Source organism: Danio rerio, chromosome 8 (assembly GCF_049306965.1).
Source record: "Danio rerio strain Tuebingen ecotype United States chromosome 8, GRCz12tu, whole genome shotgun sequence".
NCBI classification, from domain to species: Eukaryota; Metazoa; Chordata; class Actinopteri; order Cypriniformes; family Danionidae; genus Danio; species Danio rerio.
Genome location: NC_133183.1, coordinates 51,059,688 through 51,203,866, shown reverse-complemented (window position 1 = coordinate 51,203,866; position 144,179 = coordinate 51,059,688). Strand labels below are relative to the sequence as shown.

At 36.1% G+C, this 144,179-nt stretch overlaps 4 protein-coding genes across 12 annotated transcripts; 2 read left to right on the top strand and 2 right to left on the bottom strand.

Annotated features, from left to right (window-relative positions):
• Positions 1-24,739: 24,739 nt before the first annotated feature.
• Positions 24,740-36,855, bottom strand: zgc:194007. 5 transcript variants are annotated; one of them, XM_068222991.2, is made up of 7 exons: positions 36,700-36,855; positions 32,500-32,553; positions 32,367-32,406; positions 31,315-31,415; positions 30,350-30,442; positions 30,148-30,225; positions 24,742-26,344 (listed from the first exon to the last, which is right to left on the bottom strand). In XM_068222991.2, the coding sequence occupies exons 1-7, from the start codon at positions 36,782-36,784 to the stop codon at positions 26,223-26,225; spliced, it is 573 nt and encodes a 190-aa protein (XP_068079092.1). In that variant the 5' UTR covers positions 36,785-36,855; the 3' UTR covers positions 24,742-26,222. The 5 variants fall into 5 exon arrangements, 4 of the variants coding, with proteins under 4 accessions (NP_001129446.1, NP_001315030.1, NP_001315031.1 ...); NR_137284.1 differs by lacking the exon at positions 36,700-36,855 and having other exon boundaries at positions 24,740-26,344; positions 30,350-30,438; NM_001135974.3 differs by lacking the exon at positions 36,700-36,855 and having other exon boundaries at positions 24,740-26,344.
• Positions 36,856-37,047: 192 nt separating this feature from the next.
• On the top strand, positions 37,048-108,477 carry si:ch73-138n13.1. Of its 2 annotated transcripts, XM_002663199.8 has the most exons (13): positions 37,048-37,337; positions 52,822-52,913; positions 53,902-55,201; positions 56,643-56,718; positions 57,875-61,057; positions 61,213-61,335; positions 94,381-94,496; positions 96,800-96,953; positions 97,264-97,429; positions 99,620-99,759; positions 100,735-100,874; positions 102,554-102,643; positions 107,067-108,477. In XM_002663199.8, the coding sequence occupies exons 3-12, from the start codon at positions 53,910-53,912 to the stop codon at positions 102,633-102,635; spliced, it is 5,472 nt and encodes a 1,823-aa protein (XP_002663245.3). In that variant the 5' UTR covers positions 37,048-37,337; positions 52,822-52,913; positions 53,902-53,909; the 3' UTR covers positions 102,636-102,643; positions 107,067-108,477. The 2 variants fall into 2 exon arrangements, with proteins under 2 accessions (XP_002663245.3, XP_073767095.1); XM_073910994.1 differs by lacking the exons at positions 37,048-37,337; positions 52,822-52,913; positions 53,902-55,201; ... (1 more) ...; positions 57,875-61,057; positions 61,213-61,335 and adding an exon at positions 71,689-73,361.
• A 6,096-nt stretch (positions 108,478-114,573) lies between these two features.
• On the bottom strand, positions 114,574-131,944 carry crybb2 (crystallin, beta B2). Of its 4 annotated transcripts, XM_073909461.1 has the most exons (9): positions 131,495-131,521; positions 128,023-128,618; positions 127,802-127,941; positions 121,048-121,354; positions 120,784-120,871; positions 120,587-120,705; positions 118,507-118,639; positions 117,061-117,203; positions 114,578-114,873 (listed from the first exon to the last, which is right to left on the bottom strand). In XM_073909461.1, exons 5-9 carry the CDS (start codon positions 120,844-120,846, stop codon positions 114,705-114,707), a joined length of 627 nt encoding a protein of 208 aa, XP_073765562.1. In that variant the 5' UTR covers positions 120,847-120,871; positions 121,048-121,354; positions 127,802-127,941; positions 128,023-128,618; positions 131,495-131,521; the 3' UTR covers positions 114,578-114,704.
• Positions 126,489-141,170, top strand: kazald3 (Kazal-type serine peptidase inhibitor domain 3). Its single transcript, NM_001123319.1, has 4 exons — positions 126,489-127,096; positions 131,725-131,885; positions 140,388-140,535; positions 140,638-141,170. Exons 1-4 carry the CDS (start codon positions 126,598-126,600, stop codon positions 140,718-140,720), a joined length of 891 nt encoding a protein of 296 aa, NP_001116791.1. The 5' UTR covers positions 126,489-126,597; the 3' UTR covers positions 140,721-141,170.
• Positions 141,171-144,179: the final 3,009 nt, after the last annotated feature.

Here is a 144,179-nt window from a genome sequence, read left to right as displayed (position 1 = left end):
TGTTTCAAGTGGGCTTTCATTCAAAGCACTTTATATTTATAGTGTTACAGCATAGTATATAAGAAAATAATAAAGGCTCTGCGCTGTAATCATAAAGAAGATGTAGCATGAATGAGATTAGCTACAGACTGTGGTTTTAGTGAGCCTAGATGGATTATAATGTATGGTGTTATTTGTAGATAAAGGAAACTGCAACGCTAGCAGAGGTGTTGGTAACTTAATGAGAATTAAAGCGATAAAATTCACACAGAACGTCAGATAATGCTGACCTGTGAACCTGTATAATCAATGTGGTCTCGGAAAAGCCAATTAACTACAGGTTAATGGTTAAGGATTCTAGTGATTAGTGTACTATATAGGTTCCTTTTGATTAAACGCCTGAATAAAAACATGCAAACAGTTATTCCTGTCAGAGTCATTGTCTTAGGGGGTTGTGCTCGGACATATTGTGCTGTAGAGACAGCTTGAGGTCTGTTATTCAATGTCCTGTTTGTACTTGGCTACAAAATAGCATCCTTTCCAGGCAATGCCAATTAAACATAAACAACCATGAGTAAAAATAATATAAAATAGAAAAAGTGACATCGGCTTGACAAACTCCTAAAACCTTCAAGCAGCATCCAGCAAACTCAGCACAGAATGTCAGTCTGTTCTGGCTCAGTTTGCTTCATCTTTTCTAGCAGATCAAACTTACAGTTTTCCCTTAGTGGATGATCAAACACGCTGTACACCTCTGTTGATGATTTCTGACGGTTATTCCTCGAGCTACTTTACATCCATCTGTCTAATCCAGCTCTTAATGTTTTATTGATTTTTAAAGCATTCCGAGTACAAGTTTTACACTTTAAAGGCTTTAAAAATGTTTAGAAAAAAAGAACTTGGCATATGATGTCTCTGTTGCTGAATTGCTGGAGATTTTATCATGCTATACAGTATTATGACATAATATTTACATAAGATGCAACGAGAAGGGTTACTTTAATAGGTGTAAATTTGTGACAGCTACATTTTACAATACGATTTTGTTGGAAAACGGTAGTTAATGCATTTACATTTAAACGTTTAGACCTAGCCCTAACCCTAACATCTCTAACATCTTTAGTATGGAGCACGCAAATAGAAAAAGAAAGTAGTGATTTCTAAATTAGCTTTGACTTGTATTTCACTGCAAACAATATGAAGACAAAATATATCAAGCTTTGTCTGGTCAACTTCATTTAATTTGTAAATATACACCCTTTGCTGTCATTCAGACCTGCAACACTTCCCAAAAATAAGCTGGGACAGCAACAATTTACGGCTAGTAATCAGGTAAATTGGTTAAATAATATCATTTGAAACAGGTGATTGTAATTATAATTTGGTACAAAAGCAGCATCAAAGAAAGGTCTAGTCCTTTAGGGGTAAAGATGGGCCAAGGATCATCAATATGCTAACAAATACGTGAGAAAAGTATTGAAATGTTTAATAATAATGTTGCTCAAAGAAAGACTGGAAGGCATTTGGATATTTCACCTTCATCAGTACATAACACTGGAGGTATTTCAGTATGTAAACAACAAGGCGTTCAAGCCTGAGCTGAACTACCATGATCTCCGATCCCTCAGGCGGCACTGCTTCGAGAATCGTAATTCATCCATAGGCAATATCACCACATGGGGTCAGGACTACTTTGGCAAACCTTTGTCCACAATACATAGTTTCATCCACAAATACCAGTTAAAACTGTATTGTGCCAAAAGGAAGCCCTATGTTAACAGTGTCAAGAAGTGCTGTTGACTTTTCTGGGCTCGGAGGTATCTGGGATGTACCATCACACAGTGTAAATGTGTACTGTGGTCAGATGAACCAGAAGTTCTGGTAATTTTTGGGAAAAAATGGATGTTGTATGCTGTGGACTAAAGAAGAAAGGGATCATCCAGACTATTACCAGCAACAAGTCTATAAGCCAGGGTCTGTTGTGGTATGGGGTTGTGTCAGTGATAACGTGCACTTCTGTGATGGTACCATTAATGCTGAAAATTACATAGAGATTTTGGAGCACAATGACTCCTTTCTTAAGTATGGGTCATTGTCCATCTGCACCGTGAAGTGCCGTCCAATGAGTTCTGAAATATTTGGCTTAATATGAGGAGAAAATATTGCCAGAAACATTTCAGAATTCATCCTGCTGCTTTTGTCAGTAGTCACATCATCAATAAATACAATAAAACCAGTTCCATTGACAGCCATATAAGCCCATGCTATGTCATTACCACCACTGCTTAAGATTATGACTATGACACACATACCTCTTGGAGAGTGTTCTTGATCTAGCAAACTGATGCTTTCTTCACCAAGGAAAGAATTCTTTGGTCATCCACCACAGTTGTTTTCTTTGGTCCTCCAGGTCTTTTGGTGTTGCTGAGCTCCCTAGTGAATTTTTTCTTTTTTTAAGAATGTTCCAAACAGTTGTTAAGCATCGCCTAATGTTTTTGTTCATCTCTCTGATGGGTTTGTTTACTTTATTCAGCCTAATAATGGCTTGCTTGACTGATAGTGACAGCTCTTCGGATCTCATCTTGAGAGTTGACAGTAACAAATTTCAAATGCAAATAGCACACTTTAAATGAACTCTGGACTATTTATCTGATCTTTGTAATTGCCATAATGAGGGAATAACACACACCTGGCCATGGAACAGCTTAGAAGCCAATTGTCAAAATACTTATGGACCCTAAACAAGTGGGAGGCACATATGCACAGTGTTGTAATTCCTACACCATTCACCTGATTTGGATGTAAATACCCTCAAATTAAAGCTGACAGTCTGCAGTTAAAGCACACCTTGTTTGTTTCATTTCATCAAATCGATTGTGTTGGTGTATAGAGCCAAAAATGTTAGAATTGGACCTAACTGCATATTGTACAAATACAGAATTCTCAATATGTCTGTAAATAAACACATGTTTTTATATTAGGTAGATCATTTTGACTTGGTCTTTTTATAAGTAGCTTGCATGCTTAAAAGGCGCGGGCACTCCTGGGGCCTGTTTCAGTAAGGAGGTTCAACCAACTTGGAGTTTAAACTTAAACTCTGAGTTTATTTACTGAGAGATTAAAAACTCAGAGTTTTCGGTTTCATAATAGCGGATCTGAGTTAGGTCAATCAACTTTGAGTAGACCAAGTCAGAGTTAAGCGCGCACACTGTGACTATAAAAAGGCATTATCAATGGACCGCAGATATTACGAGTGACCATGACAACAATGAAAAAAGAGATCACCGTTTCTTTCTACAGCTGAACTTGATGTGCTTAAGCAAAGTTATAGCAAATATGAGCATATATTTTAAAAAGCAACTCAACTGCATCAGTGAAACAGACTGTTAGCATGGGAAAACAGCTCAAGTTAATGTGCAATTTTACATTTAAAGTATGTAAATATTTATGTATAAAAGTAATGTAATGTAATGTGAACATTTATAAAAAAAGAATTTACATACGTTCCCACTTTTATACATGTTGATCAGTTTTAATAGATTTAAAAGTGCACTTGTGTGTCTGCCTTTTTTATTGATCAAGTGATAGAGGTTGATATGACATTTAAAATGTAAGCAGAACTAAACAATAGCTTTTAGAAAGAATAATAATCTCATTAATCTAGTTACAATATATGTTAAATGTCAGTGAATTTAAGCTATTTGTTTATTTAAAAAAGTATGTGACTTTGTTCTTTGTGTGACTGAAATGTAGTTAACAGATGTTTCCATTCAAATATATTAATTAAATTTGTGTGCAAAACTGGAATGACGCATAAAAGACGTGCGAATAAAGCAGTGTTTCCATCTAACAAATCAAAGATAACAAAATCACCACTTCCTGATTAAACTGGCGCCAAATATCAACACTAAAAACAGAATTTACTGCGGTAGAAGAAGCTGCATCAATCTTTGCTTTACTTAATAAATGTAGGCTACTTGCGCCTTAGAAGACAATGCTGACACACAATGAACAAGTAGGGGCGTTTAAAGCCATGAGACGCGGAGAACAGACGCTCTCTCCAGACGCTCTGGAGGTCATTACTAAAATATTAACATTAATACTGAAACGGCTAAGGCGTTTTAGAATGAATGACCAAAACAACATTTAAGATGTTTTACAATGTGCTCAGCCTGCTGGTTTGTCCATTCACACACATTTTCATCATCATCTCTTATAACAAACCTTTTTTTTTTAATGTACAGTATATGCCAACTGTAATTTGTTCAGTAAAAGTGTTTCCATCATAGTTTATGCGCATATTTTCTTATCGAATAAAAGTTTATCCTACTCAGTTATGCTCGTGTTTTTATGCAAATTTTTCAAAGTTTCCATCAATTGTTTTTATGCAAATCTCCAAAATTAGCATTAAAATAGGTGGGTGGGAACGTAAGGCTAAGGCGAGAAATACCACTTCGTCTTTAAAATGGGGAGGAGAACGAAAGAAACTCCGAGTTTAGAGAATAAAACCTGCTCTTGACTAGGTTAGATTCACAGAGTAAATTACCACGGTAACTGACTCTGAGTTAAAGTTACCTCTCTTTCAGAAACAGGCTTGACTTACCCTGATTTCTCGAGTTTAACAAACCTGCCATTCTGAAACAGAAAACCCAGAGTTTCTCTCATTTCAGGGTTAAAATACTCTGAGTTATTACTTAACCTCCTTTCTGAAACAGGCCCCCAGTGTAGTGCGTTCCATGTTATTCATGCTGCATGGTGAACATAAGCCTCTGTTTGTTTGCATTGACTTTTTTGTAAATTATTCATGTGAATACTTAATTCCACATTTTGTGTGAACCCAGCAAAAGAACAGACAATAATTTGCTGGTTACAGTTTATTTATTTTCCACCAGTTTCACTAATATAGGGGATAATCAATTCCAAAGCTAAATAACCTCTTTAAAAATTGTATTTTTATCATAATTCAGCAAATCAATTTCATTCCTACAGCAGCACATGCAGCATCTCACTGACAGGCAGGAATATAGTGTATGGTGTTAACAGACAGTGTACTAGTCTGTGCAGCTGTGTCTGTCCTACACATGCAGTCTCGCTGCCCTTTACGCTGTGTTTAATGAGTCCGCTGGACCGACTGAATGAGCATTAGTTTTCTCTCTCCCTTCTCCCTCACTCAGACTCTCTTTCTACAGTCTGAATGAACATTGCCAATTAAACTTTTTCTCCGGGCGCTTCACTTCCTCAGGAGCTGAGAGCACAACTCTCACAGCGATTCTCAAGGTAACAAGTTGGGATGATAATTTCTAAAAATATCCTGTCATATCTCTGAGTATATTGCCAATCTTGCTGACGGTTCCTTTCTAAAAACAGGATTTAAAGGGATAGATGAGCCGCTTTGCCATTAGGGTGTACATTATCAGTTTGTGCATGCATAACACTGTAAAAAATGCTGGGTTCCACACAATTCCTTCATGTTGTCCCAACACAAATCGATTAAGTTAACCTAATTGCTTGTACAAATTTAAGGGGATTGACTATAAAACAGCGTTTTTCCAAAAAAGTTTTTCCCAAAAATGCTTAAGAATTGAGTTGATTCAGCTTATTTTAAATAAATACGTTGAACAAGCAGCAAAAATAGCTGAGTGAAGGTTATGAAATTAGCAGAGCACATTGTCGCCCATTATTTTTTACTGTCTGACAACACTGATTCAAGATATTCATGATATTTGGCTCCACAAAGCATTAATTAATTAATTCATTCATTCATTCTTTCATTCATTCATTCATTCATTCATTCAAGTCACTTTTAAAGGGCCATGAAACCCCCTCGTTTCAGCAGGGTGTTTTCACACCTCTACTTTGGAAAAAGTCAGAAAAGTGGGTGTGTCCAGCTCTGTTTAGGGGGGAGTGTCGGAGGAAGAACAGTGGGATGGTGTGGGAGTGTCTATTTGGGCACGCGCAAATTTCAGAGTCAAAATACACACAAACACACAGGAGAAAGTGATGGTGTTTAACCTACATGGACATCTGTAGTCGAATTATTTGCCAAATTATTAAATGGTGGACTTTAACTGCAGCTTGGCTCTTTCATTCAGGGAATTCATTCATGCCCCTCGCGACAAACGAGATATTTGATTCGAGGAACTACTCTAAGCGTGTATTTTTCATGCAATGTTTGATACCGCACGGCGAATGAGAGAAAAAAAAACCTCCGCATTTCTCGGAAACTTAGATGCACACAGCAGGTAGCGTCAGAAAGCCGCGTGTGTTATTCCGGTCACAAAATGCGGTAAAAACCCTACACAAGGTTAAAGTTTGGTTGTGGTGCTAACATGTCTACACTCGGTGCAATAGTTTGTCCGATACGAACAAACTGAATAAACAAAGAGCACTGGTCGCTCACTTACCAAATCTGTAGAGACAGGACAATCACTAGCAACTAGAGCCACGTATTTATTAAGAGAAGACTACAAGCGAATCCAGATCTCAGCGTTTGCAGATGAGAACAGCTCTCAGGTAAACAATAATCCTCCTTAGACACGTAAGTTATTGTTGTCGAGCGTCGCGTACTGTAATCCACAAGTGAGTCTGCGCTCTCACAGAGAGAAAATGAAAACGAAACTTAACTGTAGCAAACTATAAAAGCAACACTTCACGCTTGTTTTGCCAACACAACGTGGTGCGTCTGTAAGCACTGTGACAGTAATGGATATTAATGAAGTTGCACAATAGAGCGCGCTGATTGGTTTGAACCAAGCCTTACTCATGCATTAATGCATTACACTGTAAGACGTAATAAGACACACTCTGGCACAGACGCCCAGTCTGCACACTGGAATACAACGCTATTATGTCATGGCCGTGACGCAGCTTCAAAAATTAGTTTCAAACCGGAAGTACGAAATTGCTTGAAATAACGCGAAAACAACAAATTTACACTTTTTAGTGAAATATAGGTGTCCTAATAGTGTTTTTAGCAGTGTGGGACACATATAGGACTGTCAACAGCTCAAAAAAATGTGTTTTGCTGTTTCGTGACCCTTTAATAATCTGGGGTCACCACAGCAGAATGAACCACCAATTTATCCAGCACATGTTTTTACTCAGCTAATGCCCTTTCAGGTGCAACCCAACACTGGGAAACAAGTCAATTAATAGGTCATTCCAGGTCATTCTTGACATTAAAAACAAACAACAACAGCAACTTATTTTCACCTTTATGGTTGGTCTTTCTATAACCCCTTAAATTTATTTTTGTTTTTGTTTATCTTCTAAATCTACATCAACATGGTGAGTATCCTTGCTGTCTATTTTTAGGTTTGTTTACTTTTTATTTAATGAACTGTATTTGGGTTCTCAAGTCGCATGCCTTCCAAGAACTTTTCTACAATTTTGTAAAAAAAAAAAAAAAAAGGTTGTAAAAACCTGTTTAAAATTTGGCAAATTAGTGGACATTTATGGCCATTTCTCTCTGTAAAAACCCTCAGAATACACATTTGAATAAAACTGTCAAGTTTGGGGTATGTAAGACTTTTGGCTCAGAGCAAGCGAAAAAAATCATTTTGAGAAAACAGCCTTTAAAAAATGTGTAGTAGGCCTTTATAATTAAAATCTACAGACAAGAAAACAGAAGAAGTAGAAAAGCTCAAAAATCTCCATGTTGTTGATTTTGCTTGTAGTCGCTCACCTTAAAGAGATAGTTTACCCAAAAAAATTTAATTTATTTATTACTTCTCACCCTCAAGGGGTTCCAAACATTTACAAGTTTACAAAATCTACAAAAAAACATTAAAAAAAATATTGATATGTACCCAGGAGGTAATTTATTTTGCAGATTTAGTTTCTGCAAATCAACCTGAGGTTGCTGTGTTTGCTTATTCAGGTCCCAATTTCTCTCGCGAGTGCCTTTTGTGCCTGCTAGTCTTGCGTAAATCCACCAGAGGCCGCTGTCAACTGACTGACCAACCGACCAATCTCCCCATCCACCCTCCTCCCTAAACCCTATGGATAGTGTTTTCAAAAGCACTGAATGACCCAATCACCCCTTCCCTAAACCAAACCAATAGTGTTTTCAAAAGCAATCCAGATAAAGAAAAGTCATCGTCTGATTTTTATGATGTTTTCAAATCTTACCACATCCTCACCCTGTTATTTACTTTTTTATTTCCCTTTTGCTACTTCCTGGAACCATTCTTTGCCGAACTTGAACCCCATCATCGCAGTGAACTTCTCCCTGCGTCTCAAGTCTGCCAACGAACATGGCGAGCTACTGGGCAAACAGGTAACAGCAGAAAAGCCGTCCACGCGGAGGTAAGCAGTTAGCTGGTAGCTCGAAAAGAAACGCCTTGTAGCATTCATTTTAAAGATGTGCAATTTGATTGGACAGGAATAACGACTGATTTTTCTAATCCCCAGACAAAAGTACTGACTGCAGTTTGAAGGAAAGGAGTAAAAGTGTGGATACTGGATAGTAAAAATGTACTCAAGTGAACGTAAAAGTACACATTTTTAAAACCACTTAGTAAATTACAATTCCTGTGAAAGACTACTCAATTACAGTAGATTGAGTATTTGTAATTTGTTACTTTACACCACTGCCTCCCAGGGCCGGAGCAAGCTGAACTGCCGCTCTAGGCATGGTACGTTCACGCCGCCCTCAACCCCAACCCTCTCTATTCTCCTGCCCTAGACGCGGATATAACTAAGGGCGCGGGTGGTGAGGGTAGTGTCGGGGATGCCGCCCTCTCTATTCTATCGACCTAGACGCAGATATGACTAAGGGCGTGGGTGGTGAGGGTAGTGTCATGGACGGCGCCCTCTCTATTCTATCGCACTAGACACAGATATAGCCTAACTGAGGGCGCGAGTGGTGAGGGTATTGTCGCTGACACCGCCCACTCTATAAGTCGCAGATATAACTTAGGGGCGCGGGTGGTGAGAGTAGTGTCGTGGACGCCGCCCTCTCTATCCTGCTGCCCTAGACGCAAACTGAGGGCACGTGTAGTGAGGGTAGTGTCGTGGACAATGCCCTCTCTTAGTCACGAATGAAACTGATCGCGCAGGTGGTGAAGGTAGAGTCGGGGACGCCGCCCTCTCTGTTCTGCCGCCCTAGCCGGCCACCTAGGTCGCCTCTATGGATGCGCCAGTCCTGCTGCCTCCCACCCACCTCAGTGCGACTCATTTGATAAGGGTCCCTGAGGGTCATTAGAGTTGTTAACACACAATCCAAGAGTACTCAGGCGTCTCACCCCAGGAAGCATACAAACATCACATTTCTTTAATAAGTCACATCAGGGTACCTTTATGCAATGAAATTTAGTTTAGCATACTAACACAACGGAAGCATTTAGTAACATAGCATAATTTGAGCATAATTTGCAAACAGTCTTGAGTCATCGCATGATATCTGAAAGACATTTTATTCAGCCTCTTTTTCTCTTATGAGAAATAAAGCTCTGGGTTCTGTTCTTCATATATGGATTACTCAGTTAGCTGTTTTTTATTACTGAAGATTTGACACGATCCAGGGAAATGTCACTCTTCAAAAATCATCAAGGATCTGTTGTCATATAAACAAGTCTGTAAATCAAAACCTGTCCTGCACAGGGAACATTGACAGTTAATATGCAGGCTGTCTGATCAAGTGCAGGAGATGCAGACAACAATACCACAGTGCTTTTTTTTTGGTGTGAAAATAAATATTATATAGCCAGTCGTGCCTTATGGAATTAAGAAATGTAAATACTGTCAAGTAGAAAAATAGCTGTAAAGTTAACACACTGAAAAAATATTTTTGCTGCTTATTCAAACTAGTTAAAGTGATGTTTTATAAACAAATTTCGGGAGGAGCACGATCAGTCTTTGACGAGGCTAACTCATCACACACACAATCATTCTATTATCCAATCAGCTCAAGAGCAAACCCCTATAAATAGTCGAACACATCATACCTCCGTTTACTCTCGACTTCAGCGTCCCTCCACCACCCCAAATCCACACTATTAAACCAGATACCTATTTAAATCTGAGGGGGGAGTGTTTCCTGTAGCTGGGCTAGACCCTGCGCTCGGACGCTATCTCTTTTTATCGTGATAAGGGGAATAACACAAGTTAGGGTGTCTTCCCGAGCACAGAGCCCTCTCCCTGGACAGCACGCCAAATATGCATATTCTATTCAGTCAAATATCTGTGAGTGTGAACTCTAGTGATGGGTCGTTCTTCATTTTAAACGAATCTTCAATATGACTCTGGAACTACGAGTTCTCTCAGGAAGTGAATTGTTTTTTTTTTTTTTGCACGTTCACACATTTGTGCAGGTGGTATTGTTCATTTCAAGTCTTTTGAGTCATATGCATTTAGAGCCGGAAAGAGATTTAATTCGTTCATTTCTCGAGTCCTCTATTGGGTTTGGGTGATTCGTTCCTCATGGCCCAATCGTATGCGTTTAGAGCCGTAAAAAGAATTGATCCATTCATCTCTCGAGTCCTCTATCGGGTTCGAGTCATTTGGTTCTTACGGGCAAAGCATTTGCGTTTAGAGCCTGAAAGAAATTTGATCCGTTCATCTCTCGAGTCCTCGGTGTGAGTCATTCTGTCACGTGATGAACGAACGATCATGGCTACTATTGGCTCAGACTGTGTGCCTTGGTTAAGATTATAATGGACTGTCAGTGTAACATGAACGAACCACTGACATTTGAAGATATGAAGAGGTGAGCTGAACAAAGAGACAAAATGCCTTCATAGACAAGAGCAGATAAACATTGAATTATTATTTTCTCCTTATAGTATTCTATTTATGACTTATTTGTCGTGGGATCAACCTTTTGGGCTAGTTGTAGATGTGTTTGGAAGCAATTTGTAACATTTTAATAATATTTTGGCAAATTGAACCAAATGAACGAAATTACTCGAAAAAAGATTCGTTCATCTCTATGAACTAGACTCAAAGACCCGAGTCAGTAAAATGATCCGAACTTTCCATCACTCGTGAACTCATGGAACTAAATTGAGCTGAAACAATACAGCTCAATTGTTTTATGTTCAGTTCATTTAAATTTGTTACAGTAATGGTCACGATCACCAGCGATCGTAACTTTAGATCGCAGGTACACACTCACAATCACTTACGGACTACAAATCCGCCATTCATGGACTACAACTTCAAACATGCACTCCGTTCACAAACACATGTTCCCTTTTTCTGACTCATTACACATGCATCACTGGAGGATTTTCAAGGACTGATTACACACACTACTTAAGCAGCACACACACTCCCATGGCCGAGTCTTGTTTACGTAAGTGACTAGTTTGTCTTCTTGTCCCAGTCTGCCGCCTGCCTTCCAACCTCTTGCCTGTTATTCCGACCGGGATTCTGGGTTGTCTTTATGCATCTGTTTACACCCATGTTGACCATTGCTTGCCTGACTGCCTTAATAAACCTGCATGTGGATGAGAGTCGGTTGCTAGCTGGCCTCTGCTACACGAACATAGGGAGAACATGCAAACTCCACGCAGAAATGCCAACTAGTCCAGCCGAGGCTCAAACCAGCAACTTTCTTGCTGTGAGGCGACAGTTTTAACCACTAGTTATCATGATTAAAAATCCAAGATCTGCTAAATCATCTTAGACAATTTCAAAGGGAACTTCAAAGAAAGGACTTATGTTTTAAAGAGTGTGCATGTATGGTTAATGCTAACTTTGTTCACCTTTTCCTTGTATGGATCAATGTGTTCACTCTGTATATTGTTTGGTTCTGTTTGCTCCTTAGCTGGGTTTCTGTAACCCTGTGCTAATGTTCATTTTGAAGTATAGCATGAAATATAAGGGATGGAGACGTCAATTTTAATTAAATATATCTTAACTTACATGTTTTTATGCCTGCTTGAGGTAGTTTTAGACCTGTACAAAAAACGTGAATGCAAATTATGGGAGATGAAAGCGTATTACACCCATCTGACTCATATTTGCTTGGCTTGTTTATTCCTATTAAGGCAATTCATTTCACTCGGTGGCCATCTTTGAAATGCCTCTCAGGCAGTATATGCTCTGGCAATCTGTCTGCACAGGGAAACATTAAATTCTCCAAAACTGTTAGCCAAGCTTTCAATTACATTACGTATTTGGAATTAAAAAATAAAATTAAAAAACAGCTGTCTCATAAGTTTAGTTTCTAAACATCCGATTCAAACAAAATCGTCATATTTTCAGGTTGCTCAAACTGATGCGCCTACCATATGCACTTGAAAAGAACGAGTCTTCTGAAGTAATCCACAACTTGGCCTTGATGGCGAATCTCCTCCAGAAATAAAAGCGACTCTTTGTTTAAACTAAAGTGGACAATTGAGTTGTTATTGCTGTCATGTGATGTGCGTTTGACAGATCTGACAGTACCTCATGTTTGTTTCATACAAATTACTAAACCAAAAATATTTAGTTTTTAAGTGCACTTGGTTCATTTAAAAGTAGAGATTTCAAGCTTTATTTGGATATATTTCTTATGTCTGTGAAGCAAGTATTCGCCAAGATTCCAGTGTGTTTGTTTACCACCAAACTGTCGTAAAAGCACACATCTGCTCTGAGCTTGAAACATCAGTCTATAGCAATTGATGATTGGCTCCAGTACTAGTAGGCAAATCTACATAAGTGACATGTCTTTTGTATTCAACAACTTTGACTTTAATCAGCTGCTCTAACAACTTAAAAATGCACCTAATCTGCATTTAGGAATAATAATTTGCTTCCCGTTAGAATGGAAACCTGGTTAACGTCAGCACCTTGTCTTCTTTCTCAGGTCAAATTTTACAGTATGAAAGTGTTTAAGATCTGGAGTATGATCAGTATATACGCATTGTCAACAAATTATAAATGAGATCTCTTCATTTTATGTTTCCATTCATTATCTTTCCATTAATCTGAAGCAAATGCAGTTTAATTCAAGAGATTTTAGATAGATTTTTTTTACAGTGCACCCATTTTCTTTCTATATGTCATAAGAGCTATATGTAATCTTGCAACATAAGTTTATACTGAAAACGTAGCCCTATGTACATTTCTGGAGATCACAAATTATGTAGCCAGAAGAACATATGGCGGCATCTCAACTTTAAAACGAATGATATGGGGTGGTATGGTGACATTCCTTTTCGTGCTTACCAGCTGACTACTTACCTCCATATGGATGGCTTTCCAGCTGTTACCAGTTTATCCAGTTAGCTTGCCATGTTCATTGGCGGACTTGAGCACAGAGAGGAGTTGACTATAGCCCCTTTCACACAGTGATACCGGTAAATATATGGAAAATTTCCGGAATGACTTTACCGGTAAAATAAAAAAGCGCTGTTCACACAGGTGAGAACGTTATGGAATTTTTCCGGAAAAGAGCATTCACACATCCATTCCAAAATACCGGTAAATTCTGACATCATTAACCAGAAATGACCTCTGAACGGCTGCGCTTGTGTTTGTAAACATTTGACTACATTACAAACTCTGTGTATGGATCAGTATTGTGAACAACTTCAATGAAAACATATAGAGTAACACTTTCGCATGTCGAGATGTACATAATGTGTGTATGTGCCCATAGGCTGTATTATGGGCACACGCAAAGCTTGAAGGTAAACAAACAACGGTTTATCAGAAGCATCTTATCGATAATTATTTACACGGTTGGCATTAAGATGAACATATAAACGTTATCTGACAAATTTCTAGCAGCTAAATGTGTCTGGAAAAATGTATGTTCTGATTGGCTAAAGCAGACGTCTCACGTCAGCACGTTCTAGACGTGCACACGCTCTTTCCGGCAAACTTCCTTTTGCGTTCACACAGCATTCAGGCAAATTACCGGTAATGTTACAACTTCTCTTTCCGGAAAATAACTAGAACGAATTTATCGTGATTTTCAAAAAGGGCCTGTTCACACATACACATCTTTCCAGAAAATTGCCGGTAATTTTCCGGAAAGGTGTGAATGTGTGAAAGGGGCTCATGAAAGCAGGGTGAAAATGTGGTAAAATCTAAAAACGTGGTAAAAATCAGGCGAGGGCTTTTCTTTTTCAGGATTGCTTTTTAAATCTTCGGTTGGGTGTAGGGAAGTGTGTGTCAATTGGTGCTTTTGAAAACGCTATTGGTTAGCTTTAGGGAAAGAGGAGAGTGGGTCAGTCGAAAGAGGCCTCTGGTGGATTTACGCAAGAACAGCAGGCACAAATAGCACTCCCAGAGAGATTTGAGATCTGAAAAAACATACACAGCGGCCTCTGGTGGATTCGCAAAACCAAAAACTGCAAAAAACGTAGCTCCTGGGACATATTTTGTGCTCACCAGAAGTGTATATAGAAGTACATTTTTAGAATGAGCCTGGGATGGTAATATACATATTATGTCCAGATAAAGACACTAACAGTAAATGTTCATTAGGTCCATAAGACTAATCAGTCTTCTTGTTGTTGTAAATGTTGAGTCCAATGATGAATGTAACTAAAATGCCAATGTAATTCAGTTGAAACACGACTACGTACAATCTAAAATTATGAAGTGCGGGTGCTTTTTATTTTAGGGGAGCCGCAGGTCTAAATTTAGATGCCTTTAAAAATAGCTGACTTTTCACTGCCATGATTTGCATTCCTCACACTTGATGGATGATTTCTCCGCAGACCTAATCCAATGAAAACAGATCTGCATTGTGGATTACTGAATCAGTCTGAAAAGCAAGATTGCAAACTTTTAGTGCTTCACAACACAATCAGAAGGTTTAAGGGCTGACTTACTATTTATAGCCAAACTAAGTCTTCAATAATGAAGAAAAAGAGAGGCAAAGTAAAACAAGATGAGGAGGAGAGGGCTGAATTTGTTGTCCTGGAGACTGTTGCTAAGTAGCAGTGTCAGGGAAGCATAGTAACAGATTGAGCTAAAAGCCAAAGACACTTTTTTGTTGTTGCTTTTAGTAGGCTGTGACTTGAAAAATGTGCAGTAACAGGACAGTAACATGAAAAAGGTGTAGCTCGTGTTCGCTCATGAGGGTTGGAGTCTAGACTTGAATGGCCAGAATTATTTTTAGCCCACCTCAAGCAGCGAGAGACCCCTGGAGAACGGGAGCATTCAGAGATTTAATTATGGCAGAGGAGCGAATGTGTGTGTGTGTGTGTGTGTGTGTGTGTGAGAAAGAGGGAGAGGATGCTAGAGCAAGAGTGATTTAATCAACAATACACACAATTAGCTCAGAGGACATTTAAAACTGTGAATTAATTTGAAATCAGAGAGGCTACATTTTGCTTTATTTGATCCGGTTGTGGATTAGATCTCTTGAAACGTGTAATGGAATACATAATGATGTGTGTTCAGCTGCGACCGTCAGCCCACTTCCAACCCAAGACCCATCCCTCAGGCTTATAAGTCATTTATGGCATACCAAGGGACACATTCTTAATAAAAATAGACACTGATGACTCAGATGTACTGTACATGAACTGGCATGTAAATCAGAAGCTGAGTGGATTTATATAAATGTGTATGCATAAATATGTAAAGTCGGAATCAATTTAAAGGAGTAGTTTTACTGAAAAAATTACATTTACTAATTACTGACCATCAAATGGTTCCAAACATTAATGAGTTTTTATTAATATGTTGAACACAACAGACAATATTTTGAAAATGTTGCAAATGAATAACTATTGACATTCATAGCAAATACTAATGGTTATTGCTTTTGAACACACTTCCAAAATTCTTTATTTGTGTTCAACAAAAAAAAATAATTCAAATAGATTTTAGACAAAAAGACAGTGAGTAAATGATGACAAAATTTTCATTATTGGGTAAATTATTGCTTTAACTGGGGAAATAAGTGGTTTTCTATCTGCAAATTGAAGGAAAGTCTTTGCCTCAGGTAGAGGAGTTCAAGTATCTTTGGGTTTTGTTCACAAGTGAGGGAAGAATGAAACGTGAGATTGACAGTCGGATTGGTGCAGTGGCAGCAGTAATGCGGTCGATGTACCATTCCGTTAAGTAAAGAAGGAGCTGAGGTGAAAGGTAAAACTCTCGATTTACCGGTCAACCTAAGTTCCTACTCTCACCTATGGTCATGAGCTTTGGGTCATGACCGAAAGGACAAGATCTCAGATACAAGTCGCCGGAATGAGTTTCCTTCACAGGGTGGCAGAGCAGGCACGTGCATACATAGACCTCAACCTGTGCAGTGCACATGCCTTTTTTAGTCTTGGATAGAAAGTGCCCCTCCAAAATGATCAAAAGTGCCCCCGCGACGCGGCACACCCTCGGTCCCGCCCTTCAGTAGGCGCTCGACAACACCGCTCTTGAGTACGCGCGCAACATCACAGCTGATCAGAACGCGCGCGACAACACAGCTGATCAGAACGCGTGCGATAACACCGCTCTTCAGTACGCGCGCAACAACAAACGCCCCCCCCTGCTATTAAAAAAAATTAATCCTGCACATGCCCTTTGGACGGTCTCTGCACGGGCCTGTGGCAGTGTAGGCCAGAATAAAAGAAAACTGTGTTCCGGTTCTGGTTAATTTGGTTGAATTCTGTCTGTGGTTTTGCTTTGGCTTATTTGTGGGACAAATCTGACAAACAGGAGCAGACCAGCCATCATTCCATTCAGTATGTGGTCCGGATGTAAGTGTGTGGTGTAGGCCGAATCTGGGCCAGAATTAAAGCAAACTGTGACCCAAAATAGGGTCAGTTCATAAATTTATTGAAATATTGTGTTCTAGGTCTTAAATCTTTTTTTTTAAATAGGTCCTAATTTATCTTTGTTTATGTATTGCTACTCAATCTGGCTAAACCCATACAAAACAATAAATCTCAATAAAACTTTAAGCTTTTATTTTTAACAGTATTTTTTGACTCTATTTATCATAATTGTTAAATTATTTTCCTTACAATAACATTTGTTTAAACGTTCCACATGTATTTACTGCTAAGGACACTGACATGGACAGACTGTTGTGCATAGATTTAGTTTATTATAGTTTTTTAAAATTTTAAAAAAAGTGTTAATTTTTTTTTATTTTAAAGAAAGTTTGTTGAAAAAAAAAGTGTATGAATGCACGTAGAGCTTGCATGTTTTTACACAATATTTAAAGTATTTTGCTAAGAAAAAAATCTAAAATATATATAAAATATATTACTATTGTATTATTTAATGTATTTCATTAAAATATATATTTTTGATAGGGCAAAAAAAAAATTTCTACTTGTGTCATTTGAAATATTCTCTTGCCTTTAGTCCTTTATGAGTCTAAAAATTCATTCATAATAGTCTCAAAAGTCTTTTAAAAAGTCTTTAACTTAACTCTGTGAAACCTGCAGAAACCCTGTGGTTCATTTGGTTGAATTCTGGCTGTGGTTTTGCTATGGCTTAAACGTGGCCCAGATCTGACAAAACAGGAGCAGACTGCCCAAGAGACATCATTCCATGCGTTTAGTGGGCCGGATGTAAGGGTGCTTTCACATCTGTAGTTTGCTTCATTTGGTGCTATAAATGATACATGGTTGCATCTTCTGCCGTCTTTGGGTCGTTTTCACACCACACTGCTGGCTTTGGTCCGAACCAGTTGAAACGAACCAAAATGCAGTCATCTGACAAAATCCACATCTCTTATTGGCCAGATGTTGTTAAACATATTTTCTAAACTGCTTATCGATTGGTCAGAATTCACGTGCGGGAAAATGTCAGTGAACTCCCGCAGGTAAACAAAACCTTTTACTCTGGAGGGACGACTGCGCTGGCTGATTGTATCCCTGCTTTAGACAAACTATACATTACGAAAATGAAGCGCGGCCGCGGCTGGAAAACAGTGTTTAATGCATCGCTCGTCACTTCAGGAGGAGCTGTGAATTAATTTAGCTAAACTGCAACATGGTCATCTTGCGGAAATACCAACGATCCATCAGGTAATTTTTTCCCTCTCTCTCTCTCTGTTGGTAAAGCGCTGTCAACAAATATTTTTCCTCCATATCCCATAATGCACAGCGCATCGGCCTACGGCAGCTGAATTAGTCCAAAACGCGCAGTACTTTTTGCGGTTGGACCTGTTTTAGTACGAATCATATTCTCACCACAAAAGAACCGCTCCAGGGTTCGTTTGAAAGCGTACCGAGACCACCCCTTCAAGTAGGTCTCGGTACGCCTATTTGGTCCGCTTTTGGTGCGCACTCGAGTACGATTGCTGCATTCTCACCTGCCCAAACAAACCGTACCAAAAGGGGAAACGAACTCTAGTGCGATTCAATCGAACTAAATGATGCAGGTGTAAAAGCACTTAAGTATCCGGTGTGGGTCAGATTTGAGCCACATAAATTTTGCTAGCTGGCTATAGATAGGGTGAGGAGCTCTGTCAGCCAGCAGGAGCTCAGAGTAGAGCTGCTACTCCTCCATATCGAGAGAAGCCACTTGAGATGGCTCAAGCATCTGTTTCGGATGCCTCCAAGACGCCTACCTAGCGAGGTGTTCTAGGCATGTCTCAATAGGAAGAGACCACAGGGAAGACCCAGGGCACAGTGGGAGGACTATGGCCCAGCTTACATTAATATGTTTTCGTTTTAAAAAGGCGTTTTACAACAAAAATCATCCACGTCCACACCGGTGTTTCATCTAGCATTTCTGAAAAGATCACCGTACACACTACACCACTGAAAATGCACAGCACATGACCACACACCCTCTGGCATGCACTGCAACATATGTGTTCATATGAGCTCCAGGCAGTCAGCGGGTACTTTAAGCACACCTCCCCAGGTGAGAGCTGTGCACATTGAACGTTTTGCTATAAATGTGCATACAGTGAAGATGACGGTGATAAAAATATGTAGCTACATAATGCCTTAACATTTTTGTTGTCTGTTCAAAATGAAAACAAAACCCTAAGATACTTGAACTCCTCCACCTGGGGTAAGGACTTTCCAGCCTGGAGATGGTAAACAACCTTTTTCCGGTGGAGCACCAAGGCCCCGAACTTGGAGGTGCTGATTCTCATCCCAGCTGCGTCCCACTCGGCAGCAACCCACCCCAGTGCTGAAGGTCCATGTTCGATTAAGCCAACAGAACAACATCAGCTGCAAATAACAGAGATGAAATCCTCTGGTCCCCAAACCGGACCCCCTCCCGCCCAAGGCTGCGCCTTGAAATTCTGTCCATAAAAATTGTTTACAAAGGGCAGCACCTCTGACCCCATACTCCCAGAACAGAATGCCACAAGGGACACGGTCGAACGCCTTCTCCAAGTCCACAAAACACACATGAACTGGTTGAACATACTACCATGAACCCTTGATCACCCTGGTGAGGGTATAGAGCTGTTCCAGTGTAACACGGTCTGGATGAAAATATCATTGTTCCTCCTGGATCCTAGGTTAAACCAACTGCCGGATCCTCATCTCCAGTACCCTGGCACAGACTTTCTGTCAGGGTTTTGCCACTCTGGTCCTGTAAATTCTTGATTTGGTGTCAGAGTCCAGACACTAGCTCTGTCTTGTCCTGTTTCTGTCATTGTGTGAGTCTCTGTATGAGCGCCAATTGTGAACGCGCTTGGACTGTCCTCGTCCCTGCTTGATGCGGGTGCGTGAGGTCCATGCGTGTTTGCAATTGCGCGCTCCTGTCGGGTGTTCACGTTTGTCTGTTTGCAGCGAGGTGTTTCATTCTCAGCATCTCAGTCTAGTTGGTTTCGATTCTGGTCGGTGCTGGGATGAGACATGCACACTGTGTGTGTGAGTGCATCGTGAGTGTTTTCATTCCTCATGTACTCGTGTCTCTCGTTCAGTCTTCTGTTGGTGTTGTGTTTAGCACTTGGAGTATGTTTACATGCACCGCATGCTTGTGTTGTCATGAACACGCAGTTAATGAGTTCTCTCGTTGGCTGCGTGTTCTAGTCTCGTTTTATGTGAGCGCATGGCTTGTGTTGTCTCTTTGAGTCATGTGCTCTCTCGTCTATTGTCTAGTCCCACCCTCCTTGTTAACCCATTATTAGTTTATTATGTTCATCTGTTTGTGTTAGTTTACTTCTCCTTATATTCTCCTCGTGTCTGCTGTCTTGTGGCAGTTCGTCATCATATGTAGCTTTGTCCTGTTCCAGTCCTTTGTGTTCCCGTCCGGATCCCTGCCAGCCTGCCCAGTCTTGTTTGTTTGTTTATTTGTTAACTTCATTAATGTTTTCCTCCTCGGGGTAGTTTATTTTGCTGTTTATTTTATTTTTACTTTTAATAAATACCAATTTTTCTTTGCATTTGAGTCCTCGCTCCTTTTTCCTCAACCTCAACAGTGACACTTTTCTTGGGAGGCTGAGGAGTGTGATCCTCTATAGTTGGAGCACATGAGAAATGAGTCTGTAAAATAACGATTGTACTTGCAGTTTATTACAACTTTTTAACGGTTAGTATTTATTAACACCAACCCAGAAAATATATCACTTTAATCTATTATAAATGTTAATAAAAGTAACTCTTTTTTTTTTTTTTAACTTTTTAAGGTTAAACTTCTTTGTAAGAAAGATCAAGGTCGCATAATGCAATTCAAATGCATAATGAAATGGGCGATAAAAAATAAAAAGTAAAAAACAGGAATCACAAAAAAAACTTGCTAATTTATGTATAATTTTGAGCATTTTACTGCATTAGGAATTCCTGTTTGTTCATGTAATATTCTTTATGATTATTATTAACATTATATCACAATCCATGATGCCAATTATAAGGCATTGTGCACATGACAGCTAGTAAATATTTACAAAATAATTTGTTTTGCATGCAAATTTTAAAACGTGCTTCTCATAAATAGATTATTGGCGCTTTAAACTGTGTGAATATTCTTAGTTGAATAATCACATGTGTAAATACTTGCATTTAAATTCTCAGTGGGAAAATGTTAATTATTTTAATTTTAAGTGAATAAAATAACATACATGCTGCTTCATATTTACCCCATCCAGCTTTTGGTTAAATCTTAGAGACACCATGGTGCTCTCAACTAAGTAGAGGAGACACAGAACTGTATTATTTAATTCACCATGGTATGAGCTTACTCTTATGAATATAGGGTTACATTTATTTATAACACACAGTCTGCAGGATAGTCCTTGCTCTGTCTGGTCATTTCTGGCACATTAATATCAGTGTTCTCTGTCATGATGTTCACATTCTCCAGCTCTGTGTCCTGACTTATCATGAGGAGAACCAGAGATAATGGCTTCTCATTTATTATTTTATGTTTTGCAGACAAGGCTAATCGTGTCAAGGTAAAGATTTCATAGCATCACACTATAATAATATTCCTTCATTTATTCATTTTATTTTCGCCTTAGTCCCTTTATTAATCAGGAGTTGCCACAGCGGAATGAACCGTTAACTTATCCAGCATATGTTTTATGCAGCGAATGCCCTTCCAGCCACAACCCAGTACTGGGAAACACCCATACACTCTTGCATTCACACACTACGGCCAATTTATCTTATTTAATTAACCTATAGTACAGAAATGCCAACTGACACAGCCAGGGCTTGAACCAGCAACCTTCTTGATGTGATGCGATCGTGCTACCCACTCAGCCACAATAGTACGATTTATTTCTAAAATTAACATAGTTTGTTTTGATCATAATCATTGTATGCAAAATTAACTTTTTTGAAAAGGCATTAAAAGTGCTGCTAGTTTCTCAAAATCTCAAAATCACACAGTCATTGCTGGAAAGAGTTCAAGTATACAAAATATGCTGGATAAGGTGAAAAATATGCAGGACATGGAGGATATTTCTGAAGAGCATCACTTTAAAGGGATAGTTCACCCCAAAAAAGCAAACGTACTCAATATTAGCCCTTGTGTGGTTGGTTCCAAACCTTTATGAGTTTCTTCTTTCTGTTGAACTATCACCTTTGACTTTCATAGTAGGAAAAACAAACACTATGGAAGTTCATTCTTCAAAATATCTTATTTTGTGCTTAAAAGAAGAAATGTAAATATGATTTAAACAAGTGAAGATTAAGTAAATTATGCCATTTTTTGTCAACTGTTGCTTTAATACTTTAGAACAGGGGTGTCAAACTCAGTTCCTGGAGGGCCAAAGCCCTGCACAGTTTAGTTCCAACCCTGCTTCAACACATTTACCTGTAGGTTTCAAACAAGCCTGAAGGACTCAATTAGTTTGATCAGGTGTGTTTAATTAGGGTTGGAACTAAACTGCAGAGCTGCGGCCCTTTTGGACATGAGTTTGACACCTGTGATCTAGAACAAACAAGGCACTCATGAACCATTTTTTAAAAAATGTCGTAGATCATCTTGGCTAAAAAATAAAAGTGTTAAAAAAAATCAATGGTTCACGTTCACAAACTTTTGCAGGGGTTTATTTATTTATTTTACAATTTATTTTTTTTAATCTTGTATATGCAAATATATTTCATGTGAAATATCTTACTCAAATTTAGTTCTAAATAAAAAAAAAACTAAAAAGAAAAAGCACGCATTTTATAGGATCTCTTTATTTTGTTCAAATTATTCACATTTATCCAGAATCTGCATGTTCATAAACGTGTAAGCAACTTTGTGTGTACAACAATGATTTCAAGTAAAATAGCTCCCTCTGCTGGCTTCTTTACTATCAGAAAATCGTCATGGCAGAAATATGGTTTCAAGTAAACCCATGTTCTCATTGCAAGGCACTAAACAATTTTAGCAGCAAAACTGCAAGAAAGATGTTTTGCTAGTCTGTAAGAATAAGTGTATATAGTGAAAGAGCAGAAGCAGGTTGAAGTATCTGACGTCTGCTACCTAAAACACTGCAATGCTGCTAGTTTGATTGATTCTGCCCATTATTTTGTAAGAGACATTGGTCACACTTTACAATAAGGTTCAATAGCTAATGTTAATTAATGCATTTACTAACATGAACAAACAATGAACAATACATCTACTACTGTATTTGTTCATATTAGTTAAGTTAGTTAATGAAAATACAGTAGTTCATTGTTAGTTTATGTTAGCTCATGGTGCATTAACTAATGTTAACAATGGACTCCGATGTTAATAATGCATTAGTAAATGTTCAATTATGATTAATTAATGCTGTACATGTGTTGTTCATGATTACTTCATGTTAGTAAATGCATTAACTAATGAACCTTATTGTAAGGGGTTACCGAGACATTCCCTCAGAAGTTTACATTTTCTGTCCCTGAAATAAAAACACAACATAAATACAGCGAATAAAAAGTATGTCATCCCCAAAATGTCTAAAATGGACTAATGGTTGATTTCTGTGAGTTGTTCTGTAAAAGGTGCATGTCATTCATTTGGTTCTCAGATTTATGTTCTTTATTAAAAACACGTTACTAATTTACAAACCCTATCATTGTCCTTGTTCCCAGCTCAATCGAACCTACAGTTTAAAAGTTTTGTTATGCTAAATTAATATAATATATTAATACATAATTAATAATTATTTAGAAAAATAAAATACTTCAAAAATAGCAAGTTGAAGTTGTTATCATTCATATCAACAGATTAAAAGTTTCAAATTATAAATAAGTCCTTCAAATAAATACTAAAAATATATAATACAAATAAATTTAGAATTGTCCTCATGTTTCTGTTAGTCCTGTCACATTTGGAATAAATGTAACATAAAAAGCGCATGGCGACGCAGTGGCGCAGTAGGTAGTGCTGTCGCCTCACAGCAAGAAGGTCGCTGGTTCGAGCCTCGGCTGGGTAAGTTGGTGTTTCTGAGGGGAGTTAGCATGTTCTCCCTGCATTCGCGTGGGTTTCCTCCGGGTTCTCCGGTTTCCCCCACAGTCCAAAGACAGACGGTACAGGTGAATTGGGTAGGCTAAAAATTGTCTGTAGTGTATGAGTGTGAATAAGTGTGTGTACGCGAAGGCAGGGAGAACATGCAAACTCCACACAGAAACGCCAACTGAGCAGAGGTTTGAACCGGCGACCCAGCGACCTTCTTGCTGTGAGGCGACAGCACTACCTACTAAGCCACTGCCTCGCCCTCCCCTACAATGTCCCATGCATAGAAACCATGTGTGCATTAGGTGCCAACATTGTTCACCAGAAATGTTGTGGAAGGTCTGTTATTTTTCAAAATGTACAAATCTCTGTATGAATTTTTAAGCTTTTAAAAGTTCCTATTTTGTTTTTACAGTTTTTTAGTGTAGCTTCCTCTATTGCAGTGGTCTCAAACTCAATTCCTGCAGGCCGCAGCTCTGCATAGTTTAGCTCCAACCACCTCCAACTCACACTTGCTTAACTAGTCTTGAACACCTTGACTAGTTGGATCAGCTGTGTTTTATTAGGGTTGAAGCAAAACTGTGCAGAACTGCTGCCGTCCAGGAATTGAGTTTGAGACCCATGCTCTAGTGGAATAACATGATGTATTAAATTATCTATGGAGTAGTCTGTTTTGATTTTGAACTTGAATTCCACATACATCTAAGGCTTATATTAAAGGGATAGTTCACCTAAAGCATGCCCCAAACATGGAAGCAAATAGACAGACTTTGATAGAATTTCCTAAAAAACTTTTTTTTCCCCCAATGGATTATTTACACAGACCATTGTTTACCTTATGGATTACAATGTACGCTAGAAAAATATACAGTCAATTTTGATTTCACATGGACTGTAAATGTAAGGATCTCTAAAATAAAAGAAATTTTTGTAAACAAAAATAAAGTTACTTTATTATTCTTTTTTTTCATTATGTTTCACTATAAGGTCACCATAATAAAAAAAAGCAACACAATTAATATTTCGTCAGTTTATTTATATATTTGTTAAGTAGTCATGATAAGTAGGGTCACCAAACAAACACAGTTTGATCAGAAATGAAATTTGCTTCTTGCAGTCTTCTCACATTATAAAACAACAGTATTTGATTTGTCAACTTAAGCATGTTGTTAGATAGGCATAAATTTTAGTTTTCTATAGGAAAAAAAATAATATACAATCAAGGTTTAACATTTAAAAAGCGAATGTGACATGCAGTGTGATCTACATTATATTTTCTAACAATGTTTCATTTCTGCTGCACTTTCCACAGACTGCAGGTATAATTACTTTACTAACTTCTTGAACTGTAAAAGTGATGAAATGTTTATGGCTGTTTTCCCTTTGTAAAATGCAGCTAGTAAAATGTAACTTCATTCAATCAATTAGTTTCTTTTCAGCTTAGTACCTTTCTTAATCTGGGGTTGCCACAGCGGAATGAACCGCCAACTAGTATGTTTTACACAGCGGATGCCCATCCAGCGGCAACCCATCTCTGGGGAAAAAAAAGTAACTTAAATGCAGCTATTTGGGTTACCCACTGATCTACGGAAATAAAAAAATAAATAAAGTTACATTACATTCTGCTGTATCTTTAGATTGTTACAGCACACAGAACATGTTCTTTTTAGAATATTAGGCTAACTGGTATAAAGGGTTGGCTTTGTAAAAGCAATTTGTGTGAAACTTCTGAAAATATTCAGTCATATTAAATCTTTTTTTTTTTTTTTTGTTAAACAAAAATAATTTATGACGACATTAAATGGATAGTTCACCCAAAAATGAATATTTACTCATAATTTACTCTACCTCAAGTGGTTCTTAATAATTATTATTTTATTTGTTATCCGTTTGACACAGAATAAGATACTTTTAAGAAAGCTGAATACCTGTAACTATTAACTTTCAGTAAGAAAAACAAATATGGAAGGTTTCCAGCTTTCTTTAGTATATCTTCTTTTTTGTTTAACAGAAGAAATAAACTCAGGTGTCAGCCTGTTCCACTGAACAAATATGATGAGAAAAATATATGCCTATGAAAAATATATAGGCCTCATGACAAACATGTTTATGAAAGATTTATGACAAGTTTTTTTTGTGGTAATGTCAAGTTGTCATGACAAAGACATCTCAAACAGAATAATCTTTGCTTTAAAAATGACAACTAAGCTAAGAGACACAATAACAGTTGTCAAAAGCTGCAGTATAAAATCTCCATATTCATTTCCAACCTTCTTCAGTGTATCTTCTTTTATGTTTAACAGGTGAAAGGAAGGAGTTTGAATGTTCCCCCAGTGTCTGTGTGGGTTTCAGCTGGGTGCTTTGGTTTCCCTCAAAGTCTAAAGACATGTTATAAGTGAACTGGATCAACTAAATTGCCCAACATTCTTGTGTGAATGAGAAGGTGTATGAGTGTTTCTTAGGGGTTTATAAGTTGGTACATTGTCTTTGGAAAAGTTTTAGGAGGTTTTATTTAAAAAATCCACATCCTCTATTTCAGAGACTTCTAAATCGGTGTTCTTTCTTGAAGCATATCCTGAGTCTGACGAAATGACTGAAGTGATAGAGTTTCTGTCTGATGCTGCAAAGCAAACACATTCAAATGAATTAATCTCCTCCTCATTGTAAATATTAACAGAAATGCATGAAGCGCTGTGAACTTTTGTTGTGGGATCATGTGGAAGATCATTATAATGCAGAGAAGAGGCAAAACAGTATCAACATGTTGATCAAATCTATAATACTTTATATTATACTTTAATTAATTAATTCATTCATTCATTTATTTTTATTTATCGGCAGCATTGACTATATTCATGGGAAAACCTATAAATATACAATACATAAAATGTCATCATATCGGTTTCTTAATAAACATTCATTGTAATAATAATTACAAAAAAAAAAAAAGAAACTAATTAAAAAAATAATAAGTGAGCTATGCACAATCACAACACATGCATTAGCTTAATTACCTAGTTTTCATTCACCTTTTATGCACATTTTGCACTATGGCATGAAAAATGCTTGATGGAAACCCCAAGATCTGCTTAAAATTTGCAAATGAATAGGATAAACTTTTTATCCAATAAGAAAAAATGTGCATAAATTATGATGGAAATTTGCATGAAATGCTTTAATGGTAATATGCTTTCATGATACACTGAAAAAAAAAAAAAAAAAAAAAAAATATATATATATATATATATATATATATATATATATATATATATATATATATATATATATATATATATATATATATACAAAGATGATTGCTTGGATTTACTCAATTTTTTACGTTAAGTGGTTGTAAACAATTTATTTGGGCTGAATTTAAACAAACAAATTAGGTTGAACATTATTAAACTTAATTTGTTTGTTTAAATTCGACACAAATAAATTGCTTGCAACCTTTCTGCATGCAACACTTTTTTTCAGTGTAGAATTTGGGTGCGACAGGGCAGCAATAATGCCCATACCCGCAGCCCATTTATTATCATATTTTGCACTTGTTTATCATAAAGTAATTATTTTGTTCTTTTTGACTCACTGAGTAGAAATTTTCCAGAGTGCAATATTCCAGTTTGTGCATGAGCTTGCACCCTTGTCAATTATGGATGAAAACACAATGAGTGCAGAAGACAAAGGAGCTTTAAGGTGCTGTATGTAAGATTGACACCCAGTGGTTGAACTAGGTATTGCAGTTTAAATTCAAGACATCTTTTCTCCCTGTCCCTCTGACGATGGCAGGTTTTTTTATTTTATTTTTTTTATCAAAGACGATGGCAGATTACCAGATTGACCAACGCTATCACATAGCAATTTGTGACTTTTTAATTTAGTAGCTAATTTGTATGAATTCATACGATCTCATTCATACAATTTAGTACGATTTGTTTATCCTTCATGGGGGGTCGATCGAGCAAGTGCCTGCTGAGAGGGGCACCTAACCCAATGAGGGCAGAGAGGTAGTAGCTCTAGCCACCGGACCACCCCCCTGTGCACGGCCCTGCTAACAGGAGTGAGCGTGCCTTACCATTGAGCCTACAAGATAACTAGATGTTATAAATGGAATCTTTTCCATGTTAAAAAGAATTTTTGTCCTAACCCTCATCTTAATTTTCTATTTTAGAAACGGTTTCTATTTCTCACAGCTGAACAGCAGCATAAATTATTATAACAATGATCACATCGGGTACTGATTATGTGCTTTTTTCAGTGTTAAATGCTATAAATGTGAGTTTGAATGCCAATTGTTATGACATTTAAGGCTCTATTTTGACAGTCCATGCGCAGAGCGCAAAACGCAGGGCGCAAACGCTTTCAGGGCGTGTCAGGACGCATTTTTGCTAATTTAAGGACGGGAAATCTGCCTTGCGCCGCGGCACATGGTCTAAAAGGGTTGAGTTTATTTTCTTAATGAGTTATAGGTGTGTTTTGAGAATAAACCAATTAGAGTCTCATTTCCCATTCCCTTTAAGAGTCAGTTGCGTTGCGCCAAGAGCGCATTCGCTATTTACAGGACGCAAAGTAAGTCTAAGTGGAAAAAATGAGCGTTTCACAAGCAAACAGTTAACAGTTAACAGTTTTTTAAACAGAAAACTGTTAAACAGAGCATCTACTGCGTGAGAATGAGAGATAATGGAACTACAGTACTTTCACATTCGCTCTTGGATAGGGAAACCTTTACGCACAGACATCAGTCTATAAATAAACAATTTTGTTTGTTAAGCAAAAATATTCGTTTCAAAACTATTTCTAAATTCAGTTCTAATTTCCAGCAAACGAATAAATGAACAATAATAACAAAATGTGCTCAAAAACATGAGTTATCTCCTAAAACACATGCTGTGCCCCATATGGTCTAAAACCTGACAGGTGGGCAAATCTAAGCTTGTTTTTAATAAAACAAATATAAATATGAATATAATAAAAACTACTGCTAATAATAATAACATTATACAAAAGCAAATTGTTATGAATGTACTGAAAAAGCCTCCCGAGATGAAGAAGACATAAAAGCAGTGATTTTTCATATTTATGTAGGCTAGAAAAAAAAAATGTTTTGAAATATTTTAATCCTTTATATTTATATTCTATATCTATTCTTAATATATACTATATATATCCTTAATATTTACATTTTTTCATATGTAAAGATATTTGCCTATTGCTCTCTTGTGCGTATTAAGCAGTGCGTAATGAAAAATCTATTATAGTTTCTCAAAATAGCAACGCGCCAGCGGTCCGCCTCAGAACGCCTTCCTTTTTAGACCAGAACGCCTATGGGCGCAAAAATGAGCGCTAATGCATTTGCTATTTAAACAGCGTAGCGCAACGCCTCAAAACGACTCTTGCGCCAAGCTGAAACTACCAAAAGACTATTGCGCCGCGTCTTGCGCCGGGTGTATGATAGGGCCCTTAGTGCCATATTTTATTTATTTATTTTTTAGCAGATAGTTTAAATATTGAAATAGTTATATAAAATAAACATATTTGAAAATGAATGTTAGAATTGTGACTCAGTGCAAACAGACAAACATCAGTCATCAGCATACACTTTTAATAATGTTAACATGCTTTATTATGCAGTAATTTGATTCAAAACTTCGAACTGCATTGCACTATTATACGCTTCTGAATGGCTGTGGTGGTATTTAAATATTTCTATCATGTTGCATGTCGATCTGGTGCAGAAAATCTAATTGCTTTTCACTGGAATCTTGTGTCGTGTTGTTAGGAAACAATGCTACAATGTACAATGTTACAATTTGCTTAGCAAATGTTTACGTTGGTAATATTTATATTATTTGCTAATAAAAAAACTACGTAATGTGGATATTTATAACTTTGGATCTGCATCTCATTGCGGAGGCTGCTACTGTTCTCTAGAAGTAGCAATTTTGGCCATGGCTGCATACATTAAGGCAGCCTTCAAGACTGAAAAGAAATACAGTGTATTTTACACCAAGGCAACCCAGAGGAAATATTATTGGGTAAACTGGCAGTGGATGGGTTATAGAGACCAAAACAAAGACATTTAGACAAAGAACGCACATTTTCGAAGGAGAATAACTGAATTAAGCATTGTTTTTCAAATTAACAAATATGTTCACTTAGCACGTATCTTAAATATCTGCAAATATATTATGCCATTTCTTTGCTCTAAAGATTCTTACATACATACAGGCAGCACCTTTAAAAACACACGATAAAATTGAGGAAAAAATTAAGACTAATAATAGGGAAACTGACTGTATATTGAACAGAGTATAAATTAGGGCAGAATGATCAATCAATCAATCAATCAATCAATTTCCATAGACTTTAACCTTATTTTTTACTCTTAGATATTTCTCTTATATACTCTTATATACTCACACATATCATCAGTTGATATTTGCTTCCATACCGCACTGCACAACTTTTTCATTTTTTTGTGGTTTTCATATGTTTCCTCTGTGCAAAAAAATGTTGATTTAACATATTATTGAATGCAGATTTTGAAAATATTACATTAGCAATGTTTTTGGTATGCCTTTTGAAAATATCAGTTCTATAACTAAATCACATATTTACTCACCACAATGTAAACATTTGTGATTTGAATTTGCAGGCTTTGAGTCATCTGAAATACTGATGTCTGCTATTGGCACTGGTGGGTTCTTGCCCCTGACTAGAGGAGAAAAGAGACACTTGACTGATAAATACATAAAAATAAAAACGTTTGAATTATACGTCGCTGGATGTATGATGTCTATTATGTAGGAACGATATTGATTTACCCGTATTGATTATTATTTAAGTTAAAATAAATGGTAACACTTTACTTGAATGGGGTATTCATGAGACAGTAGTGAAATTTTTATTTCATAACATGACACATAAACATTAATTAGATTATATGTATGTTTATAAAAACCGTCATTATATGTTATGTCATTTTAAATGCAAAGGTGACGTTGTTTGAAATGTCCTTGGTATGAGAACTTGACATAAACAAACATCATAACCAATACAACAAAGCCTGTTGTCTTTGTTATAAAACTTGACCTCACCAAAACAAAATAACTTGTCATAAACCTGTAATAAACATGATTGTCAGAAGGCCAATTTAATTACATCATGATTTTTATAACAGCATCATAATTTTTTTTTTTTGACTTCAACTACAGTGGTACAAATTTTATTTGTCATTAAAATGCCATTAAATGTTCCTAAATATTTCATTAAATTAATTAAATACGCAATTACAATGGCCATATAACAATCATGTTTAAGACAGATTTATGACAAGTTATGTGGTCTTAGTAATGTTAAGTTACCAAGACCACATAGACAAGACAAAGTAAAAAAAAAAAAAAAAAAAAAAAAGTCAAACAATGTCATCTTTGCATTTAAAATTACATAACTGAGTGAATGACTCTTAATGACAACTGCTTTAAACATGATTAAAACCTTCATATTCATGATATAAGGTCTCATAAACACCATATTCAAGAAAAGTGTTTCCCTCTAAAGTGAAGTTACAATAGTTACAATACGTACAGTCTGACTGATAGTCCTTGCTCTGTCTGGTCTCCTCTGGCACATTAATATCAGTGGTCTCGGTCATCATGTGCTCTGTAATACAGCTCCTTTGCCAATTTCTGTTTTGAAAAAAAATATATATGTTCTGAAACACGTGTTTGACTTTGCTTGAGTTTTTTAAAATCACTTTTAAGCAGTGCCTGAAAGTACATCACTAGAGGAATATTTGCTAATTATTAAGTTGACTATTTTTCCACATCAAATTTAATTCTGTTTAGAAATGATATATGCATAAATTGTCACGGTTGCAGGTTTGTGCGCTTTTCCGGAGTGTCTGTTTGATCATGTTGGTTTGTTTTTGTTCTCCTCGTGTATTTGTTTTGATCACCTGTGATGACGGCACTCAGCTGGCTTGATGAGCCTGCCAGCTGAGGCTCATATTCGGACCTATATATGGGCCACGTTTTCTGTGTGTCTTTGTCAGTTCGTTATGTGTGCTTATGGTGTGCTGTTCTGTCTGTGTGCTTAGGATCTGAGGACTAATTTCTGGACCCTGTTTCCCGTCTGATTCCTGCCCGATCTCTCCTAGCACTAGCACCACATTCTTCACTTGATTTTTGACTTTGTCAATAAATATTATTTTTGTTATACTCGCACTTGGATCCCCCTGAAAATTCTTTTATTCGTGACATAAATATGTTAACACACAAAAAAACATGAATTTTTACATTAATTAATTGTAATATATGTATCATTTACAAAAGTATATATTGATTCTAATATACAATGTTTTAATGATTAATTTTACATTTTTTTGAAAAATAATTAATAATAAATAATGAATACTCTGTGAATACTCTGTTTTATAGAAAACAGAGACACTTATGCAGTATGCTAAAAGTCAAGTAACACAAAACTCGACAGAGCATCATTTTTCACAACTATATACTTATGCTCTCCATTGTCTGTTTAGTTTTTTCTAACCATAATGTTCCACAGAAACAACAGAAGGTCAACTTCAAATGAATTAGTAGTACACATAAACGATCATGTCATTATATTCTCCTTACCTTTTTGTTAATGACACAAACAATGTTGGTATTACTGTAACTAAACAGAAAGAATTTGCTCACATTTACTGTTTTTTATTTTTTTATTTAAAGATTTAGTATTTAAGCAAACGTAATATAAATAATCTCTTACCTGGTACATTTATAGCACAGTTGACATCCCTCTTCTTTTGAGAACAAAATGCATCTAAGGAAATACCACAATAAAAAACAAAACCTTCCTTCTCGTAAGACATGCAGGACCAGTTGAACAGGAAGCATTAACAGTGAACACAGAGAACTTTTTTTTTCATGAGAAAACATTCATGAGAAGTAAAAAGATAATTTTGTGCATACATTATTAAATATTTTCTGAATACAATAATTTCATTCAGATAATGAAATTATTAGGTTTACTTTCCCATGTCTATACTTAAAGCGACTACTCCATCTGCTGGCAACAGAACAAGCACAATAATCACTGTTGGCATCGCCCACTGTAAGCATATACACAGCAAATACACTACATATAACTATGAACAAAATAGGACATTGAAAATGAAACATCCTCTTTATTGGGCATATTCATTTATTTTCATTCATTCATTCATCCCTAATTTTTCATCAGGGGTAGCCACAGCGAAATGAACTGTCAACTAATCCAGCATCCTGTATGTTTTACACAGCAGATGCATTTCCAGCAGCATTTCAGGACTCTACACAGAACTCTTCATAGAAATGCCAACTGACCCAGCCAGAACTCGAATCAGTGACCTTCTTGCTGTGAGGTGACAGTGCAAACCACTGAGCCACCGTGTCGCCATTCCTTTTTTTTTTTTTTAAGTTATGCATGCAGCATTTTGTTTATTTTATTCAGATATGACTTTGACATATGCCTACCAGTAGCTGATTACTAGTGTGAGCAGCAGTAACTAAAAAAGAAGGGTTACTAGAAAAAAATAAAAATAAAGGTCAGAAAACAAATTGCAATGCAGCTAAACCTTGTTGTTTCCGATATATTAAATGATAGAATGACAGTGGAAAATGCAATGTCTTTTATTTTTATCAGTCTTTAAACAACAAAAACAGATGACACATGTACAATTGAAGATGTTGTCACAGTTTTACTGTATTCAGTTGATCTATTTTCTTTCTTTCTGGTTCTTCATGTCTTTTCACATGGATGATATAGTAAAATCAGATATGCATGGAGCAATGGCTACTGTCAGACTTAATTAATCAATAAAATAATGTTGTAATATAATATTTGGGTCATTCTTACTATTCGGTGCTATTTCAGGGTAGTAACTGTCCCTGAAAAAAAAAAAGTAAAATTTTCCAGGATTTTATCATTTCAGTTGAACGAATACTTGTTACACTATAAGAAAAATATACTGGTCCAGCTCAGTAAATTGTGGTTTGGCATTTTTTGTTTTTTACTGAATTTCACATGTAGCACAGGCCAAATGTCCCCCTAAGTGAACATTCTTGTATCTTTTAAAAGTTGTTTAAAATAAATAGTTACAGAGTAAGAATAAGAAAAGTAGGGGATTTATATGTAGATAAAAAAATGCTTCACTTCAGCAGCTTTGTAAAAAATACAGTCTTCCTTCTAACCCCTTCTTTAGATACCTCCAAATAAGAGACTTTGTAAAGTCTAACATTTCTAAGGATTCCACAGTGTCACCCATGTATCTGGACACATTTCTGGAAAGATGTCTTAGAGATAGTAGTACCATTTCTTTGTCTTACGAGGGTTTAGAACAGATGAAAAGTCCATCTATAAAGAACATTAAATCAGCTTGGGAAGAAGAACTTGCAGTAGAAATTCAGGAACAAAGTCTGGAACTGGTTCACAGATGTTCCATTAACGCAAGACATTGTCTCATTCAGCTTAAGGTGCTTCATAGGCTTTATTATTCCAAGTGTAAAATTGAATAAACTATTTCTAGAAGGGCTGCCATTGTGTGACAAATGTCGGTTATTAGATTCCAACCTGTCTCATTCCTATGTTATTCGTCCCAAATTACAGAGTTTCTGGAACAAAATATTTCAAGTTTTTTCAGAGACATTAGATTCCGATTGTACCAGATCCTGTATTAATTATATTTGGAGTTTCTGAATAATTTTTGAGACTTACATTGGTACAAAAATAGTTTATTTCATATGGTAAAAAACCCATACTTTTGTTTTTGAAGAAAAAAGAAGTTCCAACTCTTAACTCTTATGGCTGACAGAATTAACAGGTACATTACATCTGGAAATAAAATTAGATATACCCTATTTATTATTTTGTTTGTTTGTTTATTTATTTTTCCAATACCTAATTGTTCAAATGTAAGTTTTATGTTTATATATTTTTTTTAAAGTGTATAATCAAGTGAATTTATGCGAAAAAATTTTAATAATAAAAATATTAAAACCAAAATAAATATTTTTTTCTAGTATTTTTTAAAGGTTTTATTAAACAAGAATTATCTAAAAAAAGACATGTTATGATTTATGGCACATTTAAAATTTTATGTTTTTCATTTAGTGTAAAAAAAGACTGCAATTTCATCAAATCCCATTTTCAAGTGACCAAATTTTTTCAGTTCTTTGGATGCAAGTAACCAGAAAAATATGTGTAATACTGTATATGTTGATTATATTTAATTAATATGAAAAAAAACTATATAGCTTACGGGGTGGAGAGAGGAGTAACAGTGTGGACACAAAGTAACAGGGTGGACATTACAATAAGAACTAAGAAAACTTGTTTGCCACACCCTCATTCGATTATTAATAACAAAATGATGGTTATCGAATTATTAAAAGAAAATAAAACAAAAAAAAACAGCAACAAACAGTAACAACATTTTTCAATGTCACATCAATTGTAAAAAATCCAAATGAAATACAAGCAACATTTTAAATTTCACAAATACTACAGTAAAAATAGTGAAATACTGAAAATTATTAATAAAACTATCCTTTTAAATTAAATTTTTATGGTGGTTTGCACCATGATGTGCCCTGTATCATCTCTGCTATTCAGCAGCAGACAAGAGTGCCATTCCCTGAAAAAAATCATGCACATGGTTTAAACTAATCTTCTTTGATTGTATAAAATAAGTTAATAATAATAAATAGCAATACCATGGACGCAGAGCAATATTTAAACAGTAACAGGGCAGACAGTAACAGGAATGATTTTTTTTTTGTGTGCAAATCTACTGATATGGTGAACAATGAGCTAGAACATGATGATCTGAGGGAGATTTGAAACATGTTTATTAACTCAAAATTACAAAAAAAAGGTATATATATATATATATATATATATATATATATATATATATATATATATATATATATATATATATATATATTGTGTTCTATATAAAATGGCAAACAGGCTGGATGTGTTATGCTCTACCACAACAGAAAACTACTCTGAAATGTAGAAAATAAAAGAAGATAAAAGAGTTAGACAAACTCTGCTTTTTGTAGTCAAATTTCTTTCCTTAAATGTGAGTTAAATTTTTTGAAAATGATGTGACTAGATGAGAAATCTGTATGTATATATATATATATATATATATATATATATATATATATATATATATATATATATATATATATATATATATGTCAGCTTCAAATATCTATATTACTGTAACTACCTACTCTATTGAATAATGTAGAGAAAAGTGTAGCAGCTTCAAATGTCTATCAGAGTAAACTACTGCCTTATTGTTTTTAGTTTTTTCATCAGTTTCATATTTAATTTGTTTATTAGAGTAGTAGTTCATTCCGATTGACATTTGAAGCTGACAAAATGCTTTACTCCAGTTTTTACACCCTTCTTTAAGCAGGTAGTTCATTCTGATATACATTTGAAGCTGACAAGATGTGCTAACCCTGTTTTTTTAGATTAACATATTGAGCTGCCTCAATGTGCCTCAAATAGCACAGATCATCAGAACACCGGCATATAATGTCTTGGGATACACAAATTGCACCGAATAGTAGTGTGACCCGTTTACAATTAACAATTTACTATATTTTTTGGTGAAAAAACTAATAGCCTAGCACTTTGGCGCTGACACGGTGCCATTATAAATGTAAATTATTTTTAATTATGACTGATCTTTAGCCTATATGTAATTTTCAAAAATTATTCACTTGTGTTGGAAAATGCTGCTGAACACAATGACAAAAAAAACTTTACTGAATACAATAAATTCAGTGTGATTAAATCTAATCATCATACTATAATAACATGATCTAATATGACCTTTAGAGGCTTTCATTTTCACATGAGCAAACGAAAAAGTGCCAAGAGCCCCTCCTCATAAACGAAAAGTCTTGCCTGAGAAGTCTTGTATGGTGTATGGGACCCATGTATTGAAGCATAAACAAACATTCATTCTCGTAGTTGGGTTTCCTACAAACATGACTCCGTTTTGAAGTTCATGGCCTCCTCCCCCATGGCCCTATTGGCCCGGTCTGTAATCCATCCCCACTCGTAGTCAACCCACACAACAACATGCTTCAAGGAAACGAAAAACTACGTTATCACGTGACCAAAATCTTCTTTCTAATCCAAATAGGCATATTTCATGATCCTCCACAAGGGGGCAGGGAGACCCACTCTCCCGCTCCACCACACTGTCCCAGTCTGGCGTACCAAAACAAATCCTCCATCCTTCCGTGCAATGCGATCCCGCACCGCCTTCCGGCTCTCTCAGCAAGTTTGTGTGAGCCAGTCTGTGATCATAGAAATACTACAGTTAATGGACGGTGTGAGGAATGACGTCCTGGTGTGATTTAAGCTGGAAAAAGCACGCAAATAACGACGGCGGAGCCGAACATTAATCCGCGATCAACAGGACGCTCTCCCCGGTCTATCCTGACCGCGGACAGCGAGGTTTGGTTGAGCTCAGAGCCCAAACAGATCACACACAGGTGGGACGGACAGACAGACGGAGGTTTGAAGTTGACAAAAAGGTGAGTAAAGTAAAACATTGCGCTTGTAATTGTGTGCTTGCTTAAGCCGATTCATGTCACTTTGCTTTTCTTATGTTCTTTATACTAATCGGAATAAAGAAATAGGCTAGTCAAATCAGCTAACAAAGAAACTCACGAAAGCTGTTTACATTTCTGATTATTACATTTACAAATGTATCATGGTAACCTCAGTCTACGTCAGAATGTAATGGTTACCGTCTGTAATGTTTCAACTAAGAAACTTTAAAGTATTTAAACGAAACTTATAGCTATGTTATTAGCCAGTGTTTTCAACAAAGTATAAATTAAGCTAACTTACTGTGAAAGAAAGCTGTTCGAAGGGAACAAAGATTTTTTTTTATTGACAGATTATTCAGTAGTTAATATGCAAATTTTATTTGCAACTGTGGTTACTGTGGTATTCAATAATAATGTGTTATTTATGTCCCTCTAGAAAAATAAACATAGTCTGATTTACACTTTTATTTCAGGTTTTGTGCTTTATTTTACATCGTGGAATGTTGTGGACTCGCACTTTCTTGATTTATTATTATTATTATTATTATTGTTATTATTATTATTATTATTATTATTATTATTGTTATTATTATTATTATTATTATTATTATTATTATTATTATTATTATTATTATTCATAGTTATTATTCATAATTATTATTATTGTTTTTGTATACATTTGTGTAAGTTGTCATTCTTGTTGTTTCTATGATAAACATTGGGTGTTTATTTCTAGTAGTTGTTAGTCAAGTTTTCACTGTCATGCTGTGTATCTTTTGTTTTGATTGATTGTTGTAGCTGTGTGGATGTTTCAAGTTTTTCAATCAGCTTTTTCATTTATATTTTTCCCTGAATCATTTGCATACGAGCAATTCCAGTGTTATGCATGTGACATTTGCAGAAAAAAACTCAAAACATAAGAGAAAAAGAAAGTATTTGTTAACATTTTATTGAAACCTCTGTTGATATTTTCCAAAGCAACTAACCAGAGATTTATGATAGCAGAAAAATCTCAATCTGTCAATATTTTTTATACTTTAAATGAGGACAATAAACATGCGTTATGTATGTGACCAAACAAGCCTGCAAGTTTACAGTACAGAAATTCTGTGAATTAAACTGCACAACCCAAAAGAAATAATGGTAATCAAAAGGATAAGAGTTGCTCACTTTAGAACAAAAATGACTGATTTTATTTTATTTAACATTTTTGTGTTTATGAGGAAAAAAGCTTTGTTATGGATGTGACGTCTTTCTGTTATGCATGTGAAATTGCCACTCTGTTTGAGAACATTGACAAAGACATTTTGAAGTTCTTTTATAATCCTGTAAAATACAAGCCTTTACACAAAAAATACTAAAAAGGGTTTCGCTATTTTGGTAAAATGTTTTTTTTTCATGGTAAGGTTGACATTTGCATGAAATTGCTCATACAGTAAATGAGTTATCATTAAAAAATTGATACAATCATCAAGTCCTTTGAACACGGCAGCAACTTCGTCAGTGGTGTAGAAAAAATATATATGTTAGATATTAATTTTACTAATTATTATATAAGATGGGGCGAGGCAGTGGCGCAGTAGGTAGTGATGTCGTCTCACAGCAAGAAGGTCGCTGAGTCGCTGGTTCGAACCTCAGCTCAGTTGGCGTTTCTGTGTGGAGTTTGCATGTTCTCCCTGCCTCCGCGTGGGTTTTCTCCGGGTGCTCCGGTTTCCCCCACAGTCCAAAGACATGCGGTACAGGTGAATTGGGTAGGCTAAATTGTCCGTATTGTATGAGTGTTTGTGTGAATGTGTGTGTGGATGTTTCCCAGAGATGGGTTGCGGCTGGAAGGGCATCCGCTGCGTAAAAACTTGCTGGATAAGTTGGTGGTTCATTCTGCTGTGGCGACCTCGGATTAATAAAGGGACTAAGCCGACAAGAAAATGAATGAATAATATAAGATTAGATTATGTTACTTCACGGTCATGTGTTTTGCTATGAATGAAAAAAGCTGATTTGATTTGAAAGCTTTATGTTCTTCTGAGGTCAAAACTTTCTCGTGGCCCCTTGGGTGTTTTTTAATTTGTTTAATGAGGAAACATTAAATGTGCATTAAATGTTGAGAACAACTGTATCACCGTATGTTTCCGCCTAACTAAACTAAAACTAAACTAAAAAGATATTAAGAGAGAGTTAGAGAAACTTTAAAAGGCTTTACATTTGTTTTTTATTTTTATTTATTTATTTTTTGGGGGTATGGCATTCTAAAGGAACTGCTGAAGAACCAAAATTTTGTTGTGTGTAATTAAATCAGATACAGCCATATATAATATGGCATTTTAGGATTGTTGTCCACTTTTTTTTTTGTCATTGTGATTCATAGTTTTCCCTGGCAGGTTAGCTTTGCATGGTTTTCTGCTTTCAGATTATTTACACACAGATTTGCGTCAGCTGTGTGCAGGCACTGGCCTTTTGTATAAAGTCTGCCAGTCATTCGCGCTCATTCATTGCTCAGGTATTGCGTGGAAAGTATTTTCCTTCTGCAAAACTGGCTGAACCAGAGCGTTAATTGTGCACACGCACAGACACACACACACTCAAAAAAGACAGGAAACAGTGGCATAAAAATGCTTAATGGTCCTTGTTGACTTGGAAGATTGGTTAAACTATAGTAACTATGCTGAAGAAAACTTACAATCTTTTAGGCAAAGATCAAATGGTGTCAAAATATATCTATGGTACACCTTCATCAATAATGATAGAAAAAGTGTTTGATACCGAATGATAGTTTCACCCAAAAATGAAAATGTGCACAATTTACTCACCCTCAAGAAGTCCCAAATCTTTACAAGTTTTTTTATTCAGTTCAACAAAAAAAAAAGATGTTTTAAAGGAAGCTGAAAACCTGTAACCATTGAATTCCATGGTAGGAAAAACAAATGCATTGAAAGCCAATAGTTACAGATTTTTAGCATTTTTTCAAAATATCTTCATTTGTGTTCAACAGAAAAAAATAAAGAGAAACGTGTAGCAGATAAAGGATGAGTAAATTATGGGTCAACTCTTTCTTTAACAGTGACATTTCTCTCTGTATTTAGTTTTTTAACATTGAAAATGGTTTATTAGGCTACTGTCACTTTAAGAGATAATGCGTAATGCGTAATGTTAAATAGAAATGCTAGGTTATTATCCCTTAAGACATAACCAATTGTGCTTAGATTACTCACAAAGATGGGTCATTTGAAATAATTTAACAAACTCATCTCTGTAACAAACTTAATAACACTGTGTGTAATACTGTAATAACACAGAATAAAACAAATGTTACTCAGGAGGCACGGACATATAGCTTCAAACTCATTCTTCAAAATATCTTCTCTTGTGTTCAACAGAAGAAAGAAAGAGAAATGTGTAACTAGTAAAGGATGAGTAAATTTATGGGTTAACTGTTTCTTTATTAGTGATCTTTCTCTCTGTATTTTGTTTAACATTGGCAGGTAGAAAATGCTTTATTTAGGGTACTGGAGAGATAACGCGTTGGTCAAATAGAAATGCTAGTTTATGCTCACTTAATACATAACCAATTTTGCTTAGACTAATCGCAAAGACGGATCATTTGAAATAATTTAACAAATTCATATGTTGGCTGTAGGGCTGGGCGATTTAGCCAAAAAAAAAAAAAATCTAGGTTTTTTATAAAGTTTGACCAATTCACGATTTCGATTTCGATTTTTTTTTTTATTGTGTAACATTTTTTATTGTGTAACTAGTCTTCTCAAAACATTACAACAACATGACTGAAAGTAACTACTAAACCATCTGGTTAAGGAACATTGTATTTTTAATTGGCATGTCAAAAAAATCGGTCAAGGTGTAAATAAATGTAAAACAAATTCACGAGTTAAATAGCGTTGCTGAAGATTTGAATAAGAAATATTTGTGTAAATATTGCACTTGCAGGAATACAGAGGTATTTTTTTGCAAGTTTTGCTGAGCCTAGGAAAGATTGGCTGTCAGCTCGGCTTTGACTTTGTCTTCTGATTAAATGACAGGTTGTAATGCTGCTGCCTTTTTCTTAAAAAGATACAGTGGAAGTAAAGGACTGAACATGGAAACTGTAAAGCCTAGTTTAACCCAATGTGTGAAGTTTTGGACGTATAGAAGGAGCAAATAAAAACACCAGATGTGTGTCTAATATAAAATAATATATTCAATCTATTTTTCTTTTTTCCCCCTTTTAAATACCGATCATTTGATGCGCTTTGCTCCACTTTCTGGATTATGCTGCCTGATCTGTCTGGTTTTCAACTAGGTCCGCTAAATGACGTCAGGGGGGCGGGTACTTTCATTTTCACTGCTACAGGCCCTCACCTCTGCTCGTGTTCAAACCAAAAGATCGGCGCTGTTTTTCACATGGCAGGCTTTTACGTCCTTCATACATGTTGAGATCGAGTTTATCGACTTGATGAGGGAATGTCTTGACAATCCACACAGACGTGGAACAAGTAAAATCCTACATGACTTCACGCACACCAGAAACGGCACGGACATGACAGTTTAAACTATCACACTCCAAGATACACATGATATTTAACATGAAACTAATCAGATGGCGCACTGTGGTGCGGCTGAAATGAGAACTGCTTCGTGAATCGTGGCTGGGTGGCGCCGGTGTGTGTATAGAAACCTGTTTAGAATTCTAAAATCCATGGCGCTGCGTGATGCTGTGCGTTGCGTCGCCGAGAGGCGCTTCTGGTGTGCTTCCTGCTTCACACAGAGAGTGAACCAAAGCGCATAGGTGCTATTATAATGGACAAAATATATATTTTTTAAAAAATCGAGATTTCTCGATTTAATTAAAAATTAAATCGTCTTAAAACGCAAATTCGAATTAATCAAAAAAATCGGAAAAATCGCCGAGCCCTAGTTGGCTGTAATACTCTAACAGCACTGAATAAAATGAATGTTACTCAGTGTGACAGGAGACACTCATTCTTCAAAATATCTTCTCTTGTGTTCACCAGAAAAAAGAAAAACTAGTAACAAGTAAAAGATGAGTAAATGATGGGTTAACTATTCCTTTAACAGTGATCTTTCTCTCTGTATTCTGTTGGTTAAAATTGGTAGACAGAAATTGGTTTATTTAGGCTACTGTCACTTTAAGAGATAACGTAGAGGTCAAATAGAAATGCTAGTTTATGCTCACTTAAGACATAACCAATTGTGCTTAGACTACTCACAAAGACGGGTCATTTGAAATAATTTAACAAATTCATATGTGGGCTGTAATACTCTAAGAGCACTGAAGAAAATTAATGTTACCCAATGTGACAGGAGGCACGGACATAAAGCCTTGAACTCATTCTTTAAAATATCTTCTCTTGTGTTCAACAGAAGAAAGAAAGAGAAACTGGTAACAAGTAAAAGATGAGTAAATGATGGCTTAACTATTCCTTTAACAGTGATCTTTCTCTCTGCATTCTGTTGTTTAAATTTGGTAGGCAGAATATGGTTTATTTAGGCTACTGTTACTTTAAGAGATAACGTGTAGGTCAAATAGAAATGCTAGTTTACGCTTAAGGCACAACCTATTGTGCTTACATTACTCGCAAAGATGGGTCATTTGAAATAATTTAACAAATTTGTCTGTGTAACATAGACTTGGACTGTAATACTGTAATAGCACTGAATAAAATGAATGTTACTCAATGTGACAGGAGGCACGGACATGTAGCCTCAAACTCATTCTTTAAAATATATTCTTTTGTGTTTAACAAGGATGAGTAAAAGATGGGTTAACTATTTCTTTAAAGCCTGGTTTATACTTCTGTGTCGAGTGATCGGCGTGACCCACGGTGCATGCAATTTATACCTCTGCATGGTGTTTGTATTTGCAGAGCTATAACACTTCTGAAACACTAGCTGGCAGTGATGTGTTCATGGTCCTGTGTTTTAATCATAAGGTAAACAGAAAACAACAGTCTCCATCTGGAGCTCCTTCATGGGACTTGACACTTGTAAACAATCGCTCCATCTTGCTCGCCGGGCTCTCACCTCCGCCCACACTTGTCATCACTACTAAGCCAACTAATCACAAAGTTTTCGATACGCGTCATTGTGGCGTGTAGTTACCGTTTTTAAGAGGTGCACGCCAGCTTCAACGAGGGCTATGTGTCCACGCATAGGCTACGCCTGAGCATACACGTGCGTTTGCCGCAGAAGTAAAAATCAGCCTTAACAGTGATATTTCTCTCTGTATTTTATTGTTTAAAACAACCAGAACATTTTTATTTAGCTGGCAGAAAATTGTTATTTAGGGTGCTTTCACACTAGCAAATTTTGGTCCGCACCCGGGTTCAGTTGACATCATAGTATGGTACGTTTAGCTTGTGTGAATGTGTCTTCTGAACTCGGGTGCACACCTGTGAACTGTACCCGAGTCTGGCTGAAAGAGGTGGTCTGGGGTAAGGTTCATGCAAACACTGTTACGGTTCACTTATGATGTGAATGCAATCGTACCAAATAACAGAAGTGAACCTCTAACTGTACAACAAACTAGCGTTTTCATAACGTTATTTCATGTGTGTGCGCGCATGCGTGTGTGTGTGTGCGCATATGCTTGCGTGTGTGCGCGTGCGTGCGAGTGTGTGTATGTATGTGTGTGTGTTTGTGTGTGTATGTGTTTATGTGTGTACGTACATATGTATGCATGTATGTATGTGTCATGTTTCGTACCTTGGTGACGCGCAGGACTGAGCCAGGGCAAACAGTGATACACAGTGATGTCTGCTTGTCTCTTCCAAAAACAGCTTCTGCAGACAGACACTGTGTGATGTTCTGAATGTTTATAATATTTTTTTGCGGCAGATTGACGCGAGTCGCTTTCTGCATGTCCAAAACCAGAAGCTTTAGTAAAAGCTGAATGACCGCGATGGGCGGACATCTTTCCATTTCGGCACTTGTATTCGTGACTGTCACCTAGTAACGGCCGTAAACAAAACAGGAGCTTGATGATGCAAGCGTACCAGGGGTACAGAAGGAAAAAAGACAGTGTAAACACAAACCAACTGAGGAGGTGGCAAGTGGGGACAATCGAACTTGGGTACGGTCCAGGCAATGTAACCAAATGTGAAGGCACCTTTAGGCTACTGTCACTTTAGGACGCATAGGTCAAATTGAAATGCTGGTTTATGCTAGAGCTGTGCAATTAGTGGAAATTCAGCTTCAATTTGATTTAGGCTTTTAACGATTATGAAAAAACATGAATTGGGATAAAGCATCATATCCTGCCCCCTTTCCAGAAGCTACGCATTTGTTCCTTTGCAAAGCTCAGTTTCACATGAAAATAATAAAAGCATGTACTGTAACGTGTCTTTTGCAGCATGGGATTCATTCTTGTTTTTAAAAGCGTGAAAGAGAATGCATGCTGTTATGTGTGTGCACTGAGCCTCAGAGCGCATCTAATGGCATCTTAAGGTGAGCGTCTAAAGCCTGGTTTATACTTCTACGTCAAGTGACCGGCGTAACTCACGGCGCAGGTAACGTGCGCAGCTGTGCATTTATGCTTCTGCGCGCTTTCTCTGTTGGTCTGCATTAACACTTCTGAAACGCTAGTTGGCAGTGAGGTGTAAATGTTCCTCTGTGTTGAGTTTCTTCGCTGCTGTTTTGCTTTTCCTGAACACTTCCTGGTTGTACAAGTGACTCAAACTCGCTCATTTTGAGGCAGGAACCGGCGGACGTGCAACAACTTTAACCATGAGGTAAACACAAAACAAAACTTTCCATCCGGAGCTTCTTCACAGGACTCCACACTTGTAAACAATCGCTCGCGCCATTTGCGCGAGGCTCTCGGTCCTGCCCAGACTCGTCAGCGCTACCAAGCCGACCAATCGCAGAGCTTGCGCTACACGTTGTTGCAACGTGTAGTTACATTTTTTGAGAGGTGCACGTCAGTGACGCCGACAGCCACGGCGAAGGGCTATGCGTCAGCGGCGTAGCATATGCCGGCGTTTGACGCAGAAGGATAAATCAGCCTTAAATGGTCAAATATATCCAAAAAATTGGTCAAAACGCAGCGGTTAGTGAATGCTCAGATTAACCCCCATTTGTTATGAAGAAATAACCGAACATAAAAAGTTGAGAATGAATCGGAAAGTAAAAACATAAACGGATCTATGCAGCTCTTTAAATGACAGCACACTATATTCTTAATCAATCACTGTCATTATTGATCAAACAACTTAAGACAAGTACAAAATCACTTACTGCTCTTGACTGAAGGTCTTTTGTAGCTTTATTAAGAAACACTTCAAGTTGAATTCTTCCAGTGAAGATGCTTAAAGCAGGGTTTGTGTCATTTGTATATTTTTGTTCTATTGTATTTATTGTTTTTCCCATAATTGTTAAAATTTTTGTTAGTTTTTGCCATTCTACTTTTGTATTAAGTATTGTGAATATGTGTGAAATTTTGGTCCTATATCCCACTGATAATTGTTTTAAGTAATCATGATTAAAATTATGACCAATATTAGGGCTGAACAATATGGGCAAAATATCATATCTCAGTACTTTTAGAAGGAATGACGATATGCAATATATATCCGGTATTTTCCCATAAATGGTAGGGCTGTGCAGTTAATAGAAAATCCGGTTTCGATTTGATTTTGGCTTCTAACAATTATTTAAAACTATAAATCGAGATAAACGATTATTCCATCATATACTGTCCCCTTTCTAGTTGTACACATTTGTTGCTCTGCAAAGCTCAGTTCCACATGAAAATGACTAAAAGCATGTACTGTAATGTAACTTTTGCAAAACGGGATGCGCATCATTCATGTTTTTAAAAGTGCAAAAGAGCACATGCTGATGTGTGGGCTTAGCCTCGGACAGGCTCGGAGATGAGCAGAGCACACACACATCACACACAATCATACATGCACATTTGTGTCAGAGCGCGGTGTTATGGGGTTATTAATATTAACCCTCGTTTGTGTAATAAACAAACAAGCTGAGAATAAAAAGACATGCGAAAGAGAAACCATATCAGAGCCGCACTGTTCTTAAAGTGACAACGCGCAATTTTTGTCATTAGTCAAACAACAAATGAAGAAAATCCCCCACTGCTCTTTACTGAAGCACTTTTGTAGCTAAAGTTTTTTTCTTACAGTGAAGATGCTTAAACCATTTAAACATAACAGATTTAATAACTCATTTCTAATAACTGATTTCGTTTATCTTTGCTCTGATGACAGTACATTATATTTTACTAAATATTTTTCAAGAGACTTGTATTCAGCTTAAAGTGACATCCAAAGGCTTAATTAGTGTAATTAGGCAAGTCATTGTATAACAGTAGGATCTTCTGCAGACAATCAAAAATATATATTGCTTAATAATAATTATTATATTATATTATATTGCTAATAATATTGAGCTATTAAAATAGGTTTTAAAAAATATTTAAACCTGCTTTTATTCTAGCCGAAATAAAACAAATAAGACTTTCTTCAGAAGAAAAAAATATTATGGGAAATACTGTAAAAAAATATAAAAGTCCTCTGTTAAACAGAATTTAGGAAACTTTTATATAAACAATTCACACAAGGGCGAATAACTGATTAACTAATAATCGTTTTGAATAATCGTGATTACAATTATGACTAAAATAATCCTGATTATGATTTTTCCCATAATCGAGCAGCCCTAATAAATGGTTACTTGAGAGTTAAAGCCTTTATTAAAACATTATTAACCATTTTTGAGTAAAATATAATTCAAATACAGGGGTTTCCCTCTCTGTTTACAAATAAACAGTGGCACAAAAAATATAATGTAAGTAATCTTGTAAACCACAGTTGTGTGATTTATACACAACAATTAAATCAGCTGTATATGTTTTTAGTTACACATTTACATGTATGTATTGTGCAAAATTATTAAACAGTGCTAACGTCGAAGATATCTAAAGATAAGTCTTATACTCATTGTAAAAAATCCTACACTTTTTTTCTTTTGTTTTGACTAAACTTGCTTTACGAAATATTAAATAAGGAGATGAAAACGAATAAATTATAAATATGAGAAGTAACGATATAGTTTCAGAGTACTGTGATGAAATGCTGATCATTATAACAGATCAACGCAAAGCTAAATGTGTTATAGCAAAAATGTGAAGAGACCATACTGTAATAAACACTGAACTTATAATCAGTGAATATGAAGTGGTTTCACTTTCGAAATGCGGTGTAAATTTGTTCCATTTTGGCACTTTTAATTCTTTTGAACACATTCAGGTGCTGCTTGTCAATTTGACAAGGCTTCTGTGTTCGTTTTTTGCTGTCAATTGCGGAAGAAATAATCGATAAAAGGTTTCTGATAAACCGCTGTGACATCTGCAGGCACCGTGTGACGTGTGTTCACGCGAGGGGTAGTCAGATTTGTCCGGGGAGTCACACCAGTAAATGTCGCGTCAGTGATGGGTCATTCTTGAACGATTCGTTCATTTTGAACAAATCTTTTGTACGACTCATGAAGTGAATCATTCATTTTCGCATGCGAACATTTGTGCAAGTGTAGTTCGCGTGCTACCTTGGAGTGGTCTGTTCATGCAGAATGCGCACGTGTGGCCTCAAACCATATCGATATAAACAATATTGGATAATACCGGATCGTGTTTGGAAATAATATCGATATATCTCCAGAACCCGTAATACCGCCTAGCCCTAAATAATCATGGTTATGATTTTTTCCATAATCAGATTAGATTACTCGAATAGATGGGTCATTTGAAATTATTTAACATTCATGTGTAGGTTGTAATACTTTAATAACACTAAATAAAATGAATGTTACTCAATGTGACAGGAGGCACAAAAATATGGCCCCAAACTCACTGTCAGTGTTGAAATATTTGACATGATCTCACGGCAATTCGTAACTTTTTGATTTAGTAGGTATTTCGTATGAATTCATGCAATTTAGTACAATTTGCTCATCCCCCAATGACGGTTTAGGGGCGGGATTGGGTGCCATGCCTCCTTTTTAAAATCATGCATTTTCATATGACTGAACGTAAAATAGTTACTTTTCTTCGTGAGATCATGCTGAAATATCACATCTTTAACAACTCTAGTCTTCAATCAATCTGACATTGATTATAATTTTAGCACTTATATTTCACTTAAATGGTCAAATTTACTGTAGTCTCGGTAGAAAAATATTAGCTAAAAGGATATATTTACATAAAACGTCTCGTGAAGTGCTTTGAAAAATGAAAAAAAAAATGTATTCGATGCTTGACGTAATCGCAATTGAAATATGAAGAGAGGCTGTGACATGGAGTAGCTCCTCCCCTTTAAAAAAAAACAGCCTTTGGTGTTACGTTTTTATCTCAGCTCTGCCAGTGAAAAGCGTCTTGAAGGGGGCGGGGCATATCAGATATTAGAGAGCGTTTGATTGGTCAAGATTTGATGAGAAGCCTAAGGATGAGGTGATATGAAAAAATCGTTGATCCATTTAGGCGGAGGTGACAAATTACAAGCTTTCAAGTTTATATCAGTTTTGTATTTTCTAAACTTGAGTTTTGTCACTGTGTTGGAGCACACTTGCTAATAGATATCCTTAAAACTAAGACTGATACTATCATATAAAGGCTTTTACTTTAATTTCATGTGACCTTTAACTTACTCTTTAGATTCTTACACATAAAAAATAAAATACACCGCTTAAATGAATGCTACAATGTTTACAATTTCCTAAAGTAATTTAATTTATTATGTATTATCCAGCATGATTTCCCAAAAATGCTAAAATATAGTAATGCAGTACAGCTTAGCCTGCTTTATTTCTGGCTGTTATTAGATGTGTAAATGTAAATAACCCTCAAGAATATTTCTTGTAAAATTGTCTTTGTTATCTCTCTGTACTGGGCTTATAAAGCCATTAAATCTTTATGGTTTTAAAGAACAGTAAACCTCATTTGATTGTTACACACAGCATCTGTGTGTGAACCTGTTTACTCTTATTGTGTCACCCCTAGTTGAAGAGCACGTTTAACATCCAGCGGAGTCTCTCATCTCATCACACGATCTGATCTTCACAGGAACTCTGGCTGCTTCTTTTTAAATGACACTTGGTAATTGACACATTTTTTGTGGACAGTTAACGCAATGCCTGAGGATGCTTTTCTTGTTTAACTTTCCACTGAAAGCTGATCTCAGATTTGATTGACTGATTTTTACAGCCTTGGTTTATGTTTCAAGATCAAGTTAAGGTGCTGGACTTTTTTTTTTTTGATTGCAATTGGTTCGTTGGCAAAGGTCAGGATAAATTTTGAGACCATAGTTTCTACTTGTTAGGGAAGTTTTAGACAGACTTTAAGTTGAGTGCTGTATAAAAATAGTAAAATCGTTTGTGTTGGCTAAATATTCTGTTCTTAGCCAGTGCTTAAGTTTTTGGTTAATGTAGGTTTGTTGATGTATCAGTGCTAGGAAATGTTATGCATTACAATATTGAGTTACTCCCCAAAAAAGTAACTAGTTGTGTTACGTTTATGTTATGGTAAGTAATGCATTACTTTTGAGTTGCTTTTGCATTACTTTTTATTACATGGCTTAGGCTTGTTTTCTATCAGGACTTATTTTCTTTTTCTTTATTTTTAATAGAGCTCTGCAATTAGAAATCCTTCATATACCTTTAAAAAACACATCAAATAAATATTTAAGGATAATGCTATCTGAGAACGTCCTGACCCCAGAGCCATACATGCCATATATACAGATTATAGAAAGTTTAAAGCAATGTGTTTGCTACACTTGTACTATTTGTCTTAAGTAAAATCACTGCCCATTGAGACAATCCCCTTTTTCTTTTCTTCGATGCATTCAAAATAATGAACACATTCTGTCATTGGCTGTGTGATTCATTGACTAATTTTAACTCAGCAATTAATTTTTTATGAAGCTCATTTATTAAACTTAAAAAGTAACTCGCATTACATTTACAAAAAAGTAACTGTAGTCCATCACCAGGTGATTTGTGTGAATTTTTTTATTTATTTTTTTATTTTTATATTTTGTAATGCAGAAAATGCTGAAGGAATGTTGAAATTAGGTCATCAAAAATAAATTACTCAGAAATGTCATGGAAATTGTCATTTTTTTGGATCAATAGAAAATGCAATTATCCTCATTTAATAACATTTTGATGTGGACTAGTATTTTATTAAATAACAACATTTTTGTCTGAATATTAATGGAACAACAACTGGTCAAAATCCAGTTTTTAAAAGTTTGTTTTTAGCTCTGTCACTCTAGGACATCTAAAAATAATCTAAAATAAAAGAAAGTTTTGCGAACATAAAATGTAGTATTGAGCAAAATAAATAAATAAATAGCTAGCTAGCTAGCATTGCCTTTCAAAAAACATCCAGTCAATTGCAATGCTCATTTTGATTAGCTTTTTAGTCAACTGTGAGTTTGCGATGCTGTTTTCACTTTGCACTTCACGTTTCTGCATGTTTCACTTTGTGGCCCTGATTTGACAGTCAAAGAAACTTGGGCGTTTATGGCAGACCCGGACCTTCGGAGCTGTGCAAGACCACCTCGGCAATACTGTGTCTCCAGATGATGATGTCGCTTAAATGGAGGCAGTCCGGGCCTGCTGTAAATGCCAAAGTTCCTTTGACTCCGCCCCTTTGTCAAATCAGGGCTACAAAGTGATGTGCAGAAACATGAAGTGCAAAGTGAAAACAGCATTGTAAACTCAGGCTGAATATATGCAAATATTTAATTTTTTTTTCCTCTGCTTGATTTTTATATGCAGTTTTTTTTTGTTCGCAAATTTCTTTTATTCTCAAAACTTAATTTTTCCTTTGCAGTTTCTAATTTTTGTTACCAAAAAAAATCTTAAAAATACATTTTTGCTTTGCGATTTTTGGAGATTTGCATTTATTTATTTATTTATTGCTCAATACTTGATTTTTTTGTTTACAAAACTTTTATTTTGTAAGTATATATGACCCTATATGGACTCCATATATACAGTAGAATTTACTTTGTAAAAGAATAGTAATAATAATAAAAATAAAAATAATATACAACTTTATTTTTTTCTTATTTTAATTTTAACATAATAAATAACAGAATTTAAGGGGGACATTTTTTATTTACCTTAAACCTTATTTCACAAGGTTTCTAAAATGTAATTTATGTTATACTTTTAAGAGTTGCTGTTAAATTAAATGGGTTTCATGATTAACTGGACATGCTGGACATAAGTTCTGAAAAAAATAAAATTAAGTAACTAAGTAATTGTATTAATGTAGTAATAATAATAATAATAATAATAATAATAATAATAATAATAATAATAATAATATTAATAATAATAATAATAATAATAATAATAATAATAATAAGTCTTAGACAATGAAATGAGAATAATTACTAAATAATTACTTTTAAATGTATTACAAAATCAGATGGGTTTCATTAAGCCATATGTATTGATTTAATTGAAATTTAATTCTAGTTTTGTTATAAAGTAAGGGGAAATTAATAATATATTAAGAATGTAAAAAAAATTTTCTGTGCCATGTCACCAAAATCAAAAACATATTAATAAATTATAATTATGAATCAAAATAAAGTGATATGGAGTTATCACATTTGAATTGCTACATTATTAACTATCAATTCCACCCTCCCGATATTTGATTTGTGCACTGTGAAATGAGTGTAATTAATTTATTAATTTTGTTGTGATAAAGAAAAGTCTTTTTTTAGTATTGTTGTAATTATTGTAAAGTTTGCTGTTACCGAGAAATATTAAAAGATTTATGTAAAACAAGTCACTTTAATAATAATAGTAAAAAAAATCTACAAAGATTTGTTTGAATGTTTCAAACTAGATCATGTTTGTGTGTAAAAGTGTCTCTACGGGATGCCAGAATTAACTTCCCTAAACACTGGTTTTGAAGCTGTAGATATTAAACATTCCAGCTGCAGAGGCGTTTCCTGTTAACAAGGACTGCATACCAGTTCATGCACTCTGATCAGGATCCTCCTCCTTTCCTTCCTTTGCTGTCGTTCTTTCTCCTGATCGGTTTGCTGTCCCCTTCCTTCCATGTCACTACTTCTGTCCCCCTTTCGCAACCACACAGCTAGGATTTCACTAGCGGAGACATATCAGATGTGTTGGTTTGTTTAGTAATCTGTAGATGTAGGTCAGTCATGCTGGTAAATGTTCAAAACAAGAATCTTGGTGTTTTCTGAGTACTCATTTGTTTGTAAAAGAGACTGATCAGGTCTAATTTGCATGTTGGAAAATAATGTTTAGGTTTCAGATGCAGGCTCAAGTGTGTTAAGAGTGTTCTGTGCCTTAAAAAGTCCTCGTGTAGGGTTCAAAATCACAAAGGACATTGTCTGATACCTTAATTGTGCAGTAGTAACGGTGTCTGACCATGCTGTATTCCCTGCAACAGAGTCTGGCTCCGCCTCCTCTCCATGATATGACATCACTCTGCGGTTACCACAGAAACCAGGGCTCCACTGCAGACGGTTGACAGCCAGGCAGGTGAGTTATTGTTGTGGTGTTGGGGAAATTGCAGACAAAGCACAATTTAATAACTGCGTGGGAAAGCATGTGAAATGCATGTGCACATACAGACGTGAAGGTTATTATTGACACTTATTTTTAACAGTGTAAAATGCGAGTGATTGTGCTTTGCAAAAGTCTGTGTGTCTAAGCGTGAACACGTGTTTGTATTAGCATGCGGCTTCCAGATCTACATGTGTATTGCATTAGCAAATATGGCTCTCTGGATCCTCCTGTGAATTCCTTTTGTATTTGCCTGTAGTACCAGGATTCTACGCACAGATTTGGTCTCAGTCTGGACTCTTAATTCAGCAAATTGATCCCTCCCTCCTGGGCAATGTCCAATCATGCTGATTTAATACACCCGTACACATGCACTCTCACAGCATGATTAATGATGTGTCAGTAAAGCGCTCGATGTGCCAAGGCAAAGTCCATAGCAGGAGAGAAGGAGAGGGTTAGAGAGCATTTTTCTTTGGGTTCATAGACACACCCCATCAGAACAACATTTCTGAGAACACTGATTTGTTCCGCAGTATAAAATCATAGCACTGAGATCCATTTTGCATGGTGGATGTTAAATCCTGCTAAAATTGGCCAGTGGGTTCAATTGAATATAGACTTGTCCTGCCAACCTAAAGGAGGATTTGCACTGGCAGTGATGAGGTTCAATAAGGCAAACTGTTTTAGTGAGAGCCTGTGATTTGTACTGAAGACTGACTGTTGACAGTGAGGCAGTGTTGAGCAGAGCTTAACTGTATGCACATTATGAGAAAAGGATTTGGCAACAAACAAAGGCTGTCAGGAAATGATTCACTTGACTACCATACAGTGTCAGGCTACGTTCTACAAACCAACAGCCTACAGACTCTTCACTATCTAGAGATTTGATCACACTCATGTTAAATTATTCATAGAAGTGATTATTATCTAAATAAATTAATTTTTATGTTTTTAATTGTTTCAGGTGGTCCAATGGCTGCCCAGGTTGAGGTTGATACTGGGCGGCCATGTGTGGTCGGGAGTCGTCTGCACCTTAGTGCTCTCATAGACTCTAGCACCACGAGCTTAATGGAGAGTTCAGGTGCCCCCCAGGGGCCACTTATTAATGTCTCGGAGCCTAGCAAACCTGTCCTGGGCCCCAAGCCCAGACTTACTCCGAAACCATACACTGTGGAAAAAAATCCTTCTATACGCCCCATTCTTGCTCCCAAACCACATCCAAAACCTAGGTCTGAGTCCACTCGACCAGTTTCCTACAAGCCAGACCTACCCAGCACACCTAAACCTCAGCCAGCCAGTAAACCTAGTCTGCCATCTGCCTCTAAAATGGGCCCCAAGCCCAGCGGACAAACAAACAAACTTGTGGCACAACCCTTTAAACCAGCACCTACTATTGCCTCTGTGGATTCCAACAAGTCTAGAACCTCTTATTCTGGAGCCATGCTAAGAAGAACAAGTTTTGGAAACAAAACCGATAGTCATGCCTCCACTCCTGGTGCTGAATGGCCATTTTTATCTCGGAAAAAGCAGTCTGGCCCTTCAATCACTCGTGCTAAATCATTAGGTTTCTTATCAGAGATTGGACTCAATTATGAGGACTGTAAAGAGGAGACTGGTGCCAAGGATGAAAACTCTCCAACTGTTCTTCGGCCCCAAACTAAAGGTTCCAGACCAAGACCAGTTTCAGCTGTGTTTCTTCAAAACTCTGCACAGTCTGAGCCTCAGGTTATACCCCCTACACCTGCTCCTCGTTGGGGAAAAGCACGACCCCTTTCATCTGACCTTACCTCAAAGTTTGAGTCAATTGGTCTTTCCCTAAACCGGCGAGCAGCCCAAGAGGATGGGAAAGAAAACACTCCTGAAACACCAGAGGCTGTTAAAGTTGTACCTCAAGAGAAACAATATGGTGCTGATGGGGCGGAAATGCTAAAAAAGGCCTCTTTGCCAGAGAATAGGACTCAGAAGATAAATCTGAAAGATGAGGACTCCGGAAAGGACCCTAAAGCTGAGGATACAGGAGGTAGCATTATAAAGAGACGCATCAGCCTGCTCTTGGACTCTTCTTCCTCATCCTTCTCAACTGTGCGTGTAGATATGTCAGGGACGGAACCTCTTTCACCTGGGCTTTCTCTCTCTGAAACTGATGGAGCAATGGGAGTAAAACAGCGAGTCAAAGAATTGAACGATGAAGTACCTACTACACTGTCACAACCCCAGAAGCCACAATATAAGCCACGGAACCCAATATCCGACCGCACTAAAAAGTAAGGCCCAGTGAATTTGCAACATTCATTGTAGAGGTCTGCTATGTTGATGCTGTAGCTCAGAACAATGCCTTTACCGTTTGACATATGTCTTTAAGAATTTGTAACATTCAAGAGGTTTTGGCCAGAATCAAATTAATGTCTTTGGAACTCTCTGTTTTTCTTTTTTTACTTTTACACTTAGGTAGTATTTTAGCTCTTATGCATCAAAATGCATAGTAAATGTTATTATTTTGTTTACCTTTTTTTTTTTTTTGTAAAAGTGGGTAACACTTTATTTTGGTGGTCCATTTGACTTACTATAAGCAACTTGGTAAGTACATGTCAACAGTCTACTTATAATCTAATGAGATTTAGTTGGCATGTATGCAATGTAACTTAAATTCAACAAACAGACCATTAAAATAAAGTGTGACCTAAAAGTGTATATACCTGAGTATTTTATGCAGACCTCTGTCATGTAATACTTAAAATATATGCAAGTGCTATTTTAAAATTCATGGTATTATAACCTTCCTTAGGGTGCTTTCACACCTGTGAATCGATTCAGTTGTTCCGAAACAGAGATTACAAATGTTACATTGTTGCTCTTTGCTCTTGGAGCGGTTCGCTTTCAGACTGCAAAGTTTCTAAACGGACCAAAAGAGCTAAAACAAGTCACGTGCGAGTAAACTCTCCTTGGTCAGTGTCAGGGTTTATTTTGCAGCGTCCCGCTAAGCTGTCAGGAGAGGTGGTGGTTTGGTGGTGATTAACGTGACGTGTCTGAGGAGAGATGCGGTGGGGAGGGGTGAGAAGGGTGCGCGACGATGCCTATTTGAGGACCGGGAGGGAGACGCAAGATTACCGGGAGATCAACACTCGTTTGCGGGCATCCGGAGACTCGCGAAACTTCCTGCCCTACTCATAATTCTCTCTTCATATAGCCTTAAGCCTATTACATATCCACGAAACACTGTGATATAACAGCGCTCGGATCGGATCGCTTTCTCACTGCAATCAAACCGCTCCAGGGTTCGTTTCAATCGAGCCGAGACCACCTCATTCAAGCGATCTCGGAGCGATTACTTTGCCCTGTTCACATATGCCAATCGAACCGCGCTAACTGGGCAAACGAGATACGTTCCAAAACAAAAGTGTAGGTGTGAAAGCACCCTTAAACATTTCACTGTGTCACTGCATTGTGGTCACTTCTTTTAAATGTCTGAATCTTGGGCTGACCAGTAGCTTTTGAGGTGCATAGTTATTTGCTGCTGGGGATACTGGTAAAATTTTAGCGGTAAACCCTGATGCTGATTATCATTCCATGGGCAAACTCTTTGCCACAGTATGCAAAAATGTATATTATGTGCCGAGGTGCTATGAACATTACAATTTTGATTTGTTTTCATCATGATTCATTTTGACAAGACCTATTTTTTTCTAATTACCCTAATTTTTGCAGATTTCAAATAGAGCTCGAAGGCCCTAATTCCAGTGAGTCCAAAGGCCCCCAGCAGGTTGAAGATCTAAACAAAAAGGTATGGAATTGTGATCACTACCATTAATCATACTGCATAATATTTTTAGGGAGCAGCATGGCACACCTAGCGTTTCATATAGCTCTTTTAAATTTTAAGAGCCTTGTTTTTTGTGTTCTTACCTTAATTAAGTTATTCGATATGCCACTTATTATGACAATAAATGTAGAAATTGGCCATTTGTTATGAAATTTAGGACAGTAAATGGCTTACTGCTGCTTGCAGCCCCAAAACAAACATTGCTTGGTATTTTGAAATAATAAATGTAAGGATTTCATTCTGAGGGAGAGAGGAATAACAAATGAGGTCAAACACCTGATGTCACTGAAGGTGCGGCACTCCAAAGATGTGTAACCCGAGCTGTGGCATTAGTCATATTGTGATTATGAAACATGCATGCTTTGGAGGGAAGAGGGGTGGGAAAGGTTTGTTTGTGAGAGGGAAGAGGAGGCTTTGATTATGGCCCCTTCGTGCCCCACCCTTCCTTATGAGCTTTGACAAAGAGCATGTATATCCCATTTCAGTGATCTCGGTCACACTTGTCATGCTCTTCTCCCTTTTCAAGTACTCTTAATGTTTACTTTAAATTTTTAGTACTGTTAGCAAACCCTTCCCAATACAATCTCTAAAACATTTGTTTCCATTTCATTATTTTGTACTTTAATATAAATTTGAACACCAGTTTTATATTTTGAAAAATTTGAAAATCTCTTTCTAATCACATATGGGTATATCAGATTCTTTCTGTGTTCAACTATGCCTTTTGCATTATAAACATGTTTCATTGCCTCTCTAAATTTGACTCAAAATCAATCTTGTAATAGGCATTCTGTACACAGCCTTTACTGTAATGATAGCTCATAACATAGCAAAGAAATTGTTACCTTTAAATGTCATACCTGTCAGTGAAAGCTATAATTACACTTGGGGGTTGTTAAAGGCTACTTCTTTTAAAGATCACCGTTGTAGACAGAGCTCACTTTGTCTGACTGAAAATCAATCTAAGCTCTTGGTTGTTGCTTACTCATGAAACTACATAACCCGAGATAAAGAAGGGAATCGGCAAATGAATAGAAAAGCTTAAGTTTTTGCTGCACAAGAGGTATGGCAAATAAAATTAAGTAAAAAATGTAAAACATATTTTTTTCTTTTCAAGTTTGATTTCTCTACAACTGAAGGACAATTCAACAGACAGGAGGTCAAGAAAGTATCAACAAGTGTTCAGGACTTGCCTACACTGTCCACTTTTGGCAGTGATGGAGTCCAAACAGTACGAGCGTCCATGTTTGAGAATGTGGTGGAAAGGCACAATGTTCAAGTGATGGAGGATAACCCTTTACAAGGCCCTAGAGCACACCGGGAAAGCACAATTAAACCCATGCCCAGACGAAACCACTCTTTGCGGATTCAAGACAGTGCCTTTAATGCTTCTGAAGATGATGATCCTGGTAGCTTGGTCAAAGCGACCTATAGAGAACAAGTTTCTCCTTCTAGCCCTGTACGTGTGGAGCATGTCTTTGACACTGTGGCTTTGTCTGGAGAGAGTCGTGCTGTAAGTGAGGCTTTGCCAACTGCTCAACTTGAGGACAGAGCACTTACCCTACGTTCACGGCGATCAGCTCCTCAAGTGGAAAAGGGAAAACCTACCCATGAGATTACTAATTATCTGAAGGATGATGCAACCATGCCACGTTACCTCAGAGTTGGGGCACTACAGAAATGGAATGCCACAGAGACGGATATAGAGTTTGAAGCTGAGAGGGAGCGACAGAAAGAGATGGTAAAAAATATGGAAGAAGAAATAAGGAGACAAACGGAATTGCACATTGCTGCAGCAGCAGCACTCGAGGAAGAAGAGAAAGAGAGCAAAGCAGAAAGGAAGAAATGGTCAGAAGCACAAAGAGACATGGAAAGGGAACGAGAGGAAGTTGCAGCACCCAAAAGGCCTAAGATGCTAGATGCAGAAGACCAGACGAACAAACCTAGAGCCACTTACTTTGCTCTGACTGGTCAGATTCAGGAGCCTGTTTATCAAGGTGAGCGAGTGCAGGAGGAAGCAGTCTTCAGGAGAGGTATACACAGAGAAGTGGGTGAAGAGGCCAGTGGCATAAATCATGAGGTTCCATTTGATGACTTCGCTATTAGGTCAGGGCAGTGGAGTCCACAGATTTCAATTGCTCCATTTAGAAGAAATCCTTCATTAGATGCAGCAATGCAGAGGGATTCGCTGGAGAATAAAAATGAAGCAGGACCAATAACAGATACCAAATTACAAGAAAGGGAACGGCAGAAAGCAGTTAGGGAAGGATTTGAAATAGACAGACAAATGATAGCAGAAATTGAAAAAGAAAAAGAGTTAGAAAGGCAGCGAGAAATGAAGAGACAACGAGACTTGGAGATAGAGAAACAAAGCAAAATTGAAAGAGAGAAAAGGAGGGAGGCTGAAATACAGAAAGAAAAAGAAAGGCAAAAGGAGTTGGAAAGACAGAGAGAGCAAGAGAGGGAGAGACAGAGACAGATAGAGAGACAAAGAGAAATTGAACGTCAGAAACTGAAGCAAATTGAATATGAGCGAATGAAGGCTGCAGAAAGAGAACTTGAACAGCAGAGAGAGTTTGAGAGGCAACGGCAAAAAGAGTTTGAGCGGGAAAAAGAGAGAATGCTTGAGCAAGAGAGGCTTAGGCTTAGAGAATTTGAAAAACAGAAGGAGATTGAGAAAGAAAGGGAGAGACAGCTGGAGTTGGAGAGACAGAGGGAAATTGAAAGACAAAAACAAAGAGAACTGGAAAAACAAAGAGAGATAGAGAGGCAAAAGGAGATCGAAAGACAGCGAGAATTGCAGAGGCAGCGAGAGCTGGAGAAACAAAAAGAGCAGGAAAGGGAAAAACAGAGACACTTAGAAAGGCAGAAAGAATTGGACAGGCAAAGGGAACTTGAAAGGCAACGAGAATTGGAGAGACAGCTTGAGATTGAAAGACAGAAGGAGATTGAAAAGCAGAAAGAATTTGAAAGACAGAAGCAGATGGACCTGGATATTGAGAGATGGACTCGACAAAAAGCAGAGGAGAGGGAGGCGAAGAAAGAACTAGAGGAACTTGAGAGGATCAAGGAGCTTGAGAAACAACAGCTTCTTGATTTTGAGTCACAGAGAATACGGGAAAGGCCACTCCAGCAAGACCAAGTGAGACAAAGATCAAAAAAAGAACGGGATGAAAAACAACATCAGGTTGAATGGCACAAAGGAACAGAACACCGGAAAGAGATGGAACAAGAGATGGCAAAGCCTACATCTCCACTACGACCCAAAGTTTTAGATCTGGATGCTGTGTCTCTGGGTGTTAGGACTGCTCGGGACAGTCATGATAACAGCCCCACTGCTCGATGGAAGCAGCCCACACTTCGTCCTGATGAAATTTACAAACCAGGTATATTAGACATTGACTCGTTTAAGAGCCAAGCCCAATCTAATATCTTCCCTCTAACTGGATTTGTAAGTGTAGAGTCTGGAATAGGTGGTTCCATGACACAAGCTCGTCCTCAGGCCACGCAAACGAACATTCTCCATTCTCAAGCAGCATCTCAAGTTCAGTTTCCTCCTCATCCCCAGTTCTACCCTCAGTCCCAGACTTACTTCCAGCCCTCCCCAACAGAACGTATGAGAACTCAACTCCCTCCACCTCTGCAACCCCAAGTTCTGCACCAAACCCAACCTATGTCAAACGCATATGCTACAGAAAAACCTAGGCCACAACCTCACTCATTAATTGACACCTCAGATTGGGCCTTTGGCGCTCAGCAATCCATCTCAGCTTTGCCACCTGATCAAACCAGTGTTTGGGCTCATTCTGAAACAGAGTTGACTGTAGATGAACCTCTTTGGGTATCACCCATGGAGGGATCCAGAAGGCCAATTAGCACCAGACCAGGTGGTTTTGAGCAACAATTTTTGCGGCCAGAGGATAGAGGTTTAAGTAACATTTTGGCGCCCAGTTCAACCTCTTGCATGGGTCCAATCTTTACTCCTGTACAGTATTCCACTCTTGCACCACCCATGGTTCAAATTCAAACCCCTATGATGACTGCACAACCAAATCTTGGACCCAGTGCAGCACCTATACTGGCTCCAGAGAGATGCTGGACCTCAGTACCTTTAAATGTAGGGTCAATTGGAGATTCAGTTTCTTCTCCCCCAACACCATTATCTAGAAAAGAAACTTCAAGACCCAGAAGTCAAGCCTCAGCCCTGTCTGTTTCTGATCCTATATGGACTCCAAACTGGGAGCTGGCTTCCCAGGGACAGAGAGAGAACCGTACCTCACACAGGGACAAAGTACAGCAGGTGAGGAAGAAACTCTATACACCACCTGACACTGGTCAGTTTGATGCAGAACCACCCAACTATTGGGTTTAGCAAATTATTTTCCTGTCATGTTGCATTCTTTATCACATGAATACACAGAGGAAACTTGACTTTTTATCTGTGTGTTTGTGTAGAAACGTTCAAGGAGTATGTGTCGAAGATCTGCCCCAACAGAAAGCTCTGCCGATGGTCCGGTTGCCCATGTGAGAACTCGCAGAAGTCGCAGTGCACACAAAGAAAGAGATGGAGAAAGATCGGTAAGAAAAAGCATGCTTTGATTATAGATTATTATTTGGGTTTAGTATTTGAATCACCATTTCTTTAACCTACGGCAAAGTGATGAATAGTCAGACATAATAGATTATATTCAAAAAAGCTGAAAAGTATAAAGGGTATGACCCAGGCATACTAGAGACATGGTCCAGCAAGCATATTACATAAGAGTTCTTCACCATGTTCTAACGGAAAGTGTACAAAACCAAAGATGGAGAAAGTGCTTTGCTTCTAATGATGTCACCAGCTTTTAAGCACCAGATGTTGGAGAAGTTCCTCAGCAATGTGAATAACAGCTGTCATCTGACTCTTTCTGGCATGCAGTGCTTGACTAATAATGTATGCTTGTATTTGATGACTGTATAAGCATATTGACAGTCATTTTGGCTGAGAGTCATTAAAGTCTAATGTCTACTTTTTGTTTTCTATTTATATGTATGGTTTTATTGGACAGAAGGTAACTCAAGCTTGTGATTGAGAGGGTGGTGCAGGAATGCAGTCTGATGACAGAAAGAAGGAGTGCCTTAAAGTTACTGTGTAATGGCAGAGCATTTTTGTAACATATCAAAGTTGCTGGTAGTGGGTAAGACTTTGAGCAGCAAATCAATGTAAAGCAGATCATAAGTGTGTGGACAAGAGGAAACGTATTGAGAATTTGAATGTGGGTATACGTGCAGACAAAATAACGATTTAAAGAAACATCGAGTTAAAGCAGGGGTCACCAATCTCGGTCCAGGAGGGCCAGTGTCCCTGCACGGTTTAGCTCCAACTTGCCCCAACACACCTGCCTGGGTGTCAAGTATACCTAGAACGACCTTGATTAGCTTGTTCAGGTGTGTTTAATTAGGGTTGGAGCTAAAATCTGCATGAAATCAGCCCTCCAGGAACAAGTTTGTTGACCCCCGAGTTAAAGGATTTAAGATTGCTTTAATGAACAGAGAATTTGATAGTTTGTGTGAGTTTATTGACGCTTTCAGAGTGAAGAAAGATTTTCCAGTGATTAATTTGTTCCATAAGGCTTGTTGTCTTTTTACAGAGCCTTTGAGTTAATACACATCGCCATCTGCTGTATAAATGAAGTATTACAGCATATTTTTTTATGATTCACAAGCTGTAAAATACTGCTAATCTGATGGGAATATTACAGCTTTAACTTAGTTTGATATGGAAACCATTGAAATGGAAACTAGAAATATAATGTTTGGGTTTGTTCTTGTTATGAGGGATGTGGGTGTATACATATGGCTTTTGTAGAGGAAGTCTCTCTCTCTCTATCTCTCTCACTCACTCTCATCTTTTCTCAGTATTGGTCACCGATAGAGTCACTTTTACATCATCGTGGGCTCATTGGCACAGGGGACTTACAGAGACACAGAGTGAGGTAGAGAAGTAATGAGCATTCAGATCTGTCTATGGTCAGATAGATATGCTTCGAGGCACTCTTTTGCGTAAAATATAAAGATTTGCTTTATAGAAAGATGGCTTACCACTTCTGTCCTTCCTGCTGTTGGTGGCTGTGGGTAAGCCTACTTTATTTGACTTTCCACATTGCAGTCTAACTACACATATCACAACACTACAAGACAAATGCAAACAAAAGACAGTCAGATGTTTTAGAATGTTACTGGTCAAGATTGACTTTTGTGTTTCCTTATCCTTTTGCTTTCCTAGATGCAATTATAGTGTTTATAGCTCATTAAATTATGAAGTTGTTTCTTTTCCCGTAATTTGTAAGTATTGATTTGTACGATGTATGTTCACATGACCATGGTGAGGCCTCTGTAGATGTACACTTGCTTCCTTTTCACTGATAAATCAAACAGAGATCGCTTCTCTATGTCACTTTAATTTTTTTTTTAAATTCTAAAGTAAAATTTTAAAGTAGTTAGCTTACTTAACTATGGAGTTGGAGAGATGGCTCCTTATCCTCTATAAAAAAACTAACAAAAACAAAAAACAAAGAAATTGTTAGATGAATCAGATTTGGATTAGATTGAGAAGCAGTTCTGAAAAGAGAGAAAAAAACTTATTATTATTAATTGAATTATTAAATTACTCATTTTTGTATCATTTATTTAGTTGTCAACAGCATTTCTTGCTCATATTGTGCTAAAATTAGTCCAGTTTTTTATTTTTAAATTGTGCACTATGGATAAATATCGTTTTATTATTAAGTTTTATTAAATTCTATTTTTGTCACCTGCTGATCTGCATCCCCTTACTAACCCAAAATATTTATTTCTTATCATAGTTGCATCACTTACAAAGCATTTTAGACATGCTAACTGTATAAACCAGTTCTGTTAATGCAAATGCATAAGTGAATTTTAGTTTTAGAGCATCCCATTCTGGACACAAAGGACAGGCACTTATTATTTATTTTCTTTTATTGTTTTATTAAAATCCTACCGTACCACAGTGCACCACTAATACAGTATTTTGTTAGATTACGTTGTTATTATATATATACTGTACATATACAGTTGAAGTCAGAATTATTAGCCCCTGTTTATTTTTTGCCCCAATTTCTGTTTAATGAAGAGAATGTTTTTCTCTATGTTTTTTTTTTCGAAACATAATAGTTTTAAAAACTCATTTTTAATAATTTTTTTTAAAGATTTATTTTATCTTTGCCCTGATGACGGTACATAATATTTTACTCTATATTTTTTTCAAGACACTTCTATACAGCTAAAAGTGACATTTAAAGGCTTAACTAGCTTAATTAGATTACCTAGGCAGGATAGGATAATTAGGCAAGTCATTTTATAATGATTGTTCTGTAGACTAACGAAAAAAAATAGCTTAAAGAGGCTCATAATTTTGACCTTTTGAATTTAAAACTGCTTTTATTCTAGCCGAAATAGAACAAATAATACTTTCTCCAGAAGAAAAAATAGTATCAAACATATTGTGAAAATGTATTTGCTCTGTTAAACATTATTTGGTTAATATTTAAAAAAGAAAAAAAAAATCAAAGAGGGTTTAATAATTCTGATTTTAACTTTATATCCCTTCTATATATATTTCTCTTTTATTGTCATATTGCTGACTGTAGGAGCAAATCAATGCCAATACATACTGCCATAGAAACCTCTAAATATGAATTGTAGAGTTCTTTATACTTGTTTACTTAAGTGATTGTTTTATGTTATTACTTTGGTCCAAGATCTCAGCATTTGAATCCGTCTCATCCTATCCACACTTTAAATTGTTTTATTTTCCCAAACCAATTGATCTTTTTAAGCAAAAAAATAATCCATCTTCAGTACCTGTTTTAACACTTCCACTGAATCATAAAACTGTGCTCAAATAAAATACCTTAGTTCTCATTAAATGAAAGTACTTAGGTTTGTTTATAAATATAAACACTTTGAGCCATCTAAAAATAAAATGGATTGCATGATGCATTTCATAGCCTGGGCCACCTGTGTATAATTGTCAGCATTTAATAATGTGTACAGAAAGGAAGTAGCACCAGTCTGTATTATCCTTCCTGTAAGGGCCACGTGTGGTTTAAAGAGGAACATCAAATTGTTTAGACCTCTTGTTCTGTTTGGACTTTAGAATTGCTCTTTGTTATCTTGATATAGTGAGAGTAATAGGATGTAAAATGCCCAGTAAAACAAGTAACTGCAGAACACTTAGTCTTTTTAGTATGTTCATGTCTTAACAAAGAATAGCTGCTGGAATATTGGAGCAGACAGACAGAAATTAAAAAGAGGTTTGTGTAATTTCTAAGTGAAATATACCTATACAAGCAAACATACATTTATACGGTACTGTCATTTTGGGGACAACATTAATTAAATGTGTGTTATTATGCTGTTTTACTTTTTAAACTGTAGTCAGTGTGTAGTTTGTATTGTTTGGGTATAAATATATACTAATTTAAAAGTTCACTCTAAATGGAGATATTGTGTTTAAATAAATCCTTTTTCAAGAATTACAATGGCTCCTTTAGACTACAATCTTATTTTCTGGGATTCAATGATCTTACTTAGTGGCTAAAATTCTGTCTATGGAAATTTGAGTGGCTGTGGTGTGGGCAGGGGTTTACAACAAAAATAACCCTCTCACCACTGTCATATTTCTTGCTATATGTGTGTGCAAAGGTTTTGCACAATATTCTAGACCGTTATCCTTTTTTTAAAAACTATTTATTTATGGCATTTTGCTTTTGTTATGAGAGGTAAGTAAGTGAGAGGAACTTAAGTAAGGTATAGATGGAGATGGGGTCAGGAAACGTCTGTGAGTTGGAACTCGAACTTGGAGCGCCCTCAGCTTAATTGCACTACAGTATATGTTAGCACACTTAGCCACTAGGGTATCAGTGCCAACTTGACCACTATTCTTCTTGAATCAAATTGACTCAAATTGATTGTATCGTGAAATATTTGATATTCTGAAACATTCTCAAATTCTATAAAAATCTTATTAATGATCATATTAGCTATGGTGGCCAATTGATGCCGGCATGTTAGTCTGCAGTGAAGAGATTAGAGCTGCTGGATTTACAACACGTAAAAATAATAATTCTACCAAAATACATTAAAGTAAGTGGCTGTTTAACTTGCAGAAGAATAGAATAAACTGCTTCCTATATGGGGTGTATCTATTGTGCGCAGTATGGTCGGATTATGTGTACTATTATTATCATTGCCATGTCTAAAGACACCAGAATAATTTTACAAGCTGTAAATGTTTTGTTTTGCTAAAACACAATGTGTATTCAAATATTATTTTGTTACAAACACTGATTAGTTTTGATCTTTGACCAGTTGACAAGAGGCATGAAAGTACTGAAATACTATCTGGTCGCCAATCACAGCGTACTGGGTCTTGCTATATCTGTGTGCGTGTGTGTGCAAAGGTTTTGCACAACCCTCTAGACCGATATTCTTCTTCTTTTTTTTTTGTTTTTTTTGCTCTTTATTTTTGCCATTTTGCATTTATTTGAGAGGACAGTAAGTGAGAGGAACTGAGAGATAGGGATGGGATCAGGAAAGGTCTGAGAGTCAGAATTCAGGATGCCCTTAGCATAATTCCACTATGGCTGTTTCTCAATTCCAAGAATGCAGAGAACGGACTTGCGTTTTTGTGGAGTACGGTCTTGTCAGGTGTCCTCAAAAGAACGAACTCGGGAGACTGCGAGGGCAGAAAACGCATCCTGTAAGAAATAAGGTGCTGCATTATTCCTAATGGTCACATGACCTTTACGTGTTTTTAATGGTGAATAATTTAAACATTACTGCATTCATACAATGATTTATTGTTTTTCCCTATTTCAATATATATATATATATATATATATATATATATATATATATATATATATATGTATATATGTATATATATATATATATATATATATATATATATATATATATATATATATATATATATATATGTATATATATATATATATATATATATATATATATATATATATATATATATATATATATATATGTATATATATATATATATATATATATATATATATATATATATATATATATATATATATATATATATATATATATATATATATATATATATATATATATATATATATATGTATATATATATATATATATATATATATATATATATATATATATATATATATATATATGTATATATATATATATGTATATGTATATATATATATATATATATATGTATATATATATATATATATATATATATGTATATATATATATATATATATATATATATGTATATATATATATATATATATATATATATATATATAAATATATATATATATATATATATATATATATATATATATATATATATATATATATATATATATRTATATATATATATATATATATATATATATATATATATAATCTTTATTCATTAATAAGAAGTCCATGGTAATGTTTATATTCACCGTTTCATTTAGGGAAACTCCTGAGGTAAATGAGTTATATCTCTGGACTTTAATAATAAATTTAAATAAAATGCTGCACTTCCCACCTCCAGTCGCAATGACTTCTAAAGCCTGATTTATACTTCTGCGTCAGGTGACCGGCGTAACCCACGGCGCATGCAACACGCGTGGCTGCGCATTTATACTTCTGCGCGCTGTCTCTGTCGGTCTGCATTAACACTTCCGAAATGCTAGTTGGCAGTGAGGTGTAAATGTTCCTCTGTGTCGAGTTTCTTCACTGCTTTTTTGCTTTTCCTGAACACTTCCGGGATGTACAAGTGGCTCAAACTCGCTCATTTTGAGGCAGGAACCGGCGGACGTGCAACAACTTTAACTATGAGGTAAACACAAAACAAAACTTTCCATCCGGAGCTTCTTCACGGGACTCCACACTTGTAAACAATCGCTCGCGCCATTCGCGCGGCTCTCGGTCCCGCCCAGACTCGTCAGCGCTACCAAGCCGACCAATCACAGAGCTTGCGCTACGCGTCGTTGCGACATGTAGTTACATTTTTTGAGAGGTGCACGTCAGTGACGGCCACGGCCACGGCCAAGGGCTATGCGTCAGCACCGTAGCATACGCCGGCGTTTGATGCAAAAGTATATATCAGCCTTAAGACTTCTAGAGCAAGCTTGGTGCTCCAGTCTGCATCGTTGCGTATTTGATATCAAGAACACATCCGGGAACTTTCAAGCGTCTTCGTACTTGCGGTCTTGAGTATTGGAACTGAATTTTAGCAGCTAATGATGACGTTACACGAGAACACGAGGACACAAGACCGCTGAAGAACGCATATTGAGAAACAGTCTATATGTGACCGCACTTTCCACAAGACTATCACGCCGTTTTGACCACTATTCTTGGCACAGATTGATTGTATTGTGAAATATTTGATATTCTGAAACATTCTCATATTCTATAAACATATAGTGATCTATGTGATCTAGTGAAATCTATAGTGATCAGCAGCTGCTGGATTTACAACACATAAAACATCAACTTAACCCAAAACACAAAGTAAGAGACTGTTTAACTTTGAGAAGAATAGAGTAAGCATTCTAGTTTCCTAAATGGTGTACATCTATTGTTAGCAATACATGTTGTCAGATTATGTGCGCAAGTACAATTATTGCCATCTCCATAGACAATGTGTATTTTACAAACTGTAAATGTTTTGTTTTGCAAATGCATAATGTTTATTAATTTCTTATTTTATTGTACACACTGAAAAGTTTTGATCTTTGACAAGTTGACAAAGTAGTGCCAGGCTCTGTGGAAGAGACAGAATTTACTGTTGGGCAAGGGGGCGTGACTGTTTTGAAACATTATCTGTTCACCAATCACAGTGCACTGGGGCAGCTAACCAATCAGTATACATTTAAAAACCCAGTATTAATTAAGCTGTTTGTATGAGTTTGGAGTGGAAAGCTATTTTGTAGTAATGTAAATCATGTGAAAAATAATGTTTTCTGAACCACCAACAATAAGAGCATGTTCTAGTGCACCCCAAAACGTAATCAAAACTTTATAAAAGAGCATAATAGGACGCCTTTAAGCCAAGTACATCAGTTAGAAAAACAGTTTAGGTTTGTACCTTCACATCAATTTGAAGTATATATTTTACTAGATTTTAGAAAGTCTTGGTTTTGCTTATTTTTTGGGTCATTTAGGTCAGTTGATAGCTATGAAGTTTCCAAAAGTAGGGTGGAATACTTTTAACCATACCATGTACTGGTTACGCATGGTATACTTTTTCTAAGAAATCATATATGACTCCTAAATATAAAAACTGTTTGATCCAAATAGTATTTCCTGAAAATGTAGTAAGCAAAAGATTCCAGTTCCCTATGTGTTTTACCGTTAGGTCAGTGACAGAATCATGAGCTGTGAGTCAGTGAGTTACTCATCTTAAATCTTGGCTGTAGTGCTGATACATTTATAAAAGCATGGTCATCGTTTTATCACTCAGCATTGTGCCTAATGTATGCACTTAATCAATATATGGATGTTAGCTAGATCATCATGTCAGTTTGTATTACAGTTTAATTCTTTGCTTCTATGGTGATTAATGTGTATTAAGTATATGATTAATTTGTGGTTGTGGATTGATCGTCATAAGGGAAGGAAGCAAATTCCACCTACTTAACTCTTGCTTTGACTGTTTATAAGGAACACAAACTAATTTGATTGGCTTTTGACATTTAGAATGATAGACTTGCTGTTCCTTAATCTGGTTTTTATCGAATTGTTTTTCTTCATTTTCTTTTGTTTCCCTTTTTTATAAACTAAAGAAAAAGAGTTATTATACATTAATGGTGATTATAACAATCTAACTATAATTATAATGTAATACAAATGCCATTTTGCTTATTACAGGGTTCATATGGTCATGGAATTAGTTTAACAAATATCGATATCTGTACCTCTTTTCTGTCCTTTTCTGCTAAAACATGCTCTCACATACGGCTGCATGATATTGGAAAAATCTGTTGTTACTATATTTTGTTTATTTTTTTTATTTTGTTTTGCCTTAATATATATATATGTATATATATATATATATATATATATATATATATATATATATATATATATATATATATATATATATATATATATATATATATATAACTTAAGCTATATATAAAGCTATATATTTGTTTTGCAAATATATATATATATATATATATATATATATATATATATATATATATATATATATATATATAAGCTATAAATAGAAATAAGTCAATACTTTTTATTCGTAATTTTACAACATGACGTAGAAAGCTGTAGTAGTTCATTGACAAAGACCCGCACCTTTTTGTGTCAGGCTGTGGTTTTTAAATCTACTAAAATGTCCGGTATTTGATTTAGCTTTCATTTTCGAAGCTGTCGTTAATTTTTGCGCACAGCTGAGAGAGCGAGAGAGACATTAAAAATTAATTTTTATATCTAAACTTGACTGAATATTCGGGAGAGGACGAAATTACATCCAAATTGGCTTCAGAGTATTTGTACACCATTAAAAATGGTTTTAACTCTTGTTTAAATAATCTACACATTTTATTCTTGGAATTATTATAATTATTTGAGATATTGTCTCTTTTTTTTCATCTTTTCTGTCATTTCTCATTTGCTGTCTATTTTATTAATTTGATGATATGAGTATATTACATATTTTATACATCTAAGATGCTTTAGCAATACTGTACAAAATGTCATGCCAATAAAGCAACCTGAACTTGAATGAAGGGTTGAGAGAAGCAGATTTTACTTGTCAGAGGGTATACATGACTCCTGAATAACATAAAACAGAAATAGTTGATTTTTTTTTTTTTTTACTGTAACCGATTGAAAAGAATCTGTTTAAAACAAAATAATAAAATTATTGTTAAAAGTCAAATTATGTTTTGTTTGTCGCAAATAGTTAACTATTAATGTGTTTGTGGGTAAAAGATGTGTTTCAGTTCAGCCACAACTGGAAGTATATTTCAAACCTGTGGGAAGCACTGTAGTGGTGGTAATAGTAGTTGTATTTAGGTATGAATTAGTCTCAGATGTCAAATTGTACACTTCATATGCTTAATAATAATCTTTGACTTTATTCTATTAATATGATAACAGTGCAATTCACTCTTGATCCACTAGTAGGTGGTAGTGAGAATTTTTGATTACCTAGTTCTGTTCTCACATTTGTTATCACCTTTTAAACTCATTATTATAGTTTAATACATATTTGTTCAATGAATCTAATACGTTTTTTCTATATACAGTATATATATATATATATATATATATATATATATATATATATATATATATATATGGAATTCGTGTTGATTTACTAGACTCCAGACCTAGTTTGGAGTATCTGGATATGGAAATAAAAATGTCAGGCCAAAAAAGGACAGCAAGGTTTGTTGGTATTCAGTGATGTTTGCATGGCAGATGTGTCCATTTGCAAAGCAAACTAACTCATGGCACTATGTGTTTTTAAAGCTTTTAAATGCCAAAGTGACTTGTTTTGTAGCTAAACCATGACAGGTGTTAATTAATTTTTAATTTAAATTGTTTAATTTTGACCTTACATGAGGTATTCTTCTGCTCTCAGCGAAAATGAGCTGCTGACAACATTGCATAACCAATGCACCTCTCTCCATCTGTCTCTCTCTCCTTCTCCCTTTCTCTCTCTAAGCTTGGGAACAGTAGCAGGGAACACTGCAGTGCATATATCTTTCTCTCTTTCTCTCTCTCTCTGTCTCTCTCTCTCTCTCTCATATGCTCATATCGCAGGCTTCCCTTACCCCTCCCTTCCTCACTCTCTCTCTCTTTCTGTTCTCATTTTCCTCCTCCCTCTATTTTCTCCTTGAGCACAAGTCCTGTAGCACAGGGGGACGGAGGCAGGAAAGCTGACGCATTTCTGTTCCACCTGCCTGTACCTGCAGGAACACATTTAAGGACACCATAGGAAGAGACCACCTCAAAACAGCATTTGTATTTTCTTGTCACCATCTGCGAAAGCACCTGGATACTTCTGGCTCGTAACTTACATGTTTTACTGGCAGACTTTCATCCTGGACTTACCAACAAAGAACTACGGAAACACTCATCTTGGTCTTCAGCTTTCGGGTTTGACCTTATGCTGAGAATTGTGGATGTTGTCAATTGACAGGTGGACAGTTTTGATGCTCTTTGGGAGATGCAGTTGTATTGAAGTTTACTCACTCTGCCTGACAGGTTTGAGACGTGACTGGGAAAGTGTGTGTGTGTGTGTGTGTGTCAGGTCTGATTCATGAGTTGACGAATGTTTGTTTGAATATGTGACTGTGCTGACAGATCGACTCAAAAGACTCAAACATTCATGTAGGAGTAGTGCACTGTTTGTTTCAGACCATCTCTAGTGACGCAGCTTGAAGCGACATGATGTTTCTCTATGAATGACATTGCAGTTCATTCATGAATGCACTGATTGATTGAAATGTAACTATTTAAAAGTCTTGCTCAGGTGGGTAGGTAAAGCATGCCTCACTAAGTAATCAGCTTCCATGACATCACAGCCTTCGATTTTATGTTAGGGATGTAATTGCAGGTGCCTCTGCGGTTGCATAATAACTGTAACTTTGTTGTTTTGTCACTGAGCATGAGGCATTGGAGAGCTGATGTGATCTCTGGGACGGTTCTCTGTCCTGTATTCCAGCTCTTGATGACTATAATGTCTCAACTCTTGGACACTGAGTTGTAGAACAATGACTCAGGCCCATCTAATTGTAAATAATCGCATTTCATTTAAGCTGAATGAGTAAGAAAATAGTTCAGCAGTGTGAGAAGTAAGCCTGGCCGTATGAAAATTGTCTGCAAAGAATGGTGGGAAGTTAGTGTACATTATACTGCTTGATGGAGATTTGCAGTTTATTTCATACTGCAGTGCAAATTGGAGCCACATCTGTCCTGGCCTTCCTCTGGAGACACAGTGTACCAGAACAACGCTTTAATTCGAATGACTGGGCTGAAGAGAAGAGTCCTAGGTGTCATTGTGTTATGTAGCTGAGTTAAAACGTTTAACTGGACCTGACTGCACTAGGTTTTCATTTAAGGCCACTTCCCTGAAAGTGGTTTTGGACTACCGTATGCTGACATTTCGAGAGTTTTGATTGGATGTCCATTGTGTTACCAATTAAAGAACCTTACTGAAAAAGCTAATCTGGACATTGAGCTTCATAAGGACGCGAACATCTTACTCCTACTGGCTAAAGATGGAGTACCTGGGGGACAAGTTGTCAGTGGCTCACTCTCAAGTGTCAGGCTGGATGGGGAATGTGCGTCGGTCCCTTCAAGGTGCCCTCAACTTGGTCTCCAGCAGTGTAGAGAGAAGATCTGGAGGAGGAGGAGAGGATGGAGTTGGCTTTAAGAGGGCTGGTTCTCTACGCAGCCTGGCCAGTCGGAGTCGTGATTCCTTTCGCCGATTCAGCCTGAGAAGTCAGCAGCGCTTGTCCATGCGCAGAAGAACCACCTCACTGGCTTCACCAAGCACACCCTCTTCTGTAAGATTACCTATATTCAGTTTCTCATTCTCATTATATTCATCTTTTCATTACTCAACATCATCCTCTCTTAAAGCATTTATCTCACCAACCACAAATACAAAGTTGTGCATATACTGATTTCCCCTCTGGCATCATGTAGACACTAATCTTTGTGTAGGCGATCACTTTCTATGCAGACAAAATTGCTTATGAGTTTTCTTTTGTCATTTGCTTATAACTTTTCTTTTGAACCTGAAATTGAGGTTGCTTTTGTGGTTGTTTCCAGTAAAGGGATGGGAGTTCAAAATGCTCAAGGACTTCATCATCGCTTGAAAATTGCAGGGAGGTGTGTTTGATTAGGTATAGACTGTGGCCTTCCAAGACTGAAGTTTTCCAATTCTACTATACGAAGGCCCAATTCTTTTTTTTGTATCTTTAAGCTATTACAAAGTGTGACTATTTACATTACTTATTTTCAATAAGTAGTGCTGTGTCCAAAACTGGCATCACAGTGGCGCAGTGGGTAGCACAATCGCCTCACAGCAAGAAGGTTGCAGCTTCGAGCCACACCTGGGTCAGTTGGCATTTCTGTGTGGAGTTTGCTTGTTCTTCCTGTGTTCGCATGGGTTTCCTCCTGGTGCTTCGGTTTCCCCCACAAGTTCAAAGACATGCAGTATAGGTGACTTGGGTTAGCTAAAATTGAGCGTAGTGTATGAATGTGAATGGGGGTGTGTGGATGTTTCCTGGTGATTGGTTGCAGCTGGAAGGGCATCTGCTGCGTAAAATATATGCTGGATAAGTTGGCCGTTCATTATGGTACTAAGCCGAAAAGAAAACGAATGAATGTTTCCAAAACTGTCCCTTGTCCTTAAAAAGGGCACAGTGAAAAATAGTGGTGTTCAAAACTATTTTACAACCGATGTTCACTCAACTGTTATGCTGCGTTCACACCAGATGTGGATGAAGCATCAAGCGTGAGTGATTTACGTAGTAAGTTAATGCAAATAGGCTAATAGACATCCTGCGGCACATTTTACGTGAATGAGGTGGCACGAATGACACGATACGCACAAATGAAGTAGCGCAAGTTGTGCGGTTTACACGTTTTACGTGCTTATCTTGCGAATTGCTCGAGTTGGATTATCTTGAGCGGAGATTTGCACCACGTTAACCAATCATGAGCTTGCTCTTGTAGGGGAGTGATTATGACGTAGTGCCTGTTGTTGGTGTCCCGATGGGAAATCCTCTTGCAGACACCGACAACAGTTCATCAAACTGGGCTTGGCTCAGTCTGAAGCACTGTTGAAAGCTTCCATTATCCAGACACAGTCTCTGGAGAAGTTCTCACAGTGCTGCGTCTGCCTCTAGACACAGCGCTGAATGAATCTACACTTTTTTACAGCCTTCCTAAAGAACATAAACACAGCTTTTCTCTCAATAAAATCCATGTTAGCCATTTAACAACGAAGCTAGAGTCACCAGGCAGACAGAAGCCCTGCACTGTCTATTTGCGTGCGATCAGTACAATTTCACGCATTCCGCATCTGGTGTGAACACAGTATCAGAGAATACTCATCAATGAGGATGATTGGGGATTGGGCCCCTGTTGGCATGACAAACACATTCCTGCATATCACCTGAAGATGGTACGCACAGCTGCTGAAATGACTCATTTATTCATCTGTTTCCCAAATCGCAAAAGTTAGCAGTCATAAAGGTGTATTTTACGTGTTTAAATAATTTAAACTTTCACACATGCTTCACATTTCAGTGACTAACTAAGTAAAAGCAGCAGCCATTTTGTTGCACTCACTGTCAAAATTTGCTCAGTTGTTTTTATTCACTCCTTCAAGTTGGCTGTTCTAGTGGACTAAAGGGACAAATTCAAACACAGTAAAGTGACATATACTGGGATGTGCACCAATAAAGTGTGTAAGAGACATGTTTAGAGGATCCCAATTGGTTTTAGTTGTCTGAATGACTATTGAATGATATTGAGTCTTCCAGTAATCCCAGTATATTGGAATTGGGTGGCTCTTGTTGCCTTTCCATACATTGAAATTGTCATGTTGCCCTTGTAATGTCAGTTATGTTAATTCAAGGCCACTACCAAAACCTTCCCTCTGACTTTCAAGTATCTGTTGGATGCAGATTTAAGAATCATGACAGATACAGATAATCTTAGTTGTTTTTTTCTGTTTTTGGAATACTATGAATTCAGATTTAGTTACTACTGTTGTTGTTGAGCAGTATGAATAATTAGAAGTAGGGTTAAACCTGAAATCGATCAAACAAAGGAGTCATACAAAAGGTACTGTAAGAAACCTATCATTCTGTCTGGATTAAGAAGCTTCTTGTCTACTTTAATCTCCTACAGTCTATTTGTTTGTATGCTAGTAGCTTGACCTTTTCAGTGGTGTAAGAAAAGCTTTGAGATGTACATTGAGCCCAGAGGGGCATCGTGGAAAAGCTAGGTCAGCATGATTGACAAAATGTAGGCATCATCTGCATGGGTCTCATGAATACTGAAGGCTTGTAAACTGGCAGCGCATTGCATAACAATTTGCATACACTTCTTTGAGATTTACATGCTTGTTCTTGGGCGATGTTCTTCTTTGATAAAACATTATGTACCACTTTTAGTCAGTTCAAAGGTGTTTGTGATCCAAAATACACAAATCTACTGTTTATCTAAGGCAGTGAGGTGGAGAGAGTGAATCAAGTAATTCTGGTGGGAGATTTTCAACTATTACAAACCACTAGATAGCTGAGCTTCATTCACGTCACATCTCATGATGCTCATTCACATTGTCTGTCAGTCAAGAGCTTAACCTCCATACCTCAGACTCTGTTTGTGTGCCTATGTCAGTGTGAGTAAGATTTAACAACAGGAAGAACAGTGCTGCACATTGATACTTGATTTCAATGTCACATCTGTAGTTCTAGTAATAGAATTAAATAACCACAATGAGGTGTTTCCTGTGTCCTTCAAGCATCATCGCTTTCTAGGTGACATACACAGGCACAGTGCTCCATTTCCCCTTTAGCTCTACTATATATTCTCACACATGAACGAGCTGAGATATAGACATTTAGACTGGAGTAGTTTGAACTTTGTAACAAAGCCGCAGGGTTTCAGGCTGTGAATTGTAAAGGTCTGAAATTAAATGTGCACATTAGTAAAACTTTAAACATTATGAGGCAAATGTTTCATTGAACTCAGATGAATTAGCAAAATATGCTAATCTTTTTGACTGACCAATTTTTAAATATTGGGTTTACCAATAAAAAATACATCATTTACACTACAGTTTCAGCATAGTGGTATTATTTTTTTAACAATATTTTTCACCAACCTTTACTAAATTAATCATATATCATAATTGAGGCAATATAGCATTTACCCCAGACAAGCTCAATAATGTCCATGTGTGGTAACTGGGCTGGCCAATCCTGGAGAATCTTAGCACAAATGTCTTGATACATCAGGCTGTGGATGTTGCCATCCACTCTGCAGATCTCTCACACACAATCCATTATTTTTCCTTCTACAAACTTGACTGATATCTGTCAAAATCTTAGATAACAGATAACTTGTCAGAAAAACCTTCTGCCACTTTTCTTTTATATATATATACATATATATATATATATATATATATATATATATATATATATATATATATATATATATATTGCAAATAATAAGAGCAGCAAATTAGCATGTAAGAGTGATTTTTGAAGGACGATGTGATGCTGAAGATTGAAGTAAAGGCTATGGAACATTAAAATTTAACTGTAATTTAAATTCGGCTGTTTTAAACATTTCTGTTTTTCTTTATGTGCTTTATGTACTAATTGTATTATTATTTATTTATAACAAAGGTGTCCAAACTTTTTTCTTATAAAGGGTCTAAAACCAAACTTGAGGGTGGTGGACTGAAGGTAACAATAATATAAAAAACACTAAAAAAATAGAAAACATTGCATCATATGAATTAATTCAGTATGCTGTTTATATATTATAATAAACCTATTCTATTAAAAACAATCCCATTTATAACAGAATGAAGTTCACTGGAGCATCTAGTTTTGCATTGATTTGCTCCCTGATGTTTTCTGACTGTCGAATGACAGCATTTACATTTTAAAAATCTGATTTATTTAAAGATACATTTGATTGAAACATTTAGTTTCAGTTGGCTTTTTCTGTTGCTGAGCAATAAAATAAACAAGCAAAAAGAAGTTTATGTTGAATTAGAAATGTTGACCTCTCAGGGCTCGAAATTAACTTTTTTACTTGGTAGCACCGGTGCTCCCAACTTCAAAAATTTAGGAGCACCAGAAAACATTTAGGAGCACCCACCAAAAATGATTAAGCACCGCTGCAAATTGTATTTTAAGGGATTTATTGTATTTTAAAACAACATCAATTAGGACTAACAAAAACCAGAAACAACTATCTAACTAATGCTGTGATGACATTAATATTTGTGTGCAATAATTCCAAAATGAATGTCGAATAATTATAAAATATTAATGATGATGAAAATGACAATAATAGTAACAATGAATTACATGTCATCATCATGCTGCCTTGAATGTGCTTGAATGCAAGTTTTCTGCTATAAAAAGTCTGTTACTTTATAAAAAACAAATGTATAGTTTGCATCAAACAAAAATGAAGCATTGCAGTAAGAAATATTTATTTTGTACTGCTGTTTATATATGCATATCAGTTTAATAAATAATATTTCAGCTACAAAACAAACAAAAGATTATAATAATTAAATTCAAGGCTAAAAGCTGCAAAACAGTCATCAGTAACTAAATAAATATATATATATATATATATATATATATATATATATATATATACACCTCAAGAAAGAATAGACAAAAGAAAGTAAGTAAAGTCTCACTTCTATCACTCTTTAAAAGTTTTGGTTTCAGTTTGTGTCAATTGAACTGTTCAGTCTGAGCTGATTTTCATTTTTCTGTGTTAGTGGAAAGCAGGCGAGTCAGCCGACCCAATTTATGAGCAGGCAGAGCAGGATTCTTGCGGTGACCACCGGCGCAATACCGCTGTTTGTTATGAGCCGCAGTTTCAGTGTAAATGCGATGATATGTACAGTATTAGATTAGACTTTTAGCGGACATTTGCGCTGAACACGTAGTGAACGCAACGCATCGAGATTGAGATCCGAAAAGCATGTACTCGATTGATCTCAGCTGGCAGATCAATATTCACTACGTCATGATCGCTCTTATCCGCGCCTCGACTTTAGGTGGGGTTTGCAAACCTGCGTGCTTTAAGTTTTCACTCTTCAGCCGTTTGCATTTCCCGTGGTCATAAAAGCTCCTTACCTGTCATCTGACAGCGGAATACCTTGCGTGATTGATGGCTTATATAAACCAATATAGCAGCAGGGAAGAGCGATTCAGCACGTTTTTAGAAAAAATCAAAACAGGTCGCACAACAACCATTATCTGCAGTCGCACTAATGCTCCCATATATATTATGAGGTCGCATAGATTAATTTACGGGCGCATATGCGACCCAAAATGGCAATTTCGAGCCCTGCCTCTTCAGATGGGATGGTGGGCCAAATCAAAGGTTACCATAGGCCAACTTTGGCTCGTGGACCCTAGTTTGGGCATCACTGATTCATATCACGAAACTACAATTTTATTATTATTATTTTTATTATTTAACATTTCGTAGTATATGATTACATAGACTGATCATATAATATGGTATTTATTTTGACTATAGACTCTATTTTGGAAGGGACTTCACAGTCATCCCTCTTTTCACCCTGCATATCCAGAGAATGATCTTAATAGTTTGATGTATTTATGTCCGCTTTAGTTCAGGTCAGCTTTAAAACCCTTGCGCACTACTCCTTTATAACACAGAAGCATCAGCTGTTAATGTTTGATATTCCCTGAAGTAAATGTAGCCACACCTTCAGTGGGAATGTGTTGTCAGAATGCAAACACGAGTCTGTGAACACTGCCATGCACGTTTGGAAATGAAGAAAGGCTGAGCAAGTGTTAAGTTTGAAGAGACACAAAAAGAAGATGACATGAGACATTCTCAAATGTAAATAGAAACACAGACGCTGCTTATAAAAAGGCCAAGCATTAGCACGTCTGAGTTCAAGTGACGACTACCCTTTCTCTCATCTTTTCTTTCCATCCGTCCATTGTTTCTTAAGCTTCCCCTGACGCACTCTTCCTGTTCATGTAGTGAGAGGTTTTCTCTCTTTTTAGGTGTGTATTGGTTCAGATAAGGGTTCTTATCCGTGACTTTGGCCTTTAAAATAAGATATTGTTCTATCTGGAGCCTACACCCTTATATTGTCAATGCTAGTGCTTTAGGCTACTACAACTAATGTTAGTCCTGAATTCCACTCCCTTTCAGTGTGTGTGTGTTTATTTATGTGTGGTCGGCAACACAGGATATCACTCAGTTCATAGGTGTGTCTTTATTTGAAGTGCGTCGCTGTTATTAGCGAGCTTTGTTTATGAGACTTGGACAGTCTGCCTGCTGTAAATAAACCCGAATGGTTTGACTAGCCAAAAATGAAATCATTTACAACTCAACACACCCATTTCTTAGTCTTTGTGAGCAGATATATGCAAAGATGTGCAATGGTTCATACAGACCTTGTGCTGAGGCAGTTTTTAGAACCAATGCTAATGAGTTAGCACTGCAATGTGTGCTAAAAGCATTAGGTTAATCAAGCACAAGCTGTTTGAGACATTCCTCATGGCTTTTCTATAGTCAATTGATCGGCATAAATGGTGAAAATTCAGCCTGTGTTATGGATTTGGATTAGTTAGTCAGTGTGTTTTTTTTACTTGCTTTATGAGTAGCTAGCATAATCTGTTTCCCAGTTAGCTTACTAAAAAGCAAGCAAACATACCAAGTATGGTACTGTTACTCAAATATCTTGCTTGTTTTATACCAAGCTATGTTTAAAAGTCTTATTGGCTATGGAATCAGTCTAGTTTGGAAGTTTGTCTGTTTAATAGAAAAATAAATTGGTTCATATTTAAAAAAACAGCTATGAAAATCATAGGAATAAAACAATACAAGCCCATACAGACTCTATATGAGCAGGCGGTCATGAGAAGAGCAATACATATTAGTGCTGATTCCAAACATCCTCCTTTTGAGTGAACACCAGCTGTTACCGTCAGGAAAAAGACTGAGAATGCCAATGTGTAAAACCAATAGATTGAAGCTTTCGTTTGTTCCTACCTCGATAAAACTGTTGAACTCTACCAAGAACACTGCACCTGTAGTACATTAGTACCTGACTGTGTTCTGTGCTTTATATATTTCATATTTATATATTTATAAATTATTTTTATTTTGTAAACAATGTATAGTCTTAATTGTTTTGTTTGTTTTATTAATTTTATTGTCTTAGAGCAACATTGTAGCACCTTTTTGCTAAAGACCAATTTCCTTTCCAAGTTTATCCTATCCTATAAAAAGTAAATCTGATTAGGCAAGGCAAGGTAATTCAAAGTGCTATACATAAACAAGAATAAAAGAAACTAATAAATAATTAAATAATTAAAAATGATTAAAAACAGATTAAAATGTGCTAAAACTAAATAAGTGGAAAAGAAAAGAAAGATACTTAAGTGTGATCTGTCAGAATTAGCACAATGCTCATTCAGTCAAGGCACATCTAAACAGATGTGTTTTTAGTCTGGATTTAAATGTACCTAAAATTGGAGCACATCTGATCATTTCTGGAAGCTGATTCCTGCAATGGGGGCATAGTAGCTGAAGGCGGATTCACTATGCTTTAACTGAACCCTTGTAATTTCTAATTTACTTAATCCTAAAGATCTGAGTGATCTGTTAGGTTTGTATTCAGCAGGTATATATGTAATATATTAAGGTCCTAGGCCATTTAGTGATTCATAGACAAATAGTAATACTTCTTCCATTCTGAATGTAACTGGAAGCCAGTGTAAAGTCCTTAGGACTCTCTTGTTTTCCAGTTTTGGTCAGAGTTCCTGGCAGCAGCATTCTGGATGAGCTGCTACTGTCTGACTGTCTTTTTCGGCCATTACAGTAATCCATTCTGCTGGTGATAAAAGCGTGAACAACTTTATGTTCTCTTGTTTCTATTGCTTGATTAATACTGCAGTTATGTAGGGTGTCAAAATTAATTGTTTCTATATTGCATTCTGGTTCGGTGTTGGTTTAGCAACAAGCTTATAAGACGTATATGGGTGTATATTTTACTTTTGCTGGCACTGAAGGTCGGGCTGCACGATTAATCAAACAAAGATTGCGTTCTCGATTCGACCCTACACACAATCTTAATTCAGCTTTTCTACGATAAAGCCAATTATATTTTCAAGCTCAGGAGAGAAGCATAACGGTGGTTTCAAAAATGTTCACGTTTTTATTTATTTATACGTTGCTCAGCAATATGGACACCTCTAAATGGTATTAAAAAACTGTGTTTATAAGGTATAATTCACCCCAAAATATCATTTCTGTCTTAATTTAATGGTTTATTTTCAGCCGCAAAATCACACATGAACTGACGCACTGTTTACTATCGAGAGGACATGCGCGTGTCAGTAAATTATATCTACTTTAGTAAACAGAACCTGCAAAGGCTGTGAATAACAGGTAATAAAGTTGTAAATAACGTTCAGTTTGTTGAACAGAGCTATCATTTGGAAGCGGCGCGGGAAGTATGATTTGCATGTATATAATGTTGTCAAGGACAAATGTCAGGTTTTTATGTCCCGCATATGTCTCAAACATAATTATTCAGCTTTAGCATTATGAATTGTTGTAATTTAATGTCATCACTTTACTGTGAATTAACAACCAGGACATATTTAAAGTTTCTTCTAGTACACCTTTCCAAGTTTATTTAGAATTTAGCATTTTAACAAACAATAGACCTACCTATGTTTGAGAAATAACAGTAATAATAGTCTACTCATATCAAACTTTTTTTTACATCTAAAGACTTGTAAGAAAATCGTGATCTTGACTTTATTTATTTATTTTTTTACTGAAAGTACCTGTGTGACTGTATTTCATGACAAAATTATATACTTGTGAAGTTAAAAAAAAAATGAAGTTACAGTTCATCAGTGCATAATGATATTATATTTTACCAAAATCGATGACCTGATAATCGTAACTGAACCGTGAGAGTGTTGGTTCAATTCCCCTACTATTATCCCTCCTTTTGTGGAATATTTGGTTAAAAATTATCTACTTTAAACTGTCAAATATTTACATTAAATAACTTTTTTTTTAAGTTTAAGTTTTAATTAATAGTAATTTACACTGTTTACTTATTTTAACAACAAGCGTGGTAGCTTTAGTGCAGTGTTTTAGTGGCAACTTACTTTGGTTGGACTAGACATTCATAATTCAGTGACTCTAGCAGCCAATATCATCAAGCTGTTTTGGACATTGAGTACGTTGTTTCCTGTCTGTGTCAGCATGTGTTTATGACTGGTAGTAAACTGGAAACTGAATTGTTTTTTTTTTTTAGTATCCAATGCTGGAGCTGATATCTACAGACCAGAATACCCTATTGTCAATATGAAATCTTTACATAAAGGTTTAGTTTATCTACAAATGATATAAAATACATGAATTAATCACCTTTATGTTGTTTCATTAATCTTCAAAACACAATTGCAGATATGCATAAAACTGGTAAATATAGTGTTACCTCTACCATCATATTAGGGTCCCAACAGCTTTTCCTGCACCTATTAAAGTCAAATTTAATTTTCTATAAAGCACCAGATCATAACCTCTTTTAATAAACAAGCTAAATAGCCTTATCTAGTATCTTATTTACACAACAGTATGTTATTTTTGTCTCTACATGGTCGTGCGTTTACAAATTTCTGACCGAATCACGCACGGTGAAGTTCCAAATAGACACTCTCTGCTGTATGGGAATGAGAGTGCGCGACATATCTGACAGGACTGATAGTTTCTCAGGAGTTAATCACTTTAATTTCACAATTGTCGTTTAATTCTTGTAAAATATTAATGATAATGATAATTTAAATGTATTTTTTGTACTTGTAGTCTCCCAGAATGTCATCTGACACCAAGTACAACATTGTTTTGGTTAGATTACGTTGATTACGTTACCTCTATAGATTTTGGCTGGCTAGGATGTCACGTCAACCTACAGAAAACAGAAAAAATATCAGAATTCTTTAAACGCTCACAGTGTAGTGACAATGGCAGCTCTCGCTCTTCTGCGTGGAGGAACCGGAGTAGCTCTTCTGCTCTGGGTCCCAAAGTATGAGCTTCCAGACTGGATAAAAGTCAAGCGAACACCGAGAGACTGAATGTGTGCGAGGTAGACCGGGTGCAGGCGAGGGAGAGGCAGAGTGAACGTGAGAGACGTTATTATTAGTATAGTCTCTCGGCCTCTCTCGCGCACCAACGCTTGCCCTGTCTCATGCATTTGGTCTCTCTTGTGCACACTCGATTAAAAGTCAAGTATAAAAGTGTACTTTATTTGGTATGTATACTAATAGCAATGTACTAGTAGTGTACTTGTGTACTTGTGGCGCTCTAGACAAACTGGCCCACTTTCTAGTTTTTAAAAGTGTAGTTTTCCATTTTAAGTTTAAAATAGCTTCTAATGCCCTGACGGTCCCAGTCAGCAGTGTAAATTGTGAGAGGGACTTCTCAACCATGAACAGGGTAGTATATATATATATATTTTTTACAACACCATTTGCTGCTTTAAGCAAATGTTAACAGTAAGTGTATTTACAGGTCAAGAATAAACATTCGCAATAGACCATTTTGCAGTCTGCATGCGGATCTCAATAAATGGGCTGGACATTTCTGACTTTCCATACCAAGAAGCTCTGGAAATGTTCTTCCAGAAGCCCAGAAAGATACACTGCAGTGACAAAAGCTGCACACTTGTGGATAAAAAAAAAATAAATAAAAATAAATGTTCATTTTTAGCTTGTATGGTTGTACAGTTCAAATCATTGTTCAGGTATTTATTGCTGTTATGAAAAGCCACGCCGCACCCCCAATCCCCTCCTCCCCAAAACTGTAAACCTAGGGGAAACACTGGCTTTCGATTGAGAGGATAAAAAGTTAAATAATGCATCAATTGCATTTATGGTCTCTGATTATTCTATATTTATCACAAGTTTAAAATATAGGATTTAACTGCAAATATGCACTGTTGAATTAAAGAAATGCATGAAAATCTAGTTTAAGGGAACAGATCCTCTAGTCCAGGGGTGTCCAAACTCTGTCCTGGAGGGCTGGTGTCCTGGTGTCCTGGAGAGTTTAGCTCCAACCCTAATCAAACACACCTGAACCAGCTAATCAAGCTCTTACTAGACATAAGCTGTTTTTCAATTTCAAGAACGCAGAGAATGGACTTGCGTTCTTGTGGAGTCCGGTCTTGTTAGGTGTCCTCGGAAGAACGAACTTGGGAGACCACGAGAACAGAGAGCACGTCCTGTGAGAAATAAGATGCTGCGTTCTTCCTGATGGTCACATGACCTTGACTGGTTTTAAATGGAAAATTATTTAAACATTACAGCATTCTTACAACGATTTACTGTTTTCCCGCTTTTCAAAATATATACTCTGCATAAAAACATTATAAATAGACGTTGCACAATATAAATAAAACAGATTTTAATACGAATTTCTGCAAACAAATACCCTTAATGTGTTTATTCCTTTATTAAGATTTTATTGGTAATGTTTATATTCACCATTCCATTTAGGGAAACAAGTTAAATAAGTTATCTCTCTGAACTGTAATAATAAACCAATATGAAATGCTGCGCTTCCCACCCCTAGTCACAATGACTACTGGGACTTTAGAGTGAGTTCGGTGCTCAAGTCTGCAGCGGTGTATCCTCAATATCAAGAACACATCCAGGAAGTTTTATGCATCCTCTGTTCTTGCAGTCTTGAATATTGGAACTAAACTTTGGCAGCTGATGATGACGTTACATGAGAACACAAGGACACAAGACCGCTAAAGAACGCATATTGAGAAACAGCCCTAGAAACTTCATGGCAGGTGAGTTGAAGCAAGTTGGAGCTAAACTCAGCAGGACACCCTTCTCTAGTCTTCTGGTCATATTATTCTTAATCATAATTTATCATTTTAATGACTAAAATGAAAAAAATGCAGATGTCATTTGATTAGCTGCACTGTTACACGGGTAATTTTGGTTACTTGCTGATGCGCAATAGTCTCCAGTAAGTGCAATGGAATTGTCTTCTGCAATCTGACTCACTTTTTTTTTTTTTTTTTTAAGCTTTTTAAGTGTCCTACATTTCTTGTATTCTCGTATTATCAATAGTTGACCTTGGTAGTTTGTGAATATTCATTTAGTGACAGGATCAATTAGCTTTGCAGTAGGTTTTTTTTTTTTTTACAGGCTTGCACTGCTGCTCGGATTTGTCTTTTGATAAATGTGGCTGGTTGACTGTCTCTGCTCTGACATTTTTGCTAACATCTGCAAAAATACATTTGGCCTGAAGATGGTACATCAGAGTTGTTGTGGTTCAGTGGAAGGACAGTACCATAAGTTTACACAACTGTGGTTTAATTGAAACTTCCATTTAAAACCTGTTTTATAATGGTTCCTGCAGTTCTGTCAGCAATCATGTCTTAATCTATCATATACAGTTGAAACCAGAAGTTTACATGTACTCTAAAAAAAGGAACATAACCTTTTTTTTACTGTCTGATGGTAAATCATACTAAATGTTTACTATTTTAGGTCTGTTAGGATTACCCAAATGATTTACATTTGCTAAATGCCAGAATAATGAGTTTTTTTTTTTTTTTTTTTTTTTGAAAGTTTCCATTTCCCTGTTTTTCCCTTTTAAACTGTATAACTTTGGTCAAATGTTTTGGGTATCCTTTCACAAGCTTCTCACAATAGTTTGAGGGAGGCCCCTTTTTTGGCCCATTCCTCCTGACAAAATTGGTGTAACTAAGTCAAATTTGTAGGCTGTCTTGTTCTCGCAAGCTTTTTCAACTCTGCCCATAAATTTTCTATTGTATTGAGGTCAGGGCTTTGTGATGGCCACTCCAAAACATTCACTCTCTTGTCCTTGAAGCATATTTTAAGTAATTTAAGTAATTTGGCAGTATGCTTAGAGTCATGGTCTGTTTGCAAGACCCATTTGTGACCAAGTTTCAATTTCCTGGCTGATGTCATTATTTCTACATAATGTTCTTTCTTCATAATGTCATCTATGCTGTGAAGTGGACCAGTGCCTCCTGCAACAAAGCAACCCCAGAACATGATGCTGCCGCCCCCATACTTTACAGTTGGGATGGTCTTCCTAGGCTTGTAAGCTTTCCCCTTTGTCATCCAAATGTAACACTGGTCATTATGGCCAAACAGTTCAATCTTAGTTCCATCGGACCATAGGGCATGTCTCCAAAAATTTGTTTTTTCCCAGTGTAATTTAGCAAATTGTAATCTGGCTTTTTTTGTTAATTCTGGCTTGTTGATTTTCCCATGTTGTCACATAAGGAAGCAGTGTGTTTGAGGTTTTCCTTAAATACTACTCTACAGTTGTGCCTCCAATTAACTCAAATGTTGTCAATTACCGAATCAGTAACTTCCAAAACCTTGACACCATCATCTGAGCTTTTTCAGAGACATAATAATCTTATTGTATGTAAACTTGACTTTCAAGAAAAGTTATAACAATTTTTCAAAAAATATCTCTCTCATTATTCTACTATTAAGCATAACATAAACTAATTTGATAATCCTAAATTACCTAAAAGAGAAAAAGTTTAGTCACATTAACATCAGACATTTTTAAAATGTTTATGTGCCTTTTTATACAGTGTATGTTAACTTCTGGTTTCAACTGTATTATCATATTATCCATCATAATGACATGTCTGCAATGACGGCAAAAACCTTGGGTCAAACTTTATCCAGCGTTTAGTTTATATTAGGGAAATATCAAGAGGTTAGCTTTCAGATTAATTGCATTCATTAATGTGTTAAGATTAATGGCCCTTATATATTGAGAAAGTAAAATGTACAGTTCATATACAGTAACATCATATAATATCCATAGAAAGAGTCCACATGAACTTTACATGAGAGTACAGTGTTTGTGTGTGTGTGTGTGTGTGTGTGTGTGTGTGTGTGTGTGTGTGTGTGTGTGTGTGTGTGTGTGTGTGTGTGTGTGTGTGTGTGTGTGTGTGTGTGTGTGTATACATGCGTACATGCAAACTGTTTGTCAGGTGAGAGTTGTCCACTGATGGTGTCCAGTCTGATTCTCACTTCTCTTTGTTGCTTGTTACTCTTCCTGTCAGGAAAGGCAAAGCTGATAAATGACATCCGGTGCTCTTTTCTCCATTGCAAACAGCCACAACACACATACTCACTCCCATTCAGTCACTTAAACACACACACCCACACTCTCTCCCATTAATATTAATGACTTAATGCTCTGATCGATACCTGTTGTCTTATAATCTGAAATGTGCTCTGGTGACCTGCTCACTTTCCATTCATGAGTTTAAAGTTAATAGTATGAAACGGGAAAAAGAAAAGGAAATTATTGAATATAATTAGTCCACTATTACATTTGCACATCACATGTATCGTTTAAGGTCTCTTGTCATGTGCACATGCTTCATGTTGTAGATTTTGATGGTAAATTTAGTGTATTTTGGGAAATGTAAGCTGATATGAATCTATATCAATTATGTCTGTATGTTATTATTTATTGCTAATTAAGTGCTAATCCATTGCTGCAGAAGGCACAATCATATTATGAAGCCCATGAAAATAGTCCCCAGCAACAAGGCTTACACTTGCACCACTTGTTAGAATCTGATATCCATGGTATTGAAGCTATTTGGTCATTTTTGAGATGCTAATGGTCTAATCCGATTAATTGATCTATGCTAAGCTAAGCTAAAAGTGCTCCTGCTAGATCCCGAGATCTGCTGAATTGATTAGAAAATGGTAAAATTGAACTGTTTAACTCTAGGGAAGTTGTAAAACCAGCCTATTTTCAAATAAAGTGAGGTGTTTCTTTAAGTGTTCATAAAAACTATATCAGTATATAATAGTGCTATTACAATAACACAGTTACTGATGAAAATATAATAATCCTAAAATCTGAAATGTGCTGTGGTGACCCTCTCACTTTCCGTTCATGAGTAAGTGTGAGTTTAAAGTTAATAAAAATTACAATAATAACGGGAACAGGAAAGGAATTTACTGAATATTATTAGTTTACTATCACAATTCCACATCACATGTTTTGTTTAAGGTCTCTTTCATTTGAACATGCTTCATGTTGTAGATTTTGAAGGTAAATTTAGAGTATTTTGGAAAATGTTAGCTAACATGAATATTTAAACTATGTTTTCATGTGATTATTAATTGTTAATCAAGTGCAAAGCCATACCTGCAGCAGGCGTAATGTATTACGCAGCCCATGAAAATAGTCCCCAGCACCAAGCCTTAAACTGGCACCACTAGTTAGAATCCGATATTCATGGTATTTGGTAATTTTTGAGCGAGGTGCTAATGGTCTAATCCAATTCAATGATCTATGCTAAGCTAAGCTAAAAGTGATTAGAAAGTGATAAAACTCAACTGTTTAAAGGCTCGTACACACCGGGGACGCTTTTCGCTTGCGCTTATCTTCAGCGTTATTCAAGATGTTTTTCCCCATTCAAAGCCAATCGATTTTCACTGGCATTGAGCAGAAGAGTATACAAAATCAATCCTTGATGTTGGATGGTGCTTAATGACAAACAGAAAAACCCTGACAGGGTGGCGCTACACAAGTTAAAGCTTCTGACACTCGCTTGTAACAGAAGCAGCTCCATATTCATATCGCCTCTGGGCATCTTCTTCAATGTACGCTCACATTGAAAATTTTGCACTTGAGTGCCTCCAAGGGCTCTTTAATGCAACTTCAGCAGCTCCATGCACATGACCAATAGTGCCAATCTGATTGGTGGAGAAGGTTTTGATGCAGTGCATCGAAACAAAAAAAGGAGCATGAGGCGATTTTAAAAAAATGACACTTTTACGCCTTATACATTTTTGAGTCTTATAAATTACTCTAAACATAGCACACACACGCGCAAGATCAGATTTGGATTGGTCCCAACTGGCCAATACCGATCCAGCAAAAATATTTGGTATTGAACCGATATCCGATCCAAGTATCAGGATTGGTGCATTCCTACCGGTTTGCATGGGCCTTAACTATAGTGGAGTGTAAAATGAGCCTATTTTCAAAGAAAGTGAAGTGTTCTTTAAGTGTTTATAAAAACTAGAAAAGTATATAACTGAAATAACACGGTTACTGATGTAAATCTAATAATGTGAAGTAAAAGATGTAGTTATCATGAAAATGTCCATCTATTTTGAATTCCACAATTCTTGAGCATACTTTTTTCCTGTATGAACTTATTCAAAAGTTGATTCGAACTTCTCTTCTCATCGTGTGCAGTTCAGTTTTGCTTGTGATCAGGAAGATGGTGACTGTGTGTGTGCGTGTATTACACTGTACCCTCTGTAGTCTCCTCATTAAAAAGGGCATGGCTGAATGAACACGTTCACCAGTTCAACCAGTATATTTCTATGAGGTCATCGCTGTGCTTTCATGGGAGTCCAGTATATTCCTGAAGTGCTTTTACTTGTCATTTCGATATTGAAAAAATGGCATTGCGATATTTTGTTTTCTGCAATATACATTGCGATATAAATATCATTACACAAGATGACTATTTGGAAAAAAAACATCATAGTTTTACACTGATTGTGATGATTTTGTTGGGGAGCACATCTCCGTAAAGTATACAAGATTATACAGAAGTACACAAAATAATATCATGTAAAGCACGGATGAAAACAATATAGCAGAGATAAACAGCACAATAGCTTTCGGTGGAGTCTAACAGTATTGAGATATAGAAATTTAATAATCACATGTAAAACAACAGGGTCTTCATTGTATAAATATATAAACCCAATTAATCACATCTAATAATCTAAAAATCTCTTTAGATCCTGCGAAAGGACTATTACAGATTTGCACATTGCACATTGTATGTTGAACAATATATCAATTCAGCATCGATATTGCAATGGGATAATTCACAAGACACATCGCAAGACATATGCAATGTTGAGTTTGTGTTATAATTTAGCATTTGCATGTGTTTTTGTTGCCTGTGATTGTATAATGATTTTAAAAGCATTCAGGTATAAGAAATTGTACCACTTTAACAACGATTCATTTTATAGAATTATTTAGATTTTTGTCATTCAGTTACTGTACTTGAACACTGTTAGACTCGGGAAATGATAAAACACTATGTTTTTGTTGTATCTTTTCTTGATTGTATTTATAGTTTGTTTTGCATAAAAATACTCCGAACACATGCACGTAGAGAAATGCACTGCAAATAGCACAGACCACAACGAAAATGTGTTGACGGACCACAAAATATAGATTGTTAATAATTAGATTTTATGGAGATGCAAATAGTAAACATCAATTCATCAATCACTGACTAAACACATGCATGAAAATACTCATGACACATGCAAATAAAGAAATGCACTGCAAATGGCACAGACCACAACAAAAGTGGGTCTGGGAAATTTATTGATTTGCTTATTAGATTTTATGGAGATACACTCCAACTGCAGAATCATGCCAATTGTTGTAACATTATAAATTCTTTCCAAACAGATATTACAGGAAGTCTTCTGTTGAAATTGTATTTATATCGCAATATATATAGCACACTTCAAAAAAAATTGCAATGCTAGATTTTTCCAATATCGTGCAACCCTATTTTGTACAGGCTTGTATTTTGTACAGGATGCACATTTGATTAGTCATTACTAAAGCCAAAAACAGGAACTAATCTATTTCAAATATCTTAAGGTCATAATATCAAGGTGCACATATTAGTACAAAATGTAAATGTAATGGAAAAATAATTAGCCATTTTAATAGAGGAAAAATCAACAGAACCAAAAATATATTATATGATATATATTATATGATATATGATATTGAGATATATATATATGTGTGTGTGTGTGTGTGTGTGTGTGTGTGTGTGTGTGTGTGTGTGTGTGTGTGTGTGTGTGTGTGTGTGTGTGTGTGTGTGTGTGTGTGTGTGTGTGTGTGTGTGTGTGTGTGTGTGTGTGTGTGTGTGTGTGTGTATAATTGCAGTCAAAATTATTCACCCTCCTGTGAATTTTATTTTATTTTATTTTTCAAATATTTCCCAAATTATGTTTAACAGCGCAATAAATTTTCTACAGTATTTTCTAGAATAGTTTTTTCTTATTATTTTTTTTTTTATTTTGGCTAGAATAAAAGCAGTTTTTTTTTTAATTTAAAAAAACATTTACTATTATTACACAATGGCTTGCTTAGTTACCCTAACTTGCCAAATGAATGTAGTTAAGCCTTAAATGTCCCTTTAAGTTGAATACTGGTATCTTAAAAAATATTTCGTCAAAATGTTATGTAATGTCATCATGGCAAAGCTAAAATAAATCAGTTATTACAAATGAGTTATTAAAACTTATGTAGAAATGCTTGTTAAACAGAAAATTGGGGAGTAAAATGTTCAGGGGGCTAATAATTTAGGAGGATTAATATTTCTGCCTTTAACTATATACAATTTTGTTAAAATTGTGTAGTTTGTAGTTTTGAAAATCCTTAAGATGTTAGTTGATTACACCCATGTTTTAATAAATGTAACTGTTTCATAGAACTGTTTAAATGTATCAAAATATAGAGTATATGTACAGTGGGGAATGAATATATATATATATATATATATATATATATATATATATATATATATATATATATATATATATATATATATATATATATATATATATATAATTTTTTTTTTTTTTTTCAAAAAGGGGGTGTACTCATTTATGCTGTGCACTGTAATTTGTTACAGGATTGTTAATGCTGTTGTGTTCTGTGATATATTACTTGTATGGCTCTTGTGGGCAGATTGAGTCTCCTCACTCAGTGATTGGCTGATGTCCAGCTCTGTTGCTGTGATGTCACATCCATAGGGAGAGTGTGGGGTTTTTATGACTGGCTTGTTCAGAGATTTGGCTTCACCTGCTGGTTGTTTGCAGTGCTGCAAGATAATTTAACTTTTTTTCTTTTTATTTACATTCATGCTTTTTCACAATCTGAAGCATCATGTTCATTCAGAAAAGCTTGATATTACCAGCTTCCAGGTCTATTAATATATATATATATATATATATATATATATATATATATATATATATATATATATATATATATATATATATATATATATATATATATATATATATATATATATAGAACGTGGGTGCCATTTTTTTTTTGATTTACTATTTTTCTCCTATTTATTCCGGTAAAGTTTATGTTGACGTATTTTAGTTTCTTTTTCTTTTCAGATTTTGAAATGTTTTTCTTAGGAGTTAGCTCTATTTTATTTGTTATTTTGGTTTTTTATGTATTTTGTATTTTTTATTTGTTATATATCTTTTTCTTGATTTAACCTTGGTTTTTTAAGTCATTAGCCATTCTGGTCGTGGAGACAATAGTTCTGTTTTCAGCCCCTGCATATCACCCATCACCAATTATTTATTTTTTCTTGCAGTCACTTCCCTAGACCAACTAAGATTGTAACATTTTCATATATGTTTATATTAATTTTTAGTCTACACAATGCCGTTTTTTAAATTTATTTTATTGTAATTATTTTTATTTAATTATTTAGTGGAATAATCCATATTTTCAATCACAATAAGTTAAAATATTAGTTATTCTGACCAAGTACAATTTTCTGGAAAAAAAAAATTTAAAAATATATATATATTTTTTTTGGTTGGAAAAAAAAAAAACAGAACAAAAATATTATAATAGAAGACTGTGACTATAATGTTTGAGGAATATCACCAGACTTTATAGAATAAAATAATATTAAAATACAAATTATTCAACACAAAATTAAAGAATACAGAGAAACTTTTTTCCTGGGCAATAAATCATTTTTCTTAATTATTATGTGACACTGACGACTGTAGTAAAGATACTGAAAAAGCTTTGGGTCACAGAAATAAATCACATTTTTAAGTGTGGAAAACTGGGAAACGGTTACTGAGAGAATTAAAATATATTTAGCCCCTTTAACTGTAATTGTTCATGCCAAGATTTGATCACAGATCTCTCTGAATACTTATTTATTATTTATGAATTTTTTATATATATATATATATATATATATATATATATATATATATATATATATATATATATATATATATATATATATATAGGTGGCACTTATTTAATGTAATTTTTTTTTTTTTTTTTAATTGTTAAATACTTATTTGTTAATTATTTATTTAGTACTTTTATTCATTATTACTCCACAAGGATGTGATTCTAAAGATTAGAATAATGAAGATGAGAATTCATCTTTAAAATCACTGGACTAAATTATTAAATACAATTTTAAACTAATTTTGAACAATTATTTTTATTGTGCAATAACCTATCACAAATTTACAATTTGTACTGCATTTTTGATTTAATAAATGCAGCCCTGCATGGTGAGAAGGATAAGCTTATTTTAAAACATTTAAAAATCCTACTAACCCCAAACTTTTGACCATTAGTGTATATTCGCCTTTTATTCCCCATTGAGGTAAAATAATTAAAGTTATACAATAATTAATTTTAGAACTTATAGTTATAAAATAATAAAAGTTATTTTACTTGAAACAGTAGTCTGTGGTGTTATAAAAGTCAAAAATTCATATGGAAAAAAAAATTAATAACTGTTTATGCAAGAAACTGAAAATTATTTACATCATTATTTGTCCCTATTTCCCCTTTTGTAGAATAATGTCAATTTGTTAGCTTTTTAGTTTAAAATCCTCTTTTTCTTCCCTGCAGGAGCTTATAAAGCAGAGCGTTGGAGGAAAGGAGGAAAATAAAGACACAGACAATCTGGTGCAGGAGACTGACAGTCAATACGGCACGTGGGAGACTGGACTTCACACAGATGACAGGTGAAAACACACACACACACACACTTAAACCAAACACAAACTCATAAAAGATCCATTTTTGTCCTCGAACTAACATTGAGGCTGACCTGAATGTCTCCCAAATTGTCAAAGCCACTTTTTGTAACTCAACACCACGATCAATTGCATCTATCGAGTGGACCATCTGTAGCAAAGCTATAATGATCTGCTGGACTGACACACAGACACATTTATCTTCATTACAGGGGTTGTCAGAGAGCTTTGGTTACAGTAGTGACCAGTGCAAAAGGGATTCAGATGAAATCAGGGCTAATATATGCGGATCATTAGATTTCATGGGCTGTGTTTTGAGATGGGTGGACAATGTGTTGCAAAAGCGATGTAGCAGCCCAGGAACTGGTAACTTTATTAGTAACTGCACAGCACAATTATGCATGGTTTAAATCTAATTGTAGGAAAGACACTCATGTAGGGCAGCAAATCAAAGTACATGATGTACAAATTATCTGCTGTAAGTAGTTCAGATGTAACTAAATTTGCATAGAAGCTTTTCTTCCATGTTGTGACATTGCATCCAACCTTAACAGATTATTGATGAAGGAAAAAATATAGCGTGAGAATTGGTTGTTGATTGCAGAAGATTTTACAGAAAAGCAGAGTTGTATGTTACATGTTACAAATACAAATTATGGCTGTTTCTCAATTCCAAGATCGATTAAAAAACACATATTGAGAAACAGCCATTATAAGGCATACATACAATAAAAAGAGTATGTTTTCCTTCCGTACACATTTTAAACTGGTCACAATTTGAATTTGATTCTTTCTTAAACCAGATTGATGAAGCCTTTCTCACAGCCATCACAAACCAATTAAGTTAGCTTATTTTTTGTTCCCAAAATTAAAATGTCCCCACAAACATTTAAAAGATTGTGTTGTCGCAGCTCATTTTCAACCAATAGTTTGAACAAGCTGAAAAAACAGTTTGATTGCTCTCAATATACCTCCCAAAACAGAAGGGGTGAGGTAAAAGTGCCATAAAGTCCTCAGTCTTAGATTTTACAGGACCACACTACAAATAAAGGGGTATGAGAAATTTCCGTGAATGTACCAGCTACAGCAATAACAGGGCAGCAAAAGCAAGCAAGGAGATCAAAAACATGTCATTATTTTCTACAAACACACATGGTGTTAATGTGTAACGGGCATTACCATCATATATATATATATATATATATATATATATATATATCAGGGGTGAAGCCGAATCAACAATTACACACACACACACACACACACACACACACACACACATATATACATATATACATATATATATATATATATATATATATATATATATATATATATATATATATATATATATATATATATATATATATATATATATATATTTGTTCGAAATAAGTATTTATAAAAGACACGATATTTGTGCATGTTCGAATACCAAATTCAGGTTCGGCTCCACCCCTAATATAAATATATACAGAGCAAGGAATTTTTTACAGTAAGTCTAATAATATTTTTCTCCTGTAGAAAGTCTTTGGTTTTATTTCGGCTAGAATAAAAGCAGTTTTTAATTCTTCATAAACATTTTTGGTCAAAATTATTAGCCCTTTAAGCTATATTTTTTTCAATAGTCTATAAAACAAACCATTGTTATACAATAACTTGCCTAATTACCCTAACCTGCCTAGTTAGCCTAACCTAGTTAAGCCTTTAAATGTTACTTTAAGCTGTATAGAAGTGTCTTGAAAAATAGCTTGTAAAATATTATTTACTTTCATCATGATGAAAGAAATCAGTTATTAGAAATGAGTTATCAAAGCTATTATGATTAGAAATGTGTTAAAAAATCTTTCCGTTTAACAGAAATAGGGGGAAAAAAACAGAGGGGGCTAATAATTATACCTTCAGGTATATCATCAGTTACCAATATCAATCAGAATTTAGCAATTCAAACTATATATATATATATATATATATATATATATATATATATATATATATATATATATATATATATATATATATATATAGTTTGAATTGCTAAATTCTGATCGATATTGGTACTTGATGACTTGACAGAATAGGCCAATCTGTCTGTAAAGTCTGGTGGCAGTGAATTAGCTTTTTAAAGCATGTCCTGAATAACATAATGAATATAAGTACTGTATAAACACAGTCACAGTTTCCTCTTGCAACATGATTCACAATTTCTAACATAAAACATTGTTTTGTCTCCATTTACTGCACATATTAAACACTGACAAGATGTAACTATGTTCTTCTCTTTTCTTCAGCCTCACTCCAGCTACACCTTCATCAGAAGGGAACCTCACTCCTTCTCCACGAAAGTCCACTCCACCACACACGGCTGACCAACCCCTTCTCATCGACACTCCAGATGGCTCAACCACATCACCTCAAAAGCAGACAGAGCTTCTGTTCCCTGAGGTCAGTTCTTACTCATGTAATGATTAATAGTGGGTGTTTAATTCACTTATCATGCAAACAAATAAATTAATTAAGGCATCATACAATAAAACCATGTCATGACACAACAGATTTCATTTATGCTTTTTAAATATAACCTTGATCAAAACACATCAGACATTTAGTTCCTCCGAAGATGTTCTTTAGAAGTGAAACCTTGTCAAACTGACATTTCCTTTCAATGTATAAGTACAAATACTGTAATTTATGTTTCAATAATTGCTAAATACAAAAGATTCTATACATGATATTTGTCTGTTTTTCTCTGTAGACCTCCACAGCATTGTTAGACACCAGTGTGCTGCGTGGCAGGGTCAGACTGAACCAGAAGAGCACTCGCAGAGCTCCACCATCTCGAGCCGCCCGTCACAGTGCCCTCCTAACACAAGTACCAGAGGGACCCAGAGACGATGAATGGCGCTTCAGGGACTCAACAGGTACTTACTACAACTTCATCTTTGCATTGAGATTCTTGTCTTTATGTGCTTTACACATAGCAAGTGTTTTTAAGCCACCAATAAACTTGATGATGTCACTATTCTCAATTTTATATGTGTTAGCATTAATAACACAATTCAGGGGCAAAGCAGTGGGGGCGAAGCAGTGGCGCAGTAGGTAGTGCTGTCGCATCACAGCAAGAAGGTCGCTGGTTCGAACCTCGGCTCAGTTGGCGTTTTTGTGTGTAGTTTGCATGTTCTCCCTGCGTTCGCGTGGGTTTCCTCTGCGTTTCCCCCACAGTCCAAAGACATGCGGTACAGGTGAATTGGGTAGGCTAAATTGTCCGTTATGTATGTGTATGTGTGTATGAATGGATGTTTCCCAGAGATGGGTTGCAGCTGGAAGGGCATCCGCTGCGTAAAAACGAGCTGGATAAGTTGGCGGTTCATTCCGCTGTGGCGACCCCGGATTAAAAAAGGGACTAAGATAATGAACGAATGAATGAACACAATTCAACTGAATTATAGTTCAATAAATATACTTAAGCCTCATTCACAATACTAGCGACTAGCGACAGTTCATTTTAACGGAGAGCGAGCAACTTCCGGCAACCTCCGTCTACGCGAGCGACATCGACCATTGGCGACCAAGTGGGCATGTCGAGCGACCTGACAAAGTTGAGAATCCTTCAACTTTATGCAAATGAAGAACAACTTTCTTGAGCAGCAGCCAGTAGGAGCACCAGTAGAAGTTGAGCTAGTGGTGTAACGGATCACATATCTCACGTTCGGATCACGTTATGGTTTTTTAGTCACGGATCGAACCATTTTTCTGATCAGCCAAAAGGGGAGGAAACACAAGTAATTTGCTTTCCATTTATTACAAAAACAGTACTGCAAGACACTTTTGGTTTTAACAAACAGAACTTAGAAGCTGTAATTTATAAAAAATAAAATGAATTAATAAGCTGAACAGAAAAAAAAATGGCAAAGTATTCAGTACTGTGAAAAATTCACTGTTACTACTTCTGTTAATGCTAGTAATGCTAAATGTATAAATCTAACATTATAATTTGTCCAACCCATATTTATTTTTAGTCTCATTTTTGATAAATGATTCATTCATACATTTTCTTGTCGGCTTAGTCCCTTTATTAATCCGGGACAATTTAGCCTACCCAATCCACCTGTACCGCATGTATTTGGACTGTGGGGGAAACCGGAGCACCCGGAGGAAACCCATGCGAAGGCAGGGAGAACATGCAGACTCCACACAGAAACACCAACTGAGCCGAGGTTTGAACCAGCGACCTTCTTTCTGTAAGGCGACAGCATTACCTTCTGCGCCACTGCCTCGCCATAAGTAAATCAGTTATTACTTAATAACACGTATAAACTTTCTTTGCTGGATGGATAAGTTTTGAAGAATTATTCAGTGGCATATTTTTGATGGCTGTTTGTTAATATCTATTGGTTAAATAATGTATTTGCTGCATATAACTTTAATTATAAAAGTTGTTAAATGCATATGACAGTGATTTTAATCTTTACCATAGACATCAGTGGTTTTATCTAAACTATTAACTAAACTATAAACTATGTAAACTATTATCTAAACTATAAACTGTTATCCCAGTACTTCAGTGTTTTGTGACTGTTTGTAACTTTATAACTCATAAGACTAAAGACTGAATCTCTTTCTTGATTTTTGCATTTTTTCAAACACAGATTTGAATGCAGTGATTCGAATGATTAATAAACATATGCAAAGCATCATCATTTATAATTTATGTTGCGTGGGTGTTGAGATCCCGATCTTTTAATGATTAGTCTACACTGAATGTATTAAGGCAGGCTAAACAAGTAGTAACAGAAAACACCTCTAATGAAACACTATTGGTTGTGTTTTTAAAAGGGGAAGAGCTACTCTGTCTCTCCCTCTCTTTCAGATTTAAGATTTCATCAAACATTAAATAAAAAATGCACATTTCAAAACACTTCTCAGGGCTTTTAAGTCAAGACGCATGGCATGAGATCCACTTTAAAACATATCTCATTTAGACATTAAAGACCACTGCTTTTAAACAAACAAGATCAAACGCGGCGATATAGCCTATTGTCTCTGTATTGCGGGGAAGTCAATGAATTCTAGTCTTCAACACTCACTTTAGTCTGTCTGTCTGTCTGCAGAGGAGAAAGCTGACTCTTTTAAGGAGGCGGAAGAGTCGGATTCTGAGGAGCAGGCCAAGGGAATCGAGACCCGCACTTCCTCCATGTCTCAGCCTCAGAGAGTGGCTCTTTTCCCTGGCATGGACCCGTCTGCTTTAAAGGTGAGGGTACTATGGGTACTCTTCTTTCAGTTGCTTTTTAACCCTGCAAAGCATGATATGTGAAAAAGAAGATCATATAAAATATTGAAAAACAAAAAACTAAATTATTATTATTGTATTATTAAATTTACTAAATTTTTATCATTTTTTGATAGGGCAAGTAAAAATCGATCCCACTTTATATTAAGTGTCCTTAACTACTATGTACTTACATCAAAAAAAAAAATAAATACAATGTACTTACTGTGTTTATAATGTATTTGAGAACACTTGTGGTGCTTTTGGGTTGGAATAGAGGTTGGGTTATGGACAGTGGTATGGGTAGGTTTAAGGGTGGGTTAAGGTGTAAGGGATGGTCAACAGTGTATTTACAAATGTAATTACAAAAGTTAATTACAGATGTAGTTACATGTATTTAATCAAGCATAAGTACACTGTAAATACATGTATTTACACAATAAGTACATTGTAACAAACTATTCATTCCTGTGTAAGAACATAGTTAAGGCCACTTAATATAAAGTGGGACCTAAAAATATTTTCTAACTGGAATATTTGGAAAGAATCCTTAGCATTTAGCCCTGTATAAGTCTAAAATTCCATTCATAATGGTCTTAAAATGTCTTAAGTCTTAAATTTAACTTGATTAAAATCTGCAGAAACCCTGCACAAACAATACATGCGAATAAGTCCAAAGACATGCAATTGTGTACATTTTTAAACTTGTTTGTTTGCAAAGTTCACCATCTCACAAACTTAGCTAACAAATTTACAAACTTTTTCGTGAGAATTTTTTTTTTTCTGTCTATTCATTAGCGAGCTGCTAAAATTTCGTACCATTGTGTGCTGGAGACGACCTAACAAAACATGATTCCTAATAACTGTTGTTTTTGGCCTTAAATGCTAGAACTGAAAGCTTGTTTTAAAGATGCTGATGATTTTGCTGCTTCTTTCACCTTCGTTTGTTCTCTTCAGGCTCAGCTAAAGAAAAGAGGAGATTCAGACAATCAGACAGACGGCCCTTCCCCTTCTCAGCTCTCACGCTCACCCAAATCTCCATTCTTGCCTCGAGCTGCTCCTCGTGTGCTGCCTCCTGCTGGTGGCAAGGAGAACGGGTGAGTGCTCAGGCTACAATAGAGTATATGCCGAAGTATGCTAATAGGACTTTTAATTTGCCAGTAACCTGGGTTAAGCACTTCTAGTGAACTGTATGCCAATGCAAAACCGGGGCATTTAAGGTCTGTTTTCTTTAAAAATCAGCGATCTCTCTCTCTTTATAATATGAGCATTTATTTTACCCCAGTATATTCAATGGAGCTTCTGCGCTAGCCTGCCGATTCTGATGGCACGTGCGAGTAAATGGCTTTTTGTCTCGTTTTACGATTAAGCAACTAAATGAATAGCAAAGTCTATTTAACTGAATGTATTTTAATTGCTTTACAACAGGGGTTTTCAAAGTGTGAGGCGCGCCTCCCCTGGGGGGCGCCAGAGCATGTCAGGGGAGGCGCGGGAAGAAATATAATACTATAAAAATATAATTATTAAGTTTAATTATTATATGTATTTTTTATTATATTTAAACGTTTTAATTAAATAAAGCAAAAAATAATAATAATAATACGTCAAATATAAGAAAACCTTTTTTACCCAGAAGGCCATAGCTGTGAATTTGCTTCTGTTTGGCAAGCCCGCCAATACAGGTATATGCCTGCTAATACAATGGGTCGGTTTCTGAGACCCCCCGATTCAAAGCTGTAATGAAGTTCACAGCCCTTTGGCCGCCGGGAAGAAGGAGGCGGAGAACCGACGCAGTTTTAAAATGATTTATTAATAACAGTGACGGCAGCTCCTCACGGAGGTTGCCGTCAAACTGAAAGCAAAAGTAAAATATGTCCGGCCCGGTCCTCTCTCGGCTTCCTCTGCCCTTGTTACTCCTTTTATGATCCAGAGCTCCTTCCGTGGGATCCGAGGCAGGTGCGCACCGCAGATCCACTTACGCGGTGGCCTCACTCCGTTCCCACGGCTCTCGGCCACGCCCCCTCGCCACAAAAGCCTTCAAGTTCAGGGCTTAAACCCAAAAGACGACGATATGATGATCAGTATTTGAGTTTAGGATTTACGTGGACAGGACCAGCTGATGAACCACGACCTTTATGTGTGGTTTGTCAAAATATTTTGGCTAATGACAGCATGAGACCCGCTAAACTTTGACTGTTTTGACTAGTATGGACAGTTCTTGGATCTGCTCTATTCATATTGAACCATCATCCTAGTTTTAAAAACGTTATATTAAAATACTTGTTATTACTCTAAATAATTGCACTTTCATGCAAATGATGATAAAAGTGAGTTAACAGTCCGACATCTGTCTGTGTCTTTATATATACTGTATATATATATATGTATATATATATATATATATATATATATATATATATGTGTGTGTGTGTGTGTGTGTGTGTGTGTGTGTGTGTGTGTGTGTGTGTGTGTGTGTGTGTGTGTGTGTGTGTGCGTGTGTGTGTGTGTGTGTGTGTTTGGGAGGAGGGGGGGCGCCAATGGATAAGTTGTGTCAAAAGGGAGGCCCACTGTCTTAGACTTTGAAAAACCCTGCTTTACAACATTGATGCTGTAAAAGGAGACGTATAAAATGGAAAAAAACTCACATTAACAGGTCACTGGAAGTTTATCAGTATGGCAAGAACACTAGCTCGGCATATACCCTATTCTGTGATATTTATTTATTTTTTTTAAAACACATTTTTTTTACCCTCTCTCTCTCTTTGTTCCGTCTCAGAGAAGAGTCTTCTCCTCAGTGGCTGAAAGAACTAAAGACTAAAAAACGCCTGAGTCAGTATGAACCCGACAGTACAGCCTGAACAAGCAGGTAAAGGGGCTCACGTGTCTATTCGTTCATTCATTCATTTTCTTTTCGGCTTAGTTAATCTTTAATTAATAAGAGGTTGATAAAGGTATTAATTAGGTGTAATCCTTTTATTAATCAGAGGTCGCCACAGCGGAATGAACCACCAACTTATCCAGCACATGTTTTATGCTTCGAATGCCCTTCCAACTGTAACCCATCACTGGGAAGCACCCACACACACTCATTCACACACTTCTTGCTGTGAGTTGACATCGCTACCCACTGCGCCACTGCACCACTGTGCATTATTACATTAGATGTAAACTTGTCATAACACTGATGTTTATATAGATGATGGCGATAGCAGCCTTTTCCCACAAGTTTTGATACCATTAAGATTACCTTTTAACAAATTATTTAATGTTACATATTTGCATACACGCAAATTAAAATAAAACAATACTATGATGCCTAACGTATTTGTTTTGTTTAAAGTTTTTATGTTCTTGTTTTATTTATGTTTATTTATTATTATTATTTTTTTTTTTTTTTACAAGCTAGGCATAAGTGTAGTTTAAATATAATTATAATATACACTCACCTGCCACTTTATTAGGTACACCGTACTAGTTCCGGGTTGGACCCCATTTTGTCTTCAGAACTGCCTTAATCCTTCGTGGCATGGATTCAGTAAGGTACTGAAAATATTGGAGGCCATTTGAGTACAGTGAACTCATTTTCATTTTCAAGAAAACAGTCTGAGATGATTCGCCCTTTATGACATGGCACGTAGCCATGACATTGACACGATGCTTAATTGGTACTAATGGGCCCAAAGAATGCTAAAAATATCCCCCGCACCATTACACCATCACCATCAGCATAGACCGCTGATACAAGGCAGAATGGAACCATGCTTTCCTATTGTTGATGCCTAATTCTGACCCTAACATTCTGAATGATGCAACAGAAATCGAGACTCATTAGACTAGGCAACATTTCCAATCTTCTATTGTCCAATTTTGGTGAGCCTGTGTGAATTGTAGCCTCAGGCCCCGTTTACACTAGTGCGTTTTAGTTTTAAAACGGCGTTTTAGAATGAAAACGATCCGCGTCCACACTCGCGTTTTACCCAGCGTTTCTGAACAGCTCTCCGTCCACACCAAAACGCTAAAAACGCACATCACGTGACCACACAGACACTCTCGAGCAAGCGCTGCAGCCTATCTACCCAGATGAGAGCTGTGCTAGTCTGACTTCTCATCAAGCATCTCCCGCTGGATCTATTCTCACTATATTTATTAAACGGGATATTTCATTCATCTTGTTGTCTTTATCTAACGACATATTCCCTGACTTTGGTCATTGGAATCTATTAATTTTTCTCAGGTAACATGTTTTGGCTGAGCGCAAAGATAAGTTAATGATTAATGTAACCACGTAGCCTATTCTGTATATTGACTGATCGCTTGCCTTTATTTACTATAATGTATAAACTTATTGTATGTTATACTTTTATAATGGCCATTATCGATTATTAAAACTGATATTCAGCAAAAGAAAGGGTGTGTTTCGTATTTTCACTGAAATTGAAAGGAGGCAGTTGTTATCGGCTCCGTTTTGTTATAAATATCCACACAGTGAAGATGACGCTCATAAATGCAGCACGGCACCTCAACATTTCCGCTGTCTGTTTAGTTGTTAATATTAAAATGAAAATAGGCAGTTCCTTATATCATGTTTACATTTTATTGTTGAGAAAGTGAAACAACGTAGCCAGGGTGATGTGAATAAAGTTATAAAGTACATTGTTCCCTTTGAAGATTTACCCGTGTCCTCCATATAGTCTGTTTTCCATATCAAACTGAGAAGAAGAGACTGCAGCCTTGATCAAACTTGCGAAGTCTGAACTTACACGGAGAAGATGCAGGACTGAACTGTGTTTGTTAGGCTACTTAATATTCAGGAAAAGCCCCAATCAGAGAGGCGAATGTCTGCAGCCCCGCCTCCGTTTTCAGATGTCTCCGTTTTCCATCATCCACACTGAGACGGAGCAGCAGCGTTTCAGAATAAAAACAGCCTCTCCGTTTTCGAAACGCTCCGTTTTTGGCGCTCGAGAACTCCGGCGTAGTGTAGACGGTTGGCGTAACCGTTGCAAAACTTATGCGTTTTCAAACTAAAACGCATTAGTGTAAACGGGGCCTCAGTTTCCAGTTCTTAGCTGACAGGAGTGGCACCCGGTGTGGTCTTATGCTGCTGTAGCCCATCTGTCTCATTGTTTCTCGTGTTGTGCATTCAGAGATGCTCTTCTGCAGACCTTGGATGTAATGAGTACTTATTTGAGTTACTGTTGCCTTTCTATCAGCTCAAACCAGTCTAGCCATTCTCCGCTGACCTCTGGTGTCAACAAGGCATTTGCACCCACAGAACTGCCGCTCACTGAATATTTTTTCTTTCCCAGACCATTCGCTGTAAACCCGAGTGATGGTTGTGCTTGAAAACCCCAGTAGATCAACAGTCTCTGAAATACTTAGACCAGTCTGTTTAGCACCAACAACGATGCCATGTTCAAAGTCACTTAAATCACCTTTCTTTCCCATTGTGATGTGCTGCAGCAGATCTTCCTGACCTTGTCTACATGGCTAAATGCATTGAGTTGCTGCTATGTGATTGACTGATTAAATATTTGCTTTAATGAGCAGTTAAACAGATGTATCTAATAAAGTGTTTGGTTGGTGTATTTCAGGCTTTTGTAAACCTTGCTTTGCCTTTAGATCTCTAAAAATAATTTTTTAATCACTAAAAAAATCTTTAAAAATTCACTGCTTATTAACAGCAACTGTTAGGGTTGCTAGGTGACAAGATCTGCCCTCTGTAGATCGTATTATTTCTAAATGCTCAATTCGGCTAGTGTGGACTTTGAAGGTCTCACCTTTGAAGCCTCTGAAATGAGACACAGCTAGTCTGCTAATGAGCTGATGATCTGAATCAGGTGTGTTTGGTTAAGGAGATGTAGAAATGTGTCGAACTGGTTGTTCTTCAGGAACGTGGTTGAGAAACACTGACCTAGTCAGTAAATTTAATGCAAGATATTTGATTCAGGTGAAAGATGGCTTAATGGTTAGCTCTGTCGACTCACAGCAAGAATATTGCTGGTTTGAGTCACGGCTGGGCCAATTGGCGTTTCTGTGTGGAGTTTACATGTTTTATTATATCATAATAAAGATAATCTGTGTGGAGTTTGCATGTTCTCCCTGTGTTGGTGTGGATTTTCTCAGGATGCCCTGGTTTCCCCCACAGTCTAAAGACATGTGCTATAAGTAGGGCCAGACGGAATCTGCGGACGTTTTTTGCTATTTCTGCGGAGAATTTTGGTAAAAATCTGCGAATTTCTGAGGAATGACTTTGGGAGTATCCAGCGGAGTATCATAACCAAAAACTTAATATATTAAATAAAAAGTAATAAATTACTGAACAAAAACTGAATAAATTTAGATTTACACATTTACTCAAGTAAATAAACAGAATTAATAATGGGCTAAAAATCTGCAGAAATCTGCGGAATTCTGCGGAAAATCTGCAGAATCCTGCGCGCGCAGATTCCGCGTGGGCCTAGCTATAAGTAAATCAAATAAACTAAACCCCCATTATTTTATAGTTTACAATGTTAAATTGCAAAGAAATAAACTGTAAGTAATTCAATGTCACGCTACATTGTTATTTGTCATTTCATAAACACGCAACCACAATTTGTTTTATCATTATAAAGATAATCTGTGTGGAGTTTGCACGTTCTCCCTGTGTTGGTGTGGGTTTCCTCCAGGTGCTCCGGTTTCCCCCACAGTCTAAACACATGTGCTATAAGTGAATCAAATAAACTAAACTGTAGTGGATGTGTATAAATGTGAGAGTGTATGGGTGTTTCCCTGTACTGGGCATCTGCTGTGTATAACATACTCTGGATAAGTTGTTGGTTTATTCCGCAGTGGCGACCCCTGATAAATTAGGGACTAATCCAAAGGAAAATAAATAAATATGGATTCAAATTCAGAACATTGTCCTCCATTTTGTATCCACCTCACTTTTAAAATCAAAATAACAGTACACCCTTGCCCATACCAAACTATAGTTTGCTGTATTACTGTGTAAGCCAGGGGTGACCAACCCTGTTCCTGGAGAGCTTCCTTCCTGCCGATTTCAGTTGCAACCCTGACTAAACACACCTGTTTGTAATTATTAAGTGCTGCTTTAGGTACTATTAATTGGTTCAGGTGTGTTTCATCAGGGTTGGGATTGGATTCTGCAGGAAGGTAGCTCTCCAGGAACAGGGTTGGTGACCCCTGGTGTAAGCCATAAGTACAATGCCCATCAATTGAATGTATCGCTAATGCACTTTCAGCACATTTCTAACCCAACCTATGTACGTTTCTCTCCATCATCTCAGGATGCCTTATAACTGCAGTATCTGTAGCTATAACTCATGACAGAAGCCTTAACCTTTGACCTGGAGTTGACAGGAATTCTGCTGCTGACGACTACGACATCTTTCCGTTTCGTTGTTCATTTTTCTGGCCTTCTCCTCCAGTCGTGTACATGTGCATGGTGCCTTTCTGAGTGGACGTTAATGGCGAAGCGTGAAGCGCGTGTCCATGTATGTGTCGTCCGCTTTCTCTTAAGCTCTTCTTCACACCAGAGAAAATTATTTTTGCATAGAGACACTTTAACCTCTAGAGAGCGAGAGATCATCCTTTATTGTGGAAACATGGGACCACGCTCACCAACAAGCAACCCGAAGTGCTTCATGTAACTGGAGTATGACGTTGGTTATTTTTACCCATTATGTTCATATTAGTCGCTTCCTTTGGTTTGTTTGTTTTCATTCAGATGGGTTATAGGCATCAGTTGCACTTGCGTTCCCATAGATGATTTTTAACAGTCCACAAATCAACGCTGAGCTCGTGTGTATAGAAAGTGTATTTAGTTACGACAAATGTTTTAAAGTGTAATCGAATCGTTATATTTGTAAAAATGTCGGTTTGAAAGAAGACAATTGTAAATGTTTAATGATGATCAAACAAATGAAACGCTTCAGAGGTGTGTGTTGAAAGTTGTTTGGATGGATTGGTGAATGAATGATTGAATTATTTTATTGTTCGTCTTATAACGCATACATTTTATTTAGATTTGGGATGTTTGGACATGAAAAGGTTTGTTTGATGACGGAAAATGTATTATTTGTTTAGACGATTCCATCCCGTTGTCAGTTGAAACTATAATTTCATGTTTGGAAAATTGCGCATGTACAATCAGTCGTTCCCTATTCCACTTGTATCCCAATACTTGCTTTAACAACGGGCCAAAAATGAGAATTGCACAATCAGCATATAAATCATCCCTGACTATGTAATAATGGACGAATAGAAAGGGAAAATCTTTCAGTTTTGGTTACATGTGTCTTTGTGTTTACTCGTTAGTTTAAGGGAAATGTCAAAGTACTGTAAACATCGTTCACATTACATTGCACACTTGATATTGGCTTTTTTTAACGCTGGGCCGTTGTGCCACTCCCACCTAACAAGCACTTTTCACCTGAACAGCGGCTCTGACCAACAGTCACTTTTGTAACGCATGAGTCTTCACACTTGATGTCAATGTTGTGATTTTGATTTGATGACGGTATGTGAGTAACGTTCGTTTGCTTTTTTTTCTAATATCCGTTTCTTTGTCTGCCTACAGTTGTTATAGTCTAAGGGTAATTTGTCCTTTTTATTTTAAATTTGACTGTAAAGATGTTTATTGCACTGTTGTATTGCCAGTGTCCAATAATGAACATTCATAATAAAATGCTATACATATCTTGGTTTTCTTATTCTTCTTTTCATTCCTTTGCTTGTAAAAATAGCATGCAGTCAATAAAGCCAGTGGGATGAGCTGGTGTATTATAGTTTTTCTCTGTCGCTTTGGTGCGTTTCTCACAACACCATTTCTCAAAACAATTAGTACAAACTGCAAAACCTAGCTGATAACCTGCAAAAGCGCATCACATGCTCAAAATAGATAGTTCATTCCTCAAAAGCAAGTATTGATGTCAATCAAAGTGTCAGTGTCATCAAAATGAAAAGTCCTGCACTGCAAAAAATGCTTTTCTTACCTAGATTTTTTGTCTTGTTTCTAGTCCAAATATCTAAAAGTTCTTAAATCAAGAAGAATTTTCAAGACAAGCTAAACATATTGTCTTGTTTAAAGAAATAATATGCCAATATTAAGTGAGTTTTTCCTTAAAACAAGCAAAATAGTCTGCCAATGGAGTAAGCAAAATAATCTTACATCAAAAAAAAAAACAAGATTATTTTGCTTACCCCATTGGCAGACTATTTTGCTTGTTTTAGGGAAAACTCACTTAATATTGGCATATTATTTCTCAAAACAAGACAATATGGTTTGCTTGTCTAGAAAATGCTTCTTGAAATAAGAAATGTTAGATATTTATACAAGAAACAAGACAAAAAATATAAGCAAGAAAAGCATTTTTTGCAGAGTGACAGCATTGTTTATAAACAAGATAGTCAAATGTCTTTGTCATGTTTTCATTATGACAGTTTACTCTAAATTTTTTCAATGCAAAACAGTCAGATTTTGGTGACACTTCCTAAAAATGCTCAAGACAGCACTATATTCTATTTGCACAGCCATTTAAAAACTACAGTAAAGTTAAACATCACTGCCTTGAGTGAGTTATCATGAGTACAAGACACTGAATATGTATGTTTCACATTTTTACTGCACATGCTCGTTACGATCCTAATTTATTCCCAGCATTGTGCAAAAGAATAAACACACCCTTATTTACAACAAACATAGACTCTCTTTAGGTAGTGCAGTGCACAACTGTACACAATATTGCAGTACATATTGGAACTGTAATGTAATGTAATGTGTATTTATACAGCGCATTTATTGTGTATGGCCATACACCCAAAGCGCTTCACAATCATAAGGGGGGGGGGGTCTCTCCACACCACCACCAGTGTGCAGCATCCACTTGGATGATGCGACGGCTGCCACAGGCCAGTGCGCTCACCACACACCAGCTAAGGGCCATCGTAAGGGCCGATAAAGGGACTTTGGCCAGGACACCGGGGTTACACCCCTGCTCTTTCACGAGAAGTGCCTTGGGATTTTTAATGACCACAGAGAATCAGGACCTCGGTTTAACGTCTCATCCGAAAGACGGCGCCCACTGACAGTGTAGTGTCCCCTTCACTTTTACTGGGGCATTAGGACTCACACAGACCACAGGTTGACCGCCCCCTGCTGGCCTCACTAACACCACTTCCAACAGCAACCTAGTGTTCCCTAGTGGTCTCCCATCCAGGTACTGACCAGGCTCAGCCCTGCTTAGCTTCAGTAGGTAACCGGTCTTGGGCTGCAGGGTGACATGGCTGTGGCCTGAACCTACTGAACCTAAAACATACACAGGTCTGTAAATCATTCATCAAATTGTTCAATTTTAAAGACATTTTCAGGAAAATAAAGATTTAAATTTGTTTTATAAAATTTGCTTGACACATTTTGATAACTAGTTCAACATTTTTGTATGTAATGACTCAAGTAATGAAATGAGAACTGTTAGTTTTATATGGAATGACTATTCAGCATTTACAAGTTTAGTTAATTTTGTCTGACATGACAGAAGCAAATGATAATGTTATAAACAGCAGAGAATTGTATGAAAGCAATTGATGCTTGTCCAAAAGCATTTGCAATTTGTTGAAAAGAATGAGAAACGGCTACTAGGATGTGCACAAATGACTAATTGTTTTGAGAAATGCATTAACTGTTGTGCAAGTGTTGTGAAAAATGCACCAAAGCGACTGAGAAAAACTGTAAGAAGATTTTCTGCAGACAGCAGCTTTAACCACAGAGAGCTTTTTAGTCTCGGAATGGTTAAAGATGCAGTATTGACAATGATGGGAGAAGCCATGCTTATGATAGCTCTAACTGAATCACCTAAATAAAATGTATACAGAATCTTCCCAAAATGATTCAGTTTTGATGTGTGCGAAAACACCACACACATTTGATGTCTTTTGGTAACAAAATATTGATCAACCTTTGGTTGTTTTTAAAGGGTCATGAACCTCCTCTCTTTCAGTTCAAGAATGTTTTCAAAACTGCTTCACGATGGGCGTGGATTGCTGTGAGCAGAGGGAGGAGTGGGAGAACTGTTGTCAGTTGGCTCACAAAATAAGACACAAACTGTGATGAGACCCATGATTTTTTTAGTTTACAATGTTAAAATGCAAAGAAATGAACAGTAAATTATTTAATGTCCTGCTACTTTGTTATTTGTAATTTCATAAGCACGAAACACAATTTGTTACATCATTATAAAGATAATCATGTTTATATAAACATTAAACGATGGTGTCTGTTCTTCTTCTGAAACCCCGGGTCTAAATGCAGACACAGTGGAGCAGTGCAGCAGGGCTCTTGCTCTATCTATTTTAACCATTAGCTCTGCCGGTAATCCAGAGAATTTTAAACATAGGCAAACACAGCAGCCCGGATAGGCGATGTGTCTGAATGGTAGCAAACTCAACTAATAAAAGACAGTCCGCCATTCTCCAATATTCATAAAGCTCTCCCAGAAAATACTTGCTATAAACCAACAGCTGTGCTGTATCGGTGGCCCGACAGCATCATGGGGAAAAACATGCAACAAACCCTGTGGATGGTGGAAACAAACACACATGACCCCTCGATGAATAGCTAAATACTACATGCTGTGCGAGGACGCGTTCTCACAGTTTGGCAGGTCTGCCTTGGCTTTGGAAAGCACATGCTCTCATGAATAATTAAGAAGCAAGGTCTTCTTATTGGATAAGAAAACTCAGCTGTGAATAATAATAAGAATCCGACACGTCATCACTGGACAGGCAGATTGGTGCTACATCACCGATTTTGATTCCGCCCCAAAAATCATTTTAAATCCAGATGAAATTAACTGACAAAAGCTCAAAGTGATCCAATTTCGCCTACAATTTCCTTACAGTTTCCCCCTACAATTAAAGCTAACAGGTTGTCTTAAATGATGCTTAACGCACAAAAAATCTGTTAAAATCACAAAAAGTACTCCAGGGTTTCTTGGACCTTTAATAGTGCTATATAAATAAAACTGACATCCATTAAAAAAACCTCTCACAAAAACATGGCAAATTATGTATTCAAAGTGTAATCAATTTATTGAAATTTATCAAATGCAATTGGCTAACCATTTAATTAAAGGCAATAACTGCATCATATGCATGATTTTTTTTTTCAAATTATTTGTGTCATCACAAAAACAAACAAAAAAAAAACGTAATCATTTTATTTATTTTTATTTTTTTAGGCAGACTGCACTGCCATTTTTTTTCCACAAGTCATTTCAGTTCCATTACACTTCTGTGGGTATCTACTCATCCTTATGTTGGACCAAACTCTCTTTTAATCGTAGGGAAACAAATTAAGATATTTGTGATGAAATCCACAATCCAGAGGCAACAAACATGCACCAATCAAAGCCCAGAAAAGTGCAAATAACATTGCAAGGCTTGTGCGGTACAGTGATCACTTGATGCTTAAAAAGAGATTAGGCTTCATACGTCAGCAGAGCAATGTCTTGCAGCTCTCATAAAAGCACATTCTGAACTGATGTTGAAGAAAATTCTCTTAAACATTTTATATTCTTTTTAAACAAATTCCCTTTTCTCATTTACTCTTTGCATTTGAAACTTCTTCATTGTGAAAACAGAGTCGTCTCCAACACTTCATATCTTTTCTGGAACGCTAAAATTTGGAGTCTACATTGGTTTTCTGTGCTGTAGCACCCAAAACAACTACAACATGACCTAATCTAACTGGACACCTCATCTCATCAAATGGTCAATAATTAAATAGAAAATTAATAAACAATACATAAATTGACACACTGGTCAAAGGCCAAATTCATTAAATGCTTTTTAAAATCATGTAATGCACCCTATAAACAATCTCCTCAGTGTGAATAGCTCTAAAGAGATCTAGAGATACAAACCCATAGAGATTGTTTTGATTCAAGAACCTGGTTGTGGTGTATATTGCTCTGTTTAATCTCACACAACATAAAAAGGCCTTCACTCCACTTTTATATTACATGTGTGATTCAAGTGTGATATGTTTTACAAAGGTTAACAGACAAGGAACAAACAACACAGAATCATTAGCAGGACAGAAATGCATTTCATTGAAAATCATTGAGTATCATACACATAGACATCGCATTTTTTGACACACCTGACACACATTGGGATGTGAAAATAAGGGATCCCATTATGTTATTATTATTATTATTGTTATTATTATTATTATTATTTACAATTGATAGAATAAATAGTATACACACAACAACAACAAAAAAAACTGCAAATAAATTAGCGAACAGTTTTGCCTATTAAAATGAATAGCTGTTATAAAGAAATTGAATCAGGTTATCAAATCTCAATAATCTTTTCTGCACTGTATAACTTATAGTCTTATTAAAGAGCAGCGAATGAATCTCTCATTTAGATATTTTGTCTTAATACATTAAATAACAAAGTTGTAACTAAAAATGCAGGTCTAGAATGAAAGCATTCAATTCCTTTCCTAACTGTTTACTCTCATTTAAAACAAAATTAGTTGTTTAAAAGAAAGCTCACCTAAATTAACATGTTTAGTATTCATTCATTTTCTTTTCAGCTTAGTCCCTTTATTAATCACGGGAACATAAGGAGAACTTGCAAACTCCACACAGAAACGCCAACTGAGCCAGCTGAGGGTTGAACCATCGGCTATTATTATTATTATGTGTATGTCTGTTCAAACACGAACCCAAAACCCAGAGTGTCCACTTTTGCTCCCCTTCAAATTGCGTTTACAGAATCCGTTTGAGAAACAGCGACTGACAGTCTAATATTAAAGATTGCATACCTGTAGGAGCGGCAATGGCACCTGCAATGGAAAGGAAGGGAATGCCAACGTTTTTATATTTATTTTAAAGTGTTTTAATGCCTAAATAAAATGAAAGCACAGAACAATTTCACAGTTAAGAGCAAGGAGCATCCTCTGGTGGTTCGGCGGTATGGGTTGCGTGTGGGGAGGATCGGCTTTTTCATGTTTATTGCCACCCTTCATTTAAAGATTGAGAAAAATGGGAGAAATAAAGGAAATACCTTGTAAATGTAGGGAGGATCGGCTTTTTAATGTTTATTGCCACCCTTCATTGAAAGATTGAGAAAAATGGGAGAAATAAAGGAAATACCTTTAGAGGATGATAGCAGTATAGAATTGTAAAATACAGAAAAATCTTGAGAAAAACAGGAGGGTTGACGGATGTTTATGGAAATACCACTACAGTATATACTCTATAACTAAAGGCTAATTATGCTTATATACTGCCCACCCTATACACAACATCTTACATTTTCTGACTGTGATGTAATGACACCTTTTATAAAGCTGCTTTGGAACAATAATTAATGTGAAAATCGCTGTACAAGTCAACTTTAATGGAACTGAATTAAACAAACACTGAGAAAAGCACTGTTAATTTGTCATTTTACCTCTTGACCTGCAATCACTTTCACCTATATTTACCATGTTTTACTTTGCTTTATACTACTTTGAGTTAAATTGACCCTTAAGAACCTAGCAAATGTCTAGTTTCAAAGAAGACCACACTTGTGAACAGAGACCACAGGGTTCAAGAGCTACAAACATTTTTATTTGGGTAAGCCATTTTCTGGAAGATGCTCAAAATGGGGCACAGGTTAAGAGGTATTTTACTAGCACTTTTCCAACAGACGAAATGTATCAGTGTACGATCAATAAATAAATTCAATCCTCAGTGTATTTCAGTAAAAACTCCAATTAAAAACTCAGAAACGTTCTTAACGCAAAATCAAGTATTTATTTCTCAGCAGTAGCAAATGGAATCACTGACAACTTGAAAGAGGCAAAGAGAAGCATTCAAAGGGTGAAGAGTGGGGATTCAGAAGCTTTGGGGGTTTGAGATGGGCATTTAGCTGGTGGCCTGGAAGGCTCCACGAGGGTGATACTGCATGTCCCGGATGCGTCTCACCGATTGGATCTGAGGCAGAGCGGCCCCGAACTCAGAACACTCCTTAAACTCTCCTTTCTCAAACAAATACTGGAAGCCTCTGTATCCTGGGTATTGATAGCCCACCCAGCTGTGACACAGAAATATGAGAGAATGAATATTACATGCATCAATTGTCCTATATATACAGGAAGTTCATTGTAGAGTTCATCTCTAGAGCATAGATCTCAAACTTGATTCCTGGAGACCCGCAGTTTTGCTTCAACCCTAATCAAACACAACTGATCCAGCTAATCAAGGTGTTCAAGACTACATGAGACTATAAAGCAGGTGTGAGTTTGAGGTGGTTGGAGCTAAACTATGCAGAGATGCGGCCATCCAGGAATTCAGCTTGAGACCACTGCTCTAGAGAGATTCATTCATTCTGGAATATGGTTGGCAGATTTGTATAACAAATATTATATATATAAGTCAGAATTATTAGCCCCCTTTTGATTTTTTTTTCTTTTTTTAAATATTTCCCAAATGATGTTTAACAGAGCTAGGAAATTTTCACAGTATGTCTGATAATATTTTTTCTTCTGGAGAAAGTCTTATTTGTTTTATTTCGGCAAGAATAAAAGCAGTTTTGAATTTTTTAAAAACCAATTTTGGGACAAAATTATTAGCCCCTTTAAGCCATTTTTTTTTCGATAGTCTACAGAACAAACCATCATTATACAATAACTTACCTAATTACCCTAACCTGCCTAGTTCACCTTAATAACCTAGTTAAGCCTTTAAATGTCACTTTAAACTGTACAGAAGTGTCTTGAAAAATATCAAGTAAAATATAATTTACTGTCATCATGACAAAGATAAAATAAATCAGTTATTAGAAATGAGTTATTAAAACTATTATGTTTAAAAATGTGCTGAAACAATCTTCCCTCCATTAAACAGAAATTTGGGAAAAAAATAAACAGGGGTGCTGATAAGTCAGGGGGGCAATAATTCTGACTTCAACTGTGTATGTGTATATATATATATATATATATATATATATATATATATATATATATATATATATATATATATATACACTATCAAAAAAAATCTGTTATCCATCCACACCAGCTGCTGGAAAAAAAACTTAAAATATCTGCATTTAATTACAGAAGTTTACAGTAATTAAATGGATGTTAAATTACAGAAATTATCGTAAAATAACCAGGAATTTTACCATACAATAACGACTGTAAAATTACAGAAATTTACCGTAAAATAATGACTGTTAAATTACTGGAATTTACAGTAAAATAATGGACATTAAATGACAGAAATTTACCCTAAAAAACAACTGTTAAATTACAGACATTTACCTTAAAATAATGACTGTTAAATTACAGAAATTTATTGTAAAATTACAGATGTTAAATTACAGAATTTACCATAAAAAGAATGACTTTTAAATTACAGACATTTACTGTAAACTACCAGATGTTAAAATGTACTGTAAATGTAAATGTACTGTAAAATAATGGATGTTAAATTAAAGAAATTTACCGTAAATTAATGACTGTTAAATGGCAGATATTTACCGTAAAATAACAACTGTTAAATTACAGAAATTTACTGTAAAATAATTGACGTTAAATTGCAGAAATTTACCATAAAATAACGACTGATAAATTACAGACATTTACTGTAAAATAACACATGTTAAATTACAGAAATTTACCGCAAAATATTAGATGCTAAATAACTGACATTTACCGTAAAATAACAGGTGTTCAATTATAGAAATTTACTGTAAAAAAATGACTATAAAATTACAGAGTTTTACCATAAACTAACAGACGTTAAACTACAGAATTTTACCAGAAATTTAGATTAAAGTAAATTTCTGTAATTTAACGGTAGTTACTTTAGGTCTTTTTTCCAGCACCCCAGCTTTTTTTTTTTACAGTGTACATAAATAATATGCAGAATTATTTTGTGCTAACTAATGGAAAAATGTTAATAAATAACCCTAATATTGCTTCTTATTTTACAGTCATTGTTTCATACTTTACAGGTTTCATAAATAAACTGACGCTGTAAAAATGATCCATCAATTCAAAGTTTTTATTTTGCGTTTAACAAGTTGTTTTTAATTTATTTCACGTTTTTGAACTGTGTTATGAGACCTCAATTATGATTAACCTTTGATGTTTTAAATTTAACTTTGCAATTTTGATTTGCAAAGACAAAATATTTTTATAAGATTGAAACGATGACTATCAGAAATAGTATATAGAGTGTACTCATGTCAGTGCTTTTTGGGGGTTTTACTCACGTGCCACTCTGCACACGAACTGAAGAGACTTTCTCATGGTATCCATGAGCGTGGAAGCTGGGAACGTCATCGTCTATGATCTCAATCTTCTTCCCAGTGAAGCTTGGGTTCTCGTAGAGGACGATCTTGTGTTCCTGGCTGTCCTGTAGGGACGTATAATGTAATGTATATTGTGATGTTTAGTTTAAACATTCGGACAGAAAAATGTTTTAGGATCTTAAAGACCCTTTTCACAAGCCTGTTAAAATGTGTTTAATGTTTATCAGCATCTTAAATCCTTGAATGTATTTAATATTTTGATTTGTTTTTTTTAAACGTATGAACATTTATATGTATTTATGCATGTATTATATCATCTTTGCTTCAAACAAAAACGAATTACTGCTCGCGCAAGGCATTTCTAATGTGACGTCAATGGGACAGGACAGTAAATTTGACATTATTCTCTCTTCTGTCTCGCACTATTTTTTTTCCTTTTTCTGAAAGTCTTTATAACACCATTGTAAAGTTTTTCTTTTATTATTCGAACAGATAATATTGTAAAAAAAAAAATTATTTCCATTCACTGGGCTCTTAGGTTTTCCCAACTATGGCGTCTTCAGCTATTTAAACCTAATGTATATTTATATTTTTTTTTATGTACACATTCACAAAGACAGATGCTTAACACATTGTTGTGGAGTATATTTTCTTTATAAGTTATGGTCTGTAAATCAGACCAGGTTTAGTGTTAGTAAAAAAGCACATGTTGTTGTACAAAATGCGTATACAATTCTGGTAATAACATCAGTATTACATGCACTGTATGTGAATTCTTGCAAGCAATGTAAATAATAAAAAAAAAGTCTTTTATTGATTCATTTAAAATATTTGTAATTTTATTAAATTATTTATTTATATGGCTTTGTTGTTTAAAGTTATAACTATAGCAATATAAATAATGAAAATAAGTCTTTTATTGATTCATTTAAAATATTTGTAATTTTATTAAATTATTTATTTATATGGCTTTGTTGTTTAAAGTTATAACTATTTTAGAATCAATATTTTTAATCAAGTTTACAAGTAAATTCATTAAATGCTTTTTAAAATCATATAACACAGCCTATAAAGTTTGTTTAAAAATTAATAATCTAATTTTCATTTGTTTTAAATGTATTTTTTCCAACTATTTTATTTTTAGATTAGTATAGTTAATTATTTCCATATATATAGAAATAGAAATTATGTAGAATTTTTATTATTTGAGGAAAAAAAAGCATCCCATAAAGTTGCTAAATACAAAATACACAAGTTTTGATTTGTGTAAAATGTTTAGTTTTAAAATAAATTATTTAATTGAATTTTAAGTTTTAATTTTAAGTTTTTAATTTAAGTAAATTGTTTTTAAATCAGTACTGTACACACGTGACACTTTCACAATTCTGCTGTACTGTATTTAGTTACCACTTTGATGGGGCGGAAGGCGACGATGCAGTCACTGCGTCTGCTGTTGGTCCAGGAGTCCCAGCGAGGATACTCACCCTTCTCAAACACATACTGTTCCCCCTTACAGCCGGGCTGCTCAAATCCCACCCACCTACAACAACAAATGCACATCTATGACATGCTCTCTTAATACAGCACAGTTCTACAATCTGATTCCTCAAGCAGAGTTACAAGCTTGTTGATATTACAGCCCAAAAGCTCTGGGACATAAAAGTATGAGCAGAGTTTCATTTAGTCTGGAGTGGTTGCCAGGTTTGTATAATTAAAAGCAGCCTATGGACAATATAAATCAGTGTTTCTCAACCACATTTCTGGAGGACCATGAACACTGCATGTTTTAGATGTCTCCTTTGTCAGTCACACCCATTACAGGCCTTTCAGTCTCTGCTAATGAGCTGATGACCTGAATCAGGTGTGTTTGGTTAAGGAGACATAGAAAATGTGCTGGTGGTCCTCCAGAAACGTGGTTGAGAAACACTGATTTAAATAACCCCAATTACCAGTCAAACAAGCCCAAACACCACAAGCCAAAGTACATAAACTAATATACACTGTAACTGTAAAAAAAGATGCAGGGTTGCACACAATTCATTCATGTTGTCCCAACACAAATACATTAAGTTCATGTAACTAATATAAGTAGATTGAACATAAAACAATTAATAAGTTTACCATGCTGAATATTCGCTCTGACATAGCATGTAAAGTATGGCTTAGAATATTAATAAGTGAAATTCCTGCACGCTGCCCGGCCAACCAATACATGCACTTCTAACTGGCGAATGACATGAACTTGTGGGTTGTCAGCTGTCGTGTTGCGGTGGGCGCGTTCACGATATCTGGCGTGGCTTTGAAACACAGTCCCTCCCCTGCAGTCCAAAGCTGATATGCTAACTGATTAGCATTTTTGCAGATCACCTACTGCACCTTTAACAAAGAAGCCATTGCTCCTTATTTTATAGTCAGTGTTTCATGTACTGTTTTCATAAACCAATTAAACTTGCAAAGTTTAAGCTTTTTTTTGTAATTCTTGAGGTTGTCTTCAATTTATTTTACACTTTTGAACTTGTAATGGGACCTCGATCTCTACCCTGTCAGCCTTTTATGTTTTAAAGTCAACTTATTAACTTATACAATTACTGTATTTTAATTTACACTACCAGCTCACACAATATGTAATTTAAAACTACTAAAAATGACAATAAAATATCAATTTAATAAACATTTCAACAGCAAAATTGTCAGCAGAGAGCAAGGTTCCATATACAGTAATCCAAAAGCATAAATAAATGGAAACACATGGATCACAAAATACATTACATTACAGTGTTTCTTAAAAAAAAAAAAAATTCATCCAAAGAATGAAAATTCTGGCTACATTTACTCACTCGTGATTGATGTTTGAGGTTTTAAAACTCAAAAGAAGATATTTTTAAGAGTGTTGGAAACTAGTAACCATTGATAGCATTAGTCAAAATATCTCCTTTTTTGTTCAGCAGAGAAAAAAAAAACTCAAACTTGTATGGAACAAATGAATGGTGAGTTGATGATGACAGAATTTAATTTTTTGACCACTTCCTCACAGAAATCCCCTGACTGAATCATTATCTCTTTCTTTAGTTTTACCATCTATCTTTGGTCAATTTTAATTTATACATGATCTGAAAGGTTTTTAAAATTAGCCCAATTCCACAGTGAAATATTGACGTTTTCTCTGCTCACTAGTGAAATGAAAAATCCGGAGTGGAGTATTTGAGCTGTGGCTTCAATTCACTCACATATTGTAAAAACTTATAATTTATAATTAAAAAATAATTTAATGTAGTTGCCAAAATGTTCTAATGATGAAAAAGAAATAGATAGCATTGGTGAGTAAACTGAAGAGCAAATTTTAATTTTTTATTGAACCATTCCTTCAACTTTCTTTTTGTGAAGTAACAAACTATGTTTATGAACTGACTTCACTGGAAGCACAGGTTACCCCACGTTACTGCTAAATGGAATGGCACATCACACTCGCAGTCACACACAAACTCACGGTCCACACTGCACCAGTACTGAGCCCACTTTCTCCACGCCCGCCTCCTGGAGGTTGTTACAGGGCCCAGTCAGCTCATGACAGCGGCCTTGAAAGTTTTCCTGTTCGTAGATCACCAACTATAGGAAAAAAGAGAAGGTATTAAAAGAAAATAAGCAAGAGTGACAGACGCACCACGGATATTCTTATTTATTTACCTTGAAGGCACTGGCAACTGGTTGTTTTTGCTTGGTTGCAGGATTCTGGTGATCAGTTGCCATAGTGAACCAGGATGGGTGTGATGAGCTTCGTTCCGAGATAACGTTAGGAATAGGAAGCAAGCAATATGTATTAGCGTCAGTTGTGTGTATAATTGAATATCACTAATGCACTTCGTTGTATTTAATACATCGATAAATCAAATAGTGATGCAAATAGCACACTGATCAAATAATAAGGCATAAATAGTGTGTGTGTCTTACCAGCTCCGGGTTGTGCCAGTCGCTGTGTGGTGGCCTCTGCGGCTCAATATATATGGCAAGCTCAGGGGTGGAAACACTGCCAAAACATGTCTTTGTCCAGAACAAACTCATCGTCAGGTCCTAATAGGCTGACCGGCTGGCACTGGGAGGGCTGAAGTACCAGCCAAACATCCTCATCCTCGCCATCCCACCCTCCCTTTTCTTTTGATACCCCACAAAGTTATTTCATTAGTTGTCAGTTTTCACCCAGCCATGCTTTGTTTCCATATCCCATGATTCAGCACAGCCTGTGCCAAGAGTCCAGGACCTACAACAAGAGTGACTGACTCTGGGTGCGGAGCTGAAAGGGACAGGCTGATGCATCTCTGCTTTTTACAATTACTGTCCTTTCAGGAACATCTTAGTTTGATGAAATCAAATGAAAAAAATACAAAATTGAAGTCAGAATTATTAGCACTCCTGTTTATTTTTTTTCCCCCAATTTCTGTTTAACGGAGAGATTTTTTTCCAACACATTTCTAAACAATAGTTTTAATAGCTCATTTCTAATAACTGATTTATTTGATCTTTGCCATGATGACAGTCAATAATATTTTACTAGATATTTTTCAAGACACTAGAACTCAGCTTAAAGTGACATTAAAAGGCTTAACTAGGATAATTAGATTAACTAGGCAGGTTAGGGTAATTAACAATAGTTTGCTCTGTAAACAATCCAAAACCAATATTGCTTAAAGGGCCTAATAATATTGACCTTAAAATGTTTTTTCTTTTTTTTTTTTAATGTTAAAACTGCTTTTATTCTAGCTGAAATAAAACAAATAAGACTTTCTCCAGAAGAAAAAATATTATGAGACATACAGTCAAGATGTCCTTGTTCTGTTAAACATCATTTGGGAGATATTTAAAAAGAGAAAAATCAAAGGGGGGCCAATAATTCTAACTTCAATTATTTATTATGTCAATGTTAAGTTAAATTGAGTATCACATCCATTTTGGCTCCAGTAATCTTTCATAGTTGTTTCTAGTGAGTTTAAAGATTTTAGCTGGTTCAGGTATTTTGTGTTTTGGAACTCTACAACACTGTGGGCCATACAATCACTGGCCACTTTATTAGGTCAAATTAGGTCAACTTTTTGTTAAAGAGGTCCTAATATGCATTTTCACTTCGTTTTTATTGTAGTCAGTGTGTTGCGTTTATGTTTGGGTTTTAAAAACTTTTACTAGGTAAAACATTATTAAAGTCCAAGGGGAGATATTTACTTAAAAAAAGAACAAGAATAAAAACAAACAGCTCATTTGGACTGCAAGATTTGTTTTCCAGGATTAATGATGTCACAAAGTGGTCCAAACCCTGCCTATGGAAATTCAAGTGGTAGGGGAGGAACAACACAACATTAAAGGGCACCTATTTTACCTCTTTTACAAGATGTAAGATAAGACTTTGATGTCTTCAGAATGTGTCTATAAATTTTCAGCTCAAAATACCCATCAGATATTATATTTTGTATAATCTGGCCATTTTGGTGTCTGAGGGCAATGCAGCTGTTTTTGTAGCCAGTGGCTTTAAATTCAAATGAGCTGCTTGTCCCCACAAACCACTCTAACGTGCGTGACTCATGTGTTACATCAGATAAACAGCAGTCAGTGATAGAGATAGACATGGATGAAGCTGAAATAAGGTCACAAGTCAAAAATACCAAGTAAGTTTATTTGATGTATTTGCGTCGGACACTATTTAAGCCTTTCTGACATGATGAGCCACACAAAAATGCAGTTTGAATTACAAACACACATATGCACATTTACTACAACCGCACTCCTATATCACATTGTGGTGAGCCTCAAAATCACAGAGATTTTGATACTATTTAATCATCAATAAATAAAAAATAGACTTGTGTTTTTATAACTTCAATATGACAGTGGAAACACTATACATACACACAGTTCTGTCCAAACAGCTTACAAAAGTTGATTCTCAAATATGTGTATGAGCACATACATTACTGTTTAAAAAAACTTAAAGATAATATAAGCTGATCTATGATGGCTGATGACTGCAGCACTGCAGTGGAGAGATTAGAGCTGCTGGATTTACATGTAAACTCATCAGCTTCTCACAAAATACATTCAATTCAATTCATGTTTATTTCTATAGCGCTTTTACAATGTAGATTGTGTCAAAGCAGCTTAACATAGACGTTCTTGTAAATTAAAAATGTGTCAGTCCAGTTTTTAAGAGTTGAAGTTCAGTTTAGTTCAGTGTGGTTCGAATTTCATTGCTAAAAGTCCAAACAGTAAAGAGTAAATCCATCGATGCGCAGCTCCACAAGTCCTAACCAAGCAAGCTAGTGGCGACATGAAAGTAAGAGGCTGTTGGAGAGAAAAAAAAAGTAAACCTAGTAACTTAAGCAATGTTTTTAACACACATCGCCAGATTATAACTGCCATCTTTAAAGTCATCAATGTGTATTTTACAAATTATAAATGTTAAATGTTATATAAGTGTTTGTTTTGCTAGCACCTGTATTCAAATGTTACTAATAAGTTTTAATCTCTGACAAGTAAGGTGCTCGTCTCTCTGGCTCAGTGCCAGCCTCCATGAACAGATGGAACTTGCTGCCTGGGCAAGGGGGTGTGGCAGTACTGACACAACTTGTAAGCGATTCACCAATCACAATGCATTGGGGCAGTTAACCAATCACAGTATATTTAATTTTTAGAATAAAGGACTTATTCAAACCCAGAGCTAACTGAGTTGTTTGTGCCAGGAAGGGAAAAAGGTACTGTAATCATTTAAATAATGTGAAAAAAAGCATGAGAATGTTTAAGTAGACCAACTGAACAAAAGAAAGACTGAAATGAGCATAATAGGACCCCTTTATTGCCAATTTCCAATCCCAGCATCACAGATCCTGATAGAACTGGTTTCCAGCCTTTGAGACCCAGAGTTTATCTTCATCTTCATGATAGAACACACCTGCATCTAATTTTTGAGTAATGAAGTCTTTAGTTAGACTTTCAAGTGTGTTTGATTAGGGTTGTGTTTAAACTCTGCAGGAAAGCGAACCTTGAGGGCCAGAGCTGCCCACCACGAAGAAACAATTAGCTCATCTGTTTTTAATAGGCTACTCGGGATCTTCTGATGAGAACAAATCAAAAAGCATCAAGAAGTTTATGTTTTTATTGTATTGTGTCCCAAACTTTTCAGCCCGCAACCCCCAACATAACAATGTCAGTGACTCACGACTCCCATTTTTCTCGAATGTGGTTAATATACAAACGTTGCACACACAACCATAGGCCTTTATAAACACAAGCATATTAACAACACAAAAATGCACCATTCTAATAACCATAGACATTCATTCATTTATTCATTTTCTTGTCAGCTTAGTCCCCTTTATTAATCCGGGGTCACCACAGCAGAATGAACCGCCAACTTATCCAGCAAGTTTTTACGCAGCAGATGCCCTTCCGGCCACAACCCATTTCTGGGAAACATCCAAACACACATTCACACACACACACTACGGACAATTTAGCTAACCCAATTCACCTGTACCACATGTCTTTGGACTGTGGGGGAAACCGGAGCACCCGGAGGAAACCCACGCGAACGCAGGGAGAACATGAAAACTCCACACAGAAACGCCAACTGAGCTGAGGCTCGAACCAGTGACCTTCTTTACTGCTTCACCCCAACCGTAAACATTTAGACATTTATTAATTTAATTTAATATTAACCTCAATGATCATATTTTAATGTATTAGAGTGCCATAATGATCGTCAGAAAGTTTAACCTGGCCCCATGAAATTAATCTGCTGCAGCTGACACTATTGTTGTGTGGCTACTCTAAACACTGATGCATTTTTATTTATATCAAGGCTGATACATTTTTATTTGTATGTTGTTGTTTCTTTGATGTAACTATTAACTATCTTTTGTGGGTTATGAATAAAATATGGTAATTCTAAGAGTTTAATAAAATGTATTAGAATTTTGGAATGTGACGCGGTGGCGTGAGCATGTTCGTTTTACAGCAAAAAGGTTGCTGGTTTGAGCCTTGGCTGGGGCATTTTCTGTGTGAAGTTTGTGTAGGTTTTCCACAGGTGCTCGCGTGGGTGAATAAAATATGATAATTTTAAGTTTGATAAAAGACGTGGTACAGGTAAATAGGGTATCCTAAAATTGACCGTAGTGTATGAGTGTGTGTGAATAGATGTTCCCAGTGATGGGTTGCGGCTAGAAGGGCATCCGCTGCGTAAATCATGTGCTGGAAGTTGGCGGTTCATTCAGCTGTGGCGACCCCAGGTTGATAAAGGGACTAAGCCGAAAAGAAAATAAATGAATGAGTTTTGGAAATCAACATGCGACCCCTCATCATTGCCCTGCAACCCCCCAGGGGGTCCAGACCCCCAGTTTGGGAACCGTTGTTCTAGGGGGGCTTTGTTACAACCTTGAACCTATGCTTTGATTAAAAATGTTTAGTAAGTAGTTGTCATTATATCATGTTGTTTGCAACATACACAAATACTTAATTGAAGATTAAAAATTATTTTAATAAAATTTTAATAAAGATGTGTGAGCTGTTTTCCTCATGGGAACAACATAAACAAACAAACAAACAAACAAATAAATAAATAAATAAATAGATAAATAAATAAATTAATTAATTTATTCAACATGCGACCCCTCATCATTGCCCTGCGACCCCCCAGGGGATCCAGACCCCCAGTTTGGGAACCATTGTTCTAGGGGGACTTTGTTACAACTTTGAAACTATGCTTTGAGCTTGGCGTTGATTGATTAAAAACGTTTAGTAAGTAGTCGTCATTATGTCATGTTGTTTGCAACATACACAAATACTTAATTGAAGATTAAAAATAATTTAAATAAAATTTTAATAAAGATGTGTGAGCTGTTTTCCTCATGGGGACAACATAAACAAACAAACAAACAAACAAATAAATAAATAAATAAATAAATAAATAAATAAATAAATAAATTGTATTATATTAAACAAAACACTTTTTTTGTTATTAAGATGTAACTTATTTATGTGAAAGTCCAGTAACATGAAGACCACCTGTTTTTAACATATCCTGCACATCAAATAAAACTTCTGAGAAGTATTTGAGAGCAATTTAAAATTTTGAGAGAAGGGAGAGAGAGATTTTCCCCATTTTTCCCATTCACAAATAGATTTAATTTTGAAGTTTAGAGATATACCGCCATCTTGTGGTTGTCAGCATTCTCCAAATGCAAATAAACTTAATATATAACATTTCTTAAACTTCTAACACACCACAAAAATTCACCATTATTATTATTTTTTTACCCTGTCCCTCTGGGATCCAGGACGAAGCAGTATAAGATCGCGGCAGTGGGGGGAAGGAAAGCTGTGTTTATTTTCGTCCAGCCACAGATGGTTTTGAAGACACACGGAGAACGACAGTCGGGCATGAAGACGCAGCTTTGGAGAGGAAAAAAAAAGTTGCATTTTTAGCAAGCAGAACTCGACCACCAGACATAAGTTCTCAAGATGTTATTCCACATAGTTATGTTGGCATTTTTAGCTCTGAGCGTCAGACCCGGAGAGGCTTTTCCCAATTACAAAGATGATTACATGGACGAGGACTTGGCCACCTTTGACTATTATAAAGGCACGGAGGATGATGAGTTTGAGGAGGGCAACAGGACGCGGGAGTGTGAGGAGTGTGTGCCGGAGCTCTGTCCGCCCGCGCTGGGCTGTAGAGCCGGGCTGGTGATGGATGTTTGCGGCTGCTGCTCTCAGTGCGCAAACCTGGAGGGCCAGACGTGTGATCCCGGCCAGAGAAGCGTCTATTATGGGCTGTGTGGAGAGGACATGGAGTGCAGACCGGACAGGTCGGATGTGGAGGAGCCTGAAGCTCAGTGTGTGTGTTTGTCTCAGGATCCTCTGTGTGGATCAGACGGACAGACTTACATGAATGTCTGCAAGTATAAAGAAGCGGCTTATTTAAAGCCTGGACTTAATGTGAGCGACGGGCCGTGCAGGACAGGTATGAATTATGCAAACTAGCCTAGATCATATTTTTAACCAGCAGTATAAACATTAAAAAATTTTGTTTGCTCATGGCGATTTAGATTCTTTTGTAAATTCACTTTGCATGTGATGCAGAAGAATTATTGTCTCCCAACACACATTTAATTTAATCACAGTTTTAGTTTTTTTTTTTTATTTAATAAATCTAAAATATGTGTTACAGTGGTGTATTAAACTACTTATTTATTCAATTTTCTAAAGAAATAAAACAGAAGTGTTTTGCCTAGACATTTTGCAATGCAATAGCTGTTTATTGAAGTGTTCATTTAACCAATTCCTAAATTTAATTTTGTGTATTCAACACCAAATCAGGAAAAGTTGAGACAGTATGGAAAACGCAAAAAAAAAGAAAAAAAAGAAAAGAGATTTACAGATTTACTTTTATTTCATTGCAGACAATACTACAGCACATTATTTAATGTGTTCCTTATGATATTTCTCTTCAAAATAAAAATAAACACATATTACAATTTTGGTTCTTGCAACACATTTTAAAAAAAAAAAGTTAGAACAGAAAAGCATTTACCACATTGTAATGTTGCAATTACTTTTCACAACACTTAAAAGACGTTTAGGGATTGAAGACACCAAATGATAGTGTTTCAGCTGTAAATTTTGTCCCATTCTTCTTGCAAACAAGTTAAAGCAATGCAAAATGCACCTCACATTATCTATTGGAGACAGGTTGGGACTGCAGGCAGGCCAGTCAAGTACCTGTATCTGCTTTCTTCGCAGCCTAGACTTCGCACTGTGTGCAGAATGTGGTTTTGCATTGTCTTGTTAAAATATGCATGGACTTCCCTGGAAAAGGCAGCATATTGTGCACCAAAATCTCTATGTACTTTTTAACATTAAAGGTGGCATCACAAAACTGCAAGTTACCTTTACAGAGGGCACTGACACAACTCAATACCATAACATGCCCTGGCCGTTGGACTTGTTGCTGGTAACAGTAGATGATCCCTTTGGTCCTCAGCACATGGTGTTAATTTTTTTCCCAAACAATACCTGAAATACTGATTCCTCTGACCACAGTACACGTTTCCACTGTGTGATGGTCCAGAGAAGTTGCCAGCACTTCTGGACTCTTAACATAGGGCTTCCTTTTGGCACAATGCGGTTTTAACTGCCATTTGTCAATATAATTTTTTTTATTTTAGTACTTGACAAAGGTTTGCCAAAGTAATCCTGAGCCCATGTGGTGATATCGCTTATAGATGAATGACTATTCTTGATGCAGTGCTGCCTGAGGGATCGGAAATCATAGTCATTCAGCGTAGGCTTGCGCCCTTGTTGTTCACGCTAAAATTCCTCCAGATTCCTTGAACTATTTAACTATGTTTGGCACTATTGAAGGTGAAACATCCAAATGTCTTCGAGGAACATTGTTTTTTAACATTTCAACAATTTTCTCACGTATTTCTTGGCAAACCAATGTTCCTTGGCCCATCTTTGCTCCTAAAGGACTTTCTTGGATTCTGCATTTGTAGCACATCATAATTACAATCACCTGTTGACATCACCTGTTTCAAATCATATCGTTATTTACCCAATATACCTTATTACTAGCCCTAATCTGTATCCCAATCAGTTTCTTTGGAATGTGTTGCAGGGGGGTATTCCAGAAAGCTGGGTTAACTTACCATATGCTAAAACCTAAACTCTCGGTTGATTTACCCAAAACCTGCTTACCGCGAGTATGTTGGTTCCAAAACAGGTGACAAGAGTTAGTTAAATCAACCTCCTGAAGATAACCGCGGGTTAATGCGCGTGCACAGCACACACCTGAAGGCATTTTCAGTAGATCGCCGAATTCACGAGTCACCATAGAAAGTCACGGTGAGAAAAAAAGGGCAACGCACTTTACAGAGGCGAAGCTGGAGGTTTTAAACACAGAGATTACACATCTGCTTCAACGAAGGAAAGAAATATAGAATAAGAAATAGATAAGAAAATAAAAAATAAATAAGAAAATTTATTAATTGATTAAATTACACATGCCACCCTCCATTTTATTGTAATGATAAATTAAACTACTCTTTAACATCCTTTTTGAGTATGTTGTGTAACCATTCATGCATTTATTTTTCTTGCCATTAATTTCTTAAGGCCACAATATGTGTATTGACTAATAAGGCTTATAGAAATTGTAATCTTTCTGGAGCTAGAACTCTGTCCAAAGTCATTAAACACAGAAACATTCTCCTAAAAGGTAATATTTAATTACTGGAGCTCTTTATTTAACACTCTAGAATATTCTTTCTGACATGCAGCTAATAGAATGAGGCCTGTCTAACTGCTGTGTCCTATAATAAAGGCTTTTCAGTGGTTGAGTTTTTGACTTAAACCACACACTCTGTCACTGTTGTGATTGTTGTCAGATAGCTTTAGGTTCTTTTTATTTTGCATGCAGACGAAGTTCCTTCTGCCTCAACTAACAAGCAGTGTAAGAATTTTCTGCACTTTTCCATATTTGAATATTACTCTTGGATCACAAAATCTTTTATCTGCATATTTAAATTCTAAAGTAGCTGTCAACTTAAGGTGAGAAATGTATATGAAAAATATGTTACACGTTGAAAGGTGTGTGTATAAAGCAGTGTACAAAATCATTCGGTTTATTTCAGGAAATGAAGAAATCAACAGATCAAACTATTTGATTAAACATAGTTTTTTGACTAATTATATTTTTTTAGCACTCTTCCATCTGTTTTGTCTGCTTGGGTCACTGAGATTTCCTATGGGTCAGGCTGCAGGTACGTGTCATCGTATAAGGCAGAAAAGGGTATCTTTTGTCCTCCAGCAAGTAACAATGTAGTGCCCAGTAATGATTCTATTTTATAATACAAATATAATAAAAATAAACATTGTGTTAAGCAACATTTGCTTTATAGTTTTTTTTTTTACTATATTTGTGTTATACACTTGAATCATTACTTCCTGAAAATCAGCCATTTAGCCTCAACATAGTGATGAGGTGGGGTGTGTGATGAGCTGGTATGTGGAAGCAGTAATAAGTTTAATAGTTAAAACACCAAAAGATTAAGGATAGAAAATTAAGTTGTACCTGCACACTTATACTTTGGACAAATTTTATATTATCAGTGTCCTTTAGTGACTGATGGAGCTTTAAAATTGGCTGCAATTAATGCACACATTAGCATTTAGAAACCCTGAAAAAAATATTATATTAAAAAATGTAGGTGTGTGTGCGTGAATGTATATGTAAGAACGACGTCCTACATCTTAAATTAAAGATATATTTTCCTACAAAAGACAAAGCTGCCACTTATAATATTATACAGAAAAATGTGAGGGTGCAGAAGAAGAGAAAAAACACAAGGTCTGTAAGTGAGATTCGAACTCGCTCCGTTGTGCACTCCGTTGTTCTTTATCAACGCACTGTTCACTAAGCTAATCCCGTGCTCTGAATCATCTGTGTAATGATACGCAGTAATGTATGACCAAGGAACTGTACAAAAGTGTAAAAAACAGTTCAGTGCCAGGCGTACTGTACAGGTGGTCATACTGCCACATTGTACAGTTGCCTAAAATGCCCTGACGCAAATAAAAAGAGCTGCACTAAATGTTTTTTATGGTAAGCGCAGACCCGCGGTTTGTCACATTTGATTTCAAAAAGGTTTGTTAAATACATTAACATTATGAATTTGGTTATGAAAAAAACTATGCACTTATAACCCTCTCACAACGAAAAAACTTGTATCTGTGTGTCCACATCCATAAATATTCTCATCAAAAGAGCACGCAATGCTCAGTAAACTCTGAAACAGACAAACTCTGAAACATAGCAACTTACTCTCTGAACATAACCTGCTCCGGAGCAGGTTATCTTCAGAGAGTAAGTTGCTATGGCTACTTAACATACCCAGAAGTTACCTCCGATTTTGGAACCAAAGTTGAGGTTATCCACCTACTTACTCTCAAACTTACCCGGGTATGTCACATAACCTGCTTTCTGGAACAGCCCCCAGGTTTGAATGACAGGAAAAGATGTTGACCATACAAAACATTTATTTTGTGTTCAAATTGTCTGCAATATATTAATCTGTCCGTCTGAATCAATGCCAAGTTCATTTTATTTTTACAGCATAAACAGCCACATGACTGACTATAATATTAATGCAGTTTGGCACAATTTAACAGGGGAATTTAACCATCAATAAAAAACATTAGCTAAATATATGTTAAATAGATAAATCTGTTTGTCTGTCTGTCTGTCTGTCTGCCTGTCAGTTTTTGATATATAAATAAACATGTTCAGTAGTGTTTATCTGACCAAAATTGATTTATTTTTTATTCTCATGCAGAAAGGTGTCAGGTTTGTTTTGTTTACCTCTTTCTTAGATTCTTTCACTCATGGAGCTGAAGTGTTTTCCTCTCTAAGCCGCCAGCACTTTGGGATTTTTGAACTTGGCCCCTATAATTTTCCCAGTGGCTTTAAAGAGGGGATTTATGACCTTTAACCAGCCCTTCTAGTCTACTCACATAGGAAGTGGTTTCTGAAAGTGATCTCTGATATGACCTCTTACCCTGTTCTCTGTTCCTCTCTCTATTTCTGGAAAGAGCCCATCATCAAAGTGGCGCCGCATAATCTGGTTAATGTCACAGGCAGCAGTATAGCGTTTCTCTGCGAGGTGTTTGCATTTCCTATGGCGCTCGTGGAGTGGAGGAAAGAGGGGAAAGAGGTTATTCTACCTGGTGATGACCCCCACATATCTGTACAGGTAAAGTGCTTCAAAAATGCTAATGTATAGCTCTGAATTATGCAGACACAGAGCTCTATAAACTCTACAGATATTCATGTCATTCATAAAAGCCTGTTCATCCCCTTCTTTGGCCATGTTAAAACCATTGTATTCTTTTCAGACCACCTCCCCCTCCTCCCCAAATAAGATCATACGCTGTAAATAAAGTCAGCAGGTTTTATGGGAATATTTCTGTGTTATTTTATTTGCTGTGTGTACAGTACTTGGCACTTTTAGCGATGTAGAACATCACTGATATTAATAAATCATTTTGGACCAAAACGTCACTACACTGTAAAAACATTTACTACGATCTACTCAGTTTTTAAGTCTTTGTAAAATTAAAAAATGATAACTGATATCTCTATTTGAAACTTTTTCTCTAAATCAGTGATTCTCAACCGGTGGGCCTCAGCGATCCTGCAGGTGGGCCCCAAGATAGCTTTAAATTACCTTAAATATTATGCTATAATTATTCGATTTCATTATTAAATATGTCATATTAATATAATCAAAATAATGGCATCTCGGATTGATTACATCAGACTCCGTGCAAAAATAGCCTCATTTTAAATAAAGACAACACTCTGGCTTAAACTTCCTACACAACTAGGACTACATTCTCTATTGTTTGAGTAAACCGCCATGCAAATTTAAAGGTACTGTGATTAGAGTTAATAATAATAATAGTATAGTATAATAATACAGTATACAGTCCCCTTTACTATACTTGGGGATTAGGATCCACACAGACCACAGGTTGAGCGCCCCCCTGCTGGCTTTACTGACACCACTTCCAGCAGCAACCTAGTTTTCCGATTTTGGTCTCTCATCCAGGTACTGACCGGGCCTCATGTCTGCAACTCGCACTGTCCGTTGATTCAAACTATATGTGCTCTTTTTGTGTGAACACTTTAAAATATCTGCGTAGTTGTCCAAAAGAATGTCCCGCGAGTGTTTTATAACGGACACGCACATGTACAGGAGGATCTAGTGAGACTTGGTGGTGTTTCAGTGGTGAACAGCTGTTCCTGTCCACAAACTCCAATAACATCCAGCTGCAAGTCCAACCGTCTTCAGATCGATGCGTTTCTCCGATTAAGAGTGGTGTTGCTGTATTTTACATTTCTTTGTTTAATTTTAGTGGATATGAGTAATAATAAAAATCTAATAATAATAATAATAATAATAATATAATATATATATATATATATTATTCACTTTTCACAAAATGCTGTAGAAAAATAAGAGTATGAGCGATCTAGCAGTCTCAGATCGCTAACGGACTATACAGTTGAAGTCAGAATTATTAGCCCCCTGAATTATTAGCACCCCAGTTTATTTTTATTTTTTTACCCCATTTCTGTTTAACAGAGAGAATATTATTTTAACACATTTCTAAACATAATAATTGTAACAACTTATTTCTAATAACTGATTTATTTTATTTTTGTCATGATGCCAGTAAATAGTATTTACTTTAAATAATACTAGATATTTTTTCAAGACACATCTGTACAGCTTAAAGAGACATTTAAAAACTGAACTAGGTAAATTAGGTTAACAAGGCAGGTTAGGGTATTTAGGCAAGTTATTGTATAACAATGGTTTGTTCTGTAGACTAGCAAAAAAGTTTAGCTTAAAGTGGCTAATAATTTTGTCCTTAACATTAAAAACTGCTTTAAAAAATAAAAAACTGCTTTTATTTTAGCCAAATTTTGTCAATTAAGACTTTCCCCAGAAGAAAAAATATTATTAGACATAATGTGAAAACTTCCATGCTTTGTTAAACATCATTTGGGAAATATTTAAAAAAGGAAAAAAATCAAAGGTTGCTAAAAATATTCTGACTTTAACTGCGTATCTACTACAAATCGGACTAACGGACTACAAGCTTCTGTCATGCACCACACATACTCACAACCAGTTTCTGATCAGGACTGATTGCATACACACAGCTAGAGGATTGTTACGAACTGATTACATAGACTATAAATAAAGCGCACACACACTTCATGGCTGTTATTTGTTGAACAGTTTTGTGAACATTTACGACGCATTTTCCTTGCTTTGTCTTGCTGTGTTTTTGACCCTCGCTTTGTTTTGTTTGTTTATTTCTGTCTGCTGCCTGCCGTTTGACCATCTGCCTGTGTATTTGACTATGACTCTGGATTTGCCTACATACAGTACATCTGTTTAGTCCTGATTGTGACCGTTGCTTGCCTGACCATCTCTGTATAATAAACCCTGCGTTTGGATCCTCACTCCCTGTTGTCAGCTTCACCTTACAAAGAGAATAATAATAAAAGTCAAAATAAATGTTTTGATAATAATTAAAGGTTTAAAATAAGCATTTTCTTTTCACAGAAGGAGTTGGGCCTTAAAGTGAAAAAAGGTTAAGAACCCCTGCTCTAAACGTACAAAAACCATAAAGACATATGAATATTATTATTTGTAAGTTACATACTTTTTGATTTACCCAAAGAACATGAGTAAACATGACACAAAATAAACGTTATATATTAATAAGCACTACAGTTTTCCCCACAGTCCAAACATATGCGCTAAAGGTGAATTGAAAAAGCTAAATTGGCTGAAGTGTATGTGAGTGTGTGCAAGAGTGTGTGGATGTTTCCCAGTGTTGCGTTGTGGCTGGAAGGGAATCTGCTGCGTAAAATGTGCTGGATAAGTTGGTGGTTCATTCCGCTGTGGCGAGTCTTGATTACAGTTTTTCTGTCGCTTTGGTGCATTACTCACTACACTATTTACATTCGCACAACAGTTCATGCATTTCTCAAAACAATTAGTCATTTGTGCACATCCTAGTAGCAGTTTCTCATTCTTTTCAACAAATTGTAAATGCTTTTAGACATGCATCAATTGCTTTCATACAACTCTCTGCTATTTATAACATTATCATTTGCTTATGACATGTCAGTCAAAATTAACTAAACTTGTAAATGCTGAATGGTCACTCCAAATAAAACTAATAGTCCTCATTTCATTACTTGAGTCATTGCATACAAAAATAGTGAACTAGTTGTCAAAATCTGTCAAACAAATTTTATAAAACAAATTTAAATCTTTATTTTCCTGAAAATGTCTTTAAAATTTAACAATTTGATGAATGATTTACAGACCTGTGTATGTTGTAGGCTCAGTTCCAATATGTACTGCAATATTGTGTACAGTTGTGCACAGCTCTACCTAAAGGGAGTTTATGTTTGTTGTAAATAAGGGTGTATTTATTCTTTTGCACAATGCTGTGAATAAATTAGGATTGCAAAGAGCAAATGCAGTAAAAATGTGAAACATACATATTTAGTGTCTTGTACTCAGATAACTCACTAAATGCAGTGATGTCTAACTTTACTGTAGTTTTAAATGGCTGTGCAAATAGTCTATAGTGCTGTCTTGAGCATTTTCAGGAAGTGTCACCAAAATCAGACTTTTTTGCATTGAAAAAATGTACAGAGTAAAGTGTCATAATGAAAACATGGCTAAGCCGTTTGACTATCTTGTTCATAAACAATGGTGTCAGGACTTTTCATTTTGACGATACTGACAGTTTGATTGACATGATTACTTGCTTTTGAGGAATGAACTATCCATTTTGAGCAAGTGACGCGCTTTTGCAGGTTATCAGCTAGGTTTTGCAGTTTGCACTAATTGTTTTGAGAAATGCATATATTGTTGTGCAAATGTAAATAGTGTAGTGAGAAATGCACCAAAGCGACTGAGAAAAACTGTAATAAAGGGACTAACCTGAAAATAAAATGGATAAATATAGATGAGCCCAACTCCAATAATCACTTAAAGAATTATTTATGTACTGTGACTATGCATAGTTGATTGCCCTTGTAAATAAATTGAAAACAAACAAACAAACTAACAGATAGACAGACAGATAGATAGATAGATAGATAGATAGATAGATAGATAGATAGATAGATAGATAGATAGATAGATAGATAGATAGATAGATATAGATAGATAGATAGATAGATAGATAGATAGATAGATAGATAGATAGATAGATAGATAGATAGATAGATAGATAGATAGATAGATAAAATGCTCAACAATTTCCTAATTCATAAGCAGATAAATATGTTCATGTTCAGTAGTACTTGTTTATCCTGTTACAAAAAAGGCTACCCACTTACTGGAACAATCAAATCTGGCTCATTGCATAAGCAATGGTTAAATTCTACTTGTAAAAATAACTTATAGATGCTGCAAATTCTGTAAAAGTCTAGAGCTAATGACTGTTTCATAAAACATTTGAAAAAAGTCTTTGCAAAGAGGACTTGGTTAAAGGGATAGTTCCCCCAAAAATGAAAATCACCCTACCTTTTATTAACTTTCATGTATCCTTGTGTTTAAAGCAGTGAATGACAAAAACATGCTTTTATTCATGATATAAAACAACAAACAAACAAACAAACAAACAAAAAACTCAAATAAAAATGAAGTGAAACAAAAATCCACTTGTGAAACTTTATAAATGTGATCTCTCGCTTCTGCTAACTGTCATTTGCATATTCACAAGAGATTGGGTTCTTCTTCTTTCTTGATATGCAGTGGTTGGTTTATTAAAGGTGTAATTCTGCAATCTTCTTCTCTAAAGTATGAAACAGATAATAGAAGAGATACTGGCGTTTTTAGAGAATGACATAGATTTTTTAGTTTTGCTCTGTACTTTGTGCTTCTGCTCTAATTTTGGGGTAACTTTATTTTTTCTTAAAATGATCCTTGGTTCCAGACAGATAAACTGATTAAATCTTGCAGACAGTTAAAAGTGAAATATTAAAACTGCATGCAAAATAACAGAAATAAATAATAAATGCACTAGGAGTCAATGTATTAAACAATACAAAGAATGGCCTAGACTTTCACAATTTCTAAATACACATCCAAATGCAAAACCTAATACAAGTCATATTTTGTCTGAAAACACAGTTCTTGGTCTACTGGAGTAGACACTAATTGGCTTCAGTTCAATGTAAATGATCCAATACTTCTGTAATACATACAAAAAAGATTAAAGAAGAGCGAACAAACAGATCCAGGATGTTCCTTATTTTTTAATTAATTCACCTTATTGTAACATTCAACAACTCTGTTAACAAACAGAGCCCTTTTGTGAGGTAGCTTGAACAATCAAGTAATAAATAACATCATATCTTCACTTTTGTACTTCAGTGCAACAGTAAATATATATAAAAAAAATCTAATATAAAGACAAATAGCACTTCAACTCAAAATACCCTGCAGGCATGTAAACAAAAGTAAGTAAGTAAGTAAGTAGTAAGTAAGTAAAGTAAGTAAAGTAAGTAAGTAAGTAAGTGCCACAGGGTTTGCAAAGTCAGTAATGTGCTTTTTAGGAACTGCACTCTTACCGTACGTTCACACCGAAAGCAGCAAAAGCGTCTAAGGTCGCTCTGGCTGCCCTGTCGACAACGCTGTCTGCCTTCAGCTCCGGCGGCGAGAGCGTCAAAACTCGCTACATTGATCTCGTATTTAAAGGAGCCATTGCAGCATGTCAGTTACATTCCTGCATAAAACATGTTTCTAGCGTGAAAATGTTGCACACTTCTTATCAAATTCATATAACAATGGAAGATCAAGTTGCGTGTGCTGTGGCTTTGCTCTATTTATCCAATATGTGTCCATATGTCTGAAATATCCTGAAGCAGCAATACTGTTTTGTATTGTCACATCGCATGAGATTCCCGTTTTTTTAAAGATAAATATATATATATATATATATATATATATATATATATATATATATATATATATATATATATATATATATATAACATTAATGCACATCACTAACTCGCCAGTAACTTATTTAATGCATGTTCGTGTAAGAAAACATTGTAAATAATTGGAAATCCGGCAACCGCATCATCAAACCCTTGATCGGAACCAAAGTTCACAGGTCTGTGTTCTCTGAACTCCTCTCAAGCGGTGGAAATCTTCATTCTGATTGCTTGCCGCCGAACCGCGTCATAGCTCATTACCATAAAGTTGACTTGATTTCAACTCTCCTCGACGCCCACATCGGAGAAGACGTGCCGTGCTGCTCCTCGCCGCTTATCGCCGCCAGCAGTCACTGAAAATGAATGACTTCCGGCTACTTTGACGCTCTCGCCGCTTTCGGTGTGAACGTACGGTTACTGTCATCACAGAAGTAAGTTTCACAGAAGGAAATGTATGTTTTCTTTAATGAAACCTAACATTTCTACCTTATCAGGTTTAAGCCTGTTTCTGTTCTGTTCTCATCAAGGACGTTTGCATCAGCACTATAAGGCCTCATCAACTTTATAATACTTCAAGACTGCAGACATACTTACACTTTCTGCTTCAAGCTGCTTCTGTGTTCTACATTTGCCAGCATTTAACCAAAAGCGTCTCTGCAACAAAGTGATGTCATGTCGCACGTGATGTCGTGTTGCTGTTTCTGTGTCAAGAACGAGGTCTAACTCTGTGCTACCACATAACTGTAGATGTGTTTAAATATTCTGTAATGTGATGTGGATGCTGACAACGGAGGTGCGGATCCAAATGCAAGTTTATTACAAGAATGGTTAGGCAAGCAATTGTCAACATGGGGGCAAACAGACACAGGCAAATCCAGAGTTGTGGTCATAAAACAGGCGAATGGTCAAAAGGCAGGCAGCAGACAACGTAAATAAACAAACAAAACAAAGCAAGGGTCAAACACAGAAAGGCAAGGCAATATATATATTGCCCCCCTCAATTATTAGACCGTTTGTTTATTTTTTCCCCAATTTCTGTTTAAGGAAGAGAAGAGATTTTTTCAACACATTTCTAGACATAATAATTTTAATAACTCATTTCTAATAACTGATTTATTTTATCTTTACCATGATGACTGTATATAATATTTTACTAGATATTTTTCAAGACACTTCTATACAGCTTAAAGTGACATTTAAAGGCTTAACTAAGTTAATTAAGTTAACTAGGCAGGTTAGGGGAATTAGGCAAGTTATTGTATAACAATGGTTTGTTCTGTAGATTATCGAGAAAAAAATATAGCTTAAAGGGGCTAATAATTTTGTCCCTGAAATGGTACATAAAAAATTCAAAACTGCTTTTATTCTAGCTAAAATAAAACAAATAAGACTTTCTCCAGAAGAAAAAATATTATCAGACATACTGTGAAAATATCCTTGCTCTGTTAAATATCTTTTGGAAAATATTTAAAAAAAGAAGAGAAAAAATTGAAGGGGGCTAATAATTCTGACTTCAACTGTATATATATATATATATATATATATATATATATATATATATATATATATATATATATATATATATATATATATATATATATATATATTCTAGTCTTGATTGGGAGGTAACATTCAAATTGTAAATCTGAAACTGCGTGATCTGGACATCTCTAATTTGGATAGATGTTCTGAATGTTTGTGTGAATCTAAAATGAACAATATTAGATAGTTAATGAACTTTTCCAAAGCTTTGATGAGTACAGTCACACTGGTGTGATCAGTCTTGGCTGGTCCTTTGAATATACAATCATATATATTGTATATCACCGGTGTGATATAAATGTTCAGAACAACATGTTTATCAGCCACTACATTCAAATATATGTTCCTGTGGTGATCGCTTGTCAATGACCATTATTTTCAAACAAGTAATGTGTATTTTAGGTTTCAGACATTTAAATGCACATAAGAGCAGAACATAACCTTTATGGTTTGTAAAATACACACTATGTCTATAGCAATATTATTTATTACAATTTTTAAACATAGGTGGACAATGTGCATAATACAATGTGCGTCAGGTACACACTGTTTAGGTTACAAGAACGTCTACTATACTTTCCTCCCAGTTAAACGGCTACTTGCTTTCATTAAATTCAGGAAAAGTTAATTAATTAACATGCTGTAAATCCAGCAGCTCTAATATCCACTACAGCAGGGGTGTCAAACTCAATTCCTGGAGGGCTGAAGCCCTGCACAGTTTAGTTCCAACCCTGCTCCAACACACTTACCTGTAGGTTTCGAACAAGCCTGAAGGACTCAATTAGTTTGATCAGGTGTGTTTAATTAGGGTTGGAACTAAACTGTGCAGAGCTGCGGCCCTTTTGGAACTGAGTTTGACACCTGTGCACTACAGCATAGACTAACATGGCAGCGCCCATCACTCTTAGATCAAATAATATTACTGAAACAAAATACATGTTCTTATACACATTTGAGAATCGGAATATCAGATATTCCAAAATGTAATTATGATGTTTATCAATATATTCAGAAAACAGAAAAGCCCAAAAAAACGATATATACTTATCGTTAATCAATATTTACTTAATCATTGGGGCTGCGGTGCATTATGTGATAAAGCAGGTGTATTTTAAACATACAGGTTAAGATACAGGACATCACCTCAGCATTTTTTTCCCCCCTGTAGTCACGAGGTGGTCCTCAGAAGTATGAACTTTCCAGTTGGCTGCAGATCGAAGAGGCTGGTCAAACAGATTCTGGCACATACAAGTGCATCGCTCGAAATGAGCTTGGCCACGTCTCGGCCACAGCAATTTTAGGAGTCCTGCCACCAGGTAAATGATATATCTGAGCTGTAATATCATGTAGTAAAATGTTCTCTTCCATTCATTCCTTTATATATAATCAATTTCTTCTTCTTCTTGTTTCTTACTCAGATGAGATGTCTGCCTATTTGAAGAAAAACATAAACAAAATGATGGCCTATGACCAACAAGACTATGACAGAGATTATTACTAAACTTTCTGAAGACGCTCCTTAAAATCAATGTTTTTTTTTCACTCATAGACATTAAATTTGACATGAAGACACTCAGGCATGACTGTTAAAAAGCATATAAAAAACCCTCCCCCTGAGCTTTGCTACATCTGGATGATCAAACATGGAGGCGTCGGGGAAGAAGCTTAAATAAATTCCCAATGGCACAGGGCTCTGAAGCGTATGAAAAACACACAAAGAGACGAGAGAGGGAGTGTGGAGCTGTTAGAAGCTGTGCGATTCAGTACAGAGAGCTGCTACTGCAGCTGAATGTCTCTTTTGTTTCACCAATGTATTTCTTCAGAGAGACAAGCTGAATAACAAAACATGAAGAACTGTGGAGGATAGCTGTTTGAATATGACAAATATGTATTTTTGATAATCTCTTTTCATATTATAAGTGCAGTTTTGAATAAACAGAATTTTCATTTGGATACTTTTAATGCTACAAAAGCTTTTCATTACAGCTCTAAACTTTTTTTTTTTTTTTTTTTTTTTTGGACGTAATATTTTGAAGCCCCCAAAGTAGACAGGATCATGTTTGGGTAATCACAAAAGCCTTAATTGTAATTATTGAACTGTTAAATAAACGTTAAAATAAACGGTCTGTTGTGGTGAAGAAGGAGCTGAGCTGTAAGGCAAAGCTCTCGATTTACCGGTCAATCTACGTTCCTACTCTCACCTATGGTCATGAGCTTTGGATCATGACCGAAAGGACAAGATCTCGGATACAAGCGGCCGAAATGAGTTTCCTTCGAAGGGTGGCAGGGCGCACTCTAATGGATAGGGTGAGGAGCTCTGACACCCGGGAGTAGCTCGGAGTAGAGTCGCTGCTCCTCCACATCGAGAGAAGTCAGCTGAGGTGGCTCCGGCATCTGTTTCGGATGCCTCCTGGACGCCTACCTAGGGAGGTGTTCCAGGCATGTCCCACCGGGAGGCAGCCTCAGGGAAGACCCAGGACGCACTGGAGGGACTATGTCTCTCGGCTGGCCTGGGAACGCCTCAGGATCCCCCCGGAGGAGCTGGAGGAAGTGTCTGGGGATAGGAAAGTCTGGGGTTCTCTCCTAAGACTGCTGCCCCCGTGACCCGGCCCCGGAAAAGTGGCAGAAGATGAATGTATGAATAAATAAATGTTATACTTTTCATAAAAAAAAAAAAAAAAAACGTATTTTAAAGTCGCTTGTATATTATAGCAATTATTACCAATTACTTGGTATGTTTTTGCTCCATTAACGATTGTAGATCCAAAACAAGGCATGGAGGAATTGTCGTTTTGCAACAAGCAACATTGAAATTCATGAATACATCTATTATTTTGGACAGATTAGCTGAATAAGGGATTCAGTCAAAAATAAAGTCAAAGGTTGCGTCGTAATATGCATATTTTCATCCTAAACTCAGTGACCACATTATTAAGCACATCTTGCTAGCAGTGTTGGGGAAAATTACATTGAAAATTAATAGAGTATATTACAGTGAAGTTATGCGTATTTAACTTGATAAAACAACCTGAATACGTAACTTGTGTTGCTTGTAGTCTGGGATAATACTTGATAAATGGACAAATTAATATCGCAACTGCTTTTTCCACAGAACCCAGATTTTCTCTTGACTCTTTTTTTGTTCTTTAAAAAAGCGAGAGCTTAACATGCTGCAATTTGAGAAAACAATTGCAAGTACACAAATTAGCAGCAATTTGAGAAAAGATCTCCATCCGTCTGACAACATATGTGCTGCAAATCCCTTAATGCATACACATTAAAAAAATGCGCTGCAATTTTTTTTACAAGGCAAGCACATTACGAAAACTCCTGCATTTTCTCACAGTGCTTGCAAAAAGAACAGAACACAACAAGAATGTTTCAATAAAACCCTCAAGTGTGTCAGACTTTTTTTTTGCCATGACTATTGCTCAGTGAAGCTGTAGGTGATCTTTGAAAGGTGAGTTATTTTGTTGTTTATCCAGATTCCCTGGGCGAGGCAGTGGCGCAGTAGGTAGTGCTGTTACCTCACAGCAAGAAGGTCGCTGGTTCGAGCCTCGGCTGGTGTTTCTGTGTGGAGTTTGCATGTTCTCCTTGCATTCACGTGGGTTTCCTCCGGGTGCTCCGGTTTACCCCACAAGTCCGAAAAAAACCTGGTACAGGTAAATTCGGTAAGCTAAAATTGTCCATAGTGTATGTGTGTGAATAAGGCTGTATGGATGTTTCCAGTGATGGGTTGCATCATGAAGGGCATCTGCTGCGTAAAACATATGCTGGATAAGATAGCGGTTCATTTGGCAGTGGCGACCCTTAATTAATAAAGGGACTAAGCCGAAATGAATAAGAATGAAAAGGGGGCATGATAAGTCCTCTAAGATAACATGCACAAATAAGAGACTGAAAAATCCCTACCCTACAAAAATACATCGACTGACAGTTTTATCTACTAGTTTCTTTGAGTCCACTCGGCACTTCATGAACTATACTTTTTCTACTCTAGCAGACTCTGTATCAGCTGGTGAGTTTATGTATGTTTCCAGATGTGGCATCCCTCTTTTACTAGATTTTTCTTTCTTTATGTGTGTGTGAGAGAGTGTGTGTTTGTCAGATCTGGGTGAGCTGGCTGAGCACACAGCTGGCTTTAATATATCTTTATGATCTCCTGTCTTAAGACATAAGCACAGAGAGCCTTAATTCTTCAGTACATGTGCTCACAGGTTGCACACTTCCTTTGATGAAAAAACACCATCAGATTACTTATCGCTAAACAAAAACATCACTTAACCCTCTAATTTCACCTCTTAGTGTAGAAGAGACCTGTATTTAACACAACAACAGCTTTTTAACCACTCATTCTCGCTTCATCATGCCCTTTCATGATGTTCTCTGGGACACATACAATTATAGTAAGAGCTATGCGTGTAATCTTAGGTTTGGTTTTGGATGTTACTTTATTTACAGGGTGTATATGATTTCCATTTTGACACTATGTTGTTTGGAAACTTCTTATCAGATGATTCTCTACATAGCTTTACTGTGCTGTGCTGAAATTGTAATGTAAAAAAAAAAGAAAATTAAAAGTACGGATTCAGAGTTATAAGCCAGCAAGTGTAATACACATAATCCAACAACATGTGGTTTAAGGGCCCATTTGCGTTCAGTTCCACCCAGTAGTCAGCTGTTAAAGCAATTATCCCACAGTCCGGTCTAAATCATTCAAACCGAGAGAGCACATGGGACAGAATCATTTCCTCTTTCCTGAAATAACCAAACACGCTGCAAAATAAAGCGAAAGCTTGTTTTTGCTGCAGAACAACAGTAGAAATGGGTCATTTAGTGACTACTCGTTTCACAGCTCAGACCTCTATTTCCTGTTCCATTTGACAGCTCAAGTGGCACTGAAATGAAGCACCTAAATCTGTGTTGAAATTTGCAGTGTTGACGTTAGAAAAGTAATGCT

Bases quoted from the DNA above. Each gene is read 5' to 3' on its own strand.
- kazald3 (NM_001123319.1), top strand. From the start codon at position 126,598: ATGTTATTCCACATAGTTATGTTGGCATTTTTAGCTCTGAGCGTCAGA. The intron at 131,886-140,387 runs GTAAAGTGCTTC...TCCCCCCTGTAG, and splicing joins ACCCCCACATATCTGTACAG to TCACGAGGTGGTCCTCAGAA. The intron at 140,536-140,637 runs GTAAATGATATA...TTTCTTACTCAG, and splicing joins TTTAGGAGTCCTGCCACCAG to ATGAGATGTCTGCCTATTTG.
- si:ch73-138n13.1 (XM_002663199.8), top strand. From the start codon at position 53,910: ATGGCTGCCCAGGTTGAGGTTGATACTGGGCGGCCATGTGTGGTCGGG. The intron at 56,719-57,874 runs GTATGGAATTGT...TTTCTTTTCAAG, and splicing joins TTGAAGATCTAAACAAAAAG to TTTGATTTCTCTACAACTGA. The intron at 61,058-61,212 runs GTGAGGAAGAAA...GTGTTTGTGTAG, and splicing joins ACAGGGACAAAGTACAGCAG to AAACGTTCAAGGAGTATGTG.
- zgc:194007 (XM_068222991.2), bottom strand. From the start codon at position 36,784: ATGTTTGTAGGAAACCCAACTACGAGAATGAATGTTTGTTTATGCTTC. The intron at 32,407-32,499 runs GTAAGAGATTAT...CTTTCTGTTTAG, and splicing joins CTGTGCTATAAATGTACCAG to TTACAGTAATACCAACATTG. The intron at 26,345-30,147 runs GTGAGTATATAA...TTTGCTTTGCAG, and splicing joins AATATCAACTGATGATATGT to CATCAGACAGAAACTCTATC.
- crybb2 (XM_073909462.1), bottom strand. From the start codon at position 120,846: ATGGCAACTGATCACCAGAATCCTGCAACCAAGCAAAAACAACCAGTT. The intron at 118,640-120,586 runs GTGAGTTTGTGT...TTGTTGTTGTAG, and splicing joins GTACTGGTGCAGTGTGGACC to GTGGGTGGGATTTGAGCAGC. The intron at 114,874-117,060 runs GTGAGTAAAACC...TCTGTGTCACAG, and splicing joins GTTCGTGTGCAGAGTGGCAC to CTGGGTGGGCTATCAATACC.